Source organism: Hordeum vulgare, chromosome 7H (assembly GCF_904849725.1).
Source record: "Hordeum vulgare subsp. vulgare chromosome 7H, MorexV3_pseudomolecules_assembly, whole genome shotgun sequence".
Classification (NCBI taxonomy): domain Eukaryota; kingdom Viridiplantae; phylum Streptophyta; class Magnoliopsida; order Poales; family Poaceae; genus Hordeum; species Hordeum vulgare.
This window is the reverse complement of record NC_058524.1, coordinates 399863524-400007702: the sequence shown is the minus strand read 5'-3', so window position 1 is coordinate 400007702 and position 144179 is coordinate 399863524.

Below are 144179 nucleotides of genomic sequence, written 5' to 3'. Positions count from 1 at the left end.
GGACATAAAATTTGGGATTTGGAGGGGAAGGTTTTGAATGTAGACTTGGAAAACCCATGAAATGGGCAGAATTAGCTTTCTGCTTACAAAACTATTCAAGTAAATTCCCACAAATCCAATATTTGGTGTGGGGGCATTATTTGAGCATTAAGGCATGCACAAAAAGTTTGGTGTCAATTGGAGAAACTTTATAATGTGAAGTTTCCCAAAGTCAGAAATAAACAGAGAGGATTTTGAGGGGCTTGGGTCAAGTTCTTCTACTCTCCTTGATGCAACACTTGGTGTGGATGCATTATTGGAGTATCAGAACATGTCTACCAAATTTTAGCAGATTTGGAGATAATTGACAATGTAGAGTTTCTCAAATTTGGATCTGGAGAGATAGGGTTTTAGAATAATTAGGGGAGTCAAATCAACTTGGATTGATATGAAAATTTGAAAGATCATCAAACATATCATAGGTGACATTCTGAAATTTTAGTGGAATTTATTGAGAATATTTCTTATAGAAATATTCCAAAAGATTGAAATAGGCAGGAAGGGTTTTGAAGGGATTAGCCAAATATTTTGAACATGGCCATATGTTGAAACTCATATATATGGAAATAATATGTCCACTGAGTTTTCCTAAATTTTCTTAAATATTTTGAAAGAAATAAAAATAACTTTCCTTCATAAGAGACCATTTCTGGCCTCACAAGAAGGCATTTAAATAAATTAGTAAAATAACTTTTAAAATAATAATATGGTGGTTTTGGGAAGTCATTTTGATAATGGGTTTCAAATAAAAAAATTGGTGTAAAATAAATTCCCTAATTTGAGGACTTGTAGTACAAACCTCGTCTCACGGGTTTTGAAGGCTTAATTCAAAGAAATGCATTTTGGTGAAAATAATATTTGGTAGAAATAGTTTTTGGTCCTAAACACATGGCATGGTCATTAGGCAGGAGTTTTGAGTTAAAGAAGTGAGTCTCGAGAGTAACAGGAATTATGGAAAAATCAACACAAGCATACGAGCAAGCAAGCAAACAATAGTCACTTCAAGCATCACAATCATTCACAAAAAAAATTAATTGCTCCTAATTTTTGAAATAAGTTAATTAGTCAGGAAAGCTAAACACACGGTGTTACACGGCTCCGCGGATCTCAGTTCGCCGCAGCATCCTCCTGGAGCGGGGGGAGGGACTGGTTGCTCTCCCCGCGTGCGAGAGCACATAGCACCTCCATAGGTGCTATGCGAGCACGGGTGGAAGGAGCGGAAGCCCCGAGCTGTGCATCTCCGGGCCAACATACCTCCTTCAAACGCCCGCGCTGCTGTCGAGGGCGTGACAGGGGGCTTCAGCCAGGCCTCCGACGATTACTCCGGCCATCGCACATCTTTGGAGTGTTGTATTGTCGTCGAGGACACGTCCGAGACCCCGAACCGTCCCTTTACGCGCCCTCCGGCTCGCATTTCTACTTGTAGCGTTGGACGCCGGAAATGTGCGCTCGGGGGCTCCGCCAGCAAACCTCTTGCAAAAGAGATGAGAAAATGGTGCACCCTGACGCGCCTCTTTCCTTCGGTGTCGCCAAAGGCCACCGGCGAGAAACTCGTTGGCAAGGAGGCCACTGGGGGCAACGTCAGTTTGCCGAGGGTGCAAGATATTCCTCCCCGGCAGCACCTCCAGACGCTGCGGCTAAGAATGATGCGACGTGCGAGATAAGTACACAAGCAAACCTCTTGCCAGACTCTTGGTAGACTAGTTGTATCCTTTTGAAGCATCGACTTTTGTATGAAAATCTCGCGTGCGGATGGACCTTGCTAGGATGAGTGCACCCCGACTTTGTTTCGAGCCTGTTCAACAACTTGAGCAGCCACAGAGCACCCTCACCTCGTTTAGAACCCATTCAACGTTTCGGACGGCTACGTAGCATCGTATTTCGCCTCGAGCCGCGCTCGACGATTTACATGGTTGCACTGAGTGCGACAAGGAGTCTTGCCGGTGACGACCTCCTCTGTTAAGTTTTCTGAGGATCCGCTCCTCTAAGTACTTGCGACAGGATAAGTCAAGCCAGCAAGCATCCAGAAAGTGCAAGAGAATAATCATACAAGATGAGAGTTGAATAAAGGATGCATCTATTCATTCATTTGTCTAGATACATTTGATTCCACTTACAAAGCGTTGTTATCCTAACCTAAAGACTCTGTCTTTTGGCAGGGATGACCTATGCTAAGGGTGTGAAGCCTAAGAAGGTAAAAATGTAGCAAGGCCCTCTGCAGAACCTAGGCTGGTTCCTCCTGAACCATCATTGCACACAGGAGAACGGGGCCAGGAGAGAAGACGGAGCCGAACTTCGAAAGCTGCCGAGAACACGAGGCAGCGTTGGCCCTTCCGACGCGCGGGTCTCGGCTCAAGACGGGGTGAGCCGCGGGCTCACGGTGATGGTGCGACCGACGTTCAGGTCCTCATACGCAGGTTTAACCCGCCGAGGATCTGACCCGTCCCCGATGTCGCTACCACCCGACCCTTCCTCGTCACGCCCAGACGAGGAAGGGTTGTCGGTCCCGGTCGAGCTCTCTTCACAGCAGCCGGGACGCGCACCTGAGCTCCCATATAGCTTGACGGAGAGTAGGTTGTCCGCCGTCATCTTGAAGCGGAGAACGTGCCCATCCCAGAGATTGTGCGCACGAGCGAAGCTCTTCCACCCACGGCCAAGGAACAGGAGTTGGAGCCCTGGATGCTCTACGGCCACCGGTACGGCACCGTTGCCACAGCCGTGTACCCATAGCCATAGCGTCAGGGGTTTTTCTTCCTCCATCGCCTTGGCAAAGGCGCGGGGGAGTTGCAGCCGGGACCTGATACGTCCTCGCAACTAGACAAGGAACTCCAACGGGGTCCTTTCGACATGAGTTCCTATCGGGACAAGGCCAGGGGAAGGCAGAGATGCTGGAGTAGCGCTCCGCCTGCTTCAACCACGTCCTCGACATCCTCGGCCCCTCAAGCCTCTCCCGCCACGGTCGACGGGGTTGCCGTTGGCTGCGGCCCCAGAAGCTATGGCATGATCCGAGCGGGATCCCCTTGCTGCCCTGGCGGCCAATGGAGGTCGGCCCCGTCCCCTAACCATAGCTAGGGACCGGTGCCACCGGCTAAGTTGAAAAGAAGCAAGAGAGACAAGGTGACACGCACAGAAGGCTTCGAGAGTGAGATGGATGGGCAAAACCTCCGAGCAAACACCCCAATTTATAGGGCAAAGCTCGGAGGCCACCCTCCTCGCTCCAGAAGCTGCCGCCGCTCTCGCCCAATCGCTTTCAAGTCATGAGTGGAACATGGAACTGCCCCGATGCACCATTGCATGCAGGGGCGGGCCCATCCATGCCCGCGGCTTTTGAGGCCACGCTCGCCACTTGCCCGACCGCCGATGCACCTGCTCTACGCGTGGGAGAAGCATTTCCAGGGAATAAAGGGGCCATCACGCGCACGCTGGGCACCCTCCCACTTCTTGCGTTCAATGCGCAGCATGTGGAAAGAAAGCCTGCAATGGCTCGATTCCGATACGCCCGACGCGTGCGAGTCCGCGCACCGCTTTGGGCCTGGACTGACAATGCCTTGCATGCGTGTGTGGCCTAGGCCCGGGGCCTCCTGTTGGTGCACTAAAGACTGGGGTATCAAGTGCCCTGGACTACTGTGAGGACACCGGCAGCCCCCTCCACAACGGCAAGGTGCGTCGCTGGAGCATAGGGAAGAAGCAAGGCTCAGAAGCCCACCAAGTACAGACTACAAGTGCCCGACCGGGAAGATACACACTACCAAGGCGAGACCCTCCCGCCAAGGAAGAAGGACCTCCGCAGGCCATCACCTCCCTGCCGAGAGGAACAAGAAGAGCCCCCGGCAAAGTAACCCTGCCGGGGAGGAAAAGAAGGCCCGAAGAGAGGCGCGGGCCCAGGGCGCCTTCGCGTCCTGTGATTGCCTCCACCGACGAACACACCACCACAAATGCATGGACTACGCGTCCGCCTACATGCCAGCGCAACACCCCGACGTTGCCACGTGTGGGTACATGTCCAACTCCTCCTGACAAGGACAGGCAGGCTGTCAAAGCATTTAATGCACCAAAGTAACATTGTAGCGGGCGGTCGCTGATACGTCTCCAACGTATCTATATTTTTTTCTGGTTTCATGCTATTTTCTTGTCAACTTTGGAAGCTTTGTATGCACCTTTATATCTTTTTTGGGACTAACCTATTAACTCAGTGCCAAGTGCCAGTTCTTGTTTTTTCCCTTTTTTTGACCTTTTTCATAGGAGAATATCAAACAGAGTCCAAACTGAATAAAACCTCCGAAAAGATTTTTTTTCCGGAACAGAAGATACGCAGGGAGCTTGAGAACCAAGGAAAAGGGCACCAGGGGAGGCCACAAGCCCCCTAGCCGCGGCCTGGGGGGCGCGCCTAGCAGGCTTGTGGGCCCCCCATGCCTCCTTTACCCTACTTCTTCCGCCTATAAATCCAAAAATCTGAAACCACGAGAGAGAGCCACGAAAATAATTTTCCGCCACCGCAAGCTTCTGTCTCCGCAAGATCCCATCTCGGGACCGTTCTGGCGCCCTGCCGGAGGGGGGATTCGGACACGGAGGGCTTCTTCATCAACACCATTGCCTCTCCGATGATGCGTGAGTAGTTCACCACAGACCTTCGGGTCCATAGCTAGTAGCTAGATGGCTTCTTCTCTCTCTTTGATCTTCAATACAAAGTTCTCCATGATCTTCATGGAGATCTATCTGATGTAATCTTCTTTTGCAGTGTGTTTGTCGAGATCCGATGAATTGTGGATTTATGATCAGATTATCTATGAATCTTATTTGAGTTTCTTCTGATCTCTTATATGCATGATTTAATATCCTTGTAATTCTCTTTGATTTGTGGGTTTCGTTTGGCCAACTTGATCTATAATTCTTGCAATGGGATAAGTGCTTGGTTTTGGGTTCATACCGTGCGGTGACCTCACCCAGTGACAGAAGGGGTAGCGAGGCACGCATTGTGTTGTTGCCATCAAGGGTAAAAAGATGGGGTTTATATCTATTGCATGAATTTATCCCTCTGCATCATGTCATCTTGCTTATGGCGTTACTCTTCTCGTTATGAACTCAATACACTAGATGCATGCTGGATAACGGTCGATGTGTGGAGTAATAGTAGTAGATGCAAAAAGTATCGGTCTACTTGTCTCGGACGTGATGCCTATATGTATGATCATTGTCTTAGATATCGTCATGACTTTGCGCGGTTCTATCAATTGCTCGACACTAATTCGTTCACCCATCGTAATATTTGTTATCATGAGAGAAGCCTCTAGTGAACACTATGGACCCGGGTCTACTTCACATCATATTTTCAGCTCTACACTTTTACTTTGTTGCACTTTCCACCTTCAGATCTCACCTTGCAATCAATCGTGAAGGGATTGACAACCCCTTTGTAGCGTTGGGTGCAGGTTTGCTATTTTTGCGCAGGTACTTTGGAGACTTGGCTTGATACTCGTACTGTATTGATACCTTGGTTCTCAAACTGAGGGAAATACTTACTGCTACTGTGCTGCATCACCCTTTCCTCTTCAAGGGAAAAACCAACGCAAGCTCAAGAGGTAGCAAGAACAATTTCTGGCACCGTTGCCGGGGAGGAGGATCAAGCCAAGAATAGTCTCCCGTCAACGTGCCAATTTCTGGCGCCGTTGTCGGGGAGCATCAAGTCAAGAATAGTCTTCCTCCAACGTGTCAATTTCTGTCACCGGGGATTGTTCTAAGTGAAGCTTATCCAAGTAACTGTCGCAAACTCATCTCTTGCATTTACTATTTTTTGCCTCTCGTTTTCCTCTCCCCTACTTCTGAAAAACAAAAATTTACAAATATATTTGCCTTTTTCGTTTGCTCTTTTCTTTCGCTTGCTTTCTGTTCGCTTGGGTGCTTGTCTTGCTTCCTGAAGTCACCATGACTGAAAACACCAAACTTTCTGACTTGTCGAATACTAATAATAATGATTTTATTAGTACTCTGATTGCTCCCGCCACTAGTGCAGAATCATATGAAATCAATGCTGCTTTGCTAAATCTTGTTATGAAAGAGCAATTTTCCGGCCTTTCTAGTGAAGATGTCGCATCCCATCTTAATACCTTCATTGAGTTATGCGATATGCAAAAGAAGAAAGATGTGGATAATGATGTGATTAAATTGAAGCTATTTCCTTTCTCATTGCAAGATCGCGCAAAAACTTGGTTTTCACCTTTGCCCAAAAATAGTATTGATTCTTGGAACAAGTGCAAAGATGCTTATATATCCAAGTATTTTCCACCAGCTAAGATTATTTCTCTTCATAATGATATCATGAATTTTAAGCAACTAGATCATGAACATGTTGCACAATCTTGGGAGAGAATGAAATTGATGATTAGAAATTGTCCCGCTCATGACTTGAGTCTTTGGATGATTATACAAATCTTCTATGCTGGCTTGAATTTTGCTTCTAGAAATATCCTTGATTCCGCCTCCGGTGGAACTTTCATGGAAATCACATTATGAGAAGCCACAAAACTCCTAGACAATATCATGACAAACTATTCTCAGTGGCACACTCAAAGGTCACCTACTAGTAAATAAGTGCACGCTATAGAAGAAATTAATTCTTTGAGTGCTAAGATGGATGAGTTAATGAAATTGTTTGCTAGTAAAGGTACTCCTTTAGATCCAAATTATATGCCCTTGTCTTCCTTGATTGAGAGTAGCAATGAGATCTTGGATGTTAATTTTGTTGGTAGGAATAATTTTGGCAACAACAATGCTTTTAGAGGTAACTATATTCCTAGGCCTTTTCCTAGTAATCCCTCTAATAACTTTGGCAATTCCTAAAACAATGCTCATGGAAATTACAATAAATTACCCTCTGATCTAGAGATTAATATTAAAGAGTTTATCAACTCGCAAAAGATTTTCAATGCGTCCATAGAAGAAAAACTGCTCAAAATTGATGACTTGGCTAGGACTGTTGATAGAATGTCTCTTGATATTGATGCTTTGAAATTGAGATGTGCTCCTCCCAAGATCAATATGGATAAAACTTGAAAAGCTATCCGTGTTTCCATGAATGAGAGTAAAGGAAGAACAGCCCAAATTCGTGCTAGACATGAATGGCTTAAAAAGGCGTGTTCTCGTGATGAGAATCACGAAGATCTTAAAGTGCTTGGTGTGACTCCCATTGAATCCTTGTTTTCTAATGTAAAACCTAATGATGACGGGGCTGGATATGAATCCACTTTGGTTGAAAAATGCCCCAATAATTCGGAGTCTATCTATCTTGATGCTAAAAGCATTGAAAGTGGAGTAGAGGATATCAAAACTGTGAGTAGTAATGAAACTACTACTTTGGATTTCAACGAATTCAATTATGATAGTTGCTCTTTGATTGAATGTATTTTTGTGATGCAATCCATGCTAAACTCTCCACCCGCTCATAGCCAGAACAAGGCCTTTACCGATCATATCGTCGATGCTATGATGAAATCTCTTGAAGAGAAACTTGAGTTGGAAGTTTCTATCCCTAGAAAACTTCATGATGAGTGGGAACCTACTATCAAAATCAAGATCAAAAACTATGGTTGCAATGCTTTGTGTGATTTGGGTGCTAGTGTTTCCGCTATTCCAAAGTCTTTATGTGATGTTCTAGGCTTCAATAAGATTGATGAGTGCTCTCTTAATTTGTATCTTGTGGATTCTACTGTTAAGAAAGCCATGGTAAGGATCAATGATGTTCTTATTATTGCAAATAGGAACTATGTACCCATGGATTTCATTGTGCTTGATATTGATTGCAATCCGACGTGTCCTATCATTCTTGGTAGACCTTCCTAAGGACTATTGGTGTTGTCATCGATATGAAGGAAGGAAATATTAGATTTAAATTTCCATTAAAGAAGGGCATGGAACATTTTCCTAGAAATAAAATAAGATTGCCTTATGAATCCATGATGAGGGCTACTTATGGTTTGAGCACCAAAGACGACGATACGTGATTCTATCGCCTTATGCCTAGCTAAGGGCGTTAAACAATAGCGCTCGTTGGGAGGCAACCCAATGAATTTATCTTTGCTTTTTTCTTTCTGTTTTGTTGTGTCCACACCATCATAATTCTGTTATGATTGTGTTTTTTGTGTTTCTATTTGTGTTTGAGCCAAGTAAAACCTTTATGACTAGTTTTGGTGATGGTTGTTTGATTGTGCTGAAAAAGACAGAAACTTTTCGCTCACGAAATTATTTTTAATTATTATCCAGAAAGAGCTTTTGTGTTTATTTTTTTGGCTGTTGGTTGATATGAAAATTTCCCAAATGTGTTGTAATTGTTCAGAATTGTTGAGATACCAGAAGTATACGAAGTATACATATTGCTACACACTGGTCGGTTTTTGACAGATTCTGTTTTTGTTGTGTTGGTTGCTTATTTTGATGAAACTATGGATAGTATCGGGGGGTACTAGCCATTGCAAAGTGAGAATGCAGTAATCTAACACCAATATAAATAGAAATCAAGTTTGCTACGGTACCTAAAGAGTTGGTAGTTTGTTTTCTTGTGCTAATGATATCACGAGTATCTCTTTAAGTTTTGTGTTGTGAAGTTTTCAAGTTTTGGGTGATGTTCTCATGGACAATGGGATAAAGAGTGGAATAAGCTCAAGCTTGGGGATGCCCAAGGCATCCCAAGCCAATTCAAGGACACCAAAAAGCCTAAGCTTTGGAATGCCCCGGGAAGGCATCCCCACTTTCGTCTTCAATCCATCGGTAACATTACTTGGAGCTATATTTTTATTCACCACATGATATGTGTTTTGCTTGGAGCGTCGTGTATTATAGGAGTCTTTTCTTTTTCTTGTGTCACAATCATCCTTGCTGAACACCTTTTTGAGAGAGACATGCACTCATCGCGAATTTGCAAGAATACTCATTGAGCTTCACTTATATCTTTTGAGTTAGGCAATTTAGCTCGCATGTGCTTCACTTATATCTTTTGAGCTAGATAACTTTGCTCTAGTGCTTCACTTAGATCTTTTTAGAGAACGGCAGTGTCATATTTTGAAGAAATAAGAACTCTCGATCTTCACTTATATCTTTTTGAGAGTGCTCTCTCTGAGTAACTTGGTAACTGGCTTGTGCTATGAAAGTAGTCCTAAAGATGATAGGCATCCAAAGAGGATATAAAACTTCCATATTCATGTGCGTTGATTAGTAAAGAGAAGTTTGATTCCTCTCAATTAGTTTTGAGACATGGATATGGTAATATTAGAGTTATGTTAGTAGGGTGTTATGAATCTAGAAATACTTGTGTTGAAGTTAGTGATTCCCATAGCATGCACGTATGGTGAACCGTTATGTTAGGAAGTTAGAGCATAATTGAATTATTGATTGTCATCCTTTGTGTTGCGGTCGGGATCGCGTGATGGTTAACACCTACCAACCCTTCCCCTAGGAGTATGCGTTTAGCACTTTGTTTCGATTACTAATAAAAACTTTCGCAATAAGTATATGAGTTCTTCATGACTAATGTGAGTCCATGGTATAGATGCACTTTCACCTTACACCATTGCTAACCTCTCTAGTGCCGCGCAACTTTTGCTGATGCACAAACCCACCATATACCTTCCTCAAAGCAGCCACCATACCTACCTATTATGGCATTTTCATAGCCATTCCGAGATATGTTGCCATGCAACTCCCATCATTCCGTCTCATGACTTGTGCCGTCACTTTCATATTTCCATTGCATGATCGTAAGAAAGCTAGCGAGATGTTTCAACGTCATACGCTAAGCTAGATCGTTGCACATCCCGGTATACTACCGGAGGAACTTCCTATAAAAGTCATCATTGTTCTAAGCATTAAGTTGTGAGTAATTAAAAGTGTGATGATCATCATTATTAGAGCATTGTCCCATGTGAGGAAATAAAAAAAGTCCAAAGATGCCCACAAAAAAAATGGAAAGAGGCCAAAGATCCCAAACAAAAAAAGAGAGAGAAAAAGAGAGAAGGGACAATTCTACTATCTTTTTCCACACTTTTGCTTCACAATAGCACCATGTTATTCATGATTGAGAGTCTCTTGTTTTGTCGCCACCATATACTAGTGGGAATCTTCATTATATAACTTGGCTTGTATATTCCAATGATGGGCTTCCTCAAAATTGCCCTAGGTCTTCGTGAGCAAGCAAGTTGGATGCACACCCACTAGTTCTCCTTTTGAGCTTTCACACACTTATAACTCTAAGTGCATCTGTTGCATGGTAATCCCTACTCATTCACATTTATATCTATTGATGGGCATCTCCATAGCCTTTTGATATGCCGAGTCGATGTGACCATCTCCTCCTTTTTGCCTCACAACCTCCACCACACTCTATTTCACCTATAGTGCTATATCCATGGCTCACGCTCATACATTGCGTGAGAGTTGAAAAAGGTTTGAGAAAGTAAGAGTGCGAAAACAATTACTTGGCCAATACCGGGGTTGTGCTTGATTTAAATTCGTTGTGTGGGGATGATGGAGCATAGCCAGACTATATGATTTTGTAGGGATAACTTTCTTTGGCCTTGTTATTTCGGAAGTTCATGATTACCTTGCTAGTTTGCTTGAAGTATTATAGTTTTCATGCCAACAGCAAACTATTGTTTTGAACCTTACGGATCTGAACATTCATGTCACATGAAAGAAGTTGCAAAGGAAATATGTTAGGTAGCATTCCACATCAAAAATTCAATCTTCATCACTTCCCAACTCGAGGACGAGCAGGAGTTAAGATTGGGGATGCTTGATACGTCTCCAACGTATCTATAAATTTTGATGGTTTCATGCTATTTTCTTATCAACTTTGGAAGCTTTGTATGCACTTCTATATCTTTCTTGGGACTAACCTATTAACTCGGTGCCAAGTGTGAGTTCCTGTTTTTCCTGTGTTTTTGACCTTTTTCAGAGGAGAATATTAAATAGAGTCCAAGCGGAATAAAACCTCCGAAAAGATTTTTTCCGGAACAGAAGATACGCAGGGAGCTTGAGAACCAAGGCAAAGGGCACCAGGGGAGGCCACAAGCCCCCTAGTCGCGGCCTGGGGGGCGCGCCTAGCAGGCTTGTGGGCCCCCCGTGGCTCCTTTTCCCTACTTCTTCCGCCTATAAATCCCCGAAAAATCTGAAACCACGAGAGAGAGCCACGGAAATACTTTTCCGCCGCCGCAAGCTTCTGTCTCCGCAAGATCCCATCTGGGGACCATTCTGGTGCTCTACCGGAGGGGGGATCCGGACACGGAGGGCTTCTTCATCAACACCAATGCCTCTCCGATGATGCGTGAGTAGTTCACCACAGACCTTCGGGTCCATAGCTAGTAGCTAGATGGCTTCTTCTCTCTCTTGGATCTTCAATACAAAGTTCTCCATGATCTTCATGGAGATCTATCCGATGTAATCTTCTTTTGCAGTGTGTTTGTCGAGATCCGATGAATTGTGGATTTATGATCAGATTATCTATGAATATTATTTGAGTTTCTTCTGATTTCTTATATGCATGATTTCATATCCTTGTAATTCTCTTCGAGTTGTGGATTTCGTTTGGCCAACTTGATCTATAATTCTTGCAACGGGAGAAGTGCTTGGTTTTGGGTTCATACCGTGCGGTGTCCACACCTAATGATAGAAGGGTTAGAGAGACACGCATCGTGTTGTTGCCATCAAGGGTAAAAAGATGGGGTTTATATCATATTGCATGAATTTATCCCTCTACATCATATCATCTTGCTTAAGGCGTTACTCTGTTTGTTATGAACTTAATACACTAGATGCATGTTGGATAGCGGTCGATGTGTGGCGTAATAGTAGTAGATGCAGAAAGTATCGGTCTACTTGTCTCGGACGTGATGCCTATATGTATGATCATTGACTTAGATATCGTGATGACTTTGCGCGGTTCTATCAATTGCTCGACAGTAATTCGTTCACCCACCGTAATATTTGTTATCATGAGAGAAGCCTCTAGTGAACACTATAGCCCCTGGGTCTACTTCACACATATTTTCAGCTCTACACTTTTACTTTGTTGCACTTTCCACCTTCATATCTCACTTTGCAATCAATCGTGAAGGGATTGACAACCCCTTTGTAGAATTGGGTGCTAGTTTGTTGTTTTTGCGTAGGTACTTTGGAGACTTGGCTTGATACTCCTACTGGATTGATACCTTGGTTCTCAAACTGAGGGAAATACTTACTGCTACTATGTTGTATCACCCTTTCCTCTTCAAGGGAAAAAACAACGCAAGCTCAAGAGGTAGCAGTCGCCGTTGTTCCACTCGTGAACCCACCGTTCACCCTCTGAGCCACTGTGATGACCCCCTTTGCCTATAAAAGGAGGCCTAAGGCTCAGTAGAAAAGACTTTTGCCTTTTTGACCAATCGAAAGGCCGTAAGAGGGACAGATCTATAGTAAAACCGAAACAAATAACTAAACACATGAAGGAGTAGGATATTACGCACAACGCGGCCCGAACCTAGGTAAAAATGATCTTGTCGGGCCCTGACTGTTGGTTCTGCTCTTGCCACGACCCCTCTCCCCACCAAACCATCAAAAGGGGACCGTTGAGGCCCCCATAGGTGTCGATACTTTCACGGACACATCGAGTAAGTTGTCGGCGCATTTTTCTGTAACTTCTAATTCCTTTGAACTGCTCTTATTCGCGGATATTTCATACAGCCGATACGTCGCCAAATTTTCGGATGGAGCGGTGATCCAAATTGATTCCGTCAAAGGTATGAGCTTCTGGCAAAGCATGGAGGCGGCTATCCCGGTTTCATCTCTTGGTTCAAAGAAACGGTAATTATCAATAATGGACCATTTTCTTGGTCTAACTTGCGGCTAATGCAACAATCATTTCGTATTAAACTTGTAGGCTAATTTAGAGTCTATGAACGCCGGACTGAGACAGGGCGCTAATGGTTTTGACTATAAAGTCTGTTCATTTGAGAAATACAACATCAACGGGGATCTCTTTCATACCTTTGGCAAAGAGCTATCTATGCCCGACGGGAAATCTACAAATTGTTGTGTCTCTGCTATCGGCGAAGGTGGTATCCAGTATTATGGAAGAGTTAAAGTAATTTATGAACTTCAATTCTATGGTGAAAACCCACCAAACGTCGTAGTCTTCAAATGTTATTGGTTCCAGCCAAAGGAGACTAGAAGGAGTCATGAACATATAGGACTAATCGAAATCAATCCAAACACCCATTTAGATGTTCCCGATGTCTATATTATGGCTCAACAGGCGACCCAAGTTTTCTATCTACCGTGGGCATGCCAAACTAAAGATCTGGAAGGTTGGTATGTTGTTTATGAAGTGCCGCCACATGTTAGACCACCTCCCCCAAATGCATAGGATTATGAACCTCATTAACCCAAACACATATGATGGAGAATTCTTCCAAGAAACATGTCTTTCCCAGAAACGTTTCAAGAACCGTCGTGCTTCACCCTAGAACATGGAAGTAGATAGCGACAATGAATCCGACTTCACCCCTGAGCCGGAACCAGCAGAGCTGGAACTAGAAGAGGTTACTGATGCGGATGACCTGTCAATGCTTGACCGATGACAGAAAGGCCTTCCACAACTTCATGCCATTGAACCCGATGATCACGTCATTCATGAAGACATGCATGATAGTGACGATGATGATTCATTTAATGATGATGATTATTAGTTTGTAAGATTCCCAACTTAAATTATATATGTACATATTATTATTCATGTCAGTTTTTCAAAAAAAGTATGTTGTACTAATTTATTTTAATATTTATCATGGCAGGCCAGTAACTATTGAAAGATGGTGGGAGCGGGTCCAGATTGCTCAATGCGTTCTTATTAGGCGGCCCACACAAGGGGTGGTACTTCCATTCCACCCTTATCTCTCGGTACAACCTTGGGAGAAAGTCTGACAACACCATCCACGAGTGCTTCTTCGTCGGTGGCATTGCCCACTAGGAGAGGTGCTGGTTGGGTAGGGAATAAGGGGAAAGGTACATGGAGAGGTGGTGGTCGCGGAAGATTTAGGCGGATTGTTGTGCCGTCCTCGCCATCACCACCAGCTCATTCACCCGAGCACAGGACTATTATGGTGGACCCGTTTGCGGAGGAGGCTACGGGGACTCCGGTCCAGGAGCCTCGGGTGGACGGACATTCGGCCCATGAGACTTGGGTCCAGGATCAGCCTCGGGTCGAGGTGCGTTCGGCCCACGAGACTCTGGTTCCTAAGGCTACGTCCCAGGAGACTCCTGCCACACAGGCTTCGGTCGACGTGGAGACGTCCGGATGGGGTGCATGGCTGGATCTGACCGAGGTGCCGGATTGTACCGAGGGTCCGAGTGGCTATTGTGTTGATGGCAGGGATGAGTCTACGGATAGTGAGGGCGGCGTGCAGGCGGATGGGGCCACCGTGTACAAGCATAGTAGTACACGTCTCTTGGTCATGCCGGCTACCCACGAGCAAAAGCCGGTGATTAATCCTAAAGGGGATAGGTAAGTACATTTACTCTTTTTTTAGCTTTTGCCTTAAAGTTTCTTCAAATATCTAACGCGTTGACGTTATCATGCTGCAGGGGATGGAAACACCTTGTTGGAGTTTGATACGTCTCCAACGTATCTATAATTTTTGATGGTTTCATGCTATTATCTTGTCAAACTTTGGATGTTTTGCATACCTTTTATATATTTTTTGGGACTAACCTATTAACTCAGTGCCAAGTGCCAGTTCCTGTTTTTTCCATGTTTTTTACCCCTTTCAGAGGAGATTTTGAAACAGAGTCCAAACGGAATAAAATCCCTGAAAAGAATTTTTCCGTAACAAAAGAAGATCAGGAGACTTGAGAGCCAAGGCAGGGGGCCCCAGAGGCCCCACAAGCCCCCACCCTAGGTCCAGGGGGGAGGCCACGGCCCACAGGCTTGTGGGCCCCCTCGACGTCCTTTGCCCTAGGTGTTGCGCCTATATATTCCCTAGAAATCCCCAAAAAATCAGGAGGTCATTGAAAGTACTTTTCCGCCGTCGCAAGCTTCTGTCTCCGCGAGATCCCATTTGGGGCACGTTCTGGTGCCCTGCCAGAGGGGGATTCGGACACGGAGGGCTTCTTCATCAACACCATGACCTCTCCGATGATGCGTGAGTAGTTCACCATAGACCTACGGGTCCATAGCTAGTAACTAGATGGCTTCTTCTCTCTCTTGGATCTTCAATACAAAGTTATCCATGATCTTCATGGAGATCTATCCGATGTAATCTTATTTTGCAGTGTGTTTGTCGAGATCCGATGAATTGTGGATTTATGATCAGATTATCTATGAATCTTATTTGAGTTTCTTCTGCTCTCTCTTATGCATGATTTCATATCCTTGTAATTCTCTTCGAGTTGTGGGTTTTGTTTGGCCAACTAGATCTATGATTCTTGCAATGGGATAAGTGCTTGGTTTTGGGTTCATACCGTGCGGTGACCTCACCCAGTGACAGAAGGGGTAGCGAGGCACGTATCGTGTTGTTGCCATCAAGGGTAAAAAGATGGGGTTTTCATCATTGGTTTGAGATTATCCCTCTACATCATGTCATCTTGCTTAAGGCGTTACTCTGTTCGTCATGAACTCTATACAGTAGATGCATGCTAGATAGCGGTTGATGTGTGGAGTAATAGTAGTAGATGCAAAAAGTATCGGTCTACTTCTCTCGGACGTGATGCATATATGTATGATCATTGCCTTAGATATCGTCATGACTTTGCACGGTTCTATCAATTGCTCGACAGTAATTTGTTTACCCACCGTGATATTTTCTATTTTGAGAGAAGCCTCTAGTGAACACTATGGCCTCCGGGTCTACTCCACACCATATTTGCTTCCTTACACTTTTTACTTCGTTGCACTTTCCGCCTTCAGATCTCACTTTACAAACAATCTTGAAGGGATTGACAACCCCTTTGAAGCGTTGGGTGCAAGGTCGTTTGTGTTTGCGGAGGTACTCTGGACTTGACAAGACCCTCCTACTGGATCGATACCTTTGTTCTCAAACAGAGGGAAATACTTACTGCTCCTGTGCTGCATCACCCTTTCCTCTTCAAGGGAAAAACCACTGTCGGGGAACGACTTTTGTTGACGTAGCAGAGTCCGCAAGCCGTACACCGTCCTTGGTGTGCTTTGCCCGACAAATTTCATGGGGTTTGTCACGTTACCTCGTGAGGGTCACGTTCCTACACTAGGATTTACCTGGGAGCACTACCAGGCTGCGCAGGCCCCACCGGAGGAGATTATAGATGGTGTTTGTGCCACACGAGGGCCGAGATGGTGATCAACAGCTTTTGGGTAAATTATCCTTCTACACAATCTAAAATTAACAATACGATGGCAACAACAAGATGCATGCCTTGATGGCAACAACACGATGCGTGCCTTGCTATCCCTTCTGTCACTGGGTGAGGACACCGCACGGTATGAACCCAAAACCAAGCACTTCTCCCATTGCAAGAATTATAGATCAAGTTGGCCAAACGAAACCCACAACTCGAAGAGAATTACAAGGATACGAAATCATGCATACAAGAGATTAGAGGAGACTCAAATAATATTCATAGATAGTCTGATCATCAATCCACAATTCATCGGATTTCGACAAACACACTGCAAAAGAAGATTACATCGGATAGATCTCCATGAAGATCATGCAGAACTTTGTATTGAAGATCCAAGAGAGAGAAGAAGCCATCTAGCTACTAGCTATGGACCCGAAGGTCTGTGGTGAACTACTCACGCATCATCGGAGAGGCAATGGTGTTGATGAAGAAGCCCTCCGTGTCCGAATCCCCCTCTGGCAGGGCACCAGAACGGTCCCCAGATGGGATCTTGCGGAGACAAAAGCTTGCGGCGGCGGAAAAGTATTTTCGTGGCTCTCTCTGGTGGTTCTGGATTTTTAGGGAATTAGAGGCGAAAGAAGTAGGGCAAAGGAGCCACGTGGGTCCCACAAGCCTGGTAGGCCCCCCCCCCCAGGCCGCGGCTAGAGGGCTTGTGACCTCCTCCGGAGTCCTTTGCCTTGGTTCTCAAGTTCCCTGTGTATCTTCTGTTATGGAAAAAATCATTCCGCAGGTTTTATTCTGTTTGGACTCCGTTTAATATTCCTCTCTGAAAAAGGTGGAAAACATGGAAAAACAGAAAGTGGCACTTGGCACTGAGTTAATAGGTTAGTCCCAAAAAAGATATAAAATAGCATAATCATGCATACAAAACATCCAAAGTTGACAAGATTATAGCATGGAACCATAAAAAATAATAGATACGTTGGAGACGTATCAAGCATCCCCAAGCTTAACTCCTGCTCGTCCTCGAGTAGGGAAGTGATAAAGACCAAATTTTTGATGTGGAATGCTACCTAACATATTTGTCCTTTGTAACTTCTTTCATGTGGCATGAATGTTCAGATCCGTAAGATTCAAAACAATAGTTTACTATTGACATGAAAACAATAGTACTTCAAGCATGCTAGCAAAGTGATCATGAACTTTTGAAATAACAAGGCCAAAGAAAGTTATCCCTACAAAATCATATAGTCTGGCTATGCTCCATCATCCCCACACAACGAATTTAAATCATGCACAACCCCGGTATTGGCCAAGTAATTGTTTTCACACTCTTACTTTCTCAAACTTTTTCAACTCTCACGCAATACATGAGCTTGAGCCATGGATATGGCACTATAGGTGGAATAGAGTGTGGTGGAGGTTGTGAGTCAAAAAAAAGAGGAGATGGTCACATTGACTCGGCATATCAACGGGCTATTGAGATGCCCATCAATAGATATCAATGTGAATGAGTAGGGATTACCACGCAATGGATGCACTAGAGATATAAGTGTGTGAAAGCTCAAGAGGAAAACTAGTGGGTGTGCACCCCACTTGCTTTCTCACGAAGACCTAGGGCAATTTTGAGGAAGCCATCATTGGAATATACAAGCCAAGTTATATAATGAAAATTCCCACTAGTATATGGAGGTGACAAAACGACAGACTCTCTATCATGAAGAACATGGTGCTATTTTGAAGCACAAGTGTGGAAAAACATAGTAGCATTGTCCCTTCTCTCTTTTTCTCTCATTTTTTTGTTTGGGCTCTTCGGCCTCTTTTTTTCATTTTTTGTTTTGGTGGGCATCTTTGGCCTCCTCCTTTTTTTCCTCACATGGGACAATGCTCTAATGATGATCATCACACTTTTATTTACTTACAACTCAATACTTAGAACAATGATGACTCTATATGAAATGCCTCTGGCAGTGTATCGGGATGTGCAAAGATCTAGCTTAGCGTATGATGTTGAAACATCTCGCTACCTATCTTACGATCATGCAATGGCAATATGAAAGTGACGACACATGTCATGAGACGGAATAGTGGGAGTTGCATGGCAATATATCTCGGAATGGCTATGAAAATGCCATAATAGGTAGGTATGGTGGCTGTTTTGAGGAAGGTATATGGTGGGTTTGTGCACCGGCGAAAGTTGCGCGGCACTATAGAGGCTATCAATGGTGGAAGGTGAAAGTGCATCTATACATGGACTCACATTAGTCATGAAGAACTCATATACTTATTGTGAAAGTTTTATTAGTAATCGAAACAAAGTGTTAAATGCATACTCCTAGAGGAAGGGTTGGTAGGTGCTAACCATCACGTGATCTCGACCGCCACACAAAGGATGACAATCGATAAATCAATTATGCTCCGACTTCCTAACATAGTGGTTCACCATACGTGCATGCTACGGGAATCACTAACTTCAACACAAGTATTTCTAGATTCACAACACCCTACTAACATAACTCTAATATTACCATATCCATATCTCAAAACTAATTGAGAGGAATCAAACTTCTCTTTACTAATCAATGCACTTGAATATGGAAGGTTTAATTATATCCTCTTTGGATGCCTAACATCTTTAGGACTCTTTCATAGCACACGCCAATTACCAAGTTACTTAGAGAGAGCACTCTCAAAAAGATATAAGTGAAGATCGAGAGTTCTTATTTCTTCAAAATATGACACCGCCGTGCTCTAAAAAGATCTAAGTGAAGCACTAGAGCAAACTTATCTAGCTCAAAAGATATAAGTGAAGCACATGCGAGCTAAATTGCCTAACTCAAAAGATATCTTGAGAGGGACATGCACTCATCGGGAATTTGCTAGAATGCTCATTGAGCTTCACTTATCAAGGATGATTGTGACATAACAAAAATAAAAGACTCCTATAATACACGACGCTCCAAGCAAAACACATATCATGTGGTGAATAAAAATATAGCTCCAAGTAACGTTACCGATGGATTGAAGACGAAAGAGGGGATGCCTTCCCGGGCATCCCCAAGCTTAGGGTTTTTGGCGTCCTTGAATTTGGCTTGGGATGTCTTGGGCCTCCCCAAGCTTAAGCTCTTTCCACTCTTTATCCCATTGTCCACGAGAACATCACCCAAAACTTGAAAACTTCACAACACAAAACTTAAACAGTGAATCGTGATATCACTAGCATAAGAAAACAAACCACCACTCTTTAGGTACTGTAGTAATCTTGATTTCTATTAGGATTGATGTTATATTACTGTATTCTCACTTTTCCATGGCTAGTACCCCCCCCCCCCCGATACTATCCATAGTTTCATCAAAATAAGCAATCAGCCCAACAAAAACAGAATCTGTCAAAAACAGACCAATCTGTAGAAATCTGTATACTTCGTATACCTATGGTGTCCCAAAAATTCGGAACAATTATGAAAATTAGGTAAATTTGTATATAAACCATCAACAAAAAGAATCAACTCAAAATCTCTTTCTGGATAGGAATGAAAAATAATTTTGGGAGCTTAATGTTTCTGTCTTTTTCAGCACGATCAAACAACCATCACCAAAACTGATCATAAAGGTTCTACTTGGCACAAGCACAAAAAATAAACATAAAAATCATAAAAGAATTATGATGGTGTGGACACAACAAAACAGAAAGCAAAACGCAAAAATAAATTCATTGGGTTGCCTCCCAACAAGCGCTATTGTTTAACGCCCTTCGCTAGGCATAAGGCGATAGAATCAAGTATCGTCGTCTTCGGTGCTCAAACCATAAGTAGCCCTCATCATGGATTCATAAGGGAATCTTATTTTCTTTCTAGGAAAGTGTTCCATGCCCTTCTTTAATTGAAATTGAAATCTAATATTCCCTTCCTTCATATCGATGATAGCACCAATAGTCCTAAGGAAAGGTCTACCAAGAATGATGGGACATGTCGGATTGCAATCAATATCAAGCACAATGAAATCTACGGGCACATAGTTCCTACTTTCAATAATAAGAATAGCATTGCTCTTTCCCATAGGTTTCTTAATAGTAGAATCCGCAATATGCAAATTAAGAGAGCACTCATCAATCTCATTGAAGCCTAGAACATCACATAAAGACTTTGGAATAGCGGAAACACTAGCACCCAAATCACACAAAGCATTGCATTCATAGTTTTAATCTTGATTTTGATAGTAGGTTCCCACTCATCATGAAGTTTTCTAGGAATAGATACCTCCAACTCAAGTTTCTCTTCTAGAGATTTCATCATAGCATCAACGATATGATTGGTAAAGGCCTTATTTTGTCTATAAGCATGTGGAGAGTTTAGTATGGATTGCATCAAGGAAATACATTCAATCAAAGAGCAACTATCACAATTGAATTCCTTCAAATCCAAAGTAGTAATTTCATCACTACTCAAAGTTTTAATATCCTCTACTCCACTTTCAGTGCTTTTAGCATCAAGGTAGATAGACTCCGAATCATTGGGGCGTTTCTCAAACAAAGTGGATTCATATCCAGCCCCATCATCATTAGGATTGACATTAGAAAACAAGGATTCAATAGGAGTCACACCAAGCACTTTAAGATCTTCGTGATTCTTATCACGAGAACACGCCTTTTTAAGCCATTTATGTCTAGAACGAATTTGGGCGGTTCTTTCTTTACTCTCATTCATCGAAACACTCATAGATTTCAAAATTTCATCCATATTAATCTTGGGAGGATCACATCTCAATTTCAAAGCATCAATATCAAGAGACTTTCTATCAACGGTCCTAGCCAAGTCATCAATTTTGAGCAGTTTTTCTTCTATGGACGCATTGAAAATCTTTTGCAAGTTGATAAACTCTTTAATATTACTCTCAAGATCAGAGGGTAATTTATTGTAATTTCCATGAGCATTGTGGTAGGAATTGCCAAAGTTATTAGAGGGATTACTAGGAAAAGGCCTAGGATTAAAGTTACCTCTATAAGCATTGTTGTTGTGAAAATTATTCCTACCAACAAAATTAACATCCAAGCTTTAATTGCTATTCTAAATCAAGGAAGAGAAAGGCATATCATTTGGATCTAAAGGAGCACTTTTACTAGCAAACAATTTCATTAACTCATCCATTTTAGCACTCAAAGAGTTAATTTCTGCTATAGCATGCACTTTTTACTAGTAGGTGACCTTTCAGTGTGCCATTGAGAATAGTTTGTCATGATATTATCTAGGAGTTTTGTGGCTTCTCCTAGTGTGATTTCCATTAAAGTTCCACCGGAGGCAGAATCCAAGATATTCCTAGAAGCAAAATTATACTAGCATAGAAGATTTGTATAATCATCCAAGGACTCAGGCCATCAGCGGGACAATTTCTAATTATCTATGTCATTCTCTCCCAAGATTGTGCAACATGTTCATGATCTAGTTGCTTAAAATTCATGATATCATTACGGAGAGAGATAATCTTAGCCGGTGGAAAATACTTGGAAATATAAGCATCTTTACACTTGTTCCAAGAATCAATACTATTTTTGGGTAAAGATGAAAACCAAGTTTTTGCTCGATCTCGTAATGAGAACGGAAATAGCTTCAATTTAATCATATCATTATCCACATCTTTCTTCTTTTGCATATCGCATAACTCAATGAAGATATTGAGATGGGATGCGGCATCTTCACTAGGAAGGCCGGAAAATTGCTCTTTCATAACAAGATTCAGCAAGGCAGCATTGATTTCATATGATTCCACACTAGTGGCACAATTTGGTGTTTTCAGTCATGGTGACTTAGCAAGCAGACAAGCACACAAGCAAACAGAAAGCAAGCGGAAGAAAAGGGCGAACGAAAAAGACAAATATTTTTGTAAATTTTTTTTTTCAGAAGTGGGGGAGAGGAAAACGAGAGGCAAAAGGCAAATAATGTAAATGCAAGAGATGAGTTTGGAATAATTACTTGGATAAGCTTCACTTTGAATACTCCTCGGCAACGGCGCCAGAAATTCTTCTTGCTACCTCTTGAGCTTGCGTTGGTTTTTCCCTTGAAGAGGAAAGGGTGATGCAGCACAGTAGCAGTAAGTATTTCCCTCAGTTTGAGAACCAAGGTATCAATCCAGTAGGAGTATCAAGATGAGGCACCAATGTACCTGCGCAAAAACAAGCAAACTTGCACCCAACGCTATAAAGGGGTTGTCAATCCCTTCACGATTATTTGCAAGGTGAGATGTGAAGGTAAAAAGTGCAAAAAAGTAATTTTGTGGAACTGAAAATAGGATGTGAAGTAGACCCGGGGGCCATAGTGTTCACTAGAGGCTTCTCTCATGATAGCAAGTATTACTGTGGGTGAACGAATTACTGTCGAGCAGTTGATAGAATCACGCAAAGTCATGATGATATCTAAGGCAATGATCATACATATAGCCATCACATCTGAGACAAGTATACCGATACTTTGTGCATCTACTACTATTACTCCACACATCGACCACTATCCAGCATGCATCTAGTGTATTGAGTTCATAACAAACAGAGTAACGCCTTAAGCAAGATGACATGATGTAGAGGGATAAATTCATGCAATAGATATAAACCCAATCTTTTTACCCTTGATGGTAACAACACGATGCGTGCCTCACTACCCCTTCTGTCACTGGGTGAGGACACCGCACGGTATGAACCCAAAACCAAGCACTTATCCCATTGCAAGAATTATAGATCAAGTTGGCCAAACGAAACCCATAACTCGAATAGAATTACAAGGATACAAAATCATGCATATAAGAAATCAGAGGAGACTCAAATAATATTCATAGATAATTTGATCATAAAACCACAATTCATCGGATCTCGACAAACACACGGCAAAAGAAAGTTAAATCGGATAGATCTCCATGAAGATCATGGAGAACTTTGTATTGAAGATGAAAGAGAGAGAAGAAGCCATCTAGCTACTAGCTATGGACCCGAAGGTCTGTGGTGAACTACTCACGCATCATAGGTGAGGCAATGGTGTTGATGAAGAAGCCCTCCATGTCCGAATCCCCCTCCGGCAGGGAACTAGTACGGTCCCCAGATGGGATCTTGCGGAGACAGAAGCTTGCGGCGGCGGAAAAGTATTTTCGTGGCTCCCTCTGTTGGTTTCGGGATTTTTTGGAATTTATAGGCGAAAGAGGTAGGGAAAAGGCGGCAAGGGGAGCCCATGAGCCTGCTAGGTGTTCATCTCTTTGTAGTTTATCTCCAAACCCTAGTTTATCTCTTAGTAGTGTTCATCTCTTTGTAGTTTATCTCCAAACCCTAGTTCATCTCTTTGTAGTTTATGTTCAAATCCTTGATGCTACTCATTACACCTCTGATCATGATTATGATTATGCTTTGTGAGTAGTTACTTTTGTTCCTGAGGACATGGGATAAGTCATGCTAATAGTAGTCATGTGAATTTGGTATTCGTTCGGTAATTTGATATGTTGTATGTTGTTTTTTCTCTAGTGGTGTTATGTGAACATCGACTACATAACACTTCACCATTATTTGGGCCTAGAGGGAGGCATTGGGAAGTAGTAAGTAGATGATGGGTTGCTAGAGTGACAGAAGCTTAAACCCTAGTATATGTGTTACTTCGTAAGGGGCTGATTTGGATCCACTAGTTTAATGCTATGGTTAGACTTTGTCTTATTTCTTCTTTCGTAGTTGCGGATGCTTGCGAGAGGGGTTAATAATAAGTGGGATGCTTGTCCAAGTAAGGGCAGTACCCAAGCGCCGGTCCACCCACATATCAAACTATCAAAGTAACGAACGTGAATCATAAGAACATGATGAAACTAGCATGACAGAAATTCCCGTGTGTCCTCGGGAGCGTTTTTCCTCTTGTAAGACTTTGTCCAGGCTTGTCCCTTGGTACAAAAGGGATTGGGCCACTTTGCTGCACCGTTGCTACTTTTGTTAATTGTTGCTTGCTACGAATCATCTCACCACACAATCACTTGTTACTGAGAATTCCAGTGCTTGTTGATTTTTCCTTGCTGAAAACCACTTGTCAGATCCTTCTGCTCCTCGTTGGGTTCGACACTCTTACTTATCAAAAGGACTACGATTGATCCCCTATACTTGTGGCTCATCAGTTAGTAACTCGAAGTTATAGCTACGGATTAAAAGGATACTAGCAAGGGTGAGGTGATGATGTGTGTTGGAAGTAATTCTAAGGTTGATGTGATCAAACATCGCACGCTCCCTCTACCATCGGGATTGGTGTTAAACCTAAATAATTGTTATTTGGTGTTTGCGTTGAGCATGAACATGATTGAATCGTGTTTATTGCAATACGATTATTCATTTGAAGAGAATAATTGTTATTTTAGTTGCTTGAATAATTACCTTCAATGGTTTATTGAATCTCGATCGTAGTGCTACACATGTTCATAATATTGATGCAAAAAGATACAAAGTAGTAACGATAGTACCACTTACTTGTGGCACTGCCGCTTGAGTCGTGTTGGTTTAAAATACATGAAGAAGCTCCATGCTGCTGGATCTTTGTACTCACTCATTTTTGAAACGTTTGAGACATGCAAACCATACCTATTGGTATAAACGCATGAAGAAACTCTATGCAGATGGACCGTTTGGACTCACTTGATTTTGAATCACTTGAGACATGCAAATCATACCACATGGGCAAGATGACTGATGGCCTCGTTTTCCAGTGAGATGGACCAAGAAAGTAACTTGCTGGAAGTAATACATTTTTTATGTGTGCAGTCCAATAAGTGTTGAGGCACGCAGTTGTTAGAGCATATATCTCCATATGTGGTTTTGGTAATTGATGACAATCCCTATGGACTAATGGTTGCCTTAAGTTATATTCATAGGATTTGTCCATAGGCACTTCTTGAAGTCCATCTATTGGGTTCAAGGAGTTTATATGATGACCAAGATGGTATTCAAGGTATTATCCAAAGAATGGTCATAGAGACACTAGGCTGAGCAAGATCTCAGACAAAGAGTAAATCAAGATGATCACCACACAAAACGTATAAGATGTACTGAGAGGGATCAAGTGATCCCATGGTATGGTAAGCATTGTCCATTACGTGTTTGTGTACTAACCCATGGTCTTTGTGAGAGTCCTATGTGGGGGTTAGGTGTGCTTCCATGGGCTTGCGTCAAAAGGAAGATCTCATACAACCCATGAAGGATGACGTCAAGTGGCGATCGTCATCAAGATTGTGGTGTGCAAGTTCAAGTGGATCAACACGAATATATCATTGAAACTATTGTTAATGATCATGTGTTGATAAGGACAAGCTCATGTGCTAACAAGGACAAGATCAAGATAAGCATTCCTGACCACTACATGCTTGATTCTTGTGGATGTTCACATGGTGGACAAATGAAGATGAATACATAAGCTAGGCTTTCCACATTGTGTATGGGAGAGCTACTTGAAGACTTCATCATGTATTGCTTTCAACTTGAGCCAAGAAGGAACAACAACATCAAGCTCAAGTCAAAGGGCTAACTCAAAGGTATCAGTTCCTTTGACGTTAGTTGTGCGGAGTGATGATCAGCGAATAAAAGTATACACTCAAGTATGGATCATCAGTACCCTTTTATGATTCTTGAGTCCTTAGGGATCCCGCACTATTAAGAGGGGATCACAGGTTTTGCGATGAACTTGCTCAAACTACATCTCCATTGTTCTGCTCAATACCACATATTCTCTACTTTGCTCCTATCTCAAAACATGTCTACTGCCTCGGACTTCCGGCTCCCTCCGGACGTCCTAGGACTGGTCAAGGGTCGGACGACCGACATGCTACGAAAATCCGGAGCTCTGCACCAGAAGAAATTGAGCTGTATAACTCGGATTTCCGGCTCACTCCGGACATCCGAGGGCCGGACGACCGACCAGCTTCGGAAATCCGGAGCCCTCTACCAGAAGTACGTGAGCTCTATAACTCGGATTTCCGGCTCCCTCCGGACGTCCGAGGGCCGGACGTCCGTCCCCTTTCGGAAATCCGGAACCTCCCACCAGAAGAAGTTGAGTCGAATAACTCGGATTTCCGGTCCTCTCCGGACGTCCGGCCGCTGTTCAATTCACAGTATTTTCAGTGATATCTACAGGCCTCGAACGACCGACCCCTGTCGGACGTCCGACTCCTCGCGGACGCCTGGACTTCCGGAAACTGTCGGACGTCTGGACCGTGTGTGACTTAAAGTGTCCCCAACAGCTGTTTTTCTCTCCCCACTATAAATACCCCCCTCCCACTTCGTGAGAGGGCAGTCCAACACAGCCTTATCCTCATAAGAACACATTTCTACCTCACACACATTTGCTCACACCAAATCTTAGATCCCAAGAGCATTTGTGAGCCCCTTTGAGAGTTGTTCCAATCAAAAGATAGATCGTCTCCCTCTCCTCCTCTCAACCAAAGCTATTTGAGATTTGAGCAAGTTTTGAGCATTCCCCGTGATCTTGTTACTCTTGGAGGTTGGAGACTCCTAGGCGGTAGGAGTTCTTCGGAGAGGAATCAATCCGTGTGATTTCCCCCGGAAAAGTTTGTGAGGGTTTGGAAGCCACCTCAAAGGCTTACCACTAGTGGTTGAGAAACGCCTTCGCGGTGTTATCTCAAAGGGAGAATAGGGTGAGCCTGCGTGGCGTTGGTGTGCCTTCGTGGTAACACCCACCTCTCTAATGGTGAATAGCTTCCCTCCAAGGAAGTGAACATCGGGATACATCTTCGTCTCAGTGACCTTGGTTATCCTTAACCCTAACTCCTTGCTTGTGGTTTACTTGTGTTACTTGAGCATACATACATTGCATATTGTTTGTGCTCATTATATTGTGTTGGCTATTTCTTGTACAAGATTAATCATTCAACCATACCTTCTATATCCACACGTTCATACTTGCAGCTTTTGATATATCGTGTGATATAGTGTGATCTAGTATCTTGTGTTGTTCACCTACTTGTCGTGTGATATAGCTCAAGTAAGTTTGTGTAACTTACTTGTGCTTGTTAGTAACTGTATTGTGGCCATCTTGGTAGATCATGTTGTTGATACACGCTACAGTGCCTAGTGCATTTAGGATTTGTGCTTGACAAGTACCCTCTTAGTTTATTTCCGCATTAGTTTCAAGCCAAATCCGAAGAAGTTTTTAAATAGCCTATTCACCCCCCCCCTCTAGGCGTCATCGAGGTCTTTTCAATTGGTATCAGAGCTAGGTCTCTCTTTAATTAGGTTTCACGACCTAGAGAGTATCGATGTCGATTATTGGATTAGTGCACAATGGCATCTTTGACTTTGATGGCACAAATTATACCCTATGGAGAATTCGTATGCTTCATCACTTTTGGGCCATGGGCCCAAATACTTTACGAATTGTTCTTGTAGGGATTGCCGACAAAAAGGATGATGCATCTTCATCTACTAATGAGATGTATCTTGATTGTGAGGCTTTTCTTGCCATTCATCGAACCATAAGTCCTGAAGTGTTTAAGTCTATCTCGACTTGCAAGTCAGCTCATGAAGTTTGGACTAAACTTGAAGATATATATGGTGGGTCCAATCTTGATGAAGACGGTATTATGATGAAGGAGTTGGTGCATGATCTCTTCACTCTTTTCGATCTTAAAGAGTCCACCACTACTTCCATATCTGATTGCTTGCACACCTCAGCATCTTCAATCTCACAAGGTAATGACATGGTGAGTGAAGAAATATATGTTGATGAAAATGTCATAGCCTCTATGGACACGAGCATATCTAGCACCACACATAGTGTAAATTATTGTGCTGATAGGTCATGCATTTCACCTAAAGATCCCTCGATAAATGTCGGTGGTGATATGCCTGCTTCCTCGTGTCCTCTTGATCAAAATATCTTGTTTCTCCCTAGTTGCTCTATGACTAATCATTTAGGGGAAATCAAGAAATATGAAGTACTTTTGACTAATGAAGAATCTGATTCACCAAAAGAATCATCATCAACTCCTCCAGTTCACATGTGCCTCATGGCAAGAGGTAATAATGAGGTATCATCTTCCCTGTGCAATAACGATGATATTTGCGATGAGGATGATGATGATGATTTGACGAAAAATATCTATGTGATCGGTAAAATTCTTCATAAAGCTAAAAATAACGCTCTTCAAAGATTCCAAGATGTTCTTGCTTACTTTGAAAATTGTAATGATTCACTTAATCATGAACAAGCTAAAAGTGAACAACTTGAACATGAACTTGAGAAGAGTCATCAAGCATGTAGAGACTTAAGATCTTCAAAAGGAGAGATTGAAGTTGCTCATGATAAACTTAAAAACGATTTTGAGGTCCTTCTCCTTGAATGCAATAATGTCAAGGGAGAGCTCATCAAAACCTCTAAGATCTATGAGGAGCTTCAATCTACTCATGAGAAGTCTCTATTTGCTACTTACTCCTCTCATATTGTTGATGATACTTGTACATCTAACTCTACCTCATTTGAAGTATCAACATTGAAGGAGAATATTGAGCTACGTGCTCAACTTGATTTACTAACTAGCAATTATGGGAAGTTGGAAGAAAACCATGTAATGCTCACGAGCTCTCATGCCGATCTTCTAACATCCTATAATGTGCAAAAGTTAGCTCATGAGGCTATCATCACCAAGGTAACATCAAATAAGCCTCATGTGGACAATGGCATTACTTCTAGTCAAAGTACTATATTTCCATGTGTTAGTCCTCGTAATTCGTCTACTCATAATGTTGCTACCTCGTGTGATGAATTAATTTCCATGCCTTGTTGCTCTAACAATGAAACTTACACTTCCTCTAGTATTTGCATTAAAACTAACCATGCAGAGGAAATCGAAGAGCTCAAGGCCCAAGTCACTTCTTTGAAGAAAGACTTGGAACAGTGTCATGAAGGGATGTCCACACTCAACAACGTCCTGTGTGAGCAAACATCTCCGAATGACAAAAATGATGTTGGAGCAAACTCAAACAAGAACAAGAGTGGCCTAGAACGAGTTAAGAATTCGGCCAAAATCATTTGCTTCAAGTGCAAAGTTAAAGGGCACCATGTTAGATCTTGCCCTTTGAAGACGAAGTCTCAAAGTCACAAGCAACAAGGGAAGCGGCCACAAACTCAATCACACACTCAGCTACAAGTTGAAGGAAGGCCTCTTCCCAATAAGACCCAAGCCAACACTCCCCAAGGTGAGAAATCAACTGGGAAGAAAACAAAGGGTAGATGTTGCTACTTATGTCGTGAGAAGGGTCACGTCGCTTCGTCTTGCACGAGAGGTAACTTATCCAACCCAATCACTATTGATGGTATCTATTCCCTTGGGAAGGATAAGGTTGGCAATGTGTTTGCCAAGTTTGTTGGTACTCAAAATGGTGTCAAGAAAAGAACCATTTGGGTTGCCAAGCCTATTGTGATTAACCTCTTAGGACCCAACGTAGTTGGGGACCAACAAGCTCAAACTTGATCAATAGGTGACTATGGAGGACATTAGAGACTTGGATACATAATGAAGAATTAAGGGGTCTTCATCATTCATATTATCTCAAGCCAAGTCATTTGGATTATCGAGTTTATATCTTATATTCAATGTGCCTCCTTACGGTAACTTATACTTAAACTGTTTACATTGTTAGGTGCTTGCCCCTTTGCATGTTGTGGTTTTGTACCTTGCATGCGTTTGTATATGTTGTGCTTCCAACTTGCTTATCTTGAGTAATCGAGTATGGGTATGTTGGTTTGCATATCATGTACATGTGAGTCTTGTATTGAGCCTTTTTGCATCTTGTTTATATTTTTTTGTTGGCTCTTGTGAGAGATTAATGGATTATCCCATTGTGGGGGAGTGATGTGCTTTGCACACCTCACAGTCCTATAAATGTGTATACATGGGGAATACCACTTAGTTTTGATACTTCAAGATTATCTAGTTTCTATGTGGTATGTCTTACTCATGAGAAATTCAAATTCTATATGGTCCGTTAAGTATCTCTTGTTGGTTTTAATTTTCCACTTGTTAATGTTGTTGGTTTATCACATTATGGGGGAGTAATATGCTATGTGCATATTACAAACCTAGAAAATGTGTACATTTGACGTGTTGCCACTTAGTGTTGATATTGTAAATTATCTTGTTCCTAGGTGGCATGTTAGCTCTACAAGTGTCATTTGCTTGCGTTTTATGGGTAAAGATGATCTTGGATATATTTGTGATCTACCAATGAGTATCACTTCGAAAATACTTCTTGTCCTTGACAATTGGTATTCCCATCATGTGATAGGAATTGCTAATCATCTTTACATTGGATTTTGTGTTTCGTTTGTCTTCCTTGCCTCTTATGAATCTATTTTAGCATGTCTAGTGTTTTTATAGATATAGAGAAAGTGATGATCCCATCGTGTGCGTTTTGTATTTAAATGCAAATTCTATATAATGCACGTCCCTTGGGGGAGCTATCCTATTTTCTTTAGAACACTCTCTTTATTCACCCATCATAAAATCTTTTGATCCCCATCAAGTGTGTGTTGATGGGAGGCAAGTCTTGCTCTTTATGATGCTTTGTGCCATCATGAAAATTTGTCGAGGGCTTGGTTTGTTGGAACCTAGCGCTCTTTTGGAAACTAGATACCTCGTGTTTGTTTTCCTTCAATTGGTTTCTTGTTGCCTTCTATTTGGCATGTGTCAATGGATATCTCATTCCTTGAGGTATCTTTTAATTGATATCCTTCAAGTGATAGTTCTTTTTGTTTTAGGATCTTATTATCACTTGATACCTTGTCTTTTGGTGACTTATCAACTTTGTGTTGAGTTGATTCTTGAGAGTCTTGAGCATGCGTATCTAGCTACTATATACAACTCCTTTTGCTTGCTTTCCTTCTTTGACCCAATATATAGGGGAAACTCCACCTGGTCATAAATTGGCTAAAGTGTGCATGAAATTCAAATTCATATCTATATGCACATATGTATGTGGAGTTTGTCCTATGTATTGCTGGTTTTCTAACTCTTTGGTCCCAATGAGTTTGGGCACCATTTTGTTTGTTTTGTTGTTCCAGGAACAACTGGAGATGCATTGGATACTCGGCTCACCTATAAGGAAGATGTTGAGACCATGTGATTATTGGAGCCAAGTTAGGATGATCAAAGATCAACTATCTACTACATCAATCCAATGTTGTCTCGGTAACAAGTATCCACTTCATGCATTATTTTCTTGCAAAGGACCCAACCTGTCTTTTCTTTTCCAGGTTGCATCATGGCATGAATCTCTTGATTCGTTCTTGTAGTACTTGTTTGCTTTCTCAAAGCATCCGAACGATGATGTCTTACTACTAGTTGGGATGTCTTTGATGTTCGTATGTTGGAAGTTCATATTGTACAATAAGAAAATATTAGGCCATGTGCTATGCTTCCAAGCAAAAGATCTCATTGATATATTTATGACTTCCTTTTGGATATCTAGTTTGTTCCTTCTTATAACCATTTCGTGTGTACATCCTTCTTTGTGGATATATATCATCATGATTGTCTTCTACTTAGAATCTTTTACACATGAGAGAAGTTACATCTCTAATTAATATCCTCTTTTCTTTCACGATCATCATTGCATTTCCTTTTTCATCTTATGGTGGCTTCGTGAAAGGTTTTATTTTGAGTGCGTATCTTATTTTCCTACATCTTGATGCACTCTTTGGCCGTGAAGATTATTTTTCCTCATGCTTGTCTTGATGAGGGTTTTTCCATTTCAATTAGTATCTCTCCTCTTGACAAGGTTCTTACTTTCTATCTTCACAATGGGTTGTCACACGCGTTGGTTCTTATTTTGTTTATTAGTAAGCTTGTGAACCCATTTTCTAGTATGTGTGTGTGGGAATGATATGTCTTGCACTTTGTATCTCATTTCATCAAGACTATGTTGATGAGTAATGCTCATCCTTATCTTAGTCTTCTCAAGTGCTTTACCATGACTCACACACATTACTTTGGTTGAGCCTATTCTTAAGCTACTTCTTTTACATGTTTCTCAACCATTTGTTTTGTGCAATTGATAGGCTTATTGTCTCATCTATCTTCTTGCACTCGTTGTGTGTTTTTATTAATTGTGGAGGAGCAACGACCATATTTTGTGCACAAATCATGGGGAGCTTCTCTAGTTTTTGATAAAACACTCTGTTACCTTTATCATAATATCTTTTATTCATGTGGTTCGAAGGATCATATGATTGTTTGTTCCATCTGGAATCTTTTGATTGCTTGCCTCTATTTTTGTATGTCTTTGTGGCATACGACCCTTTTATTTGCAATCTTTGGGTCCTCAATATAATTTGTTTTCCTCCAACTACTTATCATTGTATTTGTGTATTTCTCTACACTCATTTGCTGAGAAGTACACACATTTTGGAGGACCACCTACTATATTGGCATTCTAAACTTTTTGTCCATTTTGGCAATCGATGCCAATGGGGGAGAAGTTTAGAGAGTTTACTTTGGATATGTTTAGAGGGTTTTGCTTTTATTGCGTAAGCATTTACATCTTCACGCATGCATTATTACCTTGTATGTGTGTGCTTGGTTATGCTTATTTCCTTATATAAACTCTCTTGAAGTGGTTGTCTTCAATTACCAAAATGGGGGAGATTGTTAGAGCATATATCTCCATATGTGGTTTTGGTAATTGATGACAATTCCTATGGACTAATGGTTGCCTTAAGTTATATTTATAGGATTTGTCCATAGGCACTTCTTGAAGTCCATCTGTTGGGTTCAAGGAGTTTATATGATGACCAAGATGCTATTCAAGGTATTATCCAAAGAATGGTCATAGAGACACTAGGTTGATCAAGATCTCAGACAAAGAGTAAATCAAGATGATCAACACACAAAGCGTATAAGATGTACCGAGAGGGATCAAGTGATCCCATGGTATGGTAAGCATTGTCCATTACGTGTTTGTGTACTAACCCATGGTCTTTGTGAGAGTCCTATGTGGGGGTTAGGTCTGCTTCCATGGGCTTGCGTCAAAAGGAAGATCTCATACAACCCATGAAGGATGACGTCAAGTGGCGATCGTCATCAAGATTGTGGTGTGCAAGTTCAAGTGGATCAACACGAATATATCATTGAAACTATTGTTAATGATCATGTGTTGATAAGGACAAGCTCATGTGCTAACAAGGACAAGATCAAGATAAGCATTCCTGACCACTACATGCTTGATTCTTGTGGATGTTCACATGGTGGACAAATGAAGATGAATACATAAGCTAGGCTTTCCACATTGTGTATGGGAGAGCTACTTGAAGACTTCATCATGTCTTGCTTTCAACTTGAGCCAAGAAGGAACAACAACATCAAGCTCAAGTGAAAGGGCTAACTCAAAGGTATCAGTTCCTTTGACGTTAGTTGTGCGGAGTGATGATCAGCGAATAAAAGTATACACTCAAGTATGGATCATCAGTACCCTTTTATGATTCTTGAGTCCTTAGGGATCCCGCACTATTAAGAGGGGATCACAGGTTTTGCGATGAACTTGCTCAAACTACATCTCCATTGTTCTGCTCAATACCACATATTCTCTACTTTGCTCCTATCTCAAAACATGTCTACTGCCTCGGACTTCCGGCTCCCTCCGGACGTCCTAGGACTGGTCAAGGGTCGGACGACCGACATGCTACGGAAATCCGGAGCTCTGCACCAGAAGAAATTGAGCTGTATAACTCGGATTTCCGGCTCACTCCGAACATCCGAGGGCCGGACGACCGACCAGCTTTGGAAATCCGGAGCCCTCTACCAGAAGTACGTGAGCTCTATAACTCGGATTTCCGGCTCCCTCCGGACGTCCGAGGGCCGGACGTCCATCCCCTTTCAGAAATCCGGAACCTCCCACCAGAAGAAGTTGAGTCGAATAACTCGGATTTCCGGTCCTCTCCGGACGTCCGGCCGCTGTTTAATTCACAGTATTTTCACTGATATCTACAGGCCTCGGACGACCAGCCCCTGTCGGACGTCCGACCCCTCGCGGACGCCTGGACTTCCGGAAACTGTCGGACGTCCGGACCGTGTGTGACTTAAAGTGTCCCCAATGGTTGTTTTTCTCTCCCCACTATAAATACCCCCCTCCCACTTCGTGAGAGGGCAGTCCAACACAGCCTTATCCTCATAAGAACACATTTCTACCTCACACACATTTGCTCACACCAAATCTTAGATCCCAAGAGCATTTGTGAGCCCCTTTGAGAGTTGTTCCAATCAAAAGATAGATAGTCTCCCTCTCCTCCTCTCAACCAAAGCTATTTGAGCTTTGAGCAAGTTTTGAGCATTCCCCGTGATCTTGTTACTCTTGGAGGTTGGAGACTCCTAGGCGGTAGGAGTTCTTCGGAGAGGAATCAATCCGTGTGATTTCCCCCAGAAAAGTTTGTGAGGGTTTGTAAGCCACCTCAAAGGTTTACCACTAGTGGTTGAGAAACGCCTTCGCGGTGTTATCTCAAAGGGAGAATAGGGTGAGCCTTCGTGGCGTTGGTGTGCCTTTGTGGTAACACCCACCTCTCTAATGGTGACTAGCTTCCCTCCAAGGAAGTGAACATCGGGATACATCTTCGTCTCAGTGACCTTGGTTATCCTTAACCCTAACTCCTTGCTTGTGGTTTACTTGTGTTACTTGAGCATACATACATTGCATATTGTTTGTGCTCATTATATTGTGTTGGCTATTTCTTGTACAAGATTAATCATTCAAGCATACCTTCTATATCCACACGTTCATACTTGCAGCTTTTGATATATCGTGTGATATAGTGTGATCTAGTATCTTGTGTTGTTCACCTACTTGTCGTGTGATATAGCTCAAGTAAGTTTGTGTAACTTACTTGTGCTTGTTAGTAACTGTATTGTGGCCATCTTGGTAGATCATGGTGTTGATACACGCTCCAGTGCCTAGTGCATTTAGGATTTGTGCTTGACAAGTACCCTCTTAGTTTATTTTCGCATTAGTTTCAAGCCAAATCCGAAGAAGTTTTTAAATAGCCTATTCACCCCCCCCCCCTCTAGGCGTCATCGAGGTCTTTTCAGCAGTGGATATCGTTATGTTCTTACTTCAGTGACGATTTGAGTAGATACAAGAGCATTTACTTGATGAATCACAAGTCTGAAATATTTAAAAGTTCAAAGCTATTTCAGAGTGAAGATCATCGTGACAAGAGGATAAACTGTCTACGACATGATCATAGAGATGAATATCTGAGTTGCGAGTTTTGGTACACAGTTAAGACAATGTGGAAATTGTTTCGCAATTCATGCCACCTAGAACACCATAGTGTGATGGTGTGTCTGAACGTCATTGTCGCGCCCTATTGGATATAGTGCATACTATGATGTCTCTTATCGAAATACCACTATCGTTTTGGGTTAGGCATTAGAGACAAACGCATTCACTTTAAATAGGGCACCACGTGATTCCGTTGAGATGACACCGTAACCGGGTGACTATAAAGGTGCTCTATAGGTATCTCCAAAGGTGTTTGTTGGGTTGGCATGGATCAAGACTGGGATTTGTCACTCCGTGTAACGGAGAGGTATCTCGGGGCCCACTCGGTAATACAACATCACAACAAGCCTTGCAAGCAATGTGACTAAGGATTTAGTTATGTGATCTTGTATTACGGAATGAGTAAAGAGACTTGCCGGTAACGAGATTGAACTAGGTATGGAGATACCGACGATCGAATCTCGGGCAAGTAACATACCAAAGGACAAAGGGAACACCATACAGGTTTAACTGAATCCTTGACATAGAGGTTCAACCGATAGAGATGTTCGTAGAATATGTGGGAACCAATATGGACATCCAAGTCCCGCTATTGTTTATTGACCAGAGATTGTCTCAGGTCATGTGTGCATAGTTCTCGAACCCGCAGGGTCTGCACACTTAAGGTTCGGTGACGTTTCGGTATAGTTGAGTTATATGTGTTGGTGACCGGAGTTTTGTTAGGAGTCCCGGATGAGATCTCGGACGTCACGAGGAGTTCCGGAATGGTCCAGAAACGAAGATTGATATATAGGAAGTTGGTATTTGGATTCTGGAAGGTTTTCGGGCATTACCGGCAGTGTACCGGGAGTGACGAATGGGTTCCGTGGCCCACCACCACGCCCCATGGGGTGCACCTGGGTTTATTGGATGCGCAATAAGGCATAATGGGCTGACAAAGTCATCCAAGGAAATCCCATGAGGAAAAAGTGGAAAATCCAAAAGAGGTGGGAAATTAAGGAAGGAGTCCTAATCCAAGTGGGATTGGAGGAGGACTCCTCCCTCCTCCACTTCGGCCGACCCAAGGGCTCCTCCCTTGTGGCGCAAGGCCTACCCCCTCCCTCCTCCTATATATACTAGAGGTTTAGGGTTGTTTGAGACACAACTTTTCCACGTGATGCCCTCTCCTCTAGATCGTAGTTCTTCCTCTATATCAGATTTCTGTGGAGCTCGGGCGGAGCCCTACAGGAATAGATCACCACCACCACCGGAGCGCCGTCAGTCTTTCGGGGAACTCATCTACATCCTCGTCTCTCTTGCTAGATCAAGAAGGCGGAGATCGTCATCGAGCTGTATGTGTGCGGAACGCGGAGGTGTCGTCTGTTCGGCACTTGATCGGGAGGGATCGTGGGACGGATCGTGAGACGGTTCGTGGGATGGATCGTGGGATGGATCATGAAGACGTACCACTACATCAATCGCGTTTATTAACGCTTCCGCTTAGCGATCTACAAGGATATGTGGATCTGATCTCCCTCTCGTAGATGATCATCACCATGATAGGTCTTCGTGTGCGTAGGAATTTTTTTCCCATGCGACGTTCCCCAACAAAAACATCATAAGAACCTTAGTTAGCTCATAACTTAGCTAATTTAGCTCCAAAATGACGTAATAAGCTCAAAATGGCATAACAACCTTGGTTAGCTCATGAATATTATATACTAAGCTTGTTTTCCTCTAAAATGACATAATTAGCCCATTTAGCTCCAAAAAGACATACTTAGCTAATTTAGCTCCAAGGAGTGGAGAAGAGGAGAAATGAAAAGAAGGAAGAAGAAGAAGAAGAGAAGAAGAAGGAGAATAAGAAGGAGAAAGTGTCCTACTTCTTCTCCTCCTTCTTCTTCTCTTTCTTCTTCTCCTTCTTCTTCTTTTCTTCTTCTTCTTATCCTCTTTCTTCTCCTCTTTGATATTCTCATTACCTTATTTTCCCGAACAATGACATAATTAGCCCCTTTAGCTCCAAAAGGACATAATAAGCTCAAAATGGCATAAGAACCTTGGTTAGCTCATGAATATTATATACTTAGCTTGTTATCCTCTAAAATGACGGAATTAGCTTAGTTAGGTCAAAATAGCATAAGAACCTTTGTTACCTCATAAATGTCAGATAGTTAGCTTATTTCCATCCAAATTGACATAATTAGCTTAGTTAGGTCAAAATGGCATAATAACCTTGGTTAGCTCAATAAGGTCATATACTTAGCTTATTTTCCTCCACAATGACATAATAAGCTCCAAAACGTTATTTGTTGTTGTTGTTCTTCTTCTGACTTTCTTATTCCCATTTTGCAGATTGGATGTACTACATGCATGGAAGCTGGCATTGATGGAGTGCTTTAGTTCTAGTTTTTATTTCATTTGATGAACAATGTGGAACTGTATGTATATGTATATATGGATGAACATTATATGTGGAACTATATGTATATGTATATATATGGATGAAACTTTGTATATGTTGGTTCTTTCGATATATGGGATGTACATTGATGAACAAATGGCATTGATGAACTTTATATGTATATCATATATGTGTTGTGACCTATATATCACATATGTGCTATGAATTATATATATATATGTGTGTGTGTGTGTGTGTGTGTGTGTGTGTGTGTGTGTGCTGTGAAGTAACATAAAAAACAAAACTGTGACAATATGGGCTCTTTGCCGTCTGCCAGCTGATGGCAAAGGCCTTTGCCATCAGGCAGCAAATGGCAAAGGTGCCACGTGGCACCCAGCTATGCAACCTGGGGCAGCAGCAGATGGCCCATATAGGCTCTTTGTCGTCCGCTACCCTGCACTGGCAGACGGCACAGAGCCTGAGGGAGGCAGACGACACAGAATATGAGGGAGGCACACGACAAAGAGTATGAGCAACCGGCTGGGCCAACTGAGGGCTGGCCCATATAGGCAGAAGAGAAAGCTAACGAAGCGAGGCAGACGGCAAAGATGATGAGGGAGGCAGACGTCAAAGCCTCTGTTAGCCCCTCACGAAGGCGTTGCTAGTTGGCTACCGTCTAAAGATGTTTGTCGTCTACTCTGTACCAAAGGCTGACGACAAAGGCCTTTGTCGTCTGCTTATGGTAGACAGACGGCAAAGAAGGTGCTATGCCATCGAAAGTATTCGTAGGAACTTTGCCGACAGGAGGTATACGGCAAAGACCTTTGCCGTCGGTGGAACACCTCTTTGTCGTCTGTTATGGCAGACGGCAAAGCGTTTGATTCCTGTAGTGATAGATCTCGAGCCATGACGCCGGCTCGAAATGTGATGTATAACTGGGCACCTTGCGACACCCCTTGAAATATCCGGGCATACACTCGCTATAGAGAGCCGGGGACAAACAAGGGATGTCGATCGTGCTGTTGTTGACTCTATCCCTCAACGTCGTTGATTGCAGTTCTGTTGTGGGCTTTTGAGCCGCTCGTATCGCCACTCCTTCTGCCTACCTGGCAGCACTTTCCACGTCGACGACTGCTTGAGCGTCTAGTAACCCAGGTTGGGTCGGGGAAACTTGAGGCCAGTGCCGATGCCCGCTAGTGGAAACGGTCGGAGACTTCTCATGACAGCTCCTACTACGACTGGCATATGGTGTGGAGTGCACCCGATCACACGTGTGGGAATAATGTGCTTGTTGGACCACCGATGTTTTCAACATCTCGATGGCGTTCTAGGCCTTGATCTCAACTCGGGTGTTTTCGTGAATGGGGAGTGCCTCAAAATTTCATGTCGCCGCGAGCATATTGCCAATGGAGTTAGAAAAGTGACCCTGTGGCGTCTGGAAACGTTGAGACGACAAGTGAGTCGACGGTGGCTAAGCCGGATTTATCTGCCTGCCTACGTGACGAGGTGGATCTTGCTCGACCCTTGACGCGTGCGGGCTAGTGAGCAAACGGGTCGGATCAAGGTTCAATGGCAACCCCGTGTGGTGTCTCTTCGGTGCACCGTGTCAGAAGCGTTTCGTCGGATTCCTAACTGCCAAGACTCAGCCTTCAAGCGCTCCGACTCGCTGTGGACGTGAGCCTCCAATTCCGCCATCCGAGAATTTTCGGTGTCAATTTCTTGCTGAACTTTGGCCGTCTCTGTACAAAGTTTCACCAATTCCGTGTTACGCTCCTCCTGGTTTTCCACAATGATAGGATTCTCCAAGAGCTTTTCCATCTATACCATCAAGTCTCTCTAGCTTGAGCCGGTATTTTTCCTGACCCGCTAGCACCGTCAATGGCTCCCGCCACCGACGGATATAGAGCCGCCGTGGTGCCCTCCATGTAGATGGTAACCTGAAGGGGCGGCTCACAGGATTTCTTAGCGGCTTCAGCTTCTGAAAATCCCCTTCGCCTCCCATCATAGAGAGGACAAATGGATTCAGTGTCTCCTGCGGATGACTCGTCATCGGAGTTGATGGGGGTGTCCTCGCTGCCTACCGGCTCATCCAGGAGGTTGATCCTTGGGTGAACCCGACGAAGACGTGATGTCGGCCGGGTTGGGCGTATCGAGTCGGCTCGACGATGTCGGTGTAGATGTATGGCTCAGGTACTAGCGTGCCGATTTTGCCAATGAAGACGTGGATCTTGTCAAAGGGGACACAGTACCCAGACTCGATTTAGTCGTCCTCGGGGCCCCAGCCTGAATTGTCGATGTAGAGCTTGCCATGGTGGCTCTTGGTCATTTGGCCCACCGTGTAGCTCGCGAACCATGGAAGAGATCGCTCTGAGAACTCAACTCCACCACACGAAAGCCCCACGATGGGTGCCAATTGTCGTCGTTTTGTCACGACAGATGTCCTCATGAGAGGACTTAGGTGTGGAGCCATCACAGCTAGGTGGAAACCCAAAGGGGTTGATCGGGAACGAGAGACGAGTTTACCCAGGTCCGTCCCCTTCGATGGAATTAAAAGCCTATGTCCTACTTGTATGTATGTTGATGAAGATCTCAATTACAAGGGTGCGGAATCGCTGACCTACCTCTTGAGGGTTGGCTTGTTTCTTACTTGATCTTCTAGCTCCAGGGAACCCCTTTATATGTAGGTGGAGGCCTTCAGTTTACAATAGAGTCTGAGTCATTAAAGAGCTTGTGATATAATCTAACTCCTACTTCCCTTGCTCCTTAAGTAAAAAACAGAGTTTCCTGTATCTTCATGTTTGAGCCGGCCATCCAAACGACATCAATGAGCCAGCCCACAAAACGAGCCGGCCTTCTCGGCCTTGTTCTTCTCACGAACATCCTCTGTCTAGACCGTCTTTAGTAGAGTCGGGTAAAAACTTGGGTAGGTTATACCTATGGGGTATATCCCCAACAGGAGGCATATCACATATCACATACTCACATTAGGTAATGTACTTTGATGGCTCCAAGATGCTCGTCGGCCTAAGAGCTGGGGTAGTTCTGACCACTCCGTCCGATGACAATATCAAATATGTAGTTCAAATTATATTCATAGACTCCAACAACACAACAACGTATCTAGAACTCTTGCACAAACTTTCGATGGCAGTATCCATGGGAATTTAGCGTGTGGAGGTTTGCAGAGACTCCAACCTCGCAATCTCTCAAGTCAACGGAGAATTCGACACCAAAGACCCCAAAATGACGTATTATTATAATTCCGTAATAACTATTTTATCTTGATTTGAGGGGATGGAAATTCGCCTCATCCCTAGAGACAATAATCAAGATATGGACATTGTTGCTAGGATGGGTGCTAAACATGATCGAGTGTCGAAGAACACTAATACTTGTGATCTGCGTGTGGGAACCAAGGTTATCGAACTAATAGGAGTATCACACAACCCTCGTCTTCGGCGCATACGCACAAAAGAGCAAACACTTGCACCCAACACGGGCAAGAGGGTTGTCAATCACCTTGGCATCGTTACTTGCAAGCAACTGAGTAGTGTAGATGATAGTTGGATAAATATAAAGTGGGAAATAAATGAAATGTAAATAATGTCAGCAAAGAAATAATAGTGTTTGTAAAAATATAAGTGAATAGACCTGGGGGCCATACTGTTATCTAGTGGCATCTCTCTAGAAGAAGGCATACGGTGGCTAAACAAATTATTGTTCGGCAATTGGTAGAAAAATGCATAGTTATGCAATATTTATTCACGCAATGATTATGTGTATATAGGCATCACGTCCATAAGCAAGTAGACCAACTCCTGCCTACATCTATTACTATTACTCGACCCATAGACTCGTATCCATCATGCATCTAGAGTATTAAGTAAAACAGTGTAATACTTGGAGAACAACATGATGTAGACAAAGAAACTCAATCAATATGGATCAACCCCATCGTATTATCCTTACTTTCAGCAATACAAATACGTGGCATGTGTCGGATTTTGGGCTCCGCAAACCCTAAAGATTTGTACTTAGGGGCATGTACAAAGATCCCTCACTGATTCGCCTCACCTAGCTTGCTACTCGCATCAGATGGCTAGAAACTCACTCGATGGTGAGAGAAACAGAGGACACAACAGTTTACCCAGGTTCGGGCCGTTGTGAGGCGTAAAACCCTACTCCTGCTTTGGTGGATTGCCTCTCACAGAGGTTGGTGGATGAACTAGTACAGTGCTTGGGCGCCTCCGGAGGCTGGATGACCTTGCGGGGTGCTAGTGGGTGAATCAATGGTTCGGAAATCGGATCCCCCTCTACAAAGCAACCTAACCCCTATTTATAGTGAAGGCCCCGGTCCTCTTCCCTTATTGTTTCGGCGGGAAGGGATCCCTGATACGTCCTAAATGTATCTATAATTTTTGCTTGTTCCATGATCTTTTGGGTGACATTGTTATATGTTTTGCTACACTTTTATACTTTTTTACACATATTTGGACTAACCTACTAACTCAGTGCACCCAGTGCCAGTTTCTGTCTCCTGATGTCTTTTTTGCAGGGGCTTTTACCCAATTTTTCGGAGCCCCAAAAATCCCGAGAAAAATATATAAAAGTCAGCATAACGGAAGCTTCCAGATCACCGGAGATGGGCGAGAGGGGGCCAGGGGCTACCCAAGCGGCCACCGTGCGCGGCCTGGCCCCTGGCCGCGCCCACAATCCGCCTGGGTGGGGCCCACCTACTCTGACGTCCTCCTTTGGCCTATATTTACTCCTCCGAGAGGAAACCCTTCCATCACATCCAGAACCACAAATTTCTCCATCGTTCCGATGCCACAACGCTTCTGAGATCGGGAACGTCAGGAGACCTCTTCCCGGCACCTTGTCGGAGGGAGGATTGACCTTCGGGAGCTTCTCCACCGCCATGGACGCTTTCCGAACATGTCGTGACTAGCCCTCCTTGGACCATAAGTCCATGACCAGTAGCTATGTGATGTCTTCTCTCCAATCTTGTGCTTCCATGATTAGCCCTTGTGAGCTGCCCTACATGATCAAGGCAACTATGTAATTTTTCTACTATTGCTATGCTCGGTTTGTTGGGATCCAATGGATTATGAGATTATATTCAGATTGTTATGAGTTATATATTTGATTATCCTTTTATATTATGTTATTTAGTGATTCATGCATGTTCTCCGTTGCTTTGTATTGATTTGGCCGAGTAGTAGATTGTAACTTCAACCAATGTGTAGCAGGGCACAGGAAGTTGTTCTTGTGGTCCCTACACCAATTGAAGTGGAAAACTGATGATGGTGATCATTGAGCTTCAGATCAAGTTACTACAAACCTCGTAGGTCGACAAGGCCGCGTACTACTACAAAGTGGTACGGCAACCATGTCTTGGAGGTCATGTTGTTGAACAACAATGAACTTACGAGCTATGGAGAAGCGATGGTGGGACCGGATTCCAAGAAAAGGCTGGAGGCCATGAAAACCGAGAGAGGATCCATGTATGAAGACAAAGTGTAGACTTTGGAAGAACTACTTGATGGTCGTAGGACTATTAAGTGAAGATGGATCTTTAAAATAAAGACATACGATGATGGTGAAAAGTCACATTAAGAAAAGCTCGATTTGTCGCAAAGATGTTTCCGACAAGTTCAAATAGTTGACTATGATGAGACTTTCTCAATCGTAGCGATGCTAAAAGTCTGTTGGAATTAGGTTAGTAGTTGCTGCATTATTTATGAAATATTGTACATAGGATTTCAAAACATTGTTTCCTCGACAGTTTCCTTGAGGAAAGGTTGTATGTGATACAACCAGAAGGTTTTGTCGATCCTAAGGATACTAACAAGTATGCAAGCTCCAATGATCCTTCAATGGACTGATGCAAGCATCTCGGAGTTGGAATATACGCTTTGATGAGATGATCAAAGTTTTTGGGTTTGTACAAGGTTTGTGAGAAACTTGTATTTCCAAAGAAGTGAGTGGGAGCACTATAGAACTTCTAATAAGTATATGTGTTTAACATATTGTTGATCAGAAGTAATGTAGAATTTATGTAAAGCATAAAGGTTGTTTGAAAGGGGTTTTTCAAAGGAAGACCTGGAAAGAGCTACTTGAACAATGAGCATCAAGATCCATGGAGATAGATCAAAATGCTAAACAGAACTTTCAAATGAAATGCATGCCTTGACAAGTTTTTGAAGGAGTTCAAAATAGATCGGCAAAGAAGGAGTTCTTGGCTGTGTTGTAAGGTGTGAATTTGAGTAAGACTCAAAAGCCCGACGACGCCAGAAGAAAGAGAAAGGACGAAGGTCGTCCCCTATGCCTTAGCCGTAGACTCTGCAGTATGCCATGTTGTGTACCGCACCTCATGTGTGCCTTTCCACAAGTCTTCTAAGGGGTACAGAGAGTGAACCAGGATTGAACCACTGAACAGCGGTCAAAGTTATCCTTAGTAATTATTGACTAAGGAATTTTTCTTGATTATGGAGGTGATTAAATAGTACGTCGTAAAGGTTTACAATGATGCAAGCTTTGGCACTAATCCGAATAACTATGAGCAGTAAAACGAATTCGTATAGTAGAGTAGATATTTGGAGTATTGTCGAATAGCATGTAGTAGCAGCATCTATAAGTTGACTAGTTCGTTGATCAAAGATGGTCAAGGTTTCCTGGCCATAGGCAATTGTTGTCACTTGATAACAGGATCACATCATTAGGAGAATCATGTGATGGACAAGACCCAAATTATATACGTAGCATATTGATCGTGTCATTTTATTGCTATTGTTTTCTGCGTGTCAAGTATTTATTCCTATGACCATGAGATCATATAACTCACTAGCACCGGAGGAATACCTTGTGTGTATCAAACATCGTCACAACGTAACTGGGTGACTATAAAGGTACTCCACAGGTATCTTCGAAGGTGTCCATTGAGTTAGTATGGATCAAGGCTGGGATTTGTCACTCCGTGTGATGGAGAGGTATCTCGGGGCCCACTCGGTAATACAACATCACACACAAGCCTTGCAAGAAATGTGACTAACTGTAAGTCACGGGATATTGTATTACGGAACGAGTAAAGAGACATGCCGGTAACGAGATTGAAATGGGTATGCGGATACCGGCGATCAAATCTCGGGCAAGTAACATACCGAAGGACAAAGGGAATGACATACGAGATTATATGAATCCTTGGCACTGAGGTTCAACCAATAAGATCTTCGGAGAATATGTAGGATCCAATATGGGCATCCAGGTCCCGCTATTGGATATTGACCGAGGAGTGCCTCGGGGCATGTCTACATAGTTCTCGAACCCGCAGGGTCTGCACACTTAAGTTCGATGATGTTTTTAGTATAGTTGAGTTATATGTGTGGTTATCGAATGTTGTTCGGAGTCCCGGATGAGATTACATATGTCACGAGGGTTTCCGGAATGGTCCGGGAACGAAGATTGATATATAGGATTGTTTAATTTGGTTACCGAAAGGTTTTTGGGCATTACCTGCATTGTACCGGGAGTGACGAATGGGTTCCATAAGTTCACCGGGAGGGAGGCAACCCACCCGGAGGAAGCCCAATGGCCTTAGGGTGGCACACCAGCCCTTAGTGGGCTGGTGGGACAGCCCAAGAGGGCCTTGGCACCAAGAAAAGAAAAACCAAAGAGAAAGAAAAAAAGAGAAGGAGGGAAGGAAGAGAAGGACTCCACTTTCCAATCCTAATTGGAGTAGGAATCCTCCTCTCCTCCTGGCCGGCGCACCCTTGAGGGCTTGGCCCTCAAGGCAAGCCTCCTCCCCATCCCACCTATATATAGTGGTGATTTAGGGCTGATTTGAGACAACTTTTGCGACGTGCAACTCAGATCTAGACACCATAGTTCTTCCTCTAGATCCTATTTCTGCGGAGCTCGAGGGGAGCCCTGCAAGAGTAGATCGTCACCACCACTGGAGCGAGGTCACGCTGCCGGAGAACTCATCTACTTCTCCGTCTTGCTTGCTGGATCAAGAAGGCCGAGATCATCGTCGAGCTGTACTTGTGCTGAACGCGGAGGTGTCGTCCGTTCGGCGCTAGATCGGAACGGATCGTGGGACGGATCATGGGACGGATCGTAGGACGGTTCGTGGGATGGTTCGTGGGGCGGATCGAGGGACGTGAGGACGTTCCACTACATCAACCGCGTTTCTTAACGCTTCCTGCTGTGCGATCTACAAGGGTACGTAGATCCAAATCTCCTCTCGTAGATGGACATCACCATGATAGGTCTTCGTGTGCGTAGGAAATTTTTTGTTTCCCATGCAACGTTCCCCAACACCATGCGCGAATGATCAGGCAAACCGAAGACCGGAAACACGACCTCTCCACAGGTTGCAAGCGTATGTTCTTCACGATGCGGCTATGCTTCACCATCAGAGCTAATTGTTGTTGGAGAATTATATGGAGGAGATTAGAAAAACATTGGGCTTCTAATTATGATGATTAGATAGGATTATGTCTAGATCTAATCATCTCAATAAGAACTAGAGCTAGAGAACTAGGGGAGGATCCAAAACTTGTGTAGAAAAGAGCCAGAACCTCTAGTATATATAGATGGAGGTGAGGGGAGGGCCGCCACAATGGGGGAACGAATCCCTCCCCCTTGCGCCAACCTAGCATAGAGAAACCCCCTCCAAATCGGCCTCCCATTTCTTTCTAAGGGCGAGCCTCCACCTATTGGGCAACTTTGGCCCAATATGATTTCCCCCACTTGGCCTTTTAAGGCCCGATGATATCAAATTAAATATAAAAATATCCTAGTTATTATTAGAGTCTTTTATTTTTATTTTAACATCTTCATAAACATTTCCCACCTATATATTATTTATCGATATTACCTAGTAATACCCGATAAACTTTTAAACCCTTCTGTTGACCCCAAAACACTTCTAGTTCCTATTGAAACTATTTCAAATGTTAATGAAACTATTTTGTAAATATTTCTTCATTACTATGTCCTACTAACACTCGGCATATCATGATTGACGTAAGTTTGTGCTGAAGAAAATCTCTCTGGTTCAATGATCGATAGAGGAACCGTGGACGTCCATATAAACCCGTGTGAGTACATGAATGACATTTGAGGGAACCTTAGATATCATGTGATATTCCCTTGATTTTTTGATACTGCACAAAACTCTAGGTGATATCTATTGGTATCCTCTTGAGTCCTTCTCAGCCTCATTATACTAGTCTCCTCATGGCCGGTTTTGTTCTTCTTTCTCATTGACATGTTCTAGCATCCACGTGACCTAGTCACCTATGTCCGAATAGACGATGATGGATTCCATAACACCGTAGGGGTCCCTAAGAATATCTCTCCTTTGTTGGAGGAGAAAATCCCACTCTTGAGCTATCTAGTTTCTTGCCAAACTTTCACATGAACATGTAAGTTGTCGTTGTGATCACCGTGTTATAGATGATGTTGTTGAGCAACCCCAAATCTCATCGCACGTTAAGAAGAAACTACGATACTCTCATGGTCCAAGGAATTTAAGAGTATGTTAACTTTCCATGTTATAACAATTGACTTGTCACGTTATAATCTCAAAGTATAACAAACAAGTTTTGGACTGATTCAATATGATCTTTCTTCGAACATCATGTTCTCAAAGTTGTTTTAGGACTACGATTACACTTAACGATATCCTAAGATTCGAAAAACATGATCACTAACAAGACTTGAGAAAGTCTTAGAGGCGAGACTAGGAATACTATTTTACCGTTTATCATTCCACATGTGCATAAGATTTTTCCACTTAATCGCACATTCTAAGATAATAGCAGTTATAGCATAGAATATAAACACTTAATTATAAATATGAAAATATAATAATACAATATTATTGCCTCTAGGGCATATTTTCAACATCCATACGAAGCATTAAGCTATGGGCTTCAAAGGAAGTGGAAGATTCCGTCATTGAAGACTCCGGATGAGGGACACTATGCGGCCTAATAGGAGGAGGCGGCTATTGGTAGGCCTCCTTGGAAGCAGGAATACAGGTGCCAGGGACCTCGGGAACTGGCGCATCGATGAAGGGGTGCGGTCTGCAAATTAACATCAACTTACTAGTACATACGCAAGGGCCGGAGGAGGATCGGCGACCACGTTTTTTGTAGTAGTCTCGCCACACTACTTCCTCGGTTGTGGACTCCTTGGAAAGGCGAAGTGTGCTTCGGATGCTTCATTCGTTGGCCCTTGTTGTAAGGGGAAAAAGTGTTCATGTCTTGAGCAGCTGTTGTAAGGGTATGCTTTCTCCTAGAGGGACGAGGGGCGACCTCCGGTAAAGAAAAGGGCAGCTGACCCAAAAGATCAACGGCCATGGCCACCTTGGTACCATCAACATTATCTTGGTAAATAACCTCATCTTAAAGAAAATGGCTACCTCAGGGTCCTTAGGAAAACCCAGGTTATCTTCTTGGACGTACGTCTCCTCCTACAGGGCGGGAGAATGTACAGGTCTCAACCCATCTCCGCCAATTATGCCCGGATATATGAAACAACTGATCAGGAAGATAAATACCTTGCTCAGGAAAATTGAAGCATTGGGTGAGGAACTTTAATACCTCTATAGGTTTGTGGTAAGAAAAACAATCAGAAATTTACCCCTTAACCAAATCTTCTGTTTCCATCTTGTAGATGGCCTCCAGCGCGGCTACTAGAGCTTTGCGATCCTCGAAGCTTTCTTTGATAGCTCGGGTAGAATCATCGGCCCCGTTGTATTGCGAGAGTGGGTGATAGCATCGTTGAAGAGGTTAGACTCCTCGGACCATAGCCATTGCCATCACATTAATGATGGTAATCTTATTATGGGCAAGAAAATATACTTGGGTAGCCAACCTAGTGACCTTGGTGTCTTCCTCTTGGGAGTCACTCCTCACACGCTAGTTGTGCCGCTTCTTTGGCGTTACAAGAGAGAAGGAGGAAGATCTTGCCAAACAGGATCTTCGAGAGGTACGTCGGTAATATAAAACCACTTAGTGGACCACTGTCTATGAATCCTATTTTGGGATGCCGGGAAAGTACCCAGTCTCGTGATGCAGCACACCTTGGCTCCTCCGACTTCGAAGAGGAGATCGCCATGAACGCGAGGAATCAAACCAAAATATTTCTGCCATAGCCCGAAGTGGGCTTCGTAGCCAATTAGGGATTCACATAGGGCTAGCCGGATATGCATAGGATGGAGTTGGGCATAAGGAGGTGGAGTTGGATCCCATATAACTCGAGAAGGACCCATAGAAAGGGATGAATCAGGAAACCCAGTCCGCGTAAAATGGAAGGGTATGAAGCAGATTCGCTCCGCGCCATGAGGAGTAGGGAAGTTGTCATTGAGAACCCCTCGCTCTATGGACATTAGGCATGGACGCTATTGCGCAAACTTTGGGTCGGGCAGAAACCCTTGATTCACGAGTCGATTTAGTTTTTGTTGGGTAAATGAACAACTCGACCAATCTCCCTGGAGGAGGGATGGCAGGACGACTCGATGAGCTAGGATGATCCGCAATTGTGTTAAGAAATCTAGAGGTTGCGATGGGGAAGAGGCGGTGCAGGAACAAAGGGAAGACTAGGGTGAGTGTGATCCTAACTATCACCACTCAAACTTTATATATGTTGTGTTATGTCATATTTTAACGGGACAATTGAGTCCTTAATGGATTATTACTCAACTAGTTTCCCAAGCACCGTGCTCTGTGTGGGAGTAAAAATCGAGGAAAGGGAACTAAATATATGCCTTTTAAGGCGGAATCGGGGGTTTGTGGCTCTCCTGGAGTTACTAGAAATAGTTGGAATCTTTGGAGGATCATACTTTGCGTGTAAGAAATCTACCTCGGCGCGAAAAATACTTCGGATCCCGACGGGTTCTTGAATTTAAGAAGCGGAACTAAGAGGATGGAACTCGCCTACGAAGTTAAATACCAAAAGATAAAGTTATCCAGAGGAAGTACTCAATGTCCTCGGCTTGAAGAGCACTTCAACGGCTACTAACGATGTCCTACGGGGTGCTCACCATGTCGGCCTGCCATTCATGGGCGGGGTCGAGGACCCACCATCACTCGAATAATAGGTCATGCACCTATGGACTCCGACGTAATCAAGATGGAATCCTCTGAAGACTTGGTGCATACTACAAGGCATATATGAATGATCAGCATGTTATCCTTATATGTAGTTGACATACTTATAGCCCTAGATACGCAAGTGCCTATATAAGCTGAAGGGTTTAGACCGTAGAGGCAGGGTCAATTAATTCGTACGATCTCGAGGTAGATCGTCATGTACTTTATATCCCATCACAATTAATGTAAGTCAGAAGCAGAACGTAGGGTTTTACCTCTCAGGGAGAGTAAACATCGTGTCTTTCCTACTTCATGTTACCATCTAGCCGAGACCAACAACTCGGGACCCCCTATCCGAAATCTATGAGTTTTAGCACCAACACTTTGGTCACTTGACCTTGCACTTGCTATATCCCATTGTGTTTGTTTAACTCATATCCTTGTGAACACATTTAGTACACGTGTTATGTCACCGCCACAATTATTTAGACCAACATTATATGACACACGTGCCTAAACTTGATAATAATCAAGAAAATTCATAATGGTACCTATTCACCCCCTAGGTCCATCTTGACACTTCCACTCGCCCAATGGAGGTTTTACCAATGCGAGTGTGGCATGCGCCTACCATGCATTATCCTCTTTGGCATCGCCGATGGTTGAACATTTTAAACGGAAGGCGAAGATCAAGCGTCGGGTCGAGAGAATTTACGGTACAATGGGTTCCCGACGAATGTCACGACGTGTACTTTGACTGCGTGGCCTAGAATGGGAATTCTTAGGCCACACAATTACTAACTACTAGTCTATTGGGTGGATCAGTCTATACTTGATGTGGTTCCTCTTTTGGCCCTTCGTATTTGAAATTCTAAAGCTCGAGTTTTACATCTCATCGTTTCAATGGTGGTTGGCGTCGTTGCTCCCACGGAACACCATGAATAACCCACCCCATATGATGTCGGCCAACTTTTCTTGGTTTCTTTAGATGTTGACCTTTTTGGTTGGCCAAACAGTGTTATGCTTTTTTGGTTGTCCCAAGCACTCCATAAGTTGCAACAAATAGTGGGCCTCTAAAGAAACAAAAATGAAGTCTTTTATCAGGCAAGGTTGACATGCTCATCTTTTTTCTTCAGAGTTGGAAAGGCTTTGCAAATGCTATCTCTCGGGTACTCCTCCTAGCACGAATGCACACAAGTAGTAGCCCATTACCTCGCTTGCTCCTTGACAACTTCTTCACGCTTGCTCCCTCGTTCATTTGGCCCTTGTGTCTATTCATCGCTCCATAGAAACAAATACTTGTGTTTATTAATAATTTTGAAAAAATTGTAAAGTTAGAAAAAATAGATTCAAAAAATGACCATGAAATTAAAAAAACGAGGATATAGAAAAGTCACAGCCTAGAAAAAAGTCTGTAAATTTTAAAAAAGCTCATGAATTCAGAAAATGTTCTAAAAATGAAAATGTTCACAAATTTATAACATGTTCATGAATTTCACTTGTCGCAAGTTTAGTTTCTTTTTCATTAGCCTTGAAAATCATTTACGAATTCCAAAACTATTCATGGATTTAATATTTTCGTTGATTTTTTTAAAAGTTCATCATTTTAAGTTTCTAATTTCAGAAAACACATGAATTTCAAAAATGTGCACAGCTTTCAGAAAAGTGCATGGGTTTTTAAAAATTTCATGAATTTGAAAAACTTCTTGGAATTCAAAAAATGTTCACAATTTTTTAAAATAAAAATAATATAAGGGATGAAAACGAAGAATGGAAACAACTAAATATGTAGAATAACAGAAACAGATGAAAAAATACAAAGGAAGAAAGGTAAAGAAAACTAAAAAAATATTTGAAAGCATTCAAAATCCAGTGCGAAGGGGAAGCCTACATTGCCCACGCCATCTAAGAAAAACATTGGTGCTTCCTAGGAAAAAATAATAACACTAGCTTGAGGCACTTAAGATAGGAAATTCCTACAAAATCATTAATTAGGAAGCATTATTTGTAAAGGTTATTTTCATCTTATCAAGTTGCGACAAATGGCGCATTTGCAGTGTGTCATTGTCGCAATTTGGGAGTTTCGCTTTTTCCCGTAGATCTATTTATTCTAGACGTTTTATCTCTTAAACCATGTGTCTAAATTTCTTATTTATTCAAAATGTTTTATCTCTTGAATGTGTAAGTTTTTCCTTTTTTTTCTCTTAAACCGTTTTCATCGTTGAATTCGTTGTGTTGAGATATTCAAAACTAGATCACATGTTGATAAGCTTTGACGAACTTATTTTTTACGAAAAAACCATGCCTCTCATGAAAGAAAAAAAACTTATTTCCTTCGTTTTAAGAGACACGGTCGTGCCTCTCGCTAAAGCATATCCGTGCCCCTCACGAAAGCCAAACCGTGCCTCTTGTGAAAGGGAAAATAAATAAAAATTGTTTTTCCTGTTTTAGAGAGGCACGACCGTACCTCTTGCAAAATATATTGTTTTCTTTTCCCAAAGAAAAGGCACAACCGTACCTCTCAGGAAAACAAATTTGTGCCTGTCGCGGAAGCAAAATCATACATCTCAAGAAAGGAAAGAACACATTTTTCGCCGTTTCCGAGAGGCGCGTGCGTGCCTCTCGCGACAGCAAATTAGTGCCTCTCGTTGAAACAAAACTGTGCCTTCCCAAGAAAAATGCGTTTTTTTACGAAAAATGATTTTTTTTCAAGAACTAAGAAAACCGATAAAAAGCTAAGGAGCCAAAAAATAAAGCCATTAAAAAACCAAAAACGCATGCGAGAAAACAAAATAAAAATAAAATCCAAAAACGAGACATCTAAATACAATACGTAACTACGACTGAAAACGCGTCAAATGACGACGGCTGAGAGTCCCGGAGGAGCGCTCATTCTTAGTTGCTCCTGAATTCCTATCTCTCTCCGCCTCTCTCTATTTCTTCTATGCAGCGCTTGCTTGTAGTAGTCCGTCATTGGGCCTGCCTAGTATAGCGATTTTTTTTATTCTTTGTGTGCTTTTCTCGGGATCGTACGTCAATGCGGCTTTGTGTCTAATGTTTTAGATCCAGTTTTTATATTTTGCATTCCTTCGTTTTTCCATTTGTTTCCCCAAAGAAAATAAAAGTGCAGGAATGTATTTTTACATGCTTCAGCACTTTTGTTTTACATTTGCTTAAAGGTATCAACATTTCTTCAAATTAATTAACATTTTTTTGAATTGCATGAAAATTTGAAAATACCTGCTTAAGTCAAAAGAACTTTATTAAGTATATTAAAACATGATAGGATTATTTTAAATACATGATCACTTTATTGAAATATATATGAATAATTTATGGAGTACGTGACTATTTTGTTGTTTCTATATGCAAAAAAATTCTATAACACTGAATATATTACTAATGAAATGTAAATAGTTTTGTAAGAGAAATATATATTTTGGCGTTTTATGGAAACCGATATACACCAAATTTTAGTGGCCTGCAATCCTTGTGTCCCACCTAGAACTGGCCAAGATACCCTTTACTCACACAAAACGCTTTATAACGCGAGCTCCAGATCGTTTTAGGCGCCAACTAGGGGTTCAGACACCAACGGAGCCGCACTCTTCGGCCCGGCAAATGCGTTCCCTCACTCCCTCCCCACTCGATCACGTCGCTTCATTGTTAACGGGGCATGGTGTTCTTTTGTAGAGTTTCGCCGGTTTTCATTCTTATTCAAGACATATTAATGTTTTCGTAAGTGGACATTCAACATTTTTTAGGTACATTAGAAATATTTTTTATATAAATTGGAAATATTTTTTATATACATGCTAAACATTTTATAAATACATGATTAACATTAATTGAAAGCTTCTATTTTTTTTGTCTACTTTTTAAACCATACATATCGTATGTTTTATGGTATATATATCTCTAAAAAAGGTTTTGAATACATGTTTAACATTCTTTAATAGAACATTAATAAATGTTGCTCGTAAATCTAAAGATGATATGATGACTCAGTCTCTTGGGGTAAGGTGTGTGTATGTGCGTTCATAAGGATGAGTTTATGCGCGTTTATAGGAGCGCTTGTGTCTATAATGTGTTCAAAATAATACAACATGATTATTTTCTTGACACATTGTCAATAGTTTTCTATATACATTTTTAAATGCATATCAATATTTCTGAAACAAGATTAATACTTTTTGAATAAATGTCATCTTTTTGTACATATGTATATATTTAACATTTTAAAATTCTTGATTACCATTATTCAAAAACAACATTAATTATTTTATTACATGCTCAAAAAATGTATACACATTTAACATAGTCAATGCTTGATTAAAAAATCCAAATACATGATTAATTTTGTTCACATACATGGTGAACATTTTTTGAATATATGGTAACCATTTTTTAGTACATTTTTATATTTTTCAAAATATTTATTAACATTTTTTTATCAAATTCTTGATTAATATTTATTAAATATATGCTCAAATTCATTCATACATGTTTTGTGTATAAATGATAAATATTTTATCTATACACATTTAGTACTTTTCAAATACTTGGTTAACATTTTGTTCAAATGTTTTTTCACAAAGTGTTTTCGTAATATATTTATTTATAATATTTACGAAAATGAACTAAAGTAAAAAATACGCAAAAAAGAAAACGTGAAAACAACGAGGATATGGCCTACCGCTCGACTGGGCTAACCCATCTCGCGAGTCCTTCACGCGAGCGTGAGAGCTATATGTCTATTTACTCGATTCGGAGGAAAATATTTATTGCTTTCATCTTTTTAGACTGTGACAAATGGCACAGTGCATGTGTGTTATTTGTTGTAACCTCAAGGTTTTTTCTTTTTTATTTAGATTCTTATTTTAAAAATATTTTTCTCTTAAACCGTACATCTAAATTTTGAACCGATTTTACCATTGAATTCCTCGCGTTGAGATCTTCGAAACTAAATATCACGTTGATACCTTTTGATGAACTTATTTTTTAAACAAAAAAACAGATAGAAAAACGGTGCATCCCGCGAAAAGAAAAAAACATATTTTTTCGTTTTCGATAGACACGGTCGTTCTTCTCATGGAAGAAAACTATGCATCTCCCGGAAGCAAAACCTTGCCTATCGCAAAAGAAAAAAGAAAAAAAAATATATTTTTTATTTCGGAGAGGCACGACCATACCTCTTGTGAAAGCAAATCTGTGTCTCTAGCGAAAGAAAAAAACATTTTCCCCCGTTTCCGAGAGGCACGACCATGCCTATCGCGAAATCAAATCCGCGCCTTTCGCGGAATCAAATCCATATCTCTCGCTAAATAAAAAATATATAAAATACGTTTTTGTCATTTTCGAGAGGCACGGTCGTGTCTCTTGCGGAATCAAATTTGCACTTTTCGCGAAAACAAAAACCGTGCCTCTCAAGGACGAAAAAAGAACACATTTTTTGTTTTCGTAAGGCACGACTGTGCCACTCACGGAAGCAAATCCGTGCCTCTTATGCAAAAAAATCGTATTTTTTCAAAAGGAAATCGCATTTTTTACGCAATTTTCATTCAAAAGCTAAGAAAAACCGATGAAAAACCGAAAAACCAAACAAAACTCACCTAAAAAGCCGAATATGCGTGTGAAAAAATAGAAAAATATAATCCAAAGAAAACGCTCAAAATATGACACGTGGCGGCGGTTGACAACACGTCAAACGGCGGCGTGTGGGATTGATCATTGAAATACTTTTATAGGAGCGTTCGCCAAGTAGTTGCCGCAAAGGATCTCTCATGTAAAGCTTACAGTAATGAGCCGGCCCAGTATCACATACTCCCTCCGTCTAAAAATAATTGTACTATAGTTATGAAGAACTAGGCTAGTTTTTCTCAACTATAATTATTTGAAAATGAAGGAAGTATTTCTGAAAAAATAAAGTAAAAAAAGGAAGCGCACTCGGATGGATCATGGAATCTCCTTGTCGCGTCATAGCACTGTTAGCCACAAAAGCTAACATCGACTTTCTGTTCCGTTTTTTACTCTTATTTGTCAGGATTTTAGGTTTCTTTTGTTTGCTTTTCTTATTTCTTCTCTAGTTTCTCTATTCTTCTTTATTTCTTTCATTGTTTTTCTAGTTTTTTTTCTTCTTTTCTTACTCAATTTCCTTCTTTTGTTCTTTGTTTTTTGTTTATTTCTTGGGTTTCAATGTTCTTTTGTATTTTTCTTTGTTTCTTTATAGATTTTTACTACATTTTCATTTTCCCCATTTGTTTTTTCCATTTTATTTTTCATTCTCATTTTTCTTTGGTTTATTTTAATTTTCTTTCACTTTTTTATATGTGAAGAACATTTTAAAAATGCTTGATTATGAACCTTGTTAACTTTTGGTTTTCCTTTTTTATTACACGTTTAACAACTTTCCAATACAAATTTAACTTTTTTGTATACATACATTGTTTTTCCATAGTTATTATGAACATTTTCTCAAATGCTTGATTAACTTTTTTAAATATAATTTTCAATTTGTTTGAATACATGGTCAATATTTTTGCTGTGCATACTTTTAAACTTTTTCAAATTCTTGATCAACATTTTTTAAAGATAAAATGAACAATTTTTAAGATATGGTGTATTTTTTTACTATACACATTTAACATTGATCAAATGCTTGAACTAATAATTTTCGAATGGAACTAACATTTTTTCAACTGCTTGATTATTATATTTTTTAATACATGACCAACATTTTTAATACACATTTAATATTTTTAAAATTCTTCATTCACATTTTTAGAGTACACAATCAACTTTTTTCACATACATTGTATATTTTTTATGAACTTTTCATACACTTGTGAAATATTCTATCTGTACGCATTCAGCATTTTTCAAACACTTGGTTAACATTTTATTAACACATGCCAAACATAATTGTTGTATACATTTAACATTTTTCAAATATAAGTTTAACATTTTTTAATACAATACATGATTAAAATTTTAATACATGGTCAACATTTTTTCTATACACATTTAACATTTTTTGAAACGCTTGATTATCATTTTTTAAATGCATGGTCATTTTTTTCTACACATGTTGTATATTTTTTGTAGACCTTTTTCAAACCCATGTGCGTGATGGTCTCCTGGACCTATTCTCCCATCTATGGTTCTTATTTATGGCCTTGCCCATGTCGTTGGTTGTTGCGAGAAGCTCACATTCTTGGTCATCCTTGCGCTTGCCTTCTGTGTCGCGGTTCTTGTTTCCACGTGTGGAGCGGTCTGCGTTAGTGGGCTCGGAGGCCTCTGAAGTTTGCATAAGTCGGTGGCCTATGTAGACAGTCCCCTCGTCTGTTGTGTAATCGTTGGCGACCTTCATTAGTGCCGCCATGGACATCAGTGTGCCATCTCCTTGCTTCTTAGCTAACTTGTGGCGAAAGAAGGGGTCCTGTGTGCCGTCCACGAATGCCTCGATGGCGGTTTCGTTGGAGATATTGGTGAGGGTGTTTCTCTTTTTAAGCCATCATGAAATGAATTCATGAACGTACTAATTGAACCATGTATAATGTTGTGGAGGTTGGCGTCGCTTCCTCGGTTCTGGTACGTCCCCTTAAAGTTGTTGAGGAACTCATGCTTAAAGTTTGCCCACGTATGAATGAAGTTAGGTGGTATGCCCCTTTGCCAAGAGTGTGCGGAGCTTGGGAGGCATAACGATATATGTCACGGTGCATTGCCAATATCTTCATTGGCCATCTCGATTGTAGTGAGGCAGTCACTTAGCCAATGGTCGGGCTTGGTGTCGGCTGAGTATTTCTCGACGCCGCGGACGATAAATGGCTTCGGAAACGGGCGTGTGACCACCTTGTACCCGAAACATGGAGGTGCAATGCCAGGCGCGAGTGAGGTCAATCGTGGCACCGAGGCCTTGAAGTCGTGGACGTGGCGCTTCATTGCTCGAGCTTGTAAGTGATCTTGAAGATCAAGGCGATGAGTAAGGTGGTTTTGCATCGGAACCCGCAGTGGGAGAGGTGCTCAGTGCTGTATCGCCATGACTAAAATAGGCTGACAAAGATTGCATACGTCCATGTTTATTGTGGCCTCCGACCTCTACACAGAACCTTGTTGGTGGTCCTGGGCTAGTTGGTTTGCTACCGAGAGGACAATTGTTGTGTTGGCGAGGTGATCTCTTGATATTGAGATGTTGTCTTCGAGGTCTATATATTTGTGGATGACCTATGTTAGGTTTTCCAGGAAGCTAGGATCTTTCGGCGTGGCCTGCAACTTGTCGGCCAGTGTTGCGACCACCTGTAGGCCTAGTTTTAAAAACTGGACCGGACCGGCGGTCGGACTGGAAAAAACCGGGACCGGCAGCCTCATCGGGTTTTTAAGCTAATAAGATCGTTCTACAATCGGACCGGAGAAAACCGATCGAATCGGACGGTTTTCTGGAAAACCAATGAAAAACCGGGTCATTAAACCGGGAAAAACCAGGAAGTTTTTCAATAGAAATTGGGAGAAGTGGGATTCAATCCTAGGTCATGTGAGCAATACGCGAGGCCTGCCACAACCTTATAACCAACTCGGCTACGCTATTGTGTTGTCCACTACATGAAAATAATTTTATTTGCAAATTATTTCACACTATATTAGCACATATATTACTCAATATTTATTTTATTTTTGCTTAAAAAACCATCAGCTACATGAATTAGGGAATTTTCCATCGGTTTGAAAATTTGAAAGTTTACCAATCCGTGGGAAGTGTCACTACATGAATCAGGGAATTTGCCATCTCTGTGATATTTGTCGTCTACTCGCTGATGGTAAAGAGACTCTTTGCCATCAGCTGTCGGAAAACAGACGGCAAAGAACAGGCTGATGGCAAAGATACTCTTTACCATCAGCCGCTTCTTTGTCGTCCACTGTCGGACGACAAAGATGGACCAAGAAGACGACAAAGACATAGCTGATGGCAAAGATGGTCCAGGCAGACGACAAAGAGACACCACAGTTGAAGCCCGTTACCTTTGCCATCAGCGGCATATTTGCCGTCCGCCGAAAGCTTCTTTGTCGTCTTCCTGGATACATGGCGGGCGGTGATACTTCTCCAACTTATCTATAATTTTTGATGGTTTCATGCTATTATCTTGTCAAACTTTGGATGTTTTCTATGCCTTTTATATCTTTTTTGGGACTAACTTATTAACTCAATGCCAAGTGTCAGTTCCTGTTTTTTCCGTGTTTTTGACCCTTTTCACACGAGGATTTTAAACGGAGTCCAAACGGAACGAAACTTCCAAAAAGATTTTTTTCGAAACAGAAGAAGATCAGGGGACTTGAGAACCAAGTCAGGGGGGCACCTGGGACCCCATAAGCCCCCTAGCCACGACTAGGGGGGCCCACGCCTCCCAGGCTTGTGGGCTCCCTGGGCCACCTTTGCCCTAGATCTTTCACCTATATATTCCCAAAAATTCCAGAAAAAATCAGGAGATCACCGAAAGTACTTTTCCACCGCCGCAAGCTTCTGTCTCTGCAAGATCCCATCTGGGCACGTTCTGGTGCCCTGCCGGAGGGGGTATTCAGATACGGAGGGCTTCTTCATCAACACCATGACCTCTCCGATGATGCGTGAGTAGTTTACCATAGACCTACGGGTCCATACCTAGTAGCTAGATGGCTTCTTCGCTCTCTTGGATCTTCAATACAAAGTTCTCCATGATCTTCATGGAGATCTATCCGATGTAATCTTCTTTTGCGGTGAGTTTGTCGAGATCCGATGAATTGTGGATTTATGATCAGATTATCTATGAATCTTATTTGAGTTTCTTCTGATCTCTTATATGCATGATTTCATATCCTTGTAATTCTCTTCGAGTTGTGGGTTTTGTTTGGCCAACTTGATCTATGATTCTTGCAATGGGAGAAGTGCTTGGTTTTGGGTTCATACCGTGCGTTGATCTCACCCAGTGACAGAAGGGGTAGCGAAGCACGCATCGTGTTGTTACCATCAAGGGTAAAAAGATGGGGTTTTCATCATTGGTTTGAGTTTATTCCTCTACATCATGTCATCTTGTTTAAGGCGTTACTCTGTTCGCCATGAACTCAATACACTAGATGCATGCTGGACAGCGGTCGATGTGTGGAGTAATAGTAGTAGATGCAGGAAGTATCGGTCTACTTATGTCGGAGGTGATGCCTATATGTATGATCATTGCCTTAGATATTGTCATGACTTTGCGCGGTTCTATCAATTGCTCGACAGTAATTTGTTCACCCACCATAATATTTGCTATTTCGAGAGAAGCCTCTAGTGAACACTATGGCCCCGGGGTCTACTTCACACCATATTTTCAGCCTTACTCTTTTACTTCATTGCACTTTCCACCTTCAGATATCACTTTGCAATCAATCTTGAAGGGATTGACAACCCATTTATAGCATTGGGTGCAAGCTCTTTTGTGTTTGCGCAGGTACTCTGGACTTGACGAGATTCTCCTACTGGATTGATACCTTGGTTCTCAAACTGAGGGAAATACTTACTGCGCCTGTGCTGCACCACCCTTTCCTCTTCAAGGGAAAAACCAATGCAAGCCCAGCCTCCGTCAACGTGACAATCTCTGGCGCTGTTGTCTGTTGCCGCAACAGAAGAATTTCTGGCGCCGTTGCCGGGGAGGATCAAGTCAAGAACTCATCCAAGTAAGTGTCGCAAACTCATCTCTTGCATTTACTTTTTTGCCTCTCGTTTTCCTCTCCCCCACTTCTGAAAAACAAAAATTTACAAAAATATTTGCCTTTTACGTTTGCCTTTCCTTTGCTTGTGTGCTATGTACCTTCAATATGCTTGCATCTTCGCTTGCTTAAAATCTATTGATATGGATCCTCATCCACTTGCTAATCTCTTTAAGAGATCCAATTATGTTGAACCAATTGCTAGTGAGTTTTGTGCACTAGATTATCTTTATGAAGTTTTGCTTGAGATGCGAGAATCTGAAAATTTTGATGAAGAAATTTGTGAAGTGATTCACGAGGGCTCCTTGAATGAAAAGCATGATTGCAATGGTTTCACTATAAATCCTATTAATGACAATCATGCTAAAAATATGCAAAACCCTATGCTTGGGGATGCTAGTTTTGCTGTGTCCACTACTTGTTGCAATGATCATGATTGGGGTGATGATTTTTCTTATGATCTTGAAAATTTGTTTAAGCCTCATGATTAATATGATATTTGCAATAATATTTAAAGTGGGTTTGGAGAAGTCATGACTTTAGTTGATGATAATCCCACTATTTTTTAAGAACGTCAACTTTGCATGCATGTGGATCATGAAAAGAATATCCTATGTGATAGCTATATTGTTGAATTTGGATATGATCCCACTTGTAATTATTATGAGAGAGGAAAGTATGGTTGTAGAAACTTTCATATCACTAAATCAACTCTCATTATGTTGAGATTGCTATTGTCTCTTTCTTCTTCCTTGCATATGGTAGCTATTGGTTGTCTTGATAATTTGTTTTCCTATAAAATGCCTATGCATAGGAAGTATGTTAGACTTAGATATGTTTGTCACATGTTTCATGATGCTCTCTTCGTGTCCGACTGCTATCTTTTATGTGAGCATCATTGAATTATCAATGTCTAGCTAAAAGGCTTTAAAGAAAAGCGCTTGTTGGGAGGCAACCCAATGAATGAATTTATCTTTTTCTTTCTGTTTTGTTGCGTATACACCATCATAATTCTGTTACGATTGTGTCTTTTGTGTTTCTTTTTGTGTTTGAGCCAAGCATAACCTTTATGACTAGTCTTGGTGATGGTTGTTTGGTCCTACTGGAAAAAGACAGAAACTTTTCGCTCACGAGATTATTTTTCATTTTTATTCAGAAAGAGGTTTTGAGTTGATTCTTTTTGCTGCTGGTTGATATGCCTTTTTCCCAGGAAGTCATAACTTTTCAGAATTTGTGAGGTACCATAAGTATACGAAGTATACAGATTGTTACACACTGGTCTGTTTTTGACACATTCTGTTTTTATTGTGTCGGTTGCTTGTTTTGATGAAACTATGGATAGTATCAGGGGGTACTAGCCATGGAAGAGTGATAATACATTAATCTAACACCTATATAAATAGAAATCAAGATTGCTACAGTACCTAAAGCGGTGGTAGTTTGTTTTCTTGTGCTAATGATATCACGAGTTTCTGTTTAAGTTTTGTGTTGTGCAGTTTTCAAGTTTTGGGTGATGTTCTCATGGACAAATGGATAAAGAGTGGAAAGATCTCAAGCTTGGGGATTCCCAAGGCATACCAACACAAATTCAAGGACACCAAAAAGCCTAAGCTTGGGGATGCCCCGGGAAGGCATCCCCTCTTTCGTCTTCAATCCATCGGTAACATTACTTGGAGCTATATTTTTATTCACCACATGATATGTGTTTTGCTTGGAGCGTCTTGTATCGTAGGAGTCTTTTCTTTTTGTTGTGTCACAATCATTCTTGCTGCACACCTTTTGAGAGAGACATGCACTCATCATGATTTTGCTAGAATACTCATCGTGCTTCACTTATATCTTTTGAGCTAGTTAATTTTGCTCTATGTGCTTCACTTAGATCTTTTAGAGCACGGCGGTGCGTGACTTGGTAGTTGGCTTGTGCTATGAAAGTAGTCCCAAAGGTGATAATTACCCAAAGAGGATACAAAAACCTCCATCTTCATGTGCATTGAGTAGAAAGACAAGTCTTGATTCCTCTCAATTAGTTTTGAGGCATGGATTTGGTAATATTAAGAGTTACGTTAGTAGGGTGTTGTGAATCTAGAAATACTTGTGTTGAAGTTAGTGATTCCCGTAGCATGCACGTATGGTGAACCGCTATGTTAGGAATCGGAGCATAATTGGTCTATTGATTGTCATCCTTTGTGTTGAGGTCGGGATCACGCGATGGTTAACACCTACCAACCCTTCCCCTAGGAGTATGCATTTAGCACTTTGTTTCGATTACTAATAAAAACTTTCGCAACAACTATGTGAGTTCTTCATGACTAATGTGAGTCCATGGTATAGATGCACTTTCACCTTCCACCTTTTCTAGCCTCTCTAGTGCCGCGCAACTTCCGCCGGTACACAAACCCACCATATGCCTTCCTCAAAACAGCCACCATACCTACCTATTGTGGCTTTTTCATAGCCATGCAACTCCCACCGTTCCGTCTCATGACTTGTGCCGTCACTATCATATTGCTATTGCATGATCGTAAGATAGCTAGAGAGATGTTTCAACGTCATACGCCAAGCTAGACCGTTGGACATCCCGGTACACTGCCGGAGGCATTTCCTATAGAGGCATCATCTTTCTAAGCTTTGCGTTGTGAGTAAATAAAAGTGTGATGATCATCATTATTAGAGCATTGTCCCATGTGAGGAAAAAAAGAGGCCAAAGAGCCCAAATAAAAAAAATAGAAAAAAAGAGAGGCCCAAGAGCCCAAATAAAAAATAGAGAGAAAAAGAGAGAAGGGGCAATGCTACTATCTTTTTCCACACTTGTGCTTCATAATAGCACCATTGTCTTCATTATTGAGAGCCTCTCGTTTCGTCACCACCATATGCTAGTGGGAATCTTTATTATATAACTTGGCTTGTATATTCCAAGGATGGGCTTCCCCAAATTGCCCTAGGTCTTCGTGAGCAAGCAAGTTGGATGCACACCCACTAGTTCTCCTTTTGAGCTTTCACATACTTATAGCTCTAATGCATCCTTTGTATGGCAATCCCTACTCATTCACATTGATATCTATTAATGGGCATCTCCATAGCCCTTTGATACACCGAGTCAATGTGACCATCTCCTCCTTTTTGTCTCACAACCACCACCACACTCTATTCCACCTATAGTGCTATATCCATGGCTCACGCTCATGTATTGCGTGATAGTTATAATTTTTTTGAGAAAGTAAGAGTGCGGAAACAATTACTTGCCAACAACGGGGTTGTAAATGATTTAAATTAGTTTTGTGAGGATGATGGAGCATAGCCAGACTATATGATTTTGTAGAGATAACTTTCCTTGGCCTTGTTATTTTGAAAGTTCATGATTACCTTGCTAGTTTACTTGAATTATTATTGTTTTCATGTCAATAGCTAACTATTGTTTTGAATCTTACGGATATGAACTTTCAGGTCACACGAAAGAAGTTACAAAGGACAACTATGCTAGGTAGCATTCCACATCAAAAATTTAGTCTTTATCACTTCCCTACTCGAGGACGAGCAGGAGTTAAGCTTGGGGATTGTTGATACGTCCCCAACGTATCTATAATTTTTTATGGTTTCATGCTATTATCTTGGCAAACTTTGGATGTTTTGTATGTCTTTTATATCTTTTTTGGGACTAACTTATTAACTCAGTGCCAAGTGCCAGTTCCTGTTTTTTCCGTGTTTTTGACCCTTTTCAGAGGAGGATTTTAAACGGAGTCCAAACGGAACGAAACTTCCAAAAAGATTTTTTCCGAAGCAGAAGAAGATCGGGGACTTGAGAACCAAGTCAGGGGGCCACCAGGGACCCCACAAGCTCCCTAACCGCGGCCAGGGGGCCCGCGCCTCCCAGGCTTGTGGGCTCCCAGGGCCACCTCTATCCTAGATCTTTCGCCTATATATTCCCAAAAATTCCAGAGAAAATCATGAGATCATCGAAAGTACTTTTCCGCCGCCGCAAGCTTCTGTCTCCACACGATCCCATGTGGGGCACGTTATGGTGCCCTGCCGGAGGGGGGATTCGGATACAGCGGGCTTCTTCATCAACACCATGACCTCTTCGATGAGGCATGAGTAGTTCACCATAGACCTACGGGTCCATAGCTAGTAGCTATATGGCTTCTTCTCTTTCTTGGATCTTCAATACAAAGTTCTCCATGATCTTCATGGAGATCTATCCGATGTAATCTTCTTTTGCGGTGTGTTTGTCGACATCCGATGAATTGTGGATTTATGATCAGATTATCTATGAATCTTATTTGAGTTTCTTCTGATCTCTTATATGCATGATTTCATATCCTTGTAATTCTTTTCGAGTTGTGGGTTTTGTTTGGCCAACTTGATCTATGATTCTTGCAATGGGAGAAGTGCTTGGTTTTGGGTTCATACCGTGCGGTGACCTCACCCAGTGACAGAAGGGGTAGCGAGGCACGCATCGTGTTGTTGCCATCAAGGGTAAAAATATGGGGTTTTCATCATTGGTTTGAGTTTATCCCTCTACATCATGTCATCTTGCTTAAGGCGTTACTCTGTTCGTCATGAACTCAATACACTAGATGCATGCTGGATAGCGGTCGATGTGTGGAGTAATAGTAGTAGATGCAGAAAGTATCGGTCTACTTGTTCGGACGTGATGCCTATATGTATGATCATTGCCTTAGATATCGTCATGACCTTGCGTGGTTCTATCAATTGCTCGACAATAATTTGTTCACCCACCGTAATATTTGCTATTTTGAGAGAAGCCTCTAGTGAACACTATGGCCCCCGGGTCTACTTCACACCATGTTTTCGGCCTTACTCTTTTACTTCGTTGCACTTTCCACCTTCAGATCTCACTTTGCAATCAATCTTGAAGGGATTGACAACCCCTTTATAGCGTTGGGTGCAAGCTCTTTTGTTTTTGCGCACGTACTCTGGACTCGAAGAGATTCTCCTACTGGATTGATACCTTGGTTCTCAAACTGAGGGAAATAGTTATTGCTCTTGTGCTGCACCACCCTTTCCTCTTCAAGGGAAAAACCAACGCAAGCCCAACCTCCGTCAACGTGCCAATCTGTGGCGCTGTTGTGTGTTGCCGCAATAGGCGGCAACGGGGACGGTGGCCCATCTCCCCCACTAACGGCGCTAGGTTTCCCCACCCCCATCCCCACTCTCCCTCTATGCCTCACCCCTCACCACCCGATCTGAACCATGCCACCCTACACCCCGCTCAGCCCCCCACCCGGCTCCACCTCCCAACACCGCGCCGCCCCCACCAACACGCCGCCCTCACCCGGCGCCCCCACCACCACCGCGCCGCCCCCACCCGGCACCCTCCCACCAACGCTCTGCCCCTCCCCCAGCTCGGCTCCCTTGCGCCGCCCTCCACCACCGGAGCTACCCCCTCCCGGCGCCGCCCTTCCCCGCATCGCCCCCTCCCTGTGTCACCGCCCTCCTTTGCGCCGCCCCTCCCCTCGCCGCCTCCCTCTCCCGAGCGGCCCCTACCCCGCGCCCTCCCCTCCCTACGCCACCGCACCTCCCTGCGCTGCACCCACTACCGCGCAAGCCCCTGCATGCGCCGCCCCTCCCCGCACCGGCCCCACCACAACGAAGCTCCCGTTTCAGCGACGCCCCCACCACCTCGGCCCCGCCCTAGTACAGGTCATTTTTTTCCGCTTTTTCGTTTTTTCTGTTTTTCCTGTTTAGGTTTAGGGTAATTAGTTTGTTAGGTTAGTTAGTTAGGTTAGAAGAAAAAAAGAAGAAAAGAAGAAGGAAAAAATGAGAAAGTAAAAAATAAAAAGAAGAAAAGAAGAAGGAAAATAAGAATGAAAAGAAGAAGGATAAGAAGAGGAGGAAGAGAAGAAAATAATAAGAAAAAGAAAAGGAGGAGATGAGGAGAAGAAGAAGAGGAAAAAGGAAAAGAAGAAGAAGAAGAAAAAGAAGAGAAGAGGAGAAGAAGAAGAAGAAAAAGAAGAGACGAAGAAGAAGAAGAAGAAGAAGAAGAGGAGGAGAAGAAATAAGAAGAAGAAAAAGAGGAGAGGAGGATAAGAAGAAGAGGAAAAAAACAAAATATTTCCCGACACCCTTACACGACACCCCGGCACGAGGTCATAGTTTCGTAAATTATGAGTTAAGTCATATATTTTCCGATTTTGTTATAAAACACAAAATATTTGTGTTGATAGGGTGGATTTACATGTGCAGTTGTTTCGTCGCTGTGAGGTCTGGTGTTCGAAGACCTTCCCGTGCGTTCGATGAGCTCCGCCCCTGCGTTCTTGTGTGAGCACAAATGACATCTCCTCCTTCCCCCTTCATTTGCTCCGGGTCGGTCTTCGTGCTGATGAAACTTGCTAGATATAGGTACATTAAATTATCAGTATGCGTGACCAGTATGTGTCTCCCGTTTGAAAGGGTTACAGTTATAAATATGTATGCATTTGCATATATTTATAACCGTGATTCTTCTGAATTGTCCAACTTATCCATGGACAGTCCGAGTATGTGTAGATTGGGTTCGTTTCCCCATATGTTCTGCTCCGGATCCGATGCATAATTTCGTCAGTACCTCCCTATTGTTCTCCTGGTACACATCCTCTATGTTTATTGCCGAGACATGTATCGGGAGAACAGCGGGTAGGTGCTGCCTAAATTTTTCCCGGAGTAGAGCATGGGAAAACGAACCCAATCTACACATACTCGGAGGTGGGGTTAGGACCTACCTTTACCTATTAGCGTGTAGGTTGCATGGATGTAATGAAACTAACAAACTGTTTAACTGATGAATATATATCCTGAATTATATATATATATATATATTTCTTGTGCGTTTAGTAGCTAGGCAAGATGAGTGATTGTGCGTGGATGTACACCGATCAAAGTAGTCACAAAGAGATGACCAAAGAATGGTTTACAAAAACCAAGGAGTTTGTGAAAGCCACATTTGCAAATGGCTAGACAACAAACTATTGTCCCTATCCTGGGTGCGACAACTATAAAAAGAGGACATAGGCTATAATGGTTAAACACCTATAGAGGAGGGGTTTTATGTCTAATTATACGGTGTGGATTTTTCATGGTGAGTCTACCCAACGCACCAGAGCCGAGGTGGTTCGTCGTCGCACCGACGAGCATGGTACCAGGATCGAAGACATGGTGCAAGACTTTGATTATGCTCGGGATTCGGACGATGAGATGGAGGAATCTGCAAAGGCCTTCTATGCAATGTTGGAGTCTTCAAAATGTCCTCTCTACGAGCACACTGAGCTTTGTCAACTGGATGCCATTGCACAAGTAATGGCTCTGAAGGCTCAATTCAACTTGGGAAGAGAATGCTACGACGTGATGATGACACTATTTGGATGATTTCTACCCAAAGGCCATGTCATGCCTGTAAACCTGTGAGAAAGGATGTGCCTTATTTAGGCTTGAGTATGCGGACTTGAACTATTGTCCCATTTGCAAGTCTTCCAAGTATGTTGTGGTAGACAACGGTATGGGTGAGAAGAGCCAGACCCAAATACCAGTTAATGTTCTTCGGTATATGCCAATCATACCAAGGCTTCAACGTCTTTTCATGGTCGAAGAGACAGTCAGATAGATGACATGGCACAAATTGGGAAAAATAACCGAACAATATGCAGATGGGAATAAGATGGTGGTACACACATTGGATGGGGAAGCGTGGAAGCACTTCAATGCATTATATCCAGATAAAGCAGCAGATCCAAGGCATCCTCGAATCTGCGTCGCCACGGATGGGTTCAATCCCTCTGGTATGTCGGCAACCCAATACAGTTGTTGGACTATATTTTTCATTCCACTCAATCTCCCCCCAGATAGATTATGCAAAGAAAGAACATACCCCTGACGTTGATAATTCCAGGACCCAACTAACCGGGGAAGAATATGAATGTGTACATGCAACCTCTTAAGGATGAATTGCAAGAATCTTGGGATAATGGGGTCAAGACATACGACGCTGCTAGAAAAGAGAACTTCAAAATTCATGTCTGATACATGTACCTGATGCACGACTTGCCGGAGTATGCACTATTCTCTGGCTCGTGTGTGCATGGAAGGTTCCCATGCCCCAAATGCAAGGCAACTCTTCAGTTTCATTGGTTGCAGGCGGGTCGGAAGTATTCTTGCTTTGACTTGCATAGACAGTTCCTGGATCCTGGCCATTAGTTTAGAAAATACAAGAAGAACTTTACTAAAGGTAAAGTTATCCAAAACTCGGCACCACATGCGTTGACATGCCAATAGATCCTGGATCAGTTAAACGCTCTCGAGCCTGATCCAGAGCGTCTAGGATATTTCAAGTGGTATAATTTAGAACACGCCTGGACTCAGAAAACATGCTTCTAGGATCTGCCTTATTTCAAAGACCTCCTTTTTCCACACAACATCGACATGATGCACACTGAAAATAATATCGGAGAGGCCATTTTTGGTACATTGTTTGGAATAGACGGGAAGTCAAAGGATAATCCTAAGGCTAGAGTCGGTCAAGAGAATCTACGTCATAGACCGTTACAAAACATGCGATAATCGAAAGGAAGGCATAACTGGTTGAAGCCAAAGGCCTGGTTCATGTTGCCCGGTAAGGGTGAGGTTCCTACACTAGGATTTAGCTGGGAGCACTACAAGGCTGCCCAAGCCCCGCCGGAGGAGATGACCGATGGTGTCTTGTGCCTTACAAGGACCGAGATGGTGATCAACGGCTTTTGGGTAATTTCTCCTTTTACATAATCTAAAATTAATAATATAGCTAGTTATTTTACTAATGAGTGTTGTTTCGTTTGACTGCAGACCTTCTACACGTGTGAGGAGGGATATGAGGAGGCGGCAGCCAAGGTTATCGAGGTCGAGTGCAAGCGGCTATTACAAAACTTAGACCATGAGGCTCGGCCGCAGGCTGTTCAAGACTACTACGCATCGCGTAGTATTAAGAAGGACAAGTTTGAGTGCCGCAAAAAGTTTTTGAAGAAGGAGCAGTACATGAAGGTAATTACCTATTCTTAAGGCCTTGTACTTGGTTTTCTTGATTTGATTCATAGGCGTAGCGCTCAAATTTCTCTTTACTGACTTATAGGTGCCTCCAAGATGGTGTGTGGATAAGATGGATTGTTGGGAGGCGTTGGTGGATGAGTGGTGCACAGGCGAATGGTGAGCTGTCCACGGCATTGCGAAGTACCAACGTGCCCAAATGGTTGGTGTGCCACACCATCAAGGCAGCGCCAACTTAGTTCAGTTTGGACGGAACTTGGTATGTGGTTTGCTTCATGATTCATGCAATTTATTCTTCATGCTAGCTTGAACCCTGATACGTCTCCAACGTATCTATAATTTTTGATGGTTTCATGCTATTATCTTGTCAAACTTTGGATGTTTTGCATACCTTTTATATATTTTTTGGGACTAACCTATTAACTCAGTGCCAAGTGCCAGTTCCTGTTTTTTCCCATGTTTTTGACCCCTTTCAGAGGAGATTTTGAAACGGAGTCCAAATGGAATAAAATCGCCGAAAAGAATTTTTCCGTAATGGAAGAAGATCAGGAGACTTGAGAGGTAAGGCAGGGGGGGGGCAGGGGCCCCACAAGCCCCCACCCCGCGGCCAGGGGGAGTCCGCGGCCCACAAGCTTGTGGGCCCCCTGGACGTCCTTTTCCCTAGGGGTTGCGCCTACATATTCCCAAAAAATCCCAAAAAGATCAGGAGATCATCGACAGTACTTTTACGCCGCCGCAAGCTTCTGCCTCCGCAAGATCCCACCCGGGGCATGTTCTGGTGCCCTGCCGGAGGGGGGATTCGGACACGGAGGGCTTCTTCATCAACACCATGACCTCTCCGATGATGCGTGAGTAGTTCACCATAGACCTACGGGTCCATAGCTAGTAACTAGATGGCTTCTTCTCTCTCTTGGATCTTCATGGAGACCTGTCCGATGTAATCTTATTTTGCAGTGTGTTTGTCGAGATCCGATGAATTGTGGATTTATGATCAGATTATCTATGAATCTTATTTGAGTTTCTTATGATCTCTCTTATGCATGATTTCATATCCTTGTAATTCTCTTCGAGTTGTGGGTTTTGTTTGGCCAACTAGATCTATGATTCTTGCAATGGGAGAAGTGCTTGGTTTTGAGTTCATACCGTGCGGTGACCTCACCTAGTGACAGAAGGGGTAGCGAGGCATGTATCGTGTTGTTGCCATCAAGGGTAAAAAGATGGGGTTTTCATCATTGGTTTGAGATTATCCCTCTACATCATGTCATCTTGCTTAAGGTGTTATTCTGTTCGTCATGAACTCAATACACTAGATTCATGCTGGATAGCGGTCGATGTGTGGAGTAATAGTAGTAGATGTAGAAAGTATCGATCTACTTGTCTCGGACATGATGCCTATATGTATGATCATTGCCTTAGATATCGTCATGACTTTGCGCGGTTCTATCAATTGCTCGACAGTAATTTGTTTACCCACCGTGATATTTGCTATTTTGAGAGAAGCCTCTAGTGAACACTATGGCCCCCGGGTCTACTCCACACCATATTTTCAGCCTTACACTTTTTACTTCGTTGCACTTTTCGCCTTCAGATCTCACTTTGCAAACAATCTTGAAGGGATTGACAACACCTTTGAAGCGTTGGGTGCAAGCTCGTTTGTGTTTGCGCAGGTACTCTGGACTTGACGAGACCCTCCTACTGGATCGGTACCTTGGTTCTCAAACCGAGGGAAATACTTACTGCTCCTGTGCTGCATCACCCTTTCCTCTTCAAGGGAAAAACCAACGCAAGCTCAAGAGACGACATAAGGATCTCTAGCACCACTGCCGGGGAATGAATTTTGTTGACGTAGCAAGCCCTTTACTAATACTTTGTTCTCTCTTTTAGGCGCATCTCAATAACACAGAGGTGCCACATGTGTACAACCTCTATGGCATGGCCAATACCTGTGACAGCCCGAGACCGACACTCCACAAGATTCCCCTTTTATTTCGTTCTCATCGTGTGATTCGTTTAGTCGTCGCATTCATCATCGCATCATTCACATCATCTGCATTGCATCGGCACTCCGTTGCTGCACGTTTTCAAAACTTGCATCCGTAATTAGTTGCTGGTTCTCTCTGTATTCGTCGTTCACTGTTTTGAGCCCGACCACACACGCCCGTGCCCGCGTCATCGATAAAAATATTGTTTTTAAAAGTGCGTATAAATATTCCCGGATTGTGTTGAAACTTGGTGTGCGGTATTATTTTAATATAGGTAGGCCGCCGCCAATTTTCGTGGCAATCGGAGTCCGTTTGATACCCGAACGGCCGACCGTAGCGGTACCGACATCAGGTTATCATCGGACATTTTCGGTGTTTTAAAACTCTGTCGTCGGGTGCCCGTTTTTCCCTCCCATCTCAGCCTACACTCCTCTACACGACCTAACCTAACCCTAGGACGTTTCCGGAGCCGTCCGATCGGGATCGGAGGGTCCGAAAACGCCCCAAATAGCTAACCCTAGCCCCTGTGTCTACAAATAGACACCCTCCCCTTCCTAATCTAGACCTAACCCTAATCCTCCTCGTAATCCGCGTCCCACCTAGCCTCCACCCACCTCTTGAGCCACCAGATCTGATCCAGCCAAGCACACTCGATCTAGACCGTCGGATCTCTGATCCAACGACCCAGGGCGCCTCCCGCAGATCCCTGTGTGTGCCTCCAGCCCGAGTTCGAGCTCGTGACCGAGCTCCTGCTCGACCCCGTCGGACCCGTCACCGCCAGCGACCGCAGCACGCCATGAAGCTGCGCCGCCGCCCCGTCTCTCCTTCCTCTCCCTTCCCTCTCTCTCTACCCTCTCGCATCTCCTGGTCTCTCTCTTCCCGCACGGACCGAGCCGCCGTCGATGTGACAGTCATCGTCGGAGCTCCAATCGCCACCACGGTTGCATGGATCTGGCAGTGTGGGGTCAGATCCGCCCGTCCCCAGCCTCATGCAGCCTTCCCCTGCGAGATTGAGCAACGCCGCCGCTCCAGATGCGCCGACAGCCACCACCTCTGTGCCCTGCTTCAGATCCGCGCGGGCTGCCGTGCCCTCCCGGCTCGCCTCGTGCGGGACGAGCACGAGGGCGAGCACTACGGCCTCCTGCGCCCCGTGGCACATCTCCAGCGCCCCCACGTGGCCAGATCCGGCCTAGCTCGCGAGCCCATCTCGAGCGCTCCACCAAATCCGGCCCGTGAGGCCCGAAGGTGCGCCCCTTCTATACAGCGCTTGTGCGTGTTTAAGTTGTCTAGCGCCCATGTCTGTTGGCCCAAATTAGCAGATTTCGGCCCGTTAGTTTTTTTCTTCAGTTTTGCGAATTATTTAATTTCAGAAAATCAACATATTTTCAAATGCTCGTAGTTTCTAATCCGTGGGTCAAATCGCGGCAAGTTAGATATGTAACTTGGCTAGAATTTTGTGTAGATTAATAATTTCCAACTTTAATGCATGATAAAAATACTTAAACGTGTTGTTTGCATTGGTTTGCATGTCGACGCGATATAAACAGTTTAGGTCACAATTATTTAATCATAGCTCCGTTGGAGATGAGCCATATATGTAAATGGGCTAGAACGACGCATAGTTTCTCATGAACCACTTTGTTTTGCCATTTAACAAACATAAAATGTGATTAGGACAAATCTGGACAGATTTAGAATTTAACGTATGGGGTCAGTTCGGAGACGCTATATGTCATTTCAGGCCTCATTTAAAATGCCTAGATATGTAGTTTAATCTGTGCTTCACCCTTGCCATATTTAAAACTGATCTTAGACGCACGTCGGTTCGTCTGCTTCATGGAGTCCTTCTTCTTCCAAGAGGGGTCTCAGCAAGATGATCATTGATGACCCACAAGTATAGGGGTCTATCGTAGTCCTTTCGATAAGTAAGAGTGTCGAACCCAACGATGAGCAGAAGGAAATGACAAGTGGTTTTCAGCAAGGTATTCTCTGCAAGAACTGAAATTATCGGTAACAGATAGTTGCGGGATAAGATAACTTGTAACGGGTAACAAGTAACAATAGTAACAAAGGTGCAGCAAGATGGCCCAATCCCTTTTGTAGCAAGGGACAAGCCTGGACGAACTCTTATATAAGGTAAAGCGCTCCCAAGGACACATGGGAATTTCTGTCAAGCTAGTTTTCATCATGTTCATATGATTCGCGTTCGCTACTTTGATAGTTTGATATGTGAGTGGACCGGTGCTTGGGTGTTGTCCTTAATTGGACAAACATCCCACTTATGATTAACCCCTCTCGCAAGCATCCGCAACTACGAAAGAAGAATTAAGATAAAGTCTAACCATAGCATTAAACTGGTGGATCCAAATCAGCCCCTTGCGAAGCAACGCATAAACTAGGGTTTAAGCTTCTGTCACTCTAGCAACCCATCATCTACTTATTACTTCACAATGCCTTCCTCTAGGCCCAAATAATGGTGAAGTGTCATGTAGTCGACGTTCACATAACACCACTAGAGGAAATACAACATACAACGCATCAAAATGTCGAACGAATACCAAATTCACATGACTACTTATAGCAAGACTTATCCCATGTCCTCAGGAACAAATGTAACTACTCACAAAGCATAATTATGTTCATGATCAGAGAGGCATTGAATACCATTAAGGATCTGAACATATGATCTTCCACCAAGTAATCCAACTAGTATCAACTACAAGGAGTAATTAACACTACTGGCAACCTTACAAGTACCAATCGGAGTCGCGAGACGGATATTGGGTACAAGAGATGAACTAGGGTTTGGAGATGAGATGGTGCTAATGAAGATGTTGATGGAGATGAGTCCCCTCCGATGAGAGGAGTGTTGGTGATGACGATGGCGACGATTTCCCCCTCCGGGAGGGAAGTTTCCCCGGCAGGACGGCCCTGCCGGAGCTCTAGATTGGTTCTGCTCAAGTTTCGCCTCGGGGCGGCGGCGTTTCTTCCCGAAAGCTCTCTCTTGATTTTTTTGGGACGAAACCCTCCATATAGCAGAAGATGGGAGCCGGAGGGGAAACAAGGGACCCATGAGCCCCCAGGCGCGCCTGGCAGGCTCGTGACCTCCTGGTGGCTCCCCTCCAGTATTTCTTCCGACCAGTATTTTCTATATATTCCAAAATAATTCCTCGTTGATTTTCACGGCTTTTGGAGTTGTGCAGAATAGGTATCTCAAACTTTCTCCTTTTCTATCCCAGAATTCTAGCTGTCGGCATTCTCCCTCTTCATGTAAACCTTATAAAATAAAAGAGAAAAGGCATAAGTATTGTACCATAATGTGTAATAACAGCCCATAATGTGATAAATATCAATATAAAAGCATGATACAAAATGGCCGTATCAACTCCCCCAAGGTTAGACCTCGCTTGTCCTCAAGCGAAAGCCAAGATCGATAAATATGCCCACATGTTTAGAGATAGAGGTGTCGATAAAATAAAATACAGACATGCAGGCATCATGATCATATTTAGAACATCAATATCGTCATATAATATCTTATGCTAAAGTGACAATTCCTTCACAATGTAAAGTATGGATCAAGAACCTTATTGAGAATTAACAACCAATAGTCTTTAGTCATTGAAGCAATTGCAATTTATCATAACATCGGAAAGAGTCAAACAAGATCTTGTAGAGCAAATCCACATACTCAATCATCTTTTAGTCTTCTACAATTGCTAAAACTCACGCGGTACTCATGAGATCAAAGTTTCAGTTGGACACAGAGAAAGATAGGGGCTTATAGTTTCGCCTCCCAACTATTTACCTCAAGGGTAATGTCAACAATAATAATTCATGATTACTTGGAAGTTGATATATGAATATAGATCTTTCCCTAGAACACGACACTTGCCAAGATAATGGCGAAATAAGGAATTGGTGTCGATCACCATGACTCTTTTAAAGATAAAAAGTAAAGGTACAAGATAGGCCCTTCGCAGAGGGAAGAAGAGGTTGTCATGCACTTTTGAGGTTTGGATGTGTGATCTCTTAGTGTGAAGGAACGTCAATTTATATTGCCTCCTGTGATAAAGAACTTTATTATGCAGTCTTTCGCTTTTATGTCTTCTTCATCACAGGTTCGTACAAAGCTTATTTTCCACACACTAATATATCATACATATTTAGGGAGCAATTTTTATTGCTTGCACCGATGACAACTTACTTGAGGGATCTTATTCAATCCATAGGTAAGTACAGTGGACTCTCATGGCAAATCTGGGTTGAGTGTTTATGGATACACAAGTAGTATCTCTACTTAGTGTGGAACTTTTGGCTGATATGAGGTGGAAGCAAGCGTCACATGCTAAGGGATCTCTAGTCATATAACATTGTTCGAAACCAAGCAAACATAATTCATTATGTTGTCTTCCTAGTCCAGCATCTACTTCTTAGCATGTAATAGTTTAGTGAGTGTTCACAATCATAGACGGTGTCAAAGATGATATATTTATATGTGAACCTCTCTTTCTTTATTACTTCCTATTAATTGCAACAATGACCAAGGTCTACATTTGTCCACCCACAACAAGTTTCAATCAACATTCTTTTTATATGTGAAGCCACCACTTCCCATAGGATCGTCACATGATCTTTCATGCTTTTGTTCTATTATTATTCTTTTCTTTAGATCATGGCATGAAGCAAAGCCTTAACTAAAACACTCTTTATTATATAACTCACGAACTCGATTACATTGGGGGTAACACAAAGCAAATCTCAAGCCTAGATCATACTAAGAACTTTATTCTACTAGATAAAGATATTACCAAAAAGTATCGAACTAATATAAAGGTAAAGGCAAAAGATGTGATGGTGATACAATACCGGGGCAACTCCCCCAAGTTTGGGACAAGCTAAGGGGAGTGCCCATACCCATGTGTTTAATTGTCTTCCTTCAGAGGTGATGGTGGTGGAGTTGTTGGAGTCTGGGGTTGATTCTCCATCTTCCAAGGCATAGGTTCTCCATCAGGGAAAGATGATCGAGTCTCCGGAATCCTCAAATCTGCAGGCAACCGCATTGCTTTAAATCTATACTCACACTCACAGTTTTGGTTCTGCAGGTCGTAGATCTGGGCTTGGAGATGATCGATTCTATCATAGAGCTTGAAGAGGTCTCTTATTAGGGATATTATCTGTTGTGTGACCCGCCATGGTTGGGCTGGGTCACCAAGCGGGCGACTCATCCATTGGCGATTTAAGCTTTGGCCCAATAAAGCCCAGGAGCTAGATGGCGGTTCAAGATCTTGGTGAAGAGTCGATCATTGGGAAGGTCTTCAACTCTTGGAAAGCACGACGACTTAGAGATAGGAAGAATCATGACTTGCGTAATGGCATGGACTCTTGTAAACCTTAAGGGCTCGACCTGTATATAAAGGCGAGTCCCGAGGAAGGAGGGGGCAGGTTAGAAATAATCGAGAGCTAGGTCACGCGAGTTACGCCCTCCTTGTAATCAAAACATCATCAATACAACACAAAGCAGGGCGTAGGCTTTTACCTCCTCACGAGGGGCCGAACCTGGGTAAATCTCTGTCTCGCTCCCGTTCAACCCCTTTGAGTCGCCACCAAGGTGCGATGGCTCCAACACTAAGTCCTTTCACGAGGACATCTGCCGTGACAAAACCACGACAGTTGGCGCCCACCGTGGGGCCTACGCACGGTGGAGTTGAGTTCTCAAAGGAAGCCCTACCAGGGTCAGGGGGCTACACGGCGGGGCTCATGACTCGGAGCCGTCGCGGAAAGTACTACATCGACAACTCGCTGTGGGGGCCCGAGGCCGATTCTATCGAATCCGGCTACAGAGTCCCCTTCGGCAAGATCAACATCTTTGTCGGCATGGTTGGATCGCCTGCGCCTGAGCCGGACATCTTCACCGACATCGTCGAGCCGGCCAGGTATGTCCACCCTGTTGTGACGCCAAACCTACCCCGCCCGGTTTTTGTTGGTTTCACACAGGGATCTGAGGAACCAGAACGATCGGCGACTCAGGAGACTACGCCGGTCAACACTGATGACGAATCACCCATGGGCGACTCAGATTCAATTCAGTCTCTACACGGGGGCTGCCTTGGAGGCCTGTCACTGGCAGTGGACCCCGAGGTCCTCGACCGGACCCGCCGTCAGATCGCCGTGTACATGGCAGGGGCTACTCAGCCCCAGCAAAACCCTGCAAGCAATGACGGGACTGGCGAAACATCCAGGAGCCCAGCTGCGATCTTGGTGGACTTGACGGCGGAGATAACAAGGATCATGGCGACCCCTGTAACAATAGAAAACCAGGGCACGATAAATGCCGAGTTGGCAAAACAAAGAGATGGGGTGGCAAAGGCTCAGCGAGATGCTGAAGCAGAAGCCGCTAGGATCGAGACCCGACAAGCTCAGATCACCGCTGAGACAGCCCGCTTGAACACTGAAAACTGGCGGCTTGAGAGGCATCAGCGCGCATCCGACGCTGTTCATCAGAGGAGGCACCAGGGGCGTTTACCCCCTGATCTCAACCCTACACGCCTTTTCGACACTCCACGCACCCCCGGGGCAGGAGACGCTCCAGGAGGAGGGCCGGGTCAGCCGCCAAACCCGCCGCTTCAGCCAGCAGTTGATCGCATTCCCCGTTTCCAGACACCTTAGGGTCACTTTTCCAACCCCGTGGACAACGTGCTCGTTGTGAATCGCCGTTTAAAACCCCTTCTGATTCATGGCAACACCCCAGCCGAAATAGAAGCAAGAAACGCCATTGATATGTTGAAGACGGCGGTGGTTCAAAACGCCCAGTTCTCGCACAGCCTCGATCGGCTACACTCCACACCCCAAGCAAGTTGCACCAGGAGCCGGCCAGAGGACCAGCCCGCCATAACCAGCAGACCGCGACCCCTGCCCCAGGTTAACCCGCCTGACCATCGGGACCCACCGGGTCAAGATCACCCGGACATTCAAACCGGCCCAGCACCACTTGTTGGAGGCGGCAGGCAGGTAGGGGTGCCATGCTTGGGCCCCGCCCTTCGCAATGAGCGGATGCCGAAGGATTTTAAAGGACCAAGGAAGATGCCTAATTACACCCCGGACCTTGAGCCGGCATCATGGGTTGAGAGTTACGAAATCGCCATGGACATGCTCGATGTAAATGAAGCAGTCTGCGCCAGGTACTTCACAATGATGCTCGAGGGGAGGGTGCGTACTTGGTTGAAAAACCTGCCACCCAACTGCATCCAAACTTGGGCTGAACTGAAAGAGCGTTTCATCAAAAAATTCCGGGGAACTGGCAAGCGCCCAATGACAATAGTCGATTTACATCACTGCGTTCAGCGCCCCGATGAGTCGGCTCACCACTGAACGTGGCGGGTCGCAGAAATCATCCACTCGTCGGACGGCATCACGGCGGCTCAGGCGGTGCTGATCTTGGAGCAAAACTGCCACTATGAACCCTTGGTACAGAAGTTGGGGCGACTCAAGCGAAAGGTCCAGGATATGGGGGAACTGATGGACACCCTCACTAGGTACGCCGAAGCGGACGATACCAAAGATCCAGGAGAGGATGGCAGCAAGGCCAACTCGCTGAGGAAAGGCAAGTCATCCAAAAATCATACCCGGCTTCAGGGACGCGCCCACCATAGTCATGGGGGGAATGGCAAAAGAATGCAGTAGGAAGGGTCCACGGACTTCGTCGCCAACACCAATGCCAACAACGGCAACCAGCGCCAGAAGAAGAGGGGTTACAGTGGCAAGAAGCCGCACAATTATAATGAGATACTCAAGGCCCCCTGCCCGCACCATGCCATTGTGGACGGGCCGGCGACTCACTCTTGGGAGGACTGTTACGTGATGCAGGAATTTCGGGCAGAGGCAATCAAAAAGGGCCAAAACGGTGACCAGGGCCAACGACAGGAACAGTTCGGTGCACCTAATCAACGCCAGAACCCGTTCGGCGGGTTCCCCGAACCGGGGGCTCAGGGCGGCTCGCAGCCAAGCAGCGGCCAGTATCCAGTGCATAACCAACAGCGGTATAACCCGCCCGGAGTATTTCAGCAGCCACCCCCGCAGGGGGCTCCACAGGGGAAAGATGATCATGGCGGGTTCCGCAACAATCCCAAACAATTAAGCAATGGCCAATACCACGTGTTCACCACCAATGCCTGCAAGCGTGATAAGAAGGTGAGTCACCGAGCGTACAGTGTATCTGAGCCGACGCTCCCCAGGTACCTCCACTGGTCCGAGCAGACTATCTCGTGGAGTAGGGAGGATCACCCGCCAAGAATTGACAACCCCGACGACTTAGCATTGGTCGTGGCTCCTCAAGTCGGGGGATATACCCTATCGAAGGTGCTGATGGATGGTAGTAGCAGCATCAACATACTATACTTCGACACTTTTCGAAGGATAAACCTGCTGGAGAAAGACCTAATGCCGTCAACCACGGTATTCCATGGAATTGTCCCAGGTAAGTCGGCATACCCCATAGGCCGGGTTAAACTCACAGTGGCGTTTGGAACAACATCCAATTACAGGAGTGAGTCACTTATATTTGAGGTGGTCAAGTTAAAGAGCCCTTATCATGCGTTGTCTGGGCGACCGGCTTACGCCCGTTTCATGGCTCGCCCCTGCTATGTTTACCTTAAACTCAAGATGCCTGGTCCTAAGGGACCCATCACGGTTGATGGTGACAGGAGGATAGCAAGAGAGTGTGAGGAAGGGGATGCGGCTTACGCAGAAGTCGCATGTGCTGCAGAAGAGCTCAAGTATCACCAAGCCAATGTTAATCCAGCAGATAGGTCACCTCTCAAGAAGCCAACAACAGACACTGAGCCGCCCCTCAAGTTCAAACCAACGGATGACACTAAGATGGTGGATTTCGTTCCTGGCGACTCATCCAAGCAGTTTACTATCGGGGCGGGTATGGATCCTAAATAGGAAAGCGCGCTCATCGAATTCATCCTTGAGAATCGGGACATCTTCGTGTGGAAACCTTCTGACATGCCTGGTGTGCCGAGAGAATTCGATGAGCACCATCTTAATGTTGACCCAAAAGCAAAGCCGATTCAGCAATATCTTCGCAGGTTCAATGAGGAACGACGCAAGGCAATCGGGGAAGAAGTCGCCCGTCTTTTGGCCGCCGGATTCATCGTAGAGGTCTTCCACCCCAAGTGGTTGGCTAACCGGGTCCTGGTGCTTAAGAAGAACGGCACCTTCCTCATGTGCATTGATTACACAGATCTTAACAGAGCCTGTCCAAATGACCCTTTCGCCCTCCCCCGCATCGATCAAATCATTGATTCAGTGGCGGGCTGCGAGCGTTTGTGTTTCCTGGACGCTTATTCTGGATATCACCAAATCAAGATGGCTGTGGAAGATCAGGAGAAGACAGCTTTTATAACCCCATTCGGGGCTTTTTGTTATGTGTCCATGCCATTCGGGCTCAAAAGCGCTAGGGCGACTTACCAGCGTTGCATCCAAAATTGTCTCCGTGGCAAATCGGACGCAACATCCATGCTTACGTTGATGACATTATGGTTAAAACTCATAGTAGGGAGACGCTCTTGGAAGAATTAAGGGAAACTTTTGACAACCTGCGGGTATATCAAATGAAGCTTAATCCCACCAAATGTGTCTTTGGCGTTCCCGCAGGAAAGTTGTTGGGTTTCCTCGTGTCCGAACGCGGCATTGAGGCCAACCCGGACAAAATTGAGGCAGTTACTTCGCTTGGGAAACCAGCGAATATCAATCAAGTTCAACACATGGCGGGTCGTATCGCGGCTTTAAGTCTCTTCATAAGCCGCCTGGGGGAGAAAGCTATTCCCCTCTATCAGTTGCTTAAGAAATCTGACCGTTTTGTTTGGATAGACGAGGCCAATGAAGCTTTTGAAGCCTTGAAGCAGCAGCTGGTCAACCCGCCAGTTTTGGCCGCCCCGACTGAAAAAGAACCTATGCTTCTGTACATCGCGGCGAACTCCAAGGCGGTGAGCATGGCAGTAGCTGTCGAACGGAAGGAAGAAGGGAAGGAATATCCGGTACAACGCCCGGTGTACTTCATTAGCGAGGTGCTAACCCTCTCCAAGCAACGTTACCCGCACTGGCAGAAGCTGGTCTATGGGGTCTTTATGGCGAGTCGGAAGCTCAAACACTATTTCCAAGAGCATCCCATCACGGTGGTTAGCTCCGCTCCTCTCGGGGACATCATCCAAAACCGAGAAGCGACAGGGTGGATCGCCAAATGGGCGATCGAACTTGGGCCGCACCACGTGTGGTACACCCCTCGCACGGCCATCAAATCCCAGGCATTGGTCGACTTCGTCAACGATTGGAACAAATTGCAGATTCCGGAAGACAGTCCTGACCTCACGTACTGGACTATCTACTTTGATGGGTCTAGGCAATTAGAAGGCTCGGGGGCTGGCGTGGTGTTGATTTCGCCCCAGGGAGACAAATTCTGTTATGTTCTCCGACTCATGTTTCCATGCACCAACAACGTTGCAGAGTATGAAGCCTTGCTTCATGGTTTGCGACTCGCCAAGGAGATGAACCTCACGCGTGTCAGATCTCTTGGCGATTCTGATCTGGTGGCCCAACAAGTTTCAGGTACTTGGGATTCTGGGGACCCCCTGATGGCGGCTTACAGAAGGGCTGTGTCTGATGTGGCGGGTCATTTCCATGGCTATCAAGTTGATCATATCGACCGGCGCCTTAACGAAACAGCTAACGCCCTTTCACGTCTCGGCTCACAACGTAAGACGGTTCCTCCCAATGTTTTTCTGGATATTTTGCATAATCCTTCCGTAAGGTTGCCCTCAGAAGAGCGGTTGGCAATACCAGACCCTGAGTCCCAGTTTGTGGTGGCTCTCTGTGTTATGCCAGATTGGGTTCTTCCTTATTTGGCATATCTTGCACGAGGCGAGTTACCTTCGGATGAGGTGTTGGCTCGCCAAATCGTTCGTCGGAGCAAATCTATGGTCATCATCAATGGCGAATTATATAAGAGAAGCACTTCTGGGGTATTCCAACGATGTGTTTCTTCCGAAGAAGGATGCGTAATTCTGAACGACATCCATGCCGGAGATTGTGGGCATCATGCCGGGTCACGTTCCCTGGTCTCAAAGGCATTCCGTCACGGATTCTTTTGGTTGACGGCTCATGCAGACGCAGAAGAGATAGTTCGTCGATGTGATGGCTGCCAGCGTTACGGACGACAGGCTCATGTGCCGGCTCAAGAACTAAGGATGATACCTATTACTTGGCCTTTTGCGGTCTGGGGGCTAGACATGGTTGGTCCCTTTAAGATGTCATCCAACAAAAAAACTCATCTACTGGTGGCGGTTGATAAATTCACCAAGTGGGTCGAAGCAGAACCTATTGGTGCTTGCAATGTGGAAACAACGGTCAAGTTCTTGAAAAAACTGATCTTCCGGTTCGGATATCCACACAACATTATTACTGATAATGGTACTAATCTATCACAAGGAGCGATGGAGGAGTTTTGCCACCGTGAACATATTCGGCTTGATATATCTGCGGTTGCTCATCCACAATCTAATGGGCAAGCGGAACGGGCGAATCAAGAAGTTTTGCAAGGAATCAAGCCCCGACTTATGGTTCCCCTGGAGCGCACCCCAGGGTGTTGGGTTGAGGAGTTGCCTTTAGTATTGTGGAGCATCCGAACCACCCCAAACCGTTCTACGGGTTTTACTCCCTTTTTCCTGGTATACGGAGCAGAAGCTGTTCTTCCCACTGACATTAGGCATGACTCGCCCAGAGTTGCTGCTTATGTGGAACAGGATAACGAGTTGGCGCGTCAAGATTCTTTGGACGCTTTGGAGGAAGCACGCGACTTGGCTGCCGCCCGATCGACTATTTATCAGCAGGACTTGCGGCGTTACCATAGCCGCCGGGTCAAGAGCCAAACTTTTCAGGAGGGCGACTTAGTGCTTCGAGTGATCCAAGATCGCACTGGCATGCATAAGTTATCACCACCATGGGAAGGACCATTCGTCATCAGCAAAAGTCTTCGCAACGGGTCATACTATCTGGTGGATCTTCGGCCTGATCGGCCAACCACGGAGGCTGAGTCAACTCGCCCCTGGGACATAGCCCACTTACGGCCTTATTACACTTGAGCTATTGGCTCCGTTTTTTCCTCTCTTACAAATTTTAAGTCTTTCATTTTTATAAAGCAATGAAATTGATGCCCACGAATTCTGGGGGCTTTCCTGCTATTTCATCTTATTGGAAGTATGGATTTGTATTGCTCTTCGACAAGTCGCCCAAGCATGGACGCTATACATATCAGAGAGCATAAGTCACCATGTTGCACTTATTACAACACTGGGTATCGATAAGCCAAAGAGGATCAAGTCGCTACAAGCGCACGATCCAAACATAGGCGCCTTATATGATTCTGTGGATTAGGCCGGCTTACTTGGGGGTTATTAGCTCCCAAGTCGTTTTGTGGTAAGAGCGTATACGCTTCTACAATCCTATGACCGGTCTTTCCCCTAATCATAGGTCACTTGGGGGTTTCGTCTCATTGAGATCAGCCTTACTACCCATTTGGCCTGCGAAAAATTACCGCATTACAAATGGTTATACTGGACTATGTGTTGGCCGAATCGCTATATGGACCCATGAACTCTTGGCGAGTTACTCCGCTTTATGGACCCTGAACTCGCCTTGGTTAAAACATGTATGGTACCGGCTAGCGCCCCACAAGGAAAATAGAGAAACCATTGGTTCACTGAACCTGCTTCACTGAAGCTTGACTCGTGCCTGATCAGCCGGTCTAAATACTTGAGCTTTTTTACACAAAAAGTCCCCCTCGGGTAGCACTTGAGTTTATATAACTCGTCTTATCCTGTCGCGACTTGAACGAGCCGACGAAATTCTTACTTTCACCTTCCTGGCACTGCCACAAGGTTTTGCAATTTTTTCCGACTCACCGAACCATCTTGAGTCGGTTATCATTTATTATCATCCATTACTCATTGAGGTGGTTTGATGTATGTTTTTAGCCTAACAGATTGATGATCAAAATCTCTAATGACATGGTGGGTCAAGCATCATAAGGCGCCCTGAGGGCGACACAAGGGTTTTAAAGAAATCGTAGAACAAGGTTGTTTTCTCCATAACCTATTACATGGCTCTGATGGCCAATTTCATGAAGAACTACTCCGATGATGTCCCCGGGTCAGCTTGCTTTGAGCTCTGGCCGACTTCAAGTTGTAAGTCGCCCAACACCCAATTACACTTGGATAAGGCGGCGAATTCATCTTCATCATTCAAAAATGTCGAGAGGTCCGCCTCCAAATCGAAAGGGTTCTTGGGCGGACACGGAGTCAAGCTGGTTGTCACAAAGGTCGGCGGATTTATTTTCTTATTCTTGTCATCATAAGCAGCTTGATACTTTGATAAATCCAAACTTGCTACAAGCTGAGTCGCCGCCAATCGAATTCTTTGACAACACGCTGATAATCATCTTGAGTAAATTCTGCCCCATCGTCCTTGAGCTGGGGAAAGCCTTCTGCTACTTCTTCGGGTTTTAGCTCTGGAGCGTATGCTAAGCACCGACTCAACGTAGTCAGTACCCCTTTCTGGGCAGCTGATCGGGTTAGCTCACCTATCTGAGGTGGAAGGGTAGATAAGCAGCCAAGCATCTTTTTGATTGATGTTATGGGTTCCTTGGCGCCCATCACTGCCTTCACGGTCAGCATGCTTCCGGTATACAGTTGCTCTATTAATGTGTAAATCACCTTTAACATCAAGATACAGTCATCCTGAAGGTTGGCGGCTCTCGGACCTATATAAGGGATAATGATGGTCAGTAACTTCTTCATAATAAGTTTTTTTTTACAAAGTACAAGATCAGGGTTTGCTTCTTACTAAAGATAACCTGTGCCATGTTGGAGATATGTTGCTTTAAGCCGGCCAGCTCTTGTTGTATGGTTTCCAGTTTTGCTTCAGCTTTTTCCGCTCTCTTTAACGTGACGCCTTGATCAGCTTGAGCCTTCTTGTGGGCGGCCTTCAGCTTCTCCATCTCAGATAAGATCACTTGACATTTTTCTTCTGATCTAGCCCGCGCGTCTTGCTGGTCGGCTAAACTTTTCTTTAAGTCGCCCAACGCCGACTCGGCTCGGGCAAGAGATTACTGTCAAAATATATTATCAAGGGGCAAGTCTCAGAATTATTGCAAGCAACATCTCTGACACTTGGGGGCTAATGTATAATTTTTTAGACAAAATTATACAAGATCAAGACCCGGCTCATCTTTTAACAGATGACTCGGCCCTTAGGGGTTACAGGTCGAATGATTTTTTCTAATATCAAGACCCGGCTCATCTTTCAACAGATGACCCGACCCTTGGGGGTTACAGGTCAAAAGATTTTTCTAATATCAAGACCAGGCTCATCTTTCAACAGATTACCCGGCCCTTGAGGGCTAATAAGGATGGTATGAATTAAGGCGTACCTCATGTCTGTTCTTTATCATAAGGAGTAGATTCTTCTCCATTTCATAACTCGTCTCCACGCGACTTGCAAAGCCGGAGCAGAGCTCTTTAAATTCAAGATTTTCGTACTGGGATAGTTTGTCCTTGGAAATCTCATGTCCAGTAGAAGGCTGGGTTGATGTTGATACATGCTTCGACAAGACTGCTGAAGCCAGCTTAGAAAAGCTAGTACTAGTGATGATTACAACATCTGGATCCTCTGCCATTTTCAACGGACTCGGTGGATTGGGCGTTTCCGTGCCTTCCTTGGGAGAACTTGGGAGGTCCACTTGGTCATCAGGTTTATCCTTTGCCGGGTTAGCCTGAGTCGGCGCCGGTTTTTCAATAGGTTCCGAAGCTGTAGTGGAAGTTGATCCACCAGTTTTCCTTTTCTTCGCTTGTGCTCTAAAAAGAGAAGGGGATATGCTTAAAAACAAATATCATCATCAGGACAAATGTAAGTATTATAAGGACTTACCCTGGAACGCGGATCATTGACGGAAGGGCTGACATCACTGAGTCGCCTGACGAAGGGGGAGAATTCTGCAAAAGTAATACCTCAAGATATGAGCAAGTTATAAGTATGATCCAAAAGGAAGCAAAGGGGGACGCTGCTAGACGGATACCTCATTCTGCCTCTTCTTGGTAGGAGTTTCCGTTGGTAACCCGGACACCAAGTCTCCAGAGTGACTCCGAGTCTTCTGATAGGAAGCATGTTGCGCTTTCTTCAAAAGGAAATTAGGATCCAGACAAGCATTTGGGTGAGACATGGGAACCTTCCCATAAACCCGCCTGGCCGGCTTAGGCGGAGGAGAAGATGAGTCGGAAGAAATAGAAATTACCTCTATGGAGTCTTCTTGGCTTTCGTTGCCATCATTCTATACATAAGAGATACAGAGGTATAAACACAAATTACAGCAATGGGTGTCAAGACAAAGAAGAGAGAATTTTACCTCTGAAGATACGTCACCGATTTGGGATTCGTCCACATCAGACGGTTCAATGATGGCGGCTTTGCTTTTGCTCTTGGATTTCTTTTTTGGAGGCGGACTGGCTTTCTTGAGGGCCATCTTTTTCGGCATCTTGGACCAGAATCGGTCACCTTTATGAAGTGGAATTTTTATTATGCGGATCAGAATTCAAGTAGGTCGGAAAGAATAAATCAAAGGCGGGTTAAGTTATTTACCTTAGGAGCCGGGTTGATCTTGCAGAATGGCTTAAGCCCTATTTGGCTACACTTGGCCAAGGGTTCGCCGGTCAGTTTCTTGATGATGGTCACAATATCATTTTCCATCAGTGCTGTACGGAAGTAGCATTGGGGATGGTCCAAGGTGCCATCAAACTCACACATTAAGCCGTCTCGGCGACTTAAGGGAAGGATGCGCCATTCTACCCAGCAGCGGATCAAATCAATCCCAGTGAGACCATTGTTTGTCAAAGATCGTAACTCGGATAGCACCGGAATAAAATCCGACTCCTCTTCTTGAGTGAGCTTGTGTGGAAGTTTAAAGTTTGTAGGAAGGCGTTCCTCCCTATAGCCAAGGAGCTTGTTTTCACCCTCAGGAGAAGTTTCTGGGCAATAAAACCAAGACTCGCCCCAGCCTTTGGGATGGCTTGGCATGGCGAGTGATGGGAATGAGCTGTCCCTACGGTGTTGAACGTTGACGCCTCCAAGTTCTAAGCTAGGGCCATTGGAAAATTCGGTCTGGCGATTCAAATGAAAAAAATACCAGAACAAAGGAACTGAAGGTTCCATCCACAAGTAGGCTTCACACAACACTTGGAACTGACATAAGTTACTAATCGAGTTGGGTCCTAAGTCTTGGAGGCGGACGTTCATGAAAGTCATGGCATCTCTGAGGAATTTTGACCCTGGCGGCTTAAACCCCCGTTCAAGGTGTTCAGCAAAGACAACTATTTCCCCTTCCTTCAGGTTGGGAATTTCTTCTCCAAACCCGGATCGCCATCCGATAACCTCTTTCGGGTCGAGATTTCCCGTCTTCACACAGTCGTTGAGAAAAGCTTCATCAACTTTGGTCGGGAGCCAATCGGCTTTGAAAACGGTACCCATGGCTACAAAGGAAAAGATTACGGATAAATTAACTCGCCGAGTGCTTACTGAGTGGTTAAAAGGATCAATTAACTCGCCAAACATTTGTCAGGTGACTAAGGGAGTCTGCTGACTCGCCAACAAGGGACCGGGTCAGGATACAAGGGCAATTTAGGAATTTCCTACTGTTTAAGGGAGACAACTCAGAGCTTCAGAGATGTTCGCTAAAATGGTGAAGTACGGATCTACAAACAGGTTTTATACAGCAGACAGTAAAAATAGATCTACAGAGCAGGCGAAAATGAATGGGAAAAGGCCTGGATAAAATAAAACAGCCTATGGCTAGGGTGAAAACAGTAAAGCTGATTTGACAGAAGCCTTTTTAGTTCCTTGGCAGGAGTTAATCGGTTGAGAGTATGGTTGAAATTACCGCACCTAGCACTACTGCAAATTAATCAGTATGTAAATGAAAGGATTCGAGGTGCGCTAAGGAACCGGCGGACAATGAACACCGAAGAGCTTAGATCTGTTTCTAATGGTGAAAGGCTGACCTGATGGTGGTGTCCGGTGGCGACCAAGAGAAATCCGCGGTGAGTGCAGCGTCCTTGGGCGGCCTGGAGACCCGTCAGACGAGGTGGCCCGAGGTGGAGTTTTCCTCGGGCGGCGGTGAAGCTCTTGATGTGGTCGCGAGGAAGAAGAGGACCAGCAAAATGGGTAGGTGGGGATGTGCCCTTCCTCCTTCCCCGAGCCTATTTATTGGGTCGGGCGCTGGAATCAAGGCGCCATGCGCGGGAATTGAAACAGGGTAAAAGATTCGCTTTAATAGTGCCAAGATTTTCGGGATATCTGTGCCAAAAGATCCATTGGAGATTGCATCATCATTTCTTCCGAGATTAAAGGGATAAGATGGTGTCAAGAAGAAACGGTTCGGCGACTTGGATATTTCAACGAAAGATGGCGTATTAAGCGTATGATGCGTAAAAAGAGCAGAGTGAGTCGCCCCTAACTAGGTAAGAATTGGCGTGAACAGGTTCAAGTCAATCTGGGGCCTAATGTTGGGGATATTATCTGTCGTGTGACCCTCCCTGGTTGGGCCGGGTCACCAAGAGGGCGACTCATCCATTGGCGATTTAAGCTTTGGCCGAATAAAGCCCAGGAGCTAGATGGCGGTTCAAGATCTTGGTGAAGAGTCGATCATTGGAAAGGTCTTCAAGTCTTGGAAAGCACGGCGACTTAGAGATAGGAAGAATCATGACTTGCGTAATGGCAAGGACTCTTGTAAACCTTAAGGGCTCGACCTGTATATAAAGGCGAGTCCCGGGGAAGGAGGGGGCAAGTTAGAAATCATCGAGAGCTAGGTCAGGCGAGTTACGCCCTCCTTGTAATCGAAACATCATCAATACACCACAAAGCATGACGTAGGCTTTTACCTCCTCACGAGGGGCCGAACCTGGGTAAATCTGTGTCTCGCTCCCGTTCAACCCCTTTGAGTCGCCACCAAGGTGCGATGGCTCCAGCACTAAGTCCTTTCACGAGGACATCTGCCGTGACAAAACCACGACAGTGCTCCCTGATGTCCTTGGCATCGATCTTGTGCTTGTTGGTGAACTCTGTGATCATCATGTGGTTGGCGCTGAGTCCGCATTCCACCATCCCTTGGCACTTGAAGACTTTCTGCTCCATTGCTTCGAGCCTCGACTCTACGCTTTCGGTCCTCTTGGGCCCCTCAACATCACGGATGTGCAACACCCCCTCATGCATCTTGATAGATTGAGGGTGTTGCAGCACCTCCGCGAGGTAGGGATTGATGACCTTCTCGAAGAACTTGTCCTTCGGAACTTTTGGGGACGCCATAGCGATCTAGATCTGTCTGCACAGCAACTCGAAATGAAAATAGAGGATATTTGCGTGATACGAGGATCAGACCTTTCGAGAGATTATATAATGAATTTTTACCGACCATAAGGAGTATTCCACAAGAAAACGGAGTCCGGGAGACACGGGGGGTGCTCACGAGCCCCCCATGCGCGCCTAGCAGGCTTGTCACCTCCTTGTGCGCTTTCCAGACTACTTTAGATTTTCTATTTTTCTAAATATTCCAAAACAGAGAAAAATTGCTATTGTAAAAGTTTTGGAGTCGGTTCACTTACCGTATCACACACCTCTTCATTTTTGGAGTCTGAAACAAGCTGGTAAATATCCCTTATGTACTCCTCCGGAGTTATGGTATTAATAATATTGCTTTCAACATTTATGGGAGTACCTACGATATAATGCTTGATCATACATATAGGCATCACGTCCGAGACAAGTAGACCTATACTTTCTGCATCTACTACTATTACTCCACACATCAACCGCTATCCAACATGCATCTAGTGTATTGAGTTCATGACGAACAGAGTAACGCCTTAAGCAAGATGACATGATGTAGAAGGATAATCTCAAACCAATGATGAAAACCCCATCTTTTTACCCTTGATGGCAACAACACGATACATGCCTCGCTACCCCTTCTGTCACTGGGTGAGGTCACCGCACGGTATGAACCCAAAACCAAGCACTTCTCCCATTGCAAGAATCATAGATCTAGTTGGCCAAACAAAACCCACAACTCAAAGAGAATTACAAGGATATGAAATCATGCATATGAGAGATCAGAAGAAACTCAAATAAGATTCATAGATAATATGATCATAAATCCACAATTCATCGGATCTCGACAAACACACTGCAAAAGAAGATTACATCAGATAGATCTCCATGAAGATCATGGAGAACTTTGTATTGAAGATCCAAGAGAGAGAAGAAGCCATCTAGTTACTAGCTATGGACTCGTAGGTCTATGGTGAACTACTCACGCATCATCGGAGAGGTCAAGGTCTTGATGAAGAAGCCCTCCGTATCCGAATCCCCCCTCCGGCAGGGCACGAGAACGTGCCCCAGATGGGATCTTGCAGAGACAGAAGCTTGTGGCGGCGGAAAAGTACTTTCGATGATCTCCTCATTTTTTTGGGATTTTTAGGGAATATATAGGCGCAACCCCTAGGGCAAAGGACGTCCAGGGGGCCCACAAGCCTGTGGGCCGCGGCCTCCCCCCTGGCCGCGGGGTGGGGGCTTGTGGGGCCTCTGGGGCCCCCCTGCCTTGGCTCTCAAGTCTCCTGATCTTCTTCCGTTACGGAAAAATTCATTTCGTGGATTTTATTCCGTTTGGACTCCGTTTCAAAATCTCCTCTGAAAGGGGTCAAAAACATGGAAAAAACAGGAACTGGCACTTGGCACTGAGTTAATAGGTTAGTCCCAAAAAATATATAAAAGGTATGCAAAACATCCAAATTTTGACAAGATAATAGCATGAAACCATCAAAAATAATAGATACGTTGGAGACGTATCATGCATCCCCAAGCTTAACTCCTGCTCGTCCTCGAGTAGGGAAGTGATAAAGAATGAATTTTTGATGTGGAATGCTACCTAGCATAGTTTTCCTTTGCAACTTCTTTCACGTGACATGAATGTTCAGATCCATAAGATTCGAAACAATAGTTTGCTATTGACATGAAAACAATAATACTTCAAGCAAACTAGCAAGGTAATCATGAACTTTCAAAATAACAAGGCCAAGGAAAGTTATCCCTACAAAATCATATTGTCTGGCTATGCTCCATCATCCTCACACAACGAATGTAAATCATGCACAACCCCGGTATTGGCCAAGTAATTGTTTTCACACTCTTACTTTCTCAAACTTTTTATAACTATCACGCAATACATGAGCGTGAGCCATGGATATAACACTATAGGTGGAATAGAGTGTGGTGGTGGTTGTGAGACAAAAAGGAGGAAATGGTCACATTGACTCGGTGTATCAAAGGGCTATGGAGATTCCCATTAATAGATATCAATGTGAATGAGTAGGTATTGCCATACAAGAGATGCACTAGAGCTATAGGTATGTGAAAGCTCAAAAGGAGAACTAGTGGGTGTGCATCCAACTTGCTTGCTCATGAAGACCTAGGGAAATTTTGAGGAAGCCCATCATTGGAATATACAAGCCAAGTTATATAATGAAGATTCCCACTAGCATATGGTAGTGACAAAGCAAGAAGCTTTCAATCATGAAGAACATGGTGCTATTATGAAGCACACGTGTGGAAAAAGATAGTAGCATTGTCCCTTCTCTCTTTTTCTCTTTTTTTTCATTTGGGCTCTTAGGCCTCTTTTTTTTCTTTATTTTATTTTATTTTATTTTTGGGCTCTTTGGCCTCTTTTTTTTATTTCCTCACATGGGACAATGCTCTAATAATGATGATCATCACACTTTTATTTACTCACAGCTCAAAGCTCAAAATGATGATGACTCTATAGGAAATGCCTCCGACAGTGTACCGGGATGTGCAACGATCTAGCATGGCGTATGACGCTGAAACATCTCGCTAGCTATCTTACGATCATGCAATGGAAATATGAGAGTGAAGGGACAAGTCATGAGACGGAACGGTGGGAGTTGCGTTGCAATATATCTCGGAATGGCTATGAAAATGCCATAGTAGGTAGGTATGGTGGCTGTTTTGAGGAAGGAATATGGTGGGTTTGTGCATCGGCGAGAATTGCGCGGCACTAAAGAGGCTACCAATGATGGAAGGTGAAAGTGCATCTATACCATGGACTCACATTAGTCATGAAGAACTCACATACTTGTTGCGAAAGTTTTTATTAGTAATCAAAACAAAGTGCTAAACGCATACTCCGAGGGGAAGGGTTGGTAGGTGTTAACCATCGCGCGATGCCGACCTCAACACAAAGGATGACAATCAATAGATCAATTATGCTCCGACTTCCTAACATAGCGGTTCACCATACGTGCATGCTACGGGAATCACTAACTTCAACACAAGTATTTCTAGATTCACAACACCCTACTAACATAGCTCTTAATATTACCAAATCCACGTCTCAAAACTAATTGAGAGGAATCAAGACTTGTCTTTCTACTCAATGCACATGAAGATGGTGGTTTTTGCATGCTCTTTGGGTACCTATCATATTTGGGACTACTTTCATAGCATAAGCCAACTACCAAATCACGCACCGCCGTGCTCTAAAAGATATAAGTGAAGCACATAGAGCAAAAGTATCTAGCTCAAAAGATATAAGTGAAGCACTATGAGCATTCTAGCAAAATCACGATGAGTGCATGTCTCTCTCTCTCAAAAAGGTGTGCAGCAAGGATGATTGTGACACAACAAAAAGAAAAGACTCCTAAGATACAAGACGCTCCAAGCAAAACACATATCATGTGGTGAATAAAAATATAGCTCCAAGTAATGTTACCGATGGATTGAAGACGAAAGAGGGGATGCCTTCCCGGGGCATCCCGAAGCTTAGGCTTTTTGGTGTCCTTGAATTTGGCTTGGGATGCCTTGGGAATCTCCAAGCTTGAGCTCTTTCCACTCCTTATCTCATCGTCCATGAGAACATCACCCAAAACTTGAAAACTTCACAACACAAAACTTAAACAGAAACTCGTGATAACATTAGCACAAGAAAACAAACTACCACTTCTTTTGGTACTGTAGCAAACTTGAATTCCATCTATATTGGTGTTGGGCTACTGTATTCTCACTTTTCCATGGCTAGTACCCCCCGATACTAACCATAGTTTCATCAAAACAAGCAACCAACTAAACAAAAACATAATCTGTAAAAAATAGACCAGTCTGTAGTAATCTGTATACTTCGTATACTTCTTGTACCTCAAAAATCTGAAAAATTACGACTGCCTAGGAAAAGGCATATCAACCAGTAGCAAAAAGAATCAACTCAAAATCTCTTTCTGAATAAAAATGAAAAATCATCTCGTGAGCGAAAAGTTTCTGTCTTTTTCCAGCAGGATCAAACAACCATTACCAAGAATAGTCATAAAGGTTTTGCTTGGCTCAAACACAAAAATAAACACAGAAAACACAATCACAACAGAATTGTGATGATGTGGACGCAACAAAACAAAAAGAAAAATATAAATTCATTGGGTTGCCTCCCAACAATCGCTATTGTTTAACTCCCTTAGCTAGGCATTGATAATTCAATGATGCTCACATAAAAGACAGGAATTGAAGCACAACGAGAGAATCATAAGGCATGTGAAAATCACATCTAAGTCTAAGATACTTCCTATGCATAGGCATTTTATAGGAAAACAGATTGTCAAGACAAACAATAGTTACCATATGCAAGGAAGAAGAAAGAGACAATAGCAATCTCAACATAACGAGAGGTAATTTGGTAACATGAAAGTTTATACCACAATATTTTCCTCTCTCATAGCAATTACATGTGGGATCATATCCAAATTCAACAATATAGCTATCCCATAGGATATTATTTTCATGATCCACATGCATGCAAAGTTGACGCTCTTCAAAAATAGTGGGATTATCATCAACTAAAGTCATGACTTCTCCAAACCCACTTTCAATATTATTGCAAACATCACAATCATCATGAGGGTTAAACAAATTTTCAAGATCATAAGAAAAATCATTACCCCAATCATGATCATTGCAACAAGTAGTGGACAAAGCAAAACTAGCATCTCCAAGCTTAGGGTTTTGCATATTTTTAGCATGATTGTCACTAATAGGATTTATAGTGAAACCATTGCAATCATGCTTTTCATTCAAGGAGCCCTCGTGAGTCACTTCATAAATTTCTTCATCACGATTTTCAGATTCACACATCTCAAGCAAAACTCCATAAAGATAGTCAAGTGCACTCAACTCACTAGCAATTGGATCAACATAATTGGATCTCTTAAAGATATTAGCAAGTGGATGAGGATCCGTATCACTAGATTTTCAGCAAGAGAAGATGCAAGCATATTGAAGGCACATAGCACACAAGCAAAGTAAAGGCAAGCGAAAGAAAAGGGCGAAGGAAAAAAGGAAAAATATTGTTTTGTAAATCTTTGTTTTTCAGAAGTGGGGGAGAGGAAATGCGACACTTACTTGGATGAGTTTGCGACACTTACTTGGATGAGTTCTTGACTTGATCCTCCCCGGCAACGGCGCCAGAAATCCTTCTGCTACGCCAACAAAAGTCATTCCCCGGCAGTGGTGCCAGAGATCCTTCTGTCGTCTATTGAGCTTGCGTTGGTTTTTCCCTTGAAGAGGAAAGGGTGATGCAACACATGAGCAGTAAGTATTTCCCTCAGTTTTAGAACCAAGGTATCGAGCCAGTAGGAGGGTCACGTCAAGTCCAGAGTACCTGCGCAAACACAAACGAGCTTGCACCCAACGCTTCAAAGGGGTTGTCAATCCCTTCAAGATTGTTTGCAAAGTGAGATCTGAAGGCGGAAAGTGCAACGAAGTAAAAAGTGTAAGGCTGAAAATATGGTGTGGAGTAGACCCCGGGGCCATAGTGTTCACTAGAGGCTTCTCTCAAAATAGCAAATATCACGGTGGGTAGACAAATTATTGTCGAACAATTGATAGAACCGCGCAAAGTCATGACGATATCTAAGGCAATGATCATACATATATGCATCACGTCTGAGACAAGTAGATCGATACTTTCTGCATCTACTACTATTACTCCACACATCGACCGCTATCCAGCATGCATCTAGTTTATTGAGTTCATGACGAACAGAGTAACACCTTAAGCAAGATGACATGATGTAGAGGGATAATCGCAAATCAATGATAAAAACCCCATCTTTTTACCCTTGATGGCAACAACACGATACGTGCCTCGCTACCCCTTCTGTCACTAGGTGAGGTCACCGCACGGTATGAACCCAAAACCAAGCACTTATCCCATTGCAAAATCATAGATCTAGTTGGCCAAAAAAACCACAACTCGAAGAGAATTACAAGGATATGAAATCATGCATAAGAGAGATTAGAAGAAACTCAAATAAGATTCATAGATAATCTGATCATAAATCTACAATTCATCGAATCTCGACAAACACACCGCAAAAGAAGATTACATCGGATAGATCTCCATGAAGATCATGGAGAACTTTGTATTGAAGATCCAAGAGAGAGAAGAAGCCATCTAGTTACTAGCTATGGACCCGTAGGTCTATGGTGAACTACTCACACATCATCGGAGAGGTCATGGTGTTGATGAACAAGCCCTCCGTATCCGAATCCCCCCTTTGGCAGGGCACTATAACGTGCCCCAGATGGGATCTTGCGGAGACAGAAGCTTGCGGCGGCGGAAATGTACTTTCGACGATCTCCTCATTTTTTGGGATTTTTAGGGAACATATAGGCGCAACCCCTAGGGCAAAGGACTTCCAGGGGGCCCACAAGCCTGTGGGCTGCGGCCTCCCCCCTGGCCGCGGGGTGGGGGCTTGTGGTACCCCTGGCCCCCCTGCCTTGGCTCTCAAGTCTCCTGATCTTCTTCCGTTACGGAAAAATTCTTTTCGGGGATTTTATTCCGTTTGGAATCCATTTCAAAATCTCCTCTGAAAGGGGTCAAAAACATGAAAAAAAACAGGAACTGGCACTTGGCACTGAGTTAATAGGTTAGTCCCAAAAAATATATAAAAGGTATGCAAAACATCCAAAGTTTGACAAGGTAATAGCATGAAACCATCAAAAATTATAGATACGTTGGAGACATATTAGTCGGCACACAACAAAGGGGGAGGCGCGACAGACGAAAAAGGGAGGAGGCGCGGCAGACGACAAAGGTGAGGAGGGGGCGGCAGACGACAAAGGCTCCGTTAACTTTTGAATGGAGTCGCCCCTATCGGCATCAGTCTAGCTACCTTTGCCGTCAGCTTGCCATGTCAGCACATGGCAAAGATCATTGACGTCCGCTGTAGCGCGACAGATGGCAAAGGACCTCTTTACCAGTGCAAGCTACCATGGAAATTTTTTCCGTCCGTCGGCGAATGGCAAAGGTCTTGGCCATCTATGTCGTGGCCCTTTGCCGTCCGCCATGGCAGAGGGCAAAGAAATTGATTCCTGTAGTGTGTAGGATGACGATGGTATCTCTCAAACAACCCTGCGATCAAATACGAGAAAATCTCTTGTGTCCCCAACACACCCAATACAATGGCAAATTGTATAGGTGCATTAGTTCGGCGAAGAGATGGTGATACAACTGTAGTACGTAGGGTAGATATAGGTTTTTGTAATCTAAAAATATAAAAACAGCAAGGTAGCAAGTGTAATACAGAGAGCAAAACGTTGCATAATAAGGCCTAGGGTTCATACTTTCACTAGTGCAATCTCTCAACAATGCTAACATAGTAGAATCATATGATCATCCCTCAACGTGCTACAAAGAATCACTCCAAAGTTCCTATATAGTGGAGAACAATAAGATGAAATTGGTGTAGGTAGTAGAACCACCTCAAAGTTATTCTTTTTGATCAATTGTTTGGGCTATTCCTATAAGTGTCACAAACAACCCTATGGTTCGTACGTACTAGAATAACACCGACAATACATATCAATCAACCCCAATGTCACCTAGATACTCCAATGTCACCTCAAGTATCCGTGGGTAAATTACGCGACATGCATCAAACAATTTCAGGTCTATCATATTCATTCCAACACAAAGAACTTCAAGGAGCACTTCAAGATTTCTATCGAAGAACATAATATGAAAACGTGCAATCAACTCCTATGCATAGATCCCCGAGGTCAACGGAATCCACAAGCTGATGCCATAATATATATCAAGTGAATCACTTGAATACCCCAATGATACTACGGTATCCACATGCAAGACATACATGAATGATCTCAAACCAAAATATTCAGTCCAACATAATGATATCTTAAAGGGAAAGATTCAATTCATCACAACAAGGTAGCAAGGGAATAACATCATATGATCCAACTAGATTAACAAGGACCATGATGCCTCAAGATTGTGCCATCTCAAGAGAGAGAGAGAGAGAGATAGATTCAACACATAGCTACTGGTACATACCCTCAGCCCCGAGGGTGAACTACTCCCCCCTTGCAATGTCCTCCATCGGGATGATGAAGATGGTCACGGTAGATGATTTCCCCTCTCCGGTAGGGTACTGGAAAGGCACCAATTGTGTTTTTTGTCGATACAGAGAGTTGCAGCGGTGGAGCAGAAGTTCTCTCTTTATTTCTGGGGTTTGTGGTATATATAGGATTTTTTAGCGTTGGAATCACGCCAAATGGAGCAACATGGGCCCCACAAGACATCAGGGCGCAGCCAAGGGGGCGCTCCGTTGGCTTGTGGCCCACATGCGGCTCCTCTCTGGTGGTTCTTCGCTCCAATATTGCTTATTTCCTCCAGAAAAAATATAAAAAAGTTTTGGGGATTCTGAGAACTTTCATTTTCTCCACAAAAACAACACCATGGTAATTCTGCTGAAAACAGCGTCAGTCTGGGTTAGTTCTAAATAAATCATATAAAGTGCATCAAAATCATATAAAATTATTGTAAACATACGCAAACATGGCATGAATACTTCATAAATTATCGATACGTTGGAGACGTATGAGCATCCCCAAGCTTAATTCCTACTCGTCCTCGAGTAGGTAAATGATAAAAGAAGTAATTTATGAAGTGTGAATGCTAGCATAGTATATAAGTTTGATCAATGATAATTCCAATCACTTTTTCTATCATCATAACCAGAAACTTTTTCATAAAAATCATCATGGTTGAGTAGTAATCAATTCACATGTCATGGTTCAAACAATGCATTCTCTTGAAACTCAACAACATATGTTCTTAGTCATCAAACAATTTCAATTCATAACCAATTCTAAGTAAGAGCTCCACATACTCAATTATCATATAATATTTTATGATTGCTAATACTTGAGGCATATTTTTAGAACAAACAACATCCATCAAACACATATAAAGATAGGGGCTTAAAGTTTCGCCTCCCAACATACTTATCATAAAGATAATTGTCAACAATAATGAATCATGATCAAATATATTTGACTGGATATATATATTTCGATCTTTCCCCATCACATGATGCTCGCCAACTAATAGACTGAGGTTGGAATAACAAGTTGACTCAACATGAAAAGTAAGTAACATGAAAGTAAATAGATTGTCCCTTCGTAGAGGGAAGCATGGATTTGTAGAGGTTCCAGAGCTCATTGTTTTAAAACAGAGATGAATATGTGATTTTGGGTGGTGTGCCTTTCATGTCAACGCCACAACAGAGTTTTCAATATCATCCATGCTAATCACATTATTGGCAATTCCAAAATAGAATTGAAATTTGACCCCCCTCCTCCATTCAAACACATTCCATGGCTAGCCGTATCCACTGGTGCCCTCCAAACAATCAACTTTCTAGGGGGAGCTCTTGTTTATTTATTTTTGAATTATGTAGGACTAGGAATCCTTTTTACCAGCCACTCTCATCCAATGACAAGTGAACAAACACTGACCTTGAGAATAACTCGCTTATCATGGAAGATAATGATAGCCCGTCGCTCTATGAGTGGTACGAGCACACAAAACGGATGTTTATTTGAAGGTTTTAGAGGTGGCCCATGCAAATTTACTTGGAATGGCAGTGAAATACCATATATAGGTAGGTATGATGGACTCTCATGGAATAAACTTGGCTCAAGGATTTGGATGCACAATTAGTATTTCTACTTAGTACGAAGTTTTGGCTAGCAAAAGATTCTAAACAAGCACCACACGTTGGAGGATCCAAAACAATATAACTTCTATGTAAATATACCCGAACATAACCATTACATTGTATTCCTTGTGAAACTTCAACTATTTCATCAAGTATTAAAATAATTTATGGGTATTCACAATTATAAAAGACGTCCAAGATAATATATTTGTATGTGGAAGTTCTCTTTCTTATACTAATCGTTCATGAATTTCTCATATGACCAATACCATGATTGTCAACTTCAATAGATTTTACTTTCTAAACCAAATGTAAAACTACTACAAGACATAAAGAATATTGATAATTTCATATTTATGATATTTCATTCATTCACAATTTACTCTTAGAATATAAGTGAAGCACAAGAGCAAACAATCAAACTACTCTCAAAAGATATAAGTGAAGATCAATGAGTAGTCAAACAATTAAGTAGCTATGTGAATACACTCTCTCAATAATGATTTTCAGATATTATATTTTATTTCAAACAACAAAGAAAACAAAAATGCATTCCAATAATAGCACGTGCAATGTGGACAAATAAAAAAATTGGGCTCAACATAGGCTAACGAATATTTGTCGATGAAAAGAGGTGGGATGCGTAGCATCCCCAAGCTTAGATTCTTAATACTTATTGAAATATTTACTTTGGGTTCCTTGGGCATACCCAAGCTTGAGCTTTTGTAACTCGTTCAATCCTCTCATATCCCGGTTTCACCTGTCCCAAAAACTTCATCCACACATAACTTGGAAAGAACTCGTGCGATAGGTTAGTACACATAAGAATAAATCAACACTTCATGTACCGACAAGACAAGTTAAATAATAATTATTAAATATTAGTTATTGTATACTATCATTTCAAAAATTTATATGTACCAATATAAGCCATGGAAACTCTAGGATAAGGAGATAACAAAACTATGACAATAATCTATCCAAACAAAACAGTCTGTAGCAATCTATTAAAACCGTGTACTTCTGTAACTCCAAAAATTATAAAAATTTAGTACATGAAAAAGAATTTGTGTGGGAGTAGTTTGTAAATTTTTAGAAACTTTTCATGTTCTAGTAAAATCTAGTAAATCAAATACTACAACAAAAGTTTCTGCTTTTGTACAACACATATCACACATGCAATTCAAGCATTCTGAAGGCAATTCTTGGAACATTTATTTAAAAAAAAGATTATAAATAACATCTAACAGAGACCAACAAAATAAAATGACGGTCCAAGCAAAACACATATCATGTGATGAATAAAAATATAGCTCCAAGTGAGATATACCGATAGCGTGGGAGACAAAAGAGGGGATGCCTTACGGGGCATTCCCAAGCTTATACGCTTGAGTCTTCCTTCGATATTACCTTGGTAGTGCCTTGGGAATCCCTAATCTTATGTTCTTGCTGCTCATTTTTCTCCACACATTAGTATCTCACCCAAAACTTGAAAACTTCAACCACAAAAACTTAACGGAACTTCGTGAGATGGGTTAGTGTAATAAAGATAGATCATTCACTTAGGTATTGTCAAGACAAGATCCATAATTTTTATCACATAATACTACTGTATTCTATCATTCCCATAATTTATATCACTAAATATAATCTACGGAAACATTAAAATAAGCGAACTATGCATGCAAAACAGATTCTGTCAAAAACAGAACAATCTTTGAAGATCTGAATGGACACCATACTTCCCTGGCTCTACAATTCTAAAAAATTAGGAAAACACATCTACTTTGCGTGAAAATTTTGTGTGAAAATTTCAGAATTTTTGGACTCTACATTAAAATCACATAATTCATTTACTGGACGCAAAAGTTTCTGTTTTTTTGCACAGAATCAAACAAACAAGTATCCCCACTATCCCAAAGGCTTTACTTGGCAGTTTATTGAAGTAAAAGCTATAAAACATGATTACCACACTAACTTAACCATGTGAACACACAAAATAGAAAGTAAAAGTGTTGGGTTGTCTCCCAACAAGCGCTTTTCTTTAATGTCTTTTAGCTAGGTATGATGATTTCAATGATGCTCGTCTAAAAAGTAGTAACTGAGGCATGCAAGAGAGCATCATGAATCACATGACAAGAACATTTAAGTCTAACCCACTTCCTATGCATAGGGATTTTGCAAGAAAACAATTTATTTTCGCAATAATCAACTTGCATAGGAAGGCAAAATAAGCATGACTTCAAAACTTTGAGCACATAGAGAGGAAACTTGATATTATTGCAATTCCTACAAGCATATGTTCCTCACTCATAATAATTTTTAGTAGCATAATGAAGGAATTCAACAACATAACTATCATATAAAGAATTCTTTTCATGATGCACAAGCATAGAATTTTTATTACTCTCCCATAGGCAAACTTCTCATACATAATAGTGGGAGTATCATACGAAATTTGAATACTAAAAACTGTTTCCACACTAAAAGAGTAATGTTTAGAAAAAGGATACTCGTAATTATGACAAGTTTTATAATAGTAATCATCACTACTTTTTATTACATAAGTATCATCACAATAATCATCATAAGTAGCAACTTTGTTCTCATCATAATCAATTGAAACTTCTTCCAAGATAGTGGAATCATTACTAAATAAAGTCATGACCTCTCCATATCCACTTTTATCATTATAATAAGATTCAACACCCTCCAAAATAGTGGGATAATAATCATATAAAGTTGTTACACTTCCAAACCCACTTTCATAAAAATTGCAATCATGATAAGTAGGAGGCATGCAATCATCATAACACATTTGGTCGTCCAAAGTAGGGGGCTAAAAATATCATCTCCATTATGCATAGAATCCCCAAGCTTGGGACACACATCAATTGTAGGAAATATATTCTCAAATATGTCATTCTCATCAAGCATAGCATCCAAAAGCTTGTGGGTTTGCATATCACTACAATAACCATCAATAGCATGAATAACACCAATAGTGCAACAATTATTATTATCATAATTTTCCAAGTTGGTGCCGAAAATATTTTCAATATTGTAAGGAGTATCATTATATTCCCAATCATCCCTATCACAACAAGTAGCAGTCACAACAAAATAATCAATCAAGTGTACCATTGTCCACACTACTTTCGTATTCATTCTCAATGATTATAGGAGCAACATTATTTGGAAGAGAAACCATTTTACCTCCACTTTTCCTTCTTTTCTTCTTCTTCACCACCTTATGTGTTGGTTTAAGTAATTTATCCGAGCCTGATATTGAAGAGATGGGAAGCTCTTCCTTGCAACCTGATTCATTTTATTTTGCAAACAATAGGAGGGTATTGGGAGACCTTTATCCTTGAATTACTATTCATTTTATATTCTATTGGTTTCTCATTTTTTTCTATGGTTGGCAATATAAGCATTCTCATTGCAATTCACTATGAAAAACATATATATTTCTTGTAGATTAATTTCATTATCATTAGTGATAAGCAATATATAAAACTGATCATTTTTATGCGGCAATTATTCACTCCCCAAAATTAAACAAAGCTCGTTATAGAGTTCACGGGAGATAAAATCATCACAATATTTGGAATGGTTCGATCATGAAAATGCATGTGTTGGAAATTAAGATGACCAACCCTGTTCCAAAGTTCACAAGTATTGGGATGAAGAGAGCATAATCTTGTGGCAAATTCATCTATCACTTTAAGCCACTAATTAGTTTGATCTTGTTTATGCTTCTTACAAAATCTATCATCATATGGCATGTATTTACAAATTGTATATACTCCACAAAAATTGACATGCTTATAGGAAATCTTTTTATCATGACTAGTGCAATCATCTTTAGCATCATGGATACTGAGAGAATTCATACTAACAATATTAATATCATTATCATTATTCAAGGCATTCACATTAAGCATTTTCATAAATTCTTCCTCTAGCAATTGAGCACAATTTTCCGAACAATCACTTTCACGGAAGACTTTATAGAGATTAAGCAAATGAGGAAACCTAAACTCCATTTTTTGTAGTTTTCTTTTATAAAACAAACTAGTGAAAAACAAGAAACTAAAAGATTTAATTACAAGATAAAAAGATATACATTCAAGCGCTCACCTCCTCGGCAACGACACGAGAAAAGAGCTTAATGTCTAATACACAACTTTATTCTTATCGACTATGTTGGGCCTCCAAGCGCGGAGTTTTTTTAGGACAGTAGCAATTTTTCCTCAAGTGGATGACATGAGATTTATAAATCCATGGGAGGTGTAGGATGAAGATGGTCTCTCTCAAACAACCCTGCAATCAAATACCAAAAAAATATCTTGTGTCATGAACACACCCAATACAATGCCAGATTGTATAGGTGCACTAGTTCGACGAAGAGATGATGATCCAAGTGTAGTATGGATAGTAGATATAGGTTTTTGTAATCCGAAAATATAAAATAGCAATGTAGCAAGTGTAAAACAGCGAGCAAAACATTGTATAAATGCTTGGGAATAAGGCCTAGGGTTCATACTTTCACTTGTGCAATCTCTCAACAATGCTAACATAGTAGAATTATATGATCACCCCTCAACGTGCAACAAAGAATCACTCCAAAGTTCCTATATAGAAGAGAATAATAAGATGAAATTGGTGTAGGTAGTAGAACCACCTCAAAGTTATTATTTCTGATCAATCTTTTGAGTATTCCTATAAGTGTCACAAGCAGCCCTAGAGTTTGTACTAGAATAACACCCATGATACATATCAATCAACCCTAATGTCACCTAGACACACCAATGTCACCTCAAGTATCTGTTGGTATGTTATGTGTGGCACCATGATAGAGGGCCCACACACGTCCGTCCCCAGGATAAGACCGGACGCACGCCAAAGACATGATACGGAAATTCCAGGCAAAAATGGCTTTATTAATATAATGGAGTATTACAATACTGTTGCTTACACCAATATTACATGACTCCAAGGCTAACTAAATGGCAGCAGAGGTATTGATATAGTGGCAACGACGTCCCTGGCTGGGCTCCATAACTCGTAGGACTGGCTGGGCTACGATCTAGCATGACGAGGCTTCTCCTGCAACTAGCCACGTGCAAGGCCAGGTGAGTACTTTGAATGTACTCGCAAGACAACCAAATACATAGCATCCAAACAACAGATAACAAAGCAAGCATAATAATTATATAATAGCTATTCTAAGCATGGCATGGAATTAACAGGAAGATATAAATCAAGCATAGCATCACATGGACTAAACATGTAATCTACCTCACCAACATGACGAAGATCACAACAAGTGCTTAACCAACTTACTGTCACCGAATATCAACTTACTCTCTTCAGGGTTGTACCACAACCCTCGACATACTCGTAATCCAATCTAAACGGATTCAAATCGCATCATGCGGTCATCTCACTAGTCATCATATAGCATTCTCATGGCTAACACACCGTGTTATCAACATCCTCTGATGTTCACACGAGACGAGTTCTTCCATCATTACTGACACTGCTATGGTTGACCATCTACTGAGGTCTAGTCGGGTTGTCCATTACCGTGGACTCCGCTATTCGAATAGATTTGACACTCTGCAGAGGTTGCACACTTTACCCACACTATGGAGCACTGACCTCGAGATCCCATTCGGGTGGACATGTGTTGCTCCAACTAAACTTGTCTGACCCGTGACTCTCCCATCGTACCCCCGACAATCCCTCCCTTCCGGAGTATTGCCCTGGGAGGCCCTGTGTCCTCATGACACCTGCCACCGTTGTGGCCAAACTGAAATGTCCCATCCAGGGACGCCGACACAAACAACTCAACTGGCTCACAGGGTTATCACCGCCTACCTGATCAGGGTAGCACGCGTGCATAACCCTCCCTCTTTGGAGGTACCGGAGAAAGAGCACGCAATCTGACCAAGTCAAGGCCGTCCCACAACAGAAATGTGGTTGCACTGATGGGCCCGTACAGGTGACTCTGATCAACCAACTATGTATCTTATCCCGAATATTATTTGACATGATTGTCGCTACGCTGTCACCGCAATCCGATAATCAGATCAAGCCACTACTGTTAAACTATATTCATAAATTGTCGGATAAAACATAAAGTAATCATAGACAGTAATCTCAACAGTATAATAAAAATAGCAAACTATTACTTTACCGATTATAATTATAAGTTGGACCTTCGGAACCCTCACATAAAATCAGTAAATAAACCGGTAGCCACGAGAATGGTCTTTACAACACAGATCTGGGACGTTACCGAAATAACTCAACTCCGACTCAAGACGGCTGGAAAGCAGCTCAGAGCATGAGGCGGTGTTGATAAGAAGAAAGTAGAAGTTCCCTAAGACGACCGAAGCACTGCTGAGAGCATAGCGTCACTGCCACGAAGAGAAATACAACAGTTGCCCGCGACGGCCGAAAAGCAGCACAGAACACGGGACAGCTGCTGACAAAATAAATATAAAATTGGCATCCACCCTGGACGACCGGAAACAACACAGACTCAGGCATGGTGCCATTATTGAAGGAAATGCGAGCAAGGGTTCGTCAGAGTCACACACAACACATCACTATACATTCAGATATAAGCATTTTGAATTTAATATGTAAGAGCAACATCCGAGGGCGTATGTTGGATGAAAAGTAACACTAGCATCTATTACTAATACTGTCACAGTTATATATAAATGCAGGTTAACAGGTGATATAGATAAACACATAGAGTGCAAGCAAGGTTATCACGCAAGTCTGGATCTCGTGGTAAGAGATTGCTAGCCTGGGGGTCGATGAATACTCCGGAAAGAAGTGCAATAAAACACCGGAAAGCTTTGCCGGAGAGTGTTTCCCTCTCGGAAGGCTCAAACAAAGGCAAGGGCAAAACAGTCATTTCTACTGTGCAAACATATTATGAAAATGATACTATCGAAATGGGCTCGACGAGACAAAGACGTGGGCGCTGGTTTTACCTCGATCGGAACAGCGGTTGCGGAGATACGCTCGTTAGAGCACCAGGGACCAATTTGTAAAAAGAATAACTGCAAACGAGTCCCTGGCGCTGAAGTACATAGCGCCTTTGGTTAGAATACGTTTTCCCAACAGGGAAAACATATTTTCGAAAACGCGCTTCCACTTACTCCCCTAGGCTCGGGCTCTCTCTCTTTTTCTCTCTCTCTCTTATGCTTGGGGCCCACCCCTTTCTCTCTCTCTCTCCTCTCCTCTTTGCCCATCTCCTTCTTCCAGCCACGACAGGGCCAGGGGAGGGCGCCGGCCGCCACGGCTACTGCTGCTCCCCTGCGCGGGAGGAGCAGTCGGCGGCAGGGACGGGCGTCCCATGCCCCACCGCGACCAAGGGAGGCGACCTGGTCACCGGGGGCGACCGGGGCAAGGTGCGGCGGCGGCAGCCATGCCGCGACGAGCAGATGAGGGAAGGGGCGGCTCGGGGACTTGGGAGGGCGTGAGGGCTTGGTGAGGGGCGAGGGCTTGCTGCTCCACAGGAGGGGGCTCGGGAACGCCATTTATAGCAGAGGGAAGGAGCTCACTCGACGCCGGGAGAAGCTCCGAGATCCATGGCGAGGCTCCAATGGCAGACACCTCCAGGAGCAAGGAGATGAGGGGGAGAGGGTTCCAGAGGGTGCACACGTGCCGGGGAAAACTCTACGACATCCCTGGATACCTTAGAACCAGCTAGAGACAAGCTCCCGTCGACCTCAATGCACAAAGCACTATTTTGGCACGCTCTGCCCATGGTCACCACGTGCGGCCTTGCCTTGCCCCTCAAGCTATCAAACCTTGTCTGGGGTGTTCTCCAAGCAACATTGAGCTGTACTGACCCATCAAACTCCATGCTACAACTCTGATGTGAAAGAACCAAGGTCAAATAGTCTCCAACAGCAAGGTGTTTGTGTTGTGGTGTGGCCACCACAGTGCACCTCTTGGCATGATATTTGGCTGAGGTTGACCACTCACTAAGGTCACTATCGTGGCCAAAATGCAGCACAATCCAATAAGTTTAAGGGGTACTTCCTTTGTAACTTGGCATACTGACCAGAAATTAAGAAGATGATGCTGGGGTCAAGTGGCTAAATGGAAATGGCTGAAATTTGGAGGAGACTCATGGCTTAGGCATATGAGGGCAGTGGCAAAGTCTGATACCATTTGCACAAATATAAATGGTACTTCCTTCACAATGCTCCAATCTGGACATAATCTGAAATAATTTGTTGGGGAGGAATGGGGTGATGGTAGGGGCTAAATTTTGGTGGACGAGGATGATTTATCCTAATGAACTACTCTGCAAAATTTCAGGTGAAGGGAAACAAGGAATCAAGCACTTCCTTTGCAAACAGAAAATCTAGACAGAATTTGCAAAGGGATATTGTGCTCAATTTTTGAACTGGGGAACTTGATGTTTGAGTGGAAATGATGAATATATGAAGGTGAAAAGCACCACAAATTATTTGGATTTTTCCCAGCTACCAAAATGGTAGTTCCTTTGGAAAGTACCCAAAATGCTATATTGGCATAAAATAGGAAAATGCAATTTTCCTTTATTCTATGATGGCCAATATTTTATGGGATCTCAATATGATCACAAGGAATATCACTACAAATTTTCATGAGCATTGGAGATAGATAGATATTTCCTTGGATTTAATTCCTCAGGGAAGCAGAAACAGGAATTAATTGCAAAGGAGAAATATTGCATATGGCTTGGCAATATTTTTCCACATCTGGGGTCTATGAGGAAATAATGAGCTCTGGGAGAAACTGGAGGATCAATAGAGCAAGGGAAATGATGGATACTTTGAAAACACAAAGACAGGATTCCGAGTTCCAATACTTCGGAGCTAGGGTTTCAAAAGGTGTTCGAGGTTTACTCAGCAAGGACAAGGGGGCACAAGGATTATGGGAAAAAGCACTAAGAGGTTGAGGATAGACTGGATTCACCTGGTCATTTGCCAAATTCCAGAGGAAAAAACCGGGAGAGAAAAGCTAGGAAGGAATAACAACACAAAAATCGATAACCTGATTTTTGGGGTGTTACATTATGCGACATGCTTCAAACAGTTCTAGATCTATCATATTCAATCCAACACAAAGAACTTCAAGGAACACCCCAATATTTCTGTCACAGGCATAGTATAGAAATTTGCAATCAACCCCTATGCATAGATCCCCAAGGTCACCGGAATCCGCAAGTTGATGTCATAATATATATCAAGTGAATCACTTGAATACCCCAATGTCAATACGGGTATCCGCTTGCAAGACATACATGAAGTGTTCTCAAACCAAAGTATTCAATCCAACATAAAGATATCTTAAAGGGAAAGATTCAATTCATCATAACAAGGTAGCAAGGGAATAACATCATATGATCCAACTAGATTAAGAAGGCACGTGATACATCAAGATCGTGCCATCTCAAGAACACAAGAGAGAGATATTGAACACATAGCTACTGGTACATACCCTCAACCCTGAGGGTGAACTACTCCCTCCTCGTCATGGCCTCCACCGGGATGATGAAGATGGCCACCGGAGATGATTTCCCCTCTCTGACAAGGTACAGAAAGGCTCCAGATGGGTTTTTCATCGATACAGAGAGTTGCGGCGGTAGAGCGGAAATTCTCTCTTTATTTTCGGGATTTCTGGTATATATATGATTTTTCAGCATTGGAATCACGCCAAACGGAGCCACGTGGGCCGCACAAGCCATCAGGGCCGAACTTAGGGGGGCACCCTGTTGGCTTGTGGCCCACGGGTGGATCCCCTCCGGTGGTTCTTCGCTCCAATATTGGTTATTTTCTCTAGAAAAAAATATAAAAAAAATTTAGGTGATTCCGAGAACTTACATTTTCTACAAAAAAACAAGACCATGGTAATTCTGCTAAAACAACGTCAGCTTGGGTTAGTTCTAAATAAATCATATAAAGTGTATCAAAACCATATAAAAGTATTATAAACATAGGCAAACATGGAATGAATACTTCAAAAATTATCGATACATTGGAGACATATCAGGGGCTACGAGAGGTCCACATTTGTTGTTGCTACCACATTCGTGATGGGTAGTATGTGGGTTGTTCAACCTGCACAAGTGCCCATTGGTGTTTTCATCATAACATGTTGTAGCAAAATTCTTGTGGTGTCGTATCGTCCAAGGCCTCCTCACAGGTTGGTTTACTCTCGCCGGTTTCTTTAGATGTTTCATATTTGGGCTTTGTGTCCTTAGGTCCCATTGCTAGTGTCTCTTGGAGCCCTCACCATTATTGTCACTTTGTCATGGATGTAGATCGCCTTATTTTTATTGTCGTCGTTGTCTGACAACGAGATGAGATCGGCTATCTTGGCATTACAACCGGAGACGGAACATTCGATAATGCGGTCCTCTATCTTGTGGTTTATGTAACAGTTGTCACAAACCATTGCGATGAAGTGTGTGATTGGGGCGGGGAGGTGGAAAACCACGACTTTGGAGCATTATCTCGTCTTTGCCACTAGGGCCCTGGCCTCGATTGTATTGCAAGGGTGCCATGGTTTGGCTTCATAAAGACATGGATACATATCTCTACAGATCTTTATGCCCAATGTATATGCAGCTTCATCCAAGTCTCTCATCGAAAAGCTAGTTTTCAATGACTCATTTATTTTGGTATAAAATTTTGGAAATGTCAACACCAACGTATTTTCCATTCTTGATGAAGGACAACCCTTTGACCACTTCATTGAAATGAAGATTCCAAATCCTTGATGCTTGCTTCGGTTCGTAGATGGATTTCTTAAGTTTGATACCTTTCCAACATCCTTTAGATCAAAAAAACCCTTGGGGTGTATCATATACACATCGGCGGTTAAATTTACGTTAAGGAAAGCCCTTTTGATATCCATCTATCATATCTCACAATCAATATATGTAGCAATTGCTATCAAAATCTAAACAGACTTAAGCATCACTACCAATGAGAATGTTTCGTCGTAGTCAAGTTCTTGAATGTACCGAAATCCACACCGACAAGTTGAGCTTTATAGACTGAAAAATTTCCATCTGCATTCATTTTATTCTTATAGATCCAATTACATCCAATTTGCCTGGCACTCTGTGGAGGATCAACCAAGTTCCAAACTTGATTCATGTACATGGATCCTATCTTGGATTTCATGGCTTTGAGCCATTTCCCGGAGCCAGTGCCTATCATTTCTTCTTTGTAAGCCATAATTTCATCATTTTCTAGTAAAACTAATTCATTTTCACACAAGAAAATTCCATCCTCGCACCTTAGAGGTTTAGAACAAACTCATCTTCTCCTTCATCGTTCAACTACAGTTTTGACTGAAGTTCACATGTAGTAGCTTCTGGTTCAGTCTCAGGGGTGATCTCCAAAAGTTCTTCCAATGTCACATTCCTTTTATCTAACATCAAAGATTCACTAATATCGTCTAGTTATACTATCCTCTCACTCACCTCTTTTGCGAGAAATTCCTTCTCGAGATATACTCTCCGTTTCGCGGCAAACACTTTGCCTTCAGTTCGGTGGTAGAAGTAATACACACAAGTTTCCTTAGGATAACCAACAAACAAGAATTTATCTCATTTGGGATCGAGCTTATTAGGTTGTAAACATTTTACATATGCATTGCATCACCTAATTTTAGGAAGAGGTAAAATGGGTTTCTTCCCATTCCATATCCCGTATGGCGTAATTTTACATTCTTAAGAAGTTGGTCCAATTCTCTCAACATGCAAAGTGTCCACCTCAATGTCCTACTAAGCAATATATTTAAATCCTTTCTCCCACTAAGGCATGCAAAATCCGCCACATAAGCGCTCTCAACGTGTAAAGTATCCACATCAACGTCCCACTAAGCAATTCATTTAAGTCTGGTCTACCACTAAGCTATGAAAAATCTGCCACATAAGCGAGTCATGCATTTAACTTAAAATTATAATTATTTTTGCATTAATTTATGCATATAACGCTCCACATCGTATATTCACGTTAGTCATCCTTCACATTTTTGTTTGAAATTACATTTTTAATCATAATTCGAAAGTTATTACTCTATTTTAGACACTTTTTTCCATTTATTTTTAAGTTTATACTACCTTTTCATTAGATTTATCAATTACTTACACATTTTATAACTAAGTTATCGCATCGACGCATGGGGAGAGAGTCATCATCACTACTCATTTTATTTTTTCCTTAGTGAAAAAGATGCTCGCGTGGACAACTCCTTCGAAATTTGAATTCATATTATGTTACTTTTGTTCCGAAACTATTTTGCAACAGTAAACCAATCGAGTATAGTAAATCTCATATATTTGTATTTTCATGCTCATATTTCTAATTAAAATTCTCACGTTTCACATAAGCAAGTATCATCTAAACATATGGACAACAATTCCCGCAACAACACCTGGGAAATTATCTAGTTTCAACAAACTCTGAGAACACTTTGTTTAGTGTAAAAGCAATGATTCCTGAAGAATAAATCCCAAAAATATGGTGACAGTTCAGTTAATGCATGCAGTTGAGGTCAAAAGCTGATGTCATCGTAGAACCCTCCCCTATTTTGAAAATATAAAAATATGTTGTAGCTCAAACCATTGATCCGATTTAAAATCCATTTCGCAATAAAATCTGTCATGGTGATACCTTCAAACTAAATCCCATGTTGATATGTTTCAAAAAAATTCACGTCAAAAGTTACCAGGCCCGACGGTATGCAAGTTACCAGCCACGCGGTTCGTAAGTTGCCACATTGTTTACATAGAATTTACTTGGTGTATGTTTCAATACCTTTTCTTTTAAGTCGAAAGTTATCACGATATTTGTACATACATAACATGCTATTTACACAAAAATTATCGTTGTATGTTTCAACAACTTATTCGATTTGGGTCAAAGTTGTCACGTTGTTTGTACCTAAATTATTAGGTTTACGATGAGTAAATTACTATCCCATTTACACAAACGTTACCAGTTATGTTTCAAGAACTCTTTTTTGGGGTCATTGATAACCACCTAGTCCTATGAACACCCGTGTAAATTATTCCATAGCAAACCTGCTCCTTGTTCACCATCGACCACCAGCAAGAAAATAGTTCAAAATGACTAACCCGTGGCCATTCCGACCAAGCTCTAAGTTCACCCGTTTCTTGTCAAGTTTATATAACGAGCCTCTCTCTTAAAAATAATGCCCTTGGATTGGCCTAACCGAGGGTTCACATGGTTCAAACAGGATTTACTTGTATATAAATTGGATCTCAATAAAACAAACAAAAAGGATTATATAGTCTCCTTGGTTGTTGGGTTCACCCCTCAACAATGAGGTTATGGATTCCACTCCCCACATTTGCATATAATTTTCTTACTAAATTGAACAGGTATCATGTGAAAAAACAGATTGAGCAGGAGAAAGCGGAATCGAGGGATCAGATCATGCGGAGAGAAAAACGGGAGATAGAAAGAAAATGAGACTGAGAGAGAGAGAGAGAATAAGCAATACGAGATTCGATTGAGCGGTTAAGTGTGGAGCAGGTGTGACTAAAATAGTTACATTCGCCGTTTAACAAACCCTTCTTTTTTACATGGTGGAAAATCAAGAAGAAAACTTTCTTTTAAGTGTGGCTAGGTTGCAGTCGATTGAGACTTAGCCAAATCTCAGTCAAGTGATATAACATGTAGGAACGAAAGAAAACTTAATTTGATTTGCACGATCATAATATAAGGTTTTACGAATATAACATTTCTCGAAGGGCCGCAACCGTATTTTATTAGAAAGGAAAGAACTTTTACAAGGTTTTACAATCTATGCGAACTAGACATAACACTACAGGAGCAAAGCCTCAGAACTAGAACAACCAGCAGCTAGGCAAGATCGGTTATCAAACCGGCCGATTTCCAGGAGAGAATATCCTCCTGGATAGACGAGAAGACCTGAGCAGCAGTGGAAATTTTATTATAAAAGATTAGGGCGTTGCGCTCTTTCCAAAGCTTCAAGTGCACCAGAATAACCACAATGTCAAAGTTCCTCCTACCATTCTTGTGCAACTTCTCCATGGCCCGCAGCCACCACTCATCGGTAGAGACGAAGGCCAAGCCTGGGATAGGGAAGTCCACCCCTGACCATGCTCTGAGCCTACCCTAGACCTCACTTGAAAACCGGCAAAGGATGAAGAGATGATTACAGTCCTTGGGCCCTACTTGGCAAAGTGAGCATAGGGCATCGCATGGCCAGCCCTGACGCTGAAGGTTGTCCGCCGTGAGGCACTTTCGATGGACCGCCAGCCACATGAAGAAATTACATCTCAGCGTTGCCTTGCACTTCGAGATGGCACGGTGGCAAGGAAATTGTACCTTGGCCATGAAGAACATTTGGTAAGCGGAACTCACAGAAAACATCCTATCATTGGATATCTTCCAAGAGATGTTGTCTTGTTCTTCTTCCTTGAGCGTTATCGGTTCCACCATGTCCCAAATCCTCAGGTATTGGGCAATCGCCTGCACGGAGAGACCGTCGCTAATGTCCCTGACCCAAACACGTCCATGCAAGGCCTCAGCAACCGTCTTGTTCCATCAACGCACAAAGGAGAAGAGGGAAGGAGCCAGCACAACGATCAAACATCCTCTCGGGAGCCAGTTATCAGTCTAGAACATAGCCTTCATACCATCACCGAGCTGAACAGCTGAACCGCCCATGAATAACTTGGAAGCCGAAGCGTCAGGTGGGTCCGAAAAGCATTGCCACGGGCGATCAATAGCACCCTAACAAGCGAAAAGCCATTTGCATCTAAGCGCATCGCAAACCAGCTGAAATTCAGCACCCCTAGCCCACCATATTGTACCAGCATGCAAACCCGAGACCAAGGAAGCAGGCAATAGCCTGCGTTGATGCTGTCCTCGCCCTTCCAAAAGAAGATCCGACACCTGCAATCAATCATCTTGATAGCCCACTTGGGGAGCTACAACACCGCCATGAAATGGACCGGCAAGGCCATCACGACCGATTTGGTCAAGGTTAACCTCCTGGCGATCGCCAATAGCTTTGGCTTCCATCCTTTCATCTTCCTAGAACTTGTCAATGAGGGGCTCAACGTGGTGACGTTCGAGCTGATAAATGGATAGAGGAATCCCCAGGTATTGCAGCGGAAAAGGTTGGAGCTCGCACGAGAAAAATGTCGCCACACTACACGCCAAGCTGTAGTCACAACGAATGCAAGTAACAGAGCACTTGTTGAGGTTCACACATAGACCAAAGCCATCCCAAAACAGGCCCAACAGGGAGGAAATAACATGACGATCTGTGGGCAACGACTTCAAGAACACCACTGTGTCATCTACGAACATAGACGTCCTCGGAACTCCGGTGCTGAACCCAATATCCGAGAGCACCCTGTTGCCGGTAGCCCAAGATGCCATCGCCTGCAAGACATCCATCGCCAAGATGAAGAGAGCCGGCGACAGCGGGTCCCCCTGGCGCACACCACAAGCGAGGGCGAAGGCCTTAGACTGCTGACCATTGGTCATCACCTTAGAGGAGGCCGAAGCTAGGAGCCCACATATCCACGAGCACCACCGACGTCCAAAGCCCCTTCTCATGAGAACTTCAAGAAAAAACTCCCACGACAAGGTGTCGAAGGCCTTTGAAATGTCAATTTTCATCAAGACCATAGAGGTTTTTCTTCCATGCAACCATTTTGTTGCGTTCTTCAGCGGATTGAAATTCTCATGGATATTTCTGGCACACACAAAGGCACTCTGAGCCTTAGAGATCAGACTGGATAGGAGGGGTGCCAGCCTACGTGAGAGGGTTTTGACGAAGATCTTGGCAGCCGAATGGATGAGATTAATGGGCCTGAAGTCCGATAAATCAATGACATCCGCCTTCTTAGGGAGAAGAGTGATCGCAGACGAATTGAGGCAATCAAAGGAACCAAACCTCCCGGCTTGCAGTGTCTGAAATACCCGAAGAAGGTCAACTTTAACCGTATCCCAACAGACTTTGAAGAATAGCCTCGTGAAACCGTCCGGGCCAGATGCACAATCAGTTGGCATATCCACAATCACCCTGCGTACTTCATCCTCTATAAAAGGTGCCTCCAAGCAAGTGTTCGCTTCCAGGGAGAGAGCCGACAGATCAAGAGCACACAAGTTAATGGCCCATGAGCGGGCAGGCGCCTCACCCATCAATCTGTGGTAGAAACCACGGTCCAGCTCCACCTTGGTCTCCGGATGTGCAACACAATGAACAACATCCCACAACATTGGAATCAAACCCTTGCGGCACTGAGCGTTCGCCTTCATATGGAAGTATTTCGTGTTAGCATCCCCCTCCTTCAGGTCCCTGACTCTCGAGCGCTACCTCAGCCTGACCCTGTCCAAGGAAGAGAAGGCAAGGCACTTTCCTTTGAGAAGCGCCCGAAGGCCCCGCTCCACCTCCGAGAGAGGGCGACGCTCTCTAGCCTCATCTAGGCACAAAATAACCTCATTAGAAATATGGAACTGCACAGCGACTCCGGTCTGCCTCCTTTGGCCCTAGCGCCTCAGCGCCTTAGAAGTACATCCCAGCTTGGTGTTGAAGACGAAAACAGATCAGAAAATAGAACTCACCTGTCCCACGCATTGCCGACCACATCCATGAAACCACGCAATTTGCAGTAGAAGTTCTCGAAGTGGAAGCAAAAGTCCCTAGGTCTCGCCTCGTAGAATGACAACAAGAGAGGGCAATGATCTAAAATGTTGGTACTCAGAGCCGAGATGTCGCTGATCGGAAATGTTTCCTCCCAAGCATCATTGTATAACACCTTGTCCAGCCTAGCCAAAATGGGGTACTGCTACTCATTACACCAAGCATACTTCCGCCCCTCAACGGCATGTCCAACAGGCCCAACACATTGATAGTATGCGTGAACTTATTCATGACTCCATGGTTGGCTCGGCCACTGCTTCTTTCCTTAGCATTCCTGATGATATTGAAGTCTCCACAAATGATCCAAGACGAAAGCTCCAGACTTCCCAAAGCGACCAACTCCTCCAGAAAGCGCAACTTCTCACCCTGGCCCTATGGTCCATAGACAGATGTAACACTTCAGGTCTTGCCATCGCTCAGAGAGGTCACCCTGACGGTGATAGCAAATTCCCCTTTGTGGACCAACGAGCAATACAATCTGTGTGATCTCCTTGCCAAAAGAGTATCTCCTCTCATACCATCAGCAGGCAGAAAATCAAACCCATCAAAGGCAGAACCAAGACTCTAGCTGATCACAAGTGGATCCACTGAAGCTAACTTAGATTCTTGCAGGAACACAAATGAGACATCATAGGGTTACAAACCCTGACTGAACTCCGCCTAGCCAGGTTATTAAGACCCTGAACATTCCATTCTATAAGTCCTAACGACATCGAGAACTCACAAAGCACCCTCATGAAGCAGACGCCTATAGTCACGCCCCGCAAGGCTCCACCTGATCCGGTAGCAAGAGAGCACCCTGGCCAGCCTGGTTCGGCACAACGAACAGGTCCTCCCCTTGAAAAAACAATGCTATGATGGCCTCGACATGATGGGGGTGAGAGCTTTGTCGAATAGTTTGATGTACTCAGCCAGCGCCTATTCTGAGAGTCGCTCTTCCGGCTAAATGATCCCATCTTGCGCAGCAACATAGTCTATGCCTGCTCCACCAGCCCTAGAAGCGCCCCTGAGCCGATCTTGGACATGCGCTTGCTATTCCTAGGAGCAAACTCGGGCCGCAGCTCACGCTTTTTCCGCGCCGGCGCAGACTTGACCGGCCTCTAACCTTGTGAGGAGGCAGGAGTTGGCAATTCCAAGCCCCCGAGTAGCATGTCCGTAGCTGAGAGGTGGAGCTGCGGACCGGCGGGAGGAAGCAGCTGATGCGGAAGGAGCGGCGAGGCGATCGGAGTGCATGGTGGAGATCGCGTCGGGCTCACGGGCGCGGCCGATCCCATCTCGATGACGAGGGGTGACGCGGGGGACTGCCTAGCAGCCAGTGACCTAGGGGACCACACCCGTTTGGAAGGAATAGGGGGAAGCACACTAGCCATCAATGACCCATGGGTGAGCGATGGTGTGCCGAGAACCACGGGTTCACCCTGCGACTGCCCCAGGTTCGCGAACAACCGCCTACACGTTGGCCACCCCAACAACAGGGCCAAGCCCCCAATAGGGGTGGAGTCACCGGCCACCTAGCCAATGGATGTCTCCGATACCGACCACGCCAGCTCTGGCATGATCATCGTGACGGAGGCCCCGACCGTGGCGCTCGACCTGGCCACCGAGGCCAAAGCCGGCCCATGAAGGCCCACCGAAGTGATCGCAGGGGAGATAACCGCGTCGGAGGCTGTGCCCGTGGCGCCCGACCTGGCCGCCTAGCCCGCCCGTGGAGGAACGGAGCCGCAATCCCACTACCGAGGAGGAAGAGGTGATACGTCCCCAACGTATCTATAACTTTTGATTGTTCCATGCTATTATATTATCTGTTTTGGATGTTTTATATGCACTAATATGTTGTTTTATATTATTTTTCCGACTAACCTATTAATCTCGAGCCTAGTGCCAGTTTCTGTTTTTTCCATGTTTTTGAGTATTGCAGATAAGGAATATTAAACAGAGTCCAAACGGAACAAAGTCTCCAGAAAGATTTTTCTTGGACCAGAAGACACCCAGCAGAGTTGGAGTTGGGGGCAGGGCATCTGCCGGGAGGCCACAAGCCTGCAGGGCACAACCTAGGGGGTGGCCGCGCCCGTGGATTGTGGGCCCCCTGTAGGTCTCATAACCCTATTCTTTGGCCTATAAATTCCCAAATATCCCCGCATCGCCAAAAAGAGCCACACAAATACTTTTCCACCGCCGGGAGCCTCTGTTCTCGTGAGATCCAATCTGGGAGACTTTTCCGGTAATCTGCCGGAGAGGGAGTTGATCACGGAGGGCATCTACATCAACTCCATTGCCCCTCCGATGAAGCGTGGGTAGTTCACCACAGGCCTACGGGTCCATAGCTAGTAGCTAGTTGGCTTCTTATCTCTCTTTGATCATCAATACCATGTTCTTCATGATCTTCATGGAATTCTATCCGATGTAATACTCTTTGGCGGTGTGCTTGTCGAGATCCGATGAATTATGAGTTTATGTTCAGATTATCTATGAATATTATTTCAGTCCCTTCTGAATTCTTATATGCATGATTTCATATCTTAGCAAGTCTCTTTGAGTTATTGGTTTGGTTTGGCCAACTAGATTGGTAATTCTTGCAATGGGAGAAGTGCTTAGTTTTGGGTTCAATCTTGCAGTGTCCTCACCTAGTGACAAAGTAGGGGTGGCGAGGTGATACGTCTCAATCATATCTATAATTTTTGATGGTTTCATGCTGTTATCTTGTCATCTTTGGATGTTTTATGTACCTTTTATATCTTTCTTGGGACTAACTTATTAATTGAGTGCCAAGTGCCAGTTCCTGTTTTTTCTGTGTTTTTGGCACTTTTCAGATCTGATTTTGGAACGGAGTCCAAACGGAATAAAATCCCCGAAATGATTTTTTCCCGAACGGAAGAAGATCAGGGGGCGTGTGGGCCAAGCCAGGAGGGCTACATGGAGCCCACAAGCCCCCCATCTGCCACCAGGGGCGGCGGTGGGCAGGCTTGTGGCCTCCCTGCCGCCCCCCTGACCTAGATCCTTCGCCTATATATTCCCTAAAATACAACAAAAAATCAGGGGATCCACGAAAATACTTTTCCGATGCCGCAATCTTCCGTTTTCGCGAGATCTCATCTGGAGACCCTTCCCGGTGCCCTACCGGAGGGGACTTTGGAGTTGGAGGACTTCTACATCAACATTATCGCCCCTCCAATGACTCGAGAGAAGTTCACTTCAGACCTACGGGTCCGTAGTTAGTAGCTAGATGGCTTCTTCTCTCTCTTGGATCTTCAATACAAAGTTCTCCATGATCTTCATGGAGATCTATCCGATGTAATCTTCTTTGGCGGTGTGTTTGTCGAGATCCGACGAATTGTGGATTTGTAATCATATTATCCATGATATATATTTGAGTCTTTGTAGATTTCTTATATGCATGATTTGATATCCTTGTAAGTCTCTTCGAGTCTTGGGTTTTGTTTGGCCAACTAGATCTATGATACTTGCAATGGGAGAAGTGCTTGGTTTTGGGTTCTTACCGTGTGGTGACCTTTCCAAGTGACAATAGGGGCAGCAAGGCACACATCATGTAGTTGGCATCAAGGGTAACAAGGTGGGCTCTCTCGTAGATATGAGATTGTCCATCTACATCATGTCATCTTGCTTAAGGCGTTACTCTGTTCTTTTGGACTTAATACACTAGATGCATGCTGGATAGCGGTTGACGTGTGGATTAATAGTAGTAGATGCAGAAAGTATTGGTCTACTTGTTTTGGACGTGATGCCTATAGATATAATCATTGCCATAGATGACGTCACGACTTTGCGCGGTTCTATCAATTGCTCGACAGTAATTTGTTCACCCACCGTCTACTTGCTTTCATGAGAGAAGCCACTAGTAAACACTACGGCCCCCGGGTCTATTCACACCTATCGTTTCCACTTTTCCTTTTACTTTGCTTTGTTACTTTGTTGCTTTCAGTTCTCAGTTGGCGAACAATCTATAAGGGATTGACAACCCCTTCATAGCGTTCGGAGCAAGATTTTTGTGTTTGTTCAGGCACTTGTGATACTCCTTCACTGGATCGATACCTTGGTTCTCAAACAGAGGGAAATACTTACCACCGCTGCGCTACATCACCCTTTCCGCTTCGAGGGAACACCAACACAAGGCTCCAAGGTCACGGGGGAATCCTTTGCATATTTGCCTAGGAAGTCCCTTAAGGCGTAGCCGTAGCAGAAGGATTCCTGGTGTCGTCAACACGACTATTTCTGGCGCCATTGGAAGGTATTTTGTTGCAGTAGCAGAAGTATTTCTGGCGCCGTTGCCGGGGAAGGCTAGATCTATCCAAGTAGGTCTCACAAACTCATCTCTTGCATTTACTTTTTTGCCAGTTGCCTCTCGATTTCCTCTCCCCCACTTCACATTTGCCGTTTTCTTTTGCCTTTCTCCTTTGCCTTTTTCGTTTGCCTTTTCGCTCACCCTTTTTTCTCGCTTGCTTTCTGTTTGCTTGTGTGCCATGTGCCTTCATTATGCTTGCATCTTCGCTTGCTGAAAATCTAGTGATATGGATCCTCACCCACTTGCTAATATCTTTAACAGATCCAATTATGTTGATCCAATTGCTAGTAAACTGAGGGCACTTGACTATTTTTATGGAGTTTTGCTTGAGATGCGTGAATCTGAAAATCGTGATGAAAAAATTTATGAAGTGATTCACGAGGGCTCCTTGGATGAAAAGCATTATTGCAATGGTTTCACTATAAATTCTATTGGTGACAATCATGCTAAAAATATGCAAACCCTAAGCTTGGGGATGCTAGTTTTGCTATGTCCCCTACTTGTTGCAATAATCATGATTGGGGTGATGATCTTTCTTATGATCTTGAAAATTTGTTTAAGCCTCATGATGAATATGATGTTTGCAATATTATTGAAAGTGGGTTTGGAGACGTCATGACTTTAGTTGATGATAATCCCACTATTTTTGAAGAGCATCAACTTTGCATGCATGTGGATCATGAAAAGAATATCCTATGTGATAGTTACATTGTTGAATTCGAATATGATCCCACATGTAATTATTATGAGAGAGGAAAATATGGTGGTAGAAACTTTCATACCACTAAATTACCTCTCGTTATGTTGAGATTGCTCTTACCTCTTTCTTCTTCCTTGCATATGGCAACTATTGGTTGTCTTGACAATCTGTTTTCCTATAAAATGCCTATGCATAGGAAGTATGTTAGACTTAGATATGATTTTCACATGCTTTAGGATGCTCTCGTTGTGCTTCAATTCTTGTCTTTTGTGTGAGCATCATTCAATGCCTAGATAAGGGCGTTAAACAATAGCGCTTGTTGGGAGGCAACCCAATGAATTTATCTTTTTTCTTTCCGTTTTGTTGCGTCCACACTTTCATAATTTTGTTATGGTTGTGTTTTTTGTGTTTGTTTTGCATTTGTGCCAAGTAAAACCGTTATGATTAGTCTTGGGGATGATCGTTTGGTCATGCTGAAAAAGACAAAAACTTTCTGCTCACGAAAAGAATTTTCATTTTTGTACTGTAAGAGATTTTGAGTTGACTCTTTTTGCTGCTGATTTCTACGCAAATTCTCTAGACTTTCGTAATTGTTCATAATGTTTGAAGTACCAGAAGTGTATGAAATATACAGATTGCTACAGACTGGTCTGCTGTTAACAGATTTTGTTTTTGTTGTGTTGGTTGCTTATTTTGATGAAACTATGGATAGTATCGGTGGGTATTAGCCATGGAAGATTGAAATCCAACATCAGCATAAGTAGAATTTAAGTTTTCTATAGTACCTAAGGAAGTGGTGGTTTGCTTTCTCATACTAATGTTATCACGAGTTTCTGTTTAAGTTTCGTGTTGTGAAGTTTTCAAGTTTTGGGTGAAGTTCTTATGGAAAAAGAGATAAAGAGTGGCAAGAGCTCAAGCTTGGGGATGCCCAAGGCACCCCAACAGATTCAAGGATGCCGTAAAAGCTTAAGCTTGGGGATGCCCCGGGAAGGCATCCCCTCTCTCGTCTTCAATCCATCGATAATGTTACTTGGGGCTATATTTTTTATTCACCACATGTTATGTGTTTTTGCTTGGAGCGTCTTGTATCGTAGGAGTATTTTATTTTTGTTGTGTCACAATCATCCTTGCTGCACACCTAGAGAGGGAGACATGCACTCACCGTGATTTTGTCGAGCTTCACTTATATCTTTTGGTAGACAATTCAGCTCACATGTGCTTCACTTATATCTAAACCATGGACTCAACATTAGATATATCCTTCCACCATCACTGTCTTCTTAGTGCCGTGCAACTTTCGCCGGTGCACCAAACCCACCATTAGCCTCCCTCAAAACAGCCACCATACCTACCTACTATGGCTTTTTTGAAAGTCATTCCAAGATATATTGCCATGCAACTACCACCATGACATGTGCCACCACTTCTACATTGCCATTGCATGATCGTAAGATAGCTAGCATGATATTTCCATCAATGTCTATGCCATCCTAGATCGTTGTCACGGTACACTATCGAAGGCATTCCATATAAAGTCATCGTTGCTCTAAGAATTGAGTTGAAAGTGTGATGATCATCATTAATGGAGCATTGTCCCATGTGAGGAAATAAAAGAGGCCAAAGATGCCCACCAAAATAAAAAAATATAAAAAAAAGAGGCCAAAGAGCCCACCAAAATAAAATAAAAAAGATATGAGAGAAAAAGGGAGAAGGGACAATGCTACCACATTTCCACACTTGTGCATATTAAGCACCATGATCTTCATGATTGAGAGTCTCTCATTTTGTCACCACCGTATAGCTAGTGGGAAATTTTCGTTATATAACTTGGCTTGTATATTCCAATGATAGGCTTCCTCAAAATTGCCTTAGGTCTTTGTGAGCAAGCAAGTTGGATGCACACCCACTAGTTTTCCTTAAGAGCTTTCACATACACTTAGCTCTAGTGCATCATTTGTATGGCAATCTGTGACAGCCCGATGCCGACGTCCCAGAAGATTCCCTTTCCTTTCCGTTTTCGTCGTTTGTCTGTTTTATTTTGTCGCATCATCTGCATTGCATCGGCATCTCCGTTGCTGCCAGTTTTCAAACGCTGCATCCGTTGTTAGTTGTCGGTTAACGTCGTTGTTTGTTCCGAGCCTGACCGCACACGCACGCGCCCGCGGCACCGTCGTAGCTCTGTTTTTAAAGCGTGCGTAAAACTTTCTCTGATCGGGGTGAAACTTGTCATGCAGTCGTGATTAGTTATAGCCAGGCCGTCCGTCGAATTTCGTCGCGATCGGAGTCCGTCTGGTACCCGAACGGTCGACCGTAGCGGCACCGTCTCCGGTTACTCGTCGGACATTTGCCGGTGTTTTAAAACTCGTTGCCGCGCCGCCCATTCTCCATCTCGTCTCCGGTTATCCCCTCTACACGGCCGCGTACCGTTCCCGCGTTCGGGATTGTCCGAATCCGACCGCACGGTTGGATCCGGAACGAAATTCTGGCTAACCTAGCCCCCTCATTTGTTATAATAGACCCCCCCCACTTATTTAGACAGCAAACCCTAGGACTACCTCGTTTCCCATGCCAAACCTAACCCTAGCGCAGCCAACCCCCTCCTCTCTCCTCCGTGGCGCCGCCGGCCCGCGGAGCCCATCGCAGGCCCGTCCCGGGCCCGAGCCGCCGCCGCCCCGTACAACCTCCCGAGCTCCTGCCCGGAGCTTCTCTCCAGCCCGAGCCGGAGCGGCTCCCTCGCCGACAGCCGGAGCGCCGCCGCCACGCCCCTCCAGCTCACCGGAGAAGCCGAGCCCGCAGCTTCCCCCCGTCGCCTTCTTCGCCGGCGTGCCCCACGCCTCAGCTCGCCGGCCATTGCCTTGATCCGAGCGGATCCGCAGCCGCGCTGCCCTCGTCCACCCAGGAGCGTCAGATCCGCGCCGGCGTCGTCGTCTGCCCGAGGTCCCGCCGCCACCTCGGCCCCCGGCCGCCTGCAAAGCCAGCTGCCGCCGCCCTCTTCCCGGCGAGCTGTTGCCGTCGCTCGCGTCCCGATCGGGAGCGGAGCCGACGAGCGCAGCGCCTGGCCTGGCCTGCCCCGCGTGGACCGCGCAGCGGCCCAGCAGCAGCTGGCCGCGGCCCAAGCCTCCACCGCGGCCCAGTCAGCCTTGGCGCCCCAGGCCTGCTGCGATCTGCCTCCCGAGCCAGGCCGCTCGGCCTCCCACCAACCGCCGGCCCAAGAGGCCCCCCCAAGGTGAGCCTCTATTCCCCCGCCTGAGCACATTTTAGTTAGGTTGCGCCCCCTGTCGGCCCATTAGATATTTAGGTAGTTTTAGGAATTTATAAATTCCAGAAATTAGATGAATATTAGATTGCCCATAGATTATTATCCGCAAGTCGGATCGGGATGAGTTGTATATGGTTTTGGTGTATAATTTCGCGTACAATCCGAATTTACAACTTGCATAATTGTTTGATGTCGTTTAGCATGTCGAATGCCTAGAATTGTGTGCTGCCTATAATGTTTTTGCCCGTAGTTTATTTTTCGCGCGTGTCCGGTTTGCCCGAATGCCGTAGTAGAAATGTTCATGTTTTAGGAACCACTTTTCCATGTATTTTAGAGCGGTCATTGGTATTTTTGCGTGTAGGGTTTGCCGGTAGTTTATTTTCCTGTGTATAGGTTATTTTTCCCGCATTTTTCGTGTGGCCTTATTTTGTTGTGCAACCCCACATATTTTATATGTTTTCGGGATAGAAAAATCCATGGGATTTTTCTGTGCAATTAGTTTTAGCTTTTGAGTAAGTTAGTTCGCGCGATATTTTGCCGTGATGCCCTTTTGTTTATTTCGTAGGATTTATTCCGTGCGTCGTTTGACGGAGTTGTTAACTAGGAAGTTGTTCTTGGATGTTTTGTCTAGCTCCTGGTATTTTTGGTTGCATTAGAATTGCATGTTTAGGTGTCGTTTGCTTGCTCTCAAGTTGCTAGAAATAGTGCTGATTTGGAGGTGCTGAAATATTTCTAAGTCTGAAATCTGTTATATTTTGTTGTTGTTTTGTTTTGCTTCTATCTTTAGATCTGTAGCTCTTTTGAGGTTGGTCCAATGGAGTTAGTTGTAGCTATTGTGTTTCTCTAGCATGCTATGAATTTTCATGCCATTTGCAGGCCTATAGTTATTGGTTTTGCTGCTGTCAATATGGTTTCAGATCGAAAACTGCACTTTCATGAGGTGTAATTTTCACCAAGTCTGAAATAGTGTGTGGGATGCCATTTTGTGACTTCTTTTCCTAGTGTTCCTTACTGCCATGCTAGTTGTTGTTAGTTGTTTGTAGTAGTGCTTCTTGCCCTCTTCCGTGTCATGCCTTGCTTGAGTTTATCGCAGTAGTGTAGCCCGTAGTTGTGGGGTGTAGAAGATGCTATGTGGCTATTTTTGGCAGGTTGTAGTGATTTCTCGTTTTGCTCGTAGACGTGGATCTATAGCTCCGTTGTAATCGTGTCCTACATGAAACTTGCTTAGAATCTCGTGTAGTTTCATTTTCTCTTGCTGGTTGTTGTTTTGAAGTGCTCGTGACCGTCGTTGCACGCATATTGCATTCATGACATCATATCTTGCGATGCTTGTATCTTTTGAACCGTAGCTCCGTTGGAGATGTTCTTTATGTGTAGATTGCTTGTCTTGACGCGTAGAATCATGTGAACCTATCTGTTTTTCTGTTTAACAACCAATTAAATGTGTTAATTCAGATCTGGACAGAATTGTAAATTAACATGCGAGGTCGTCTCGGAGATGCTATATGTCATTTCCGACCTCATTTAAAATGTCTAGATAGGTAGTTTAATTTCCGCTTCACCTCTTGCATGTATGACAACATTAATATTGCCGTGTAAATAATTGGGATAGAACTAAATAAATAAGCGTGGAGTTTCGTCAATATGCAACTCGTTGCATATCGAGCTTCACTTAATGTGTAGTGTTTGATTGTTGTGATTGTCATGCCTTGCATGTATCCAGCTGCTCATGCATCATTTGTGTTGTGCATCGTGTGGTGAATTTCGTGTGTTGATTTGTGTTTCCGGTTTGCTTCGTCTCGATAGAGTTCCGCAGCGTGTCGGATTGTGAGGACCCGTTCGACTACGTCTGTTCGTCTGCTTCACGGAGTTATTCGTCTTCCAAGCAGGATCTCAGGCAAGATGACCATTTCCCCAGATACCATTACTATCATTTCCATGCTAGTTTTACCATTTCTATCGATTATGTCTCGTTGCCTACCACCTGTTAAATATTAGCCTCTCAACAATGCCATGATCACGTTCAACCTGTACGACCTAGCAAACCACTGATTGGCTAAGTTACCGCTTTCTTAACCCTGTTGATAGCGTTGCTAGTTGCAGGTGCAGATGCTTCCATGTGAAAACATGGGTTCCTTGTTATATCACCCTATTAATGCTATTTAATTTAATGCACCTATATACTTTGTAAAAGGTGGAAGGCTCGGCCTTTCTAGCCTGGTGTTTTGTTCAACCTTTGCCCCCTTAGTTTCGGCTACCGGTGTTATGTTCCATAAACGAGCGCTCCTAACATGATCGGGGTTGTTATGGGGACCCCCTTGATAATTCGTTTTAGATTAAAGCTGGTCTAGCAAGGCCCAACATTGGTACTATTTGCCCAACATAATAACTTGATAATATTGAAATGCATAGGGAGTTAGCGCTACCCGAGGAGTAATTTTACATAAACAGGGGGGGCCAGTGCTGATGGTGTTGGTCCCAAACGGTCTGCCTGCGGGGCCACCGCGAGGAAACTCGAGGTTTGGCACTCGTAGCTAGTTCCATCCGTCGTGTCCTGAGAACGAGATACGCGGCTCCTATCGGGATCGTTGACGCGCCGGGCGGCCTTGCTGGATTAGTTTTACCTTTGACGAGATATCTTGTGCATCGGGATTCCGGTGATGCTTTGGGTAATCTCAGAGTTGAGGTTTTCCACTAGGGAATCCGACGAGATCGCGAGCTTCGTGATTGAGGATTTCTCTGCGGCTTGTGGTAATTTGTGATGGACTAGTTGGAGCACCCCTGCAAGGTTAAATCTTTTCAGAAAGCCGTGCCCGCGGTTATGTGGCAACGTGGAAACTTTGTTTAACACTGGTTCTAGATAAATTGAAGTTAACTTAATTAAAACATGCCAACTGTGTGCTTAACCGTGACTGTCTTTTTCGTGAGTTCCTTCTCCGATCGAGGACACGGTGGGGTTATGTCTGACGTAGGTAGGTGTTCAGGATCATTCATTTGATCATCAGTAGTTCACGTCCGTTATGCGCAGATCTTCCCCCTCTTATTTCTTGTACTCGTAAGTTTAGCCACCAAATATATGCTTAGCCGCTGCTGCAACCTCACCACTTAACCATACCTCACCCATTAAGCTTTGCTAGTCTTGATACCTTTGGAAATGAGATTGCTGAGTCCCCTGTGGATCACAGATTACTACAACACCAGTTGTAGGTACAGGTAAAGGTTACTTGACGTGAGCGTGTTGATTGTTCATTTGGAGTTGCTTCTAGTTCTTCTTCTTCATCGATCTAGGATGGGTTCCAGGCCGGCAGCCTGGGATAGCAAGGATGGACGTTGTTCTTCTTTTTTTCTCGTTTGTTTTCATCCCTAGTCAGACCCTCCTCTTACTCTTGATGATTATGCAATGTACTGATGTGACTCTGATGTAGCTTGTGGAGAGTGTAAGCCAACTCTGTATATATATATCTCTTCTTTTCAGTACATGTACTTGTAACGATATCCATTCTTGCGACACGACGAGATGCGCTCCTATCCCTGACGAGGCCTTCGTGCCAAATTGAGGATAGGGTCGCATCTTGGGCGTGACAAATTGGTATCAGAGCCGTACCGACCTAGGAGCCCCCTTGATTGATCGAACTTGGCCGAGTCGAGTCTAGTGAAAAAAAAGCTTTGAGTCTAGTTATATGTCGGAGAGTAGGATTCTTTTTTCTCCTCTTCTATGCTCTGGTGAGGAATCTTGACGTAATAATTTAATTCTACTCCTCTTCTCACTCAAAAAAATTTTAGGATCACGCGGATATTTTGAGATCTATATGATGTCGATATGACAGAGTTCTGTCTTGGTGCCTACTATCTGCTTTAAGTTTCAGGGGAGTTGAGCTCTAGGGGATTCTTGAGCACATCGTTATCATTCAGATTTCTTAGTATCTCAAAACGAAGGATGTTCGTAATTGCTTCAATACTAGTAGTGGCGAGATAACCCCGATGTCCCCAGTACTGGTGCAGATTGTTCGGGAGTACTGCCATACTTTGTATCGTTGTAATCACGAGAGTCTGTTGTAGATGAAGGTCCGAGATTCTGGTTGTGTGTTGACGGATGTGATACAGGTGACGGGTTAGTATAGGAGTTGTGTGATATTACTCCTTGTATCCGTGTACCAGATTGCATGACCAGATATTTCGGGAATTCTTAGGTGGGAATTCAAGTAGTTGCTTATAGGACAATCTTCTAACAAATGCATGATGTTAGGTTGGGGTTTGACATCTAGTGGATTCCTGTCCACAAAAATATCAGACGAAATCTTTCTCATGAGTTTGTTCTGGCTTGTTTCATTAGCCTCACTCTTTGTTTTGTTGGATTATGGTAATTCGAGTTGCTTCAATATCAAGTGGTGATTTCAGATCTTTCCAAGAGGTGTTCTCATAGTTTTTATGTGAGAATGCAAATTCTTTTGTTCGTTCAATTGTCATGTCAATTCTTGTCAACTGGAGTCGTCATGTTAATTCTTTTCAACCGGTGTGCTCCTCTTCAGTAATTCCATCCTCTCCAATTTTTTGCAAGATCATTCTCTCATTTTATTCCGGAGTTCATCTCATCTAGCCCAAGTTGTCTTTGTTTTCCCCACCCTCCCGCCCTTTTCTTCAGTGATTCAATTTTCATCCAAGAGTTTTCTCTTCGTTGTGCTTCCGCTATCTGTTCTTTTCTCTCTTACCCAGTGATTCATTGTGAAGATTCTCAGGAGATTCGTGTCATATTTGTTCATTCTTGTCATCCTTACCGGTGAATTTAATTCAGCTATCCGTGTTCATCATATCCTAATTATCCTTGTAAGTCTTTTTCATGTTGGAGATTCTTGCAGCCTATCTTGGTTATTCATTCCTCTCTTTTCATCCGGAGTGTTGAAGATATCTCGGAAGTTTCGTGTTTTCAATTCTTTTAATTATTTCGCGGTTCTCAACCTCATCTAGTTCTCTTCATAACGGTGCAATATCTCTCTTCCAAGTAATCCTTTCAAGGTGGTTTCTTTGAGTGGGCCCATAACCCACAGGTTTTTCCCACGATCTTTTAGCTCTTGTAATCTTCCAGAGATCTCTAATTCTTTTCAACTATGACGTAAGTATGATTTTCATCAGTCATATTCCTTCTTCAAGATCAATTTGAATTAATTCTCATATTTGTCTCAACCTTGCATTTTTCTTATTTCGGAGTGTCTCAGCTATTCTTGGTGTTGTTTCTCGTCATCATTCTCAGCTTGCAATTCGAAGGAGTGTTTTTCTCAATCTTGGTCCATTCTCTTCAGATTCATCATTTCAGCCTGGTGCCATCATCTTAATTGTTTCTTTCATGAGTGATTCATTTCTTGCTATCCGGTGCATTTCTGAGTTGTTTTTATTTCTCGTTCCTCCGAAGGCCATCATGTCAGAAGACTTCTTCATTCTCAGCTTTCAGCTTTCATCCTCAATTCTTCTCAATTGTTGTCTCTTCGTTCGTCTCTCGATTATCCGGTGTCTTGTTTAAGTTTTTATCTTAGGTGGATCATGATCTCTTCATTCTCTTGTATCTCCATTAATTCTTGGTTTTCCCATTCAATTGTGAATTCTTACCGGTGCTTCCTTCAATTTTTTCCTCAAGTGGTGCTTATCTCTCTGCCTCTTCAAGATTCAATTCTAGTAGAATAAGTCATATGCTAAATCCGTTGATTGTCGTCAATTTAACTTGATGAAGGATTAGCATAACATATTTCTTATTCTTGTTTCATCAAATGATTTCAATTCTTCTTTCGGAATGACTCATGATATCAATTCTTTTTGCAAGTGCTTATCCTTCTTTTCCGGAGTTCCAAGTTCTTTTAGTATCTCTTTGTGAGGCTTCTTCTAAATCTTGGCAAGGTCATAATCTTATTCTTTCTACCTTGATATCTTTGCATCATTCATTCATATACGGAGGTCCTTCTTGGTGGTTCATCAAGGTTTCAATCCATTCTTAAGTGTTCTTCAAGATTCTTGTTGGAGAACCTCAAGTATCTTTTCTCTTGCATTTCTATGCGCAATTGTTCTTCCTTTATCCTTTGAGGTGGTATTATATCATTCTTGTTAGTGTAGGAGTTTCGAAGAGATTTCCTTTCAAGTATGAGATAATTAACCCACCAATTCTATGATCATGAGATATTTTCAACCCATGATTTCTTCATTGACCTATCTTGGTTTGGATTCACCTAAAGCTTTTCCTATGGATTGTGCTATCATGGTGCTTGTAACATCCCAATTTTCCTAATTGGGAATGTTTTACAATTGTAGCTAAGCATCTATGCATATTGAATGAAATAAAGATTTGCATTTGAACTCTTTCAAAAAAAAATTGCTTTTCCATTTCTATTTTCTATTTTTCTTCGTGCGAGAAATGTTGGGGAATAATTCTTGCAAGCAAGAAAGAGAGGAGGAATATGACCCTCCAAAATCAGGGGCACTTTTGAAAAAAACATTGAGCCAAGAAAAACCAGAGTTTTATGGAGAAAAATAATTGCAAAAAGAAAATAAAGCCTTTAGGGTTTTTTCTGAAAAAAAACATTTTTTTAAGTTTTTATTTTGACCTCGGAAAAATGTTAAACGTGTAGAGATTTGTTTTCTGAAAAATTTGATATATAATATCACTATTTTTAGATTTTATTTATTTACCTTTTTCTTTGATTCACTTTCTGTTTTTAAATAAATAGAAAATAGGAAACCTTCTTTGTTTTTTTAGAAACGGCCCGAGCGGCATTTAAGGCCACTAGGGCCGAATCCGCCTTGCCAGATCCGAAGGGATCCGGATCGGCCACCGATCTAACCGCGCCTCGCCCTTCTCTCTCTGGCCGTGGGCCCCCCGGCCGAAACGCCACCTCACCCGGTCACCCCCTTCCTCTCGCCCCCTCCTCTTTCCTTCCCGAGCCCCCTGCTCTTTCCTTCCCGCCGGCAGCCCGATCCCCTTCCCCCTTAGCCCCCGATTCTTTTCCTCTGGAGCCTCTCCTCTCCCCCTATAAATACTCCCCACTGCCGCCTCGCCCCGTTCCCCTCCTCGCCACGCCGTCTCGCCGCCCCAACCGCCCCTGCTGCACCTCGCCGGAGCCGAGCTCCAGGAGATCCCCGCCACCGTGCCGCATCACCACCTCGCCCCCACGCACCACCCAGGCCACCATCAGTATCCCCACGACCACCGCGCTCCATTCCCCCCTAGACCGCCCCCACGCCACCCCACGCCTCACCTCACTGCCCACCGGAGTTCGGCCTGCAAACCGAAGCCACGAGCCTCCCTGCTGCTCGCCCCGGCGCTCCCTTGACCCCCGACGCAGCAAACGGACGGAGGAGCCTCGCCGCCATCCCCTAGTGCCATCGGACTCGCCGGAGACCCGTCGAAGCCCCGTCCCCGTCGACCTCCACTTCCCTGCTCGCCGGAGAAGAAGCAGCCACGGTGAGCTACCCCATCTCTCCCTTAGCCGTCAGATCTAAACCAACGCGCGAGATTAGATGATGAGATACCCCTTTGGTTTTTATTCAAAAACCAAAACGGATTTTATTTACTTATTAGTTAGCCGGCGCTTTTGCTGACATACCGGCCGTTTGCTCGTTCTACCCGCAGCACACACCCCCGCAACCAATCAGAGAGCGCCACATACCCCCTCCCGTGTGCTAGTTAATTTACTCTGTTTTTAGTTTTAATTCAAAAACAGAGAGAGTTCTAAATTTGTTTGGCTCATAACTTTTGATCTAGAGATCCAATGAGGTTGATTCTTTTTCCAGTAGATCACAATTTTTCTGTAGTTTTTAAAAACATATAATTTGTCTATGTTTGAAATTTGAAAATTTGAATTAGATCAGATTTAGTTTAAACCTTGTTTTTCTTATTCCAGGAGTTTAAAAAATGATTTTGATTTGATTCTTTTTGCTACTGCTTCCTAGTGATTATATCTTACTGTGGTATAAGTTTAGAAAAAATTAAATATTTTTTACTTGGGGTTTTAACAGAAACAAGTTTCAGCCTTAGTGACGTATAGTGAATTCTTTCACTTAGGCCATAGCAACTTATTACTTGTGATGTTATTTTTACTTCTGGTTTGATTGTAGTGCTTATGGTGTGTATTTGTTTGTATAGGTAGATCACCCGGTGTGCGAAGCTTGTTACTTAGAAGCGCTCGATCAAGACAACTATCATCAAGGCAAGTCATTTTGATCATACTATCTCCTGTGTTTTTTGATGCATGGTAGTTTCACCTTTCTTTGCCCAATTGCATGCGGCTTAGGTACTTGGAAATTTTAGTATAGGTTGTAGTATCATGTGGTAGGCACACAACAACCCCGATAGTTGCCCCGGGACGACAAATTTCATATTGCTATGCTTGAGTAGACGGGATTTCGGTTGAGTGCATAACACGAGTGATGCGAGGTTGATTAAATAACCAAGACCGGTTAAGACAAGATTTTTCAAGACCTCGTGATGCAATGCAACTCTGGGTGAAGGACGGTTGATCGGCTTCCTGGAGAAACCAGTGGATGACCCGTGATGCTGGAGACGGCCATGACATCTTGCGGAAAGCTTCACCCAGGCTCGAAGAGACGGACGGAGGCTTCAAGACCCGAGGCTTACCTGCACAGCCACACGTCATTATGGGCTCTGGCTTGGTTGGACAACGTGGCGACTCTGGACAGGCGGTGCTAGCAGATGTAGAAGAACGGTAGGAATGGATGGGCACCGACAGGGATTCAGAGGGACCCGTTGAAAGACCATGTTTTGATCATCCGGTCTTCAAACACCCTGAAGTGCGAGGACATACTCGGAGGCGATCAAATCTTGTGGGGAACGTGTGCAAAACTCTGCAGAGTGCCCAAACCTAATCGATTAGCCATGTCCACGGTCATGGACAACTTGAGCCGAAGGCATTGAAATTCCCCTGAACTCTCGACACAACTTAATAATGATGTGGGTATTAACAACAACTCGGGTACGAGAATTGGTTGGCAGAACCATCTCGTTAACAACAAACATTGTAGTAATATTTTGCTTTCAGCCCCTCTTGTTGTAGGAGAAAATTGGCTTTATGCAAAACTTATAGCCCCACCTGCCAAATATGCATGTAGAGATAGTTGATTATTATTTTACCCCCTCTCTTTGATGACTTGCCGGCATATTCCATATGCTGACCTACACGGCTGCAACGTATCATTTTGCAGAGTACTTTTCCGACCAGGAGTGAGGCTACGATCTACGCTCAATGACATGCCCTGGAGTTGGATGGACTCGTCTACCTGATGCTTCCGCTAGTCTCCGTTAGATATCTCATGAGATGGCCTTCAGCCACTTTATTGTAATCCATTATTGTAATAAAGTACTCGATATGAGATTTCGATTAATAAAGCTGTGTGATTGAACTCTTAATATATACATTGATGTACTGAGTGTGTACCAGCATGATCTTGGGATGGTACGGAAACACCAGAGGCTTGACTCGTTTTGAGTCGGGTCGCTACAGTGCTTGTCATTAATCCCAGTTCTCAATGCACCCTCTTGGTGTAAGAAGTTTTGATATCCTTGCTTTCTTCTATCCTTGGTTCTTGTAGTGGTTGGTTGTCACTTCATTAGTTTGAAAAGGTTTCCATAAGCCCACTACTCTCTTGATCTTTCGTTGTTGTTTTCCAACAACTCCGTTCAATTCTTCTTGCAAAGATGCATGCCTAGTTCATTGGAGTTAGTAGTTGTCATTCTCTTCTTTCGTATGAGCTAATTCCTATTCTATTGTTTCGGAGGCATTGTGATGTTGCTCTTTTGGGTCTATTATGTTGTTCTATCAAGTTCATGGTGTTCCCTTGTTCTATTTACTTATTTGATATGTATATTGTCTAATTCTCCTACCTTTTCGAATTTTTTATCCCATTTTCCTACCGAAGTGCTGCCGAAATTTTCTGTGAATTCTTGCTTCTATCTCATATCATTCCTCATCTCTTTGCAACCTTCAAGGATCGTTGGTTTCACTCGTTTGTCAAAGAAGCGACTAAATTTTTACCTCTTGCTTTCTCATCCTCACCCCCTTTCATTCTTGGATCTCGGGGCGAGATCCTCTTGTAGTGTAGGAGAGTTGTGACAGCCCGATGCCGACGTCCCAGAAGATTCCCTTTCCTTTTTCCGTTTTCGTCGTGTGTTTGTTTTATTTTGTCGCATCATCATCGCATCATTCGCATCATCTGCATTGCATCGGCATCTTCGTTGCCGCCAGTTTTCAAACGTTGCATCCGTTGTTAGTTGCCGGTTAACGTCGTTGTTCGTTCCGAGCCTGACCGCACACGCACGCGCCCGCGGCACCGTCGTAGCTCTGTTTTTAAAGCATGCGTAAAACTTTCTCTGATCGGGGTGAAACTTGTCATGCGGTCGTGATTAGTAGCCAGGCCGTCTGTCGAATTTCATCGCGATCGGAGTCCGTCTGGTACCCGAACGGTCGACCGTAGCGGCACCGTCTCCTGTTATTCGTCGGACATTTTCCGGTGTTTTAAAACTCGTTGCCGCGCCGCCTGTTCTCCCTCTCGTCTCCGGTTATCCCCTCTACACGGCCGCGTACCCGTCCCGCGTTCGGGATCGTCCGAATCTGACCGCACGGTTGGATCCGGAACGAAATTCTAGCTAACCTAGCCCCCTCATTTGTTATAATAGACCCCCCCCACTTATTTAGACACCAAACCCTAGGCCTACCTCGTTTCCCGTGCCAAACCTAACCCTAGCGTAGCCAACCCCCTCCTCTCTCCTCCCTGGCGCCGCCGGCCCGCGGAGCCCATCGCAGGCCCGTCCCGGGCCCGAGCCGCCGCCGCCCCGTACAACCTCCCGAGCTCCTGCCCGGAGCTTCTCTCCAGCCCGAGCCGGAGCGGCTCCCTCGCCGGCAGCCGGAGCTCCGCCGCCGTGCCCCTGTAGCTCATCGGAGAAGCCGAGCCCGCAGCTTCCCCCCGTCGCCTTCTTCGCCGGCGTGCCCCGCACCTCAGCTCGCCGGCCATTGCCTCGATCCGAGGGGATCCGCAGCCGCGCTGCCCGTCGTCCGCCCAGGAGCGTCAGATCCGCGCCGGCGCCGTCGTCTGCCCGAGGTCCCGCCGCCACCTCGGCCCCCGGTCGCCTGCAAAGCCAGCTGCCGCCGCCCTCTTCCCGGCGAGCTGTTGTCGTCGCTCGCGTCCCGATCGGGAGCGGAGCCGACGAGCGTAGCGCCTCGCTTGGCCTCCCCCGCGTGGACCGCGCAGCGACCTAGCAGCAGCTGGCCGCGGCCCAAGCCTCCACCGTGGCCCAGTCAGCCTCCGCGCCCCAGGCCTGCTGTGATCTGCCTCCCGAGCCAGGCCGCTCGGCCTCCCACCAACCGCCGGCCCAAGAGGCCCCCCAAGGTGAGCCTCTATTCCCTCGCCTGAGCACATTTTAGTTAGGTTGCGCCCCCTGTCGGCCCATTAGATATTTAGGTAGTTTTAGGAATTTATAAATTCCAGAAATTAGATGAATATTAGTTCGCCCGTAGATAATTATCCGTAAGTCGGACCGCGATGAGTTGTATATGGTTTTGTTGTAGAATTTCGCGTGCAATCCGAATTTATAACTTGCATAATTGTTTGACGTCGTTTAGCGTGTCGAATGCCTAGAATTGTGTACTGCCTATATTGTTTTTGCCCGTAGTTTATTTTTCGCGTGTGTCCGGTTTGCCCGAATGCCGTAGTAGAAATGTTCATGTTTTAGGAACCACTTTTCCATGTATTTTAGAGTGGTCATTGGTATTTTTGCGTGTAGGGTTTGCCGGTAGTTTATTTTCTAGTGTATAGGTTATTTTTCCCGCATTTTTCGTGTGGCATTATTTTGTTGTGCAACCCCACATATTTTATATGTTTTCGGGGTAGAAAAATCTTCGCGCGATATTTTGCCGTGATGCCCTTTTGTTTATTTCGTAGGATTTATTTCGTGCGTCGTTTGACGGAGTTGTCAACTAGGAAGTTGTTCTTGGATGTTTTGTCTATTTCCTGGTTTTTTTGGTTGCATTAGAATTGCATGTTTAGGTGTGGTTTGCTTGCTCTCAAGTTGCTAGAAATAGTGCTTATTTGGAGGTGCTGAAATATTTCTAAGTCTGAAATCTGTTATATTTTGTTGATGTTTTGTTTTGCTTCTATCTTTAGATCTGTAGCTCTTTTGAGGTTGATCCAATGGAGTTAGTTGTAGCTCTTGTGTTTCTCTAGCATGCTATGAATTTTCATGCCATTTGCAGGCCTGTAGTAATTGGTTTTGCTGCTGTCAATATGGCTTCAGATCGAAAACTGCACTTTCATGAGGTGTAATTTTCACTAAGTCTGAAATAGTGTGTGGGATGCCATTTTGTGACTTCTTTTCCTAGTGTTCCTTGCTGCCATGCTAGTTGTTGTTAGTTGTTTGTAGTAGTGCTTCTTGCCCTCTTCCGTGTCATGCCTTGCTTGAGTTTATCGGAGTAGTGTAGCCCGTAGTTGTGGGGTGTAGAAGATGCTATGTGGCTGTTTTTGGCAGGTTGTAGTGATTTCTCATTTTGCTCGTAGACGTGGATCTATAGCTCCGTTGTGATCGTGTCCTACATGAAACTTGCTTAGAATCTCGTATAGTTTCATTTTCTCTTGCTGGTTGTTTGTTTTGAAGTGCTCGTGACCGTCGTTGCACGCATATTGCATTCATGACATCATATCTTGCGATGCTTGTATCTTTTGAACCGTAGCTCCGTTGGAGATGTTCTTTATGTGTAGATTGCTTGTCTTGAGGCGTAGAATCACGTGAACCTTTCTGTTTTTATGTTTAACAAACAATTAAATGTGTTAATGCAGATCTGGACAGAATTGGAAATTAACATGTGAGGTCGTCTCGGAGATGCTATATGTCAATTCCGACCTCATTTAAAATGTCTAGATAGGTAGTTTAATTTCCGCTTCACCTCTTGCATGTATGACAACATTAATATTGCCATGTAAATAATTGGGATAGAACTAAATAAATAAGCGTGGACTTTAATCAATATGCAACTCGTTGCATATCGAGCATCACTTAATGTGTAGTGTTTGATTGTTGTGATTGTCATGCCTTGCATGTATCCAGCTGCTCATGCATCATTTTTGTTGTGCATCGTGTGGTGAATTTCGTGTGTTGATTTGTGTTTCCGGTTTGCTTCGTCTCGATAGAGTTCCGCAGCGTGCCGGATTGTGAGGACCCGTTCAACTACGTCTGTTCGTCTGCTTCACGGAGTTATTCTTCTTCCAAGCAGGATCTCAGGCAAGATGACCATTTCTCCAGATACCATTACTATCATTGCCATGCTAGTTTTACCATTTCTATCGATTATGTCTTGTTGCCTACCACCTGTTAAATATTAGCCTCTCAACAATGCCATGATCACCTTCAACCTGTACGACCTAGCAAACCACTGATTGGCTAAGTTACCGCTTGCTTAACCCTGTTGATAGCGTTGCTAGTTGCTGGTGCAGATGCTTCCATGTGAAAACATGGGTTCCTTGTTATATCACCCTATTAATGCTATTTAATTTAATGCACCTATATACTTGGTGAAAGGTGGAAGGCTCGGCCTTTCTAGCCTGGTGTTTTGTTCAACCTTTGCCCCCTTAGTTTCGGCTACCGGTGTTATGTTCCATAAACGAGCGCTCCTAACACGATCGGGGTTGTTATGGGGACCCCCTTGATAATTCGTTTTAGATTAAAGCTGGTCTGGCAAGGCCCAACATTGGTACTATTTGCCCAACATAATAACTTGATAATATTGAAATGCATAGGGAGTTAGCGCTACCCGAGGAGTAATTTTACATAAACAGGGGGGGCCAGTGCTGATGGTGTTGGTCCCAAACGGTCTGCCTGTGGGGCCACCGCGAGGAAACTCGAGGTTTGGCACTCGTAGCTAATTCCATCCGTCGTGTCCTGAGAACGAGATACGCGGCTCCTATCGGGATCGTCGACACGCCGGGCGGCCTTGCTGGATTAGTTTTACCTTTGACGAGATATCTTGTGCATCGGGATTCCGGTGATGCTTTGGGTAATCTCAGAGTTGAGGTTTTCCACTAGGGAATCCGACGAGATCGCGAGCTTCGTGATTGAGGATTTCTATGCGGCTTGTGGTAATTTGTGATGGACTAGTTGGAGCACCCCTGCAGGGTTAAATCTTTTCAGTAAGCCGTGCCCGCGGTTATGTGGCAACATGGAAACTTTGTTTAACACTGGTTCTAGATAAATTGAAGTTAACTTAATTAAAACATGCCAACTGTGTGCGTAACCGTGACTGTCTCTTTCGTGAGTTCCTTCTCCGATCGAGGACATGGTGGGGTTATGTCTGACGTAGGTAGGTGTTCAGGATCATTCATTTGATCATCAGTAGTTCACGTCCGTTATGCGCAGATCTTCCCCCTCTTATTTCTTGTACTCGTAAGTTTAGCCACCAAATATATGCTTAGCCGCTGCTGCAACCTCACCACTTAACCATACCTCACCCATTAAGCTTTGCTAGTCTTGATACCTTTGGAAATGAGATTGCTGAATTCCCTGTGGATCACAGATTACTACAACACCAGTTGCAGGTACAGGTAAAGGTTACTTGACGTGAGCGTGTTGATTGTTCATTTGGAGTTGCTTCTACTTCTTCTTCTTCATCGATCTAGGATGGGTTCCAGGCCGGCAGCTTGGGATAGCAAGGATGGACGTCGTTCTTCTTTTTTTCTCATTTGTTTTCGTCCGTAGTCAGACCCTGCTCTTACTCTTGATGATTATGTAATGTACTGATGTGACTCTGATGTAGCTTGTGGCGAGTGTAAGCCAACTCTGTATATATATCTCTTCTTTTCAGTGCATGTACTTGTAACGATATCCATTCTTGCGACACGACGAGATGCGCTTCTATCCCTGACGAGGCCTTCGTGCCAAATTGAGGATAAGGTCGCATCTTGGGCGTGACACAATCCCTACTCACTCACATTGATATCTATTGATGAACATCTCCACAGCTCATTGATATGCCTAGTTAATGTGACCATCTTCTCCTTTTTGTCTTGCAACCTCCACCACACTCCACACCACTTATAGTTCTAAAACCATGGCTCACGCTCATGTATTCCGTGAGAGTTGAAAAGGTTTGAGAAAGTAAAGGTGTGAAACAATTACTTGGCAAATACTGGGGTTGTGCATGATTTAAATTCGTTGTGCAATGATGATAGAGCATAGCCAGACTATATGCTTTTGTAGGGATAACTTTCTTTTGGCCTTGTTATTTTGAAAGTTCATGATTACCTTGCTAGTTTGCTTGAATTATTATTGTTTCCACGTCAATAGCACACTATTGTTTTGAATCTAATGGATCTGAACATTCACGTCACATAAGAGGAGTTACAAAGGACATCTATGCTAGGTAGCATGAAAGCATCAAAAAATCATTCTTTATCACTTCCCTACTCGAGGACGAGCAGGAGTTAAGCTTGGGGATGCTTGATACGTCTCAAACGTATCTATAATTTTTGATGGTTTCATGTTGTTATCTTGTCATCTTTGGATGTTTTATGTACCTTTTATATCTTTTTTGGGACTAACTTATTAATTCAGTGCCAAGTGCCAGCTCCTGTTTTTCTGTGTTTTTGGCTCTTTTCACATCTGATTTTGGAACGGAGTCCAAACGGAATAAAATCCTCGAAATGATTTTTTCCCGAACGGAAGAAGATCAGGGAGCTTGTGGCCCAAGCCAGGAGGGCTACAGGGAGCCCGAAAGCGCCCCATCGTCCACCAGGGGCAGCGGTGGGCAGGCTTGTTGCCTCCCTGGCACCCCCCTGACCTAGATCCTTCGCCTATATATTCCCTAAAATACAGCAAAAAATCAGGGGATCCACGAAAATACTTTTTCGCCGCCGCAAGCTTCCGTTTCCGCGAGATCTCATCTGGAGACCCTTCCCGGTGCCCTGCCGGAGGGGACTTTGGAGTCGGAGGGCTTCTACAACAACATCATCGCCCCTCCAATGACTTGTGAGTAGTTCACTTCAGACCTACGGGTCCGTAGTTAGTAGCTAGATGGCTTCTTCTCTCTCTTGGATCTTCAATACAAAGTTCTCCATGATCTTCGTGGAGGTCTATCCGATGTAATCCTCTTTGGCGGTGTGTTTGTCGAGATCCGATGAATTGTGGATTTGTGATCAGATTATCTATGATATATATTTGAGTCTTTGCTGACTTCTTATATGCATGATTTGATATCCTTGTAAGTCTCTCCGAGTCTTGGGTTTTGTTTGGCCAACTAGATCTATGATTCTTGCAATGGGAGAAGTGCTTGGTTTTGGGTTCTTACCGTGTGGTGACCTTTCCCAGTGACAGTAGGGGCAGCAAGGCACACATCGTGTAGTTGCCATCAAGGGTAACAAGGTGGGCTCTATCGTATATATGAGATTGTCCATCTACATCATGTCATCTTGCTTAAGGCGTTACTCTGTTCTTTTGGAATTAATACACTAGATGCATGCTGGATAGCGGTCCACGTGTGGAGTAATAGTAGTAGATGCAGAAAGTATCGGTCTACTTGTTTTGGAAGTGATGCCTATAGATATAATCATTGCCATAGATGACGCCACGGCTTTGCGCGGTTCTATCAATTGCTCGACAGTAATTTGTTCACCCACCGTCTACTTGCTTTCAAGAGAGAAGCCACTAGTAAACACTACGGCCCCGGGGTCTATTCACACCTATCATTTCCAGTTTCGCTTTTACTTTGCTTTGGTACTTTGTTGCTTTCAGTTCTCACTTGGCGAACAATATATAAGGGATTGACAAACCCTTCATAGCGTTGGGAGCAAGCTTTTTGTGTTTGTGCAGGCACTTGTGATACTCCTTCACTGGATCGATACCTTGGTTCTCAAACTGAGGGAAATACTTACCACCGCTGCGCTACATCACCCTTTCCGCTTCGAGGGAACACCAACGCAAGGCTCCAAGGCCACGGGGGAAATCCTTTGCATATTTGCCTAGGAAGTCCCTTAAGGCGTAGCCGTAGCAGAAGGATTCCTGGTGCCGTCAACACGACTATTTCTGGCGCCATTGGAAGGTCTTTTGTTGCAGTAGCACGAGGCACGTATTGTATTGTTGCCATCGAGGATAAAAAGATGGGGTTTTCATCATATTGCTTGAGTTTGTCCCTCTACATCATGTCATCTTACTTAATGCGTTACTCTGTTCCTCATGAACTTAATACTCTAGATGCAGGCAGGAGTTGGTCGATGTGTGGAGTAATAGTAGTAGATGCAGAATCATTTTGGTCTACTTGACACGTACGTGATGCCTGTATGCATAATCATTGCCTTAGATATATTCGTAATTATTCGCTTTTCTATGAATTGCTCGATAGTAATTTGTTCACCCACCGTATTATTTTCCTTTATGAGAGAAGCCTCTAGTGAAACCTATGGCCCTCGGGTCTATTTTCCACATTATACTTTCAGATCTATAAACCAAACATACCAAAAATAGTTTGCTGCAATTTATTTACTTTTGTTTCTGCAATCTTTATATCTATCTCTATCAGATCTCATCTTTCCAAATAACTCTGAAGGGATTGACAACCCCTTTATAGCGTTGGGTACAAGTGTTTAATTCTTTGTGTAGGTACTACTATTGGGGCCTTGCTTGTTCCTCCTACTAGATTGATACCTTGGTTCTCAACAAACCGAGGGAAATACTTATCTACTTGGTTGCATCACCCTTTCCTCTTCAAGGGAAAACCAACGCAAGCTCGAGAGGTAGCAAGAAGGATTTCTAGCGCCGCTGCCTGGGAGGATACATAGCAAGATCACGTCTACCAAGTACCCATCACAAACTCATCTCTTGTATTTACTTTCTTTACCATTTGCCTCTCGTTTTCCTCTCCCCCACTTCTAAAACGATTTTCAAAAAATACCAAAAGGATTTGCCTTTTTATTCGCCCTTTTTCCGTTCGTCTTTTTGATTGCTTGCTTGTGTGATAGATTGCTTGATTTGTCACGATGGATCAAGATAATATCAAGTTATGTGACTTTTCCACTACTACTAATAATGATTGACGGGGATATAGCCCTAGGGTAGGGTCATAGGTCTCACCAATATGTCCTACCCACGGGCACCTCATTATTAGTTTAAGGACTACAAGGGAAATTCCTACTGGATCGTGACAACATCTAATCCACTCGGTACGGATCCACTCGGACAAGTACATTCCATCCACTGGGATGACAATCAACCACTCGGCCGTATAACTCACTCGGTCATGCAAACACCAACAGTCGGCAAGACATCTGTAGTGGGCTGACATTATGGCATCAATGCCCCATCTTGTAACATAAGAGGTGAGGAGGTGGCGCACTCTATATAAGCCACTCCCCTCCACATAGCTAGGGGCTGGGTTTTTCTTCTTCTCCCTCGGCGGGCTCATTCTTTCCCTCAAGCTCTGGCTCTCTCTCTACACCATGTAACTCATGTCCATGACAGATAAAACAAAGCCTCTCCGGAGCACGAGACGTAGGGTTGTTATTTCCACTGTGAGAGGCATGAACTCGCTAAAACCACCGTGTCACCCATGTGCATCTTGATAGATCATGCCCCGTTATCCTACCCTCTTTCTATTGTCGGAATCGTTACCACAACATTTGGCGCCCACCGTGGGGCTATGGCGTCTATCGAGCCATGATGCATATGGTTATTTCTTCAATCACCGGCGTCGTCCGCCTCATGGTCGTCATGCGTTGCCACCGGTGTCGTCCATACTGTCGCCGTCATCGACCTCGGCACAACCGACTTCACCTCGTCCGCGACGTCGTCGTTAAGCACTTACGCGTGGCTACCGGCAACGGTCGCCTTATCGTCGTGATGTGCAGCCGTCGGCGCCGTCTGCCTCGTCGTCGTCTCCAACCACGTTGAGCCCCCACGCACGACTGCCGCCACCATTCACCTCGTCGTCGACGTGAGCCTTGTGTTCTCGGCCACTCGAGGGCGACCTACGAGGTGGAAGCGCGGGCTCCGTGCGGTGCGGGCGCGCAACGCTTCTTCCTTCAACGCCGGCCACCGGCGAGGTCTCTATGACCGAGGCGCACAGCAACGGCGACCTACGAATCAGCCTCGACTTGTAAGGCTGCAACCGA